Source organism: Ischnura elegans, chromosome 8 (assembly GCF_921293095.1).
Source record: "Ischnura elegans chromosome 8, ioIscEleg1.1, whole genome shotgun sequence".
NCBI lineage: Eukaryota > Metazoa > Arthropoda > Insecta > Odonata > Coenagrionidae > Ischnura > Ischnura elegans.
The window spans coordinates 22,494,512-22,638,690 of NC_060253.1; the positions used below are offsets into that span (position 1 = coordinate 22,494,512).

The window sequence follows — 144,179 nt, forward strand, 5'->3', positions numbered from 1 at the left end:
CCACCTGGCGTCCCTGGTACACTACATTTGTAACGTTGGTAGGCGCGTGGGGTCTAAAAAGACCCGAATGCTTAAAAATATTATTTTGCGTGAAATTGATCCATTAAAAAATAGAGGTTTTTTATTTATCATCTGTATGTAGGTGTCCTAGGAAGGTACTGAAAAGGTCAACTTCGAAAGCAATTTTTGTTATAAAATATTGCGAGATGTGGGTCAATTGTAAATATTATTTATTTTTTCCAAACTTTGCCAACGTTTCGGACATTATATTTGTCCATCCTCAGGGCTTTTGCTTTAGTTGTGATATCTATTTCCGGACTTTTATCTCCCATATTCCTCTTGCTTGGCGTAGTCCTTCCTGTTGAAAATGGTTTTCAATCTCTTCTGATTTAACTCTCCTCTGGCATGAAATCTCCTTTTTTATCCTGGGTGAAGTGAATTGATGAACAACTGGACAGCTTCTCTTCCTTGTATAATTCAAACTTTTAAGAATATGGGAGATAAAAGTCCGGAAATAGATATCAAAACTAAAGCAAAAGCCCTGAGGATGGACAAATATAATGTCCAAAACGTTGGCAAAGTTTGGAAAAAATAAATAATATTTACAATTGACCCACATCTCGTGATCTAAAAAAAATATATATATATATAATAAGGGGTCGTGAAGCATAAAGTTTGAATTATACAAGGAAGAGAAGCTGTCCAGTTGTTCATCAATTCACTTCACCCAGGATAAAAAAGGAGATTTCATGCCAGAGGAGAGTTAAATCAGAAGAGATTGAAAACCATTTTCAACAGGAAGGACTACGCCAAGCAAGAGGAATATGGGAGATAAAAGTCCGGAAATAGATATCACAACTAAAGCAAAAGCCCTGAGGATGGACAAATATAATGTCCGAAACGTTGGCAAAGTTTGGAAAAAATAAATAATATTTACAATTGACCCACATCTCGTGATCTAAAAAAAATATATATATATAATAAGGGGTCGTGAAGCATAAAGTTTGAATTATACAAGGAAGAGAAGCTGTCCAGTTGTTCATCAATTCACTTCACCCAGGATAAAAAAGGAGATTTCATGCCAGAGGAGAGTTAAATCAGAAGAGATTGAAAACCATTTTCAACAGGAAGGACTACGCCAAGCAAGAGGAATATGGGAGATAAAAGTCCGGAAATAGATATCACAACTAAAGCAAAAGCCCTGAGGATGGACAAATATAATGTCCGAAACGTTGGCAAAGTTTGGAAAAAATAAATAATATTTACAATTGACCCACATCTCGTGATCTAAAAAAAATATATATATATAATAAGGGGTCGTGAAGCATAAAGTTTGAATTATACAAGGAAGAGAAGCTGTCCAGTTGTTCATCAATTCACTTCACCCAGGATAAAAAAGGAGATTTCATGCCAGAGGAGAGTTAAATCAGAAGAGATTGAAAACCATTTTCAACAGGAAGGACTACGCCAAGCAAGAGGAATATGGGAGATAAAAGTCCGGAAATAGATATCACAACTAAAGCAAAAGCCCTGAGGATGGACAAATATAATGTCCGAAACGTTGGCAAAGTTTGGAAAAAATAAATAATATTTATAATTGACCCACATCTCGTGATCTAAAAAAAATATATATATATAATAAGGGGTCGTGAAGCATAAAGTTTGAATAAAATATTGCGTTTGCTACACCCGTGGGGTCTTTAAAGACCCCACGCGCCTACTTAAGGGTTAATTGATGTGGCCGGGTCGGTGAAAACTTGGAAGGCTGGCACATGAAGCAACCTGCATTCTTTGTCTTCGCGGCGAGCCGACGAGGACGGACATGGACGCGACTGAGCAACCGACCCTAGGGTCAAACTCCGGGAGCAACTGCCCACTCGAAATTAAGATTAGCGTATGGAATGCATTGAGGTAATTCACGTCCCCACAGACGTCATCGGAGCGTTCTCTTTCGGTCTCCGTGGCAAGGTTTTTCCTATCTTTGAATTCATATTTGGACTCACCGTTTACCTATTACCAATGCGTGGATCTGTAACCGAATGGGTCTATACTATGCGCTGTAACTTCATGGTGTTCTTGCGAGGGATTAAGTCCGAAGTAATCAATTTTTTCCATTTTTTGAACACAATATATGCAAGAGAATGCAATTTATTTTATCAACAAAATAATGGTGGTGACTAAGAAAAATTCAATACTGAATTTTTTTAGGGAGTAAAGTTTTCTAAATGTAGACTCCGAGGTAATCCACACATGCGTAAATCCTCACATCACATGATGTAAATTTAGGAGCAGTAATGCAGGGAAATAACAGAAAACCAAAAAGTTTACTCCAGGGAAAGCTATTATATCTAAATTAATTACCACTTTCATAGTGATACACTCATCTTATACACAGCGAGGAAAAGAACCGACCGAAAGGTAATCTAAAAAATATGACATTAACTTTGTCGCAATTAATTTTCATAGCATTATAAACAAGCGTGCTAAAATCGGGTGTATGTTTCAGGACGCAGACATGGTCATAGGAACAGAGAGTTGACTTATGAAGGATATAAGCGACAGCGAAGTTTTCCCTCCAGTATTTAAAGATCTACAATTGCGATCGACACGATGGGATAGGTGGTGGAGTTTTTCCAGCAGTTTAATCACACAGCGGCTTCCATGTATTAACTTATATTGAAATAGAAAGTTTATGGTGCACAATTAATCAACGAAATAATATTATTTTCCAATTAGAAAATCAAATATTCGGGTTTAATTTTTTAATCTCCCATCTATAAATTTTGATTCTTACACTCTAAAACCTAAATCAAGGATTATAGAAATCACCGACATCTCAGTGAACGTACTAGCATATCAAGTAGTGCTCAAGTAGTTGACAAACTCGCAAGAGGAAATAAAATTCCTCCATTATTCAGGAAGCCGTACTAAGTTGATAAAACAAGTTGATGTCATAGACGGTATATGTGATCACAGAGCAACTTTTGGAGCCTTAAAAATTGGAATAGAGCCATCTATGAAACCAAAACGGAATATTTCATTTCGGGTGATTTTTGGGATAAACATAAAGGCAACAGATGGAGTGAAGTATGTAGGAGCAACGATGGCTTCGAAACTATTGCTGGGAACACACAAAAAATATTTGTTGAGAGCCCTGAAGAAGTTAGCATTCGTCAAGCGTATTGTGTATTTCTCACTCGTCCGACCATATCTTAAATATGCCACGAGGATATGGGATGCGGTGTAGAAAGACAATTGTTGAACTTAATAAAACACAAAGTAAAGCTGTGAGATTAGTCAAAAACTGCCACGGGTGTGCAGGAAGCTTTACATGAATGTTTAGCGCATTACGTTAGGATCCGCTATAGAGACCGACGACTACGAGCCAAACTTATATTGCTTGAGCAATTGAGAATGGATATCTTTAACAATGACACGGAGAACATGATATGCAAATACAGGAGAGGTGCAACACGCCACTAGATTTCTGGGTCCGACAGGAACGACAAATAAAGAGAGATATTTTGCCGAACGGATAGGTGTGGGAATTCGTTTTACAAGGACTCCAAACCAGTATGTATACATGTATATATTTTTTATTTATTTATTGAGGCCATCTTTCTTGTTTTTAAGCATCTCTTTTAAAGGCTTAAGGGGAGGTCCCCCCCAATGGCTACCAAACTGACAGCAGAGTTGCAACATGCCAATTCCAAGACCGATTGGTGAAGACATTAAAACAAACATAACAAATTTATCATTACTTGCCTTTACCATGAGCAAATTCCAAAAAGATAATTTCAATCAACAATTTGGAATAACAATAACGAGAGAGTAAATTTTATTTTATTTAAGGATTTTTGTAAAGTTTATTAAAGAATATTAATTAATTAACTTTAGGAAATTAATTTAAACTTTCCATATTGGTTTTTCACCCTGATAAAAATAAACTTCCTCATTGAGAGTAAAAGAAAGGTAAATGAAGGGTAGTAGCCATCATGGTGGGTAGTTACCCTTGTTCAACCCACGCTCTACACTCCGTGGAGGGTAAGGGAACGGAAGGACAAAACTTCCTGAGAACTACTTTGGTTTCCATCCATCTACCCTGCATTAAGGGAAGGGAGGCATATACTTCTTTTACCCTTCATGGGAACTAATTCGCTTACCATTCGTCTATCCGTCATCCAACATCTATTGAGTGTAAGGGAAGGGTATACCCTTCCTTGGGACTCCTTCCCCTGCCATGCGACTGCCCTTTCTCTACATTCAATAAACGGTAAGGCATGTGTAGGACTATCCTTCGTCCATCCTTCCTTGGAACCTCTTCTCTGTTAAAGAACATAAGCATCCTTTGATAGCAAAGCTAGACGGGCTGCACTACAAATCTTTAAAAGTCCCCTAAGCAAAAGTGGTTGCTTTAATTGTGTGAAAAGGACCTAATGTTTCTGTGTGGCTGACAAGGAGACGACGCGAGAGTGATGTTCGGGATTTGAATGCGGATGTTATTTTCTGAAACTATATAGGCAAGGCTAGCTTGGTAGCCGTAGACGAAGGGTATTTTAGAACCCATCATCACTGGTCAACAATCCTAGTATTGTTGACCAGTGATGATGGGTTTCAATTCCACCTTCATCAAATTATCACTTTTACAATGAGTCAGTATTCTGTAAGGCAGAACATTCACTTGAGCTATCACCGGTATCTAGTTTAAATTTGACGTTTTCACCATTAACATTAATAATCTCAGACCAGACATTCGAATCATCTGTATACTTAAACTTCTCACAACACTTTCAATTACAAAATCATTAAGATTGTGTTCAACGCTTACGTCTTGGGCAGATAAGCCAACTGATTTTACTTTAGTATTATTATACAATTTTTTAACTTTACATGCAATTGCAAAATGATTTTGCTTTCCACAATTATTGCAAATTTTACCAAATGCTCGACATTCTCCGTTTTTATGCTTATAATTGCACTTTTTACACAAATAGACATTATTTACTACTATCTTAGGTAAGTACTTATCAGTATGCCTCACTGAATCCTTCAATGCTTAAGCCCTCGTCCCTTTCCTGCTGACTGCATCCACAGGTTTGGTTCCTTGCAGGGTCTCATCCTAATGTTTCCCCATCTCAGCTGCCTTGCAGATCTCGATGCTCTTATCCAGAGATAATTCCGGTATCCGCAGAAGTCTCTCCTGAACAGCCAAATCATGTTTTCTGAGAACAATTCGGTCTCTCAGAACACTATCAGTCTGAATGCCGTAATCACAGGTTTTGACTAACTTTTTCAAGTCAGTGACAAAGAAGTCAAAGGGCTCACCTTCCGGCTGTTTGCGCGTGTTAAACAGAAATCGTTCAACTACCACGTTCTTTCTAGGATTCGCATATTTTTCAAATTCATGTAGTACTTTATCGTAATCTGACTTATCTTCTTCTTCCAGATTAAACATATTAAAGAGCTCAACTCCATCCTCACCCATTACATTCAGTAAAATGTCAGTCTTAACTTACTTCGGTTTCGTTTTCAGTCCAGAAGCTAACTTATGCATCTCCAAGTTCTGCTTAAACTTCCGGATATTATCACTGACATTGCCCATTAAGACTAACGGATTAGGAAGCCTCACTTGCTGCATCCTCGAAACTTTCTTATTCCCTTAACTTTGAACACGTCGTCTAACTATACGTACTATCGAGCACTACCGAGTACTACCGCCTGCGCCATGTCAAGTTCTTACGAACGTTTATTTAGCAGTGAGAATATGAATACAGGGAGCTGTAGACAGTACTTAAAACAATTGACACACACAAAGCACAATATCATGACATCTGCTCAGCTTTTTTCTGAGTCTCAAAGGTAAAAAAATCATCAAAGAAAACGGTTAAAAAGTAAAGTGATCAAGTTGGAGATGCAGGAAAAATGTTGTCTACGGCCGATTTTATGCACCCTGAAAATTCCAAGTTGGTGCATAAGTTTTAAGCAAGTAATCCGTCACAAAAAATACCGATTGAGCTCTAGGTATGCGTCCTCTTAAAAACTAACACTAAATATCAGCGCTTATGTTTGGCACCACGTGATAGTTTCTGTATGAGCACATTTTTTTCGCATAATAAATCGAAGCGGTTAACTAGGGCTGGCGACTGGTAAGCAACGGAGCTGTGGCAAGGCGACTTCACTGAAAATGAGTTCTAAGAGGCGTTAAGGAGTTGTAGAAGACCGTAGCTGCTTTTCAAAAGTTAGGCAAGGAAAACAAACCTGTCTTGAGACAATAGAAAAACCAAAGCTTAAAATAAAGGAGTTATTCGGAGATAAGATCCTAGCTTAGGTCGAGAAGTTCATTCCTTACCCTGGTTGGTTTGTGCAGGCCGAAGCAAGGACAAGAGGTGGGAGCTTAAAGGTTAGCAGGTGGAATGGTATGTATTGGTATATGGGCACTTTACACGAGCAGAGAGGTTCAGATCCAGTGGAGTCTACAGGCCCTGACTCGCCCCAAAAAAGAGGTAATGCGATGTTGGGCCTAACCGGTCATATCAACGCGTGGAAAATAGCTGGAGACTGATTGTGAGTGGTAAATAGGTCTAACGCCTCAACAGATGAAAGTAAATAGGAAATAAGTTACATTTAAACAAACCGAAGGTTTTTATTGAAGAAAATTGGCCACACCATTCCTTTGCAGTTAATTTTATGCCCTAGAGAAACATTTTCGCCCCTCAGCATTTACGGAAATGGCAATTAATATGCCATGAATTTGTCTTGGACTTCCGACATACTATTAGTGAGACGCGTCCATCGAAACGTCGGCAGAAATTGGGGAGCCTAACCCGGACGGAAACCCAGAGAGAAAAAGCCATCGCTGCAGCTCTACGGGAAAGCAGCAGCAGAAAAAATACTTCTCAGGCACTATAAATTTAATCATTTAGCCCAACTTGTTGAAATCGTTGTGGTCTCGAAAATATTCACGCAAATGGCAGAAAATAATCATTAAGATGGACAGAGAATTTTGAATGAATTTTGGAATTTTATGTGAATTGGCACAGAAAATAGAGTAATTCGACACTTGTATTAACACTTGAAGAGGCATCGCACTGGTGTTAGCCATATGTGAGAGTGTTACTTTGTTACCTTTACCGTTATTCAAATCAAGGCCACAGTCGTAACGTAGTGGGGATAGAACCACCCACGTAATTTCTGGGAAAATTGAAAATATTGCAATTGCTATTAGGTGGCTTACCAATGAAAATTTTCGATAGAAAAGAATAATTAACAATGTTTAAAAATAATTTATGGAAACCACAAAGTCACTCGTCAACGTATTTCAGGCTTCGTACGTAATATCACTGACAAGTATTGCACAACACCAAGTCGATATGGAAGTTAATGAACCCCCTAAAAATCATGTACGACGACTGAAAAATATACACAGAAAATTTCCAGATAGGAGGGGTTCATTATGAGGGATTTCGCATATGATCATTCTCTCTAGAATTTCGATGGGAACAGGAATTGACACCACCCTGACTTTCCCACCGCTACCACGCCAATGACCTCAAGCTATTACCATTATTTCATTGAAAAAACATTAAGAAAAATACATGCTCGAAAAGGCGGATGAGTTGATCTTTACCATTAAGTTCTTAATGTACTATGTGGAACTACCGAAACCGTAAATATATGGAAAGTATTAAGCAACACAAAAGCAGCAATCCGATTGAATCTTAACGTACAACTCAACCACCCACTTAAAAGTGCAGCAAATTATCTCATTTAAATAATAATAATTTTGATGCTTTCAACACTGTCATGGAGATCAGTTAGCGACCAATTTTTGCGTCCTTTAATTGCACTGCTATTTTGATGAAAAAATCACATATCAAATACCGAGATTTTACGAATGCCTATTACTTTTTTCGATTCTTCCCACCCTACTGATACAACCAGTATAAAATTACGAAAATTTTCATAAAATAGCCCCATGACTGTTTCAAAGTAAGTTAATCCTATGAATTGTTCTACCGCTAGTAAAACATTTTTGTACTCACGTAAATGGCCATCCGAAGAGTTTTTATGTTACTTTCGTAGTCTCCTTTGCACTGTCTTCTTAAACCAACTCCGTAACTGCTGAGGAAGAAGGTGATCTTGACGAAGAGGGTTGGTTTGTTTATCAGCTGTCTAATCAAGAAATAAGTTGCTTGAAATGACACCAAGGTTCGTGACGGTTAGACTCGAGGGGTGTAAGACTTGATAGGAGGCAGGGTAGGGCAGTTCCTGAGGCCGTCGAATTAAGGCAGGCGCGACGTCAAATAGCCATGACTACTACCCAATTTTACGTCGCGGAGCAGACTGTTACGAGAGGCCATGGAATAATGCAATACTTGCGTGAAATGATGATTATCTTGCGGATGACGTCTTTGAATGACCTTTGAAGCAGATTTTCCCCCTCCCACAATGGGATGATTTTTCTAGAAGGTCTATGCGCGAAAAAGGTTGGAAAAATTGCATCGCGACCCTCGCGTAAGGATACTGTTTTCCGCTAAAGTTATTCCGCGAAGACTTAAAATTAAAATTCGTTCTTCCGCGGAACAAATCAATTTTCTAATCACACTTAAACGTTTTATTAAATTAATTAGCAACATCAAATATTAAAATGAATAGATTTAAATATTTTATAAGTTATTTATTTTATGCTGTCGCTTGCTTTGTAAGTACTGTTTTTTAAATAATTTATCAGAACTATTTATAGTGGCGGCTAGTTGTCACGTGACACTCGAAGAGGCCCACGATGTGTCTCCTGAAAATATTTCATCAGTCTGGCGGCAACTTGCATTGAGTTAAGAGGTGAGTACGCGAGTGTTCCCAAAAAGTTAAGAGCTTGCATATTCTACATTCCTCTCCGGTGTTCATGGTGTGTGATTTCGACTCTAGGCATGTGAAATAATTGTTATAGCGAGTGACTATGGAACCCAAAAATTAATTTTGTGGAAAATCGTGTTAAACGAACTGCTGATAACCAGTGACCCCATATATTTTTCAAGCTTATTAAGTAATTCTCATATTTTATTCGATGTTTGAGGCTACGTAATGTAATCGTTATCGATGTGATGATCGTGAATATATTTTTCGGAGGGAAGTTTCCATCGTTCGTTTACATGAACCGTTCTCGTTTGCTCAAGTTTTGGGACTTGCAAAATACTTGCAACGTATGATATATTCATTTTTGTGTGTGGTGAATTTCTCTCGCCTCTCAAATTTTTAAATTCACTATTTCGCGGCAAGCGTGAACCAAGGTCGTAAGACGTGCTCCAGAAATTTTTTGACCGAGGTTTCAAAGTAAGCTTTTGAATCGGCGATTCTCGGGACTTTACATTGCTCTATACCGTCATAATCAGTTGGTACTGACGTTCTCTTTTCAAATTTTCACCGGTGTATTATATTGGTTTCGTCAAAAATTGTTAATCAAAGTATTCGTATATACCATAACTATGTAGTGATGTGAATCACAATCTGTAACAACATATCTTTTGTCAATCATCATAGGTATATTTCACCTTGCACCCACCTATTCCACGGATTGGTATAGGAAATGAGTACATTGATACATAATATAGAACGCTTCTTTGAAACTAAGGTTGGGCCATGATTCTGAGGGAGTTGGAAATTAGAATTAGAAATTAGACAAGAAGTTAGAAATTCTTTCCCTGTATGATTAGTTCCACCTGAACGGTTAAATTTACCGGAGCTGTGATGACGTCATCAACTCGTGAAATGTGGGCGTTACCTTCGCGTGTTTTTCATTTTAAACTGAGAATGGCTGAGTTATGAAGATTATTTTTCCTCGTAACTTAATAATCTTCGGACTTTCCTCACAACTGATACAATGTCCCTACCTCCATCTACCGAATACGTATTATGAATTGCGGTTTCGGGTCTGAAAAATTTACCATAGTGTGGCATTTTGCCTCCTAAACACTGCAGCGAAATACATGGTAGCGTGGGTGACTACTAGTAGCGTTCACTTGGTTCACTATTAGGCACGAAATTTTGAAAAATTCTGTCGGTAGGGATCGAATTCCAATAAATTTCTTTAATTCCGTTTATTTCTATTTGAAAATTTATCAATATGGCTCACTCAGATATTCCCACATATTTTAATCCTCTTTCTAGTGATAATATTTATAGTGTGACTAGAGGTTTACAAAGGATAGTAATCGTTTTAATCGAGAACTAAGTCGAGGCGAAATTTAATTTGTTATTTTTCTTTCTTTACAGCAATGCAGATCCGTTGTCGCTGTCGATTGCGTGAAGTGAAATCAGATTTTGCGGGTAATCCTTACAAGGTCACATGGGAGAGGTGTGCTGATTAAGATATGGTAAGTCAGTCAAATTTTCGTTCATTTTAATTTTTTATATATACTTGGCCATTCTTTCGCTTCCTATAGCCTTTGCTTAAATTATTTTGCCTTTACTTCACAATGTCTTAATGCACTCGCAAAGTGCAACTATTTAATTACGCAGTGACCATTCATTTTTTGATTTACGAGCATTGTAAACTTTTTCTCGACGTAGATTTCTGTCTGCTTTGTTCCTCCGTGAGGGAGACTCCCAGGAAAAAATATCCAATATATACTAAAAAATTTATGCAATGAGGTGGCGTTAGGTAGGGTCATGTATCATGAGAACATTAAAGAAACCTTTTCAGAATTATGTTTCAATCATCAGCGAATGAAACGCATGTTTCAGCTTCAGTTTATAGTCATGTTAATCCATTGCGAGGATTTAGTTTTGTTCAGCTTCATTCAGATAAATAGGTTTACCTATAACCATGAATAATCATCATTGAAGCTTAATTTGAATGACTTGCGTACTGTGATTTACCCAGCTTTCTTGTCCCTTTTGCCTCCTATGCACCATTCTTACATCGATCTATTTCTCGGCTCGAGTGATACGTCTTTATTTGAGCTCATACTTGACACAATAGACCAGTTCAGGACTTTCTTTTATCGTCGATTTTGACAGTAGCACTGACACATTTTTCCGTTTTCAACCCATCGTCCACTTATCGAACAGTTCTCGGTGAAAAATCGAAGGTGTCGAGACTTTGGCAGAAAATTTGATACCGTCACAAATTAATGCGGAGCGAGTCAACGCCCCTAGATACTCCCAAGCATCTCTCGCGTAACAAGCGAAGTTCATTGCCGCTTATTTTAATTATTTGTTCCGACTATAACACTTTTATTAATAGAATGAAAACAGTAGAAATATAGTGCGGAAAGATGCGGATCAGCAGTGGCGGATCCAGGATATGGAAAATGGGGGAGGGTAAGTGGGGGTTAGCCGACCAGCAGTAGTGGGGATCCGAAAAAAATTACTATTCTATCTAGTTAATTTAGTCACCCAAGGGGGAGGCTATAGCCCCTTTAGCCCCCCCTCATAGATTCGCCACTAAGCGTAAAAATAAAAAACTAACCTCTAACAAAATAAATACAACAATTATTATTCTAGGAAGGTTAGGCTATTATTATAAGAAACCAACTAGACGGTTCTCTAGTTAGAAATGATTTCCCTCTCTGATCGATTCTGATTTATTAGAGATGTGATGGCATCACCAACTAATGATATTTGGGCGGTACCTTCTCGTATCTTTTCATTTTAAACAGAGAATGGCTGAATGAGGAAGATCTATTTCCTCGTAACTAATCTTCCCACATCATCAACCAAATTCTCATATTGAATTGCGGTTTCTTGTCTGAGTAATCGACCCCATTGTGAAATTTCGCCTTCTAAGGGCTGCAGCGAAATACTTAGCGGCGTGGGTCTCTAGTGTATGGTGCACTGTTGGGCAGTCCAGGCTCTCCTTTCACTTCGTGTTAAATTTTTCAATTTCTCAGTCGGTAGTCATTAAGTCGGAAGTCAAATAAATGTCTTAAGAGCAGTTTATTTTTACTTGCCCAATGCATGATTTTAGCTTACTTCGACTGACTTGCGCACTACGACCAGGCCTGATCTCGTATTTCTCATCGTGGCTAAAACTTACTTCCTTGTTATCATATGCATGAGTAGGGTTCCTTTCCTCCAAATTAGGCGTGAAAATTCTTAAGATCTCTTACCTCTGATGCATAAGAGAATATGAGGCAATCTATAAGGATATCTGTAAGAAGCAGAAATTCTTGGTACTGAAATTCATTGATCTAGACACGTCAAAAAATACCAAGTACACTTCTTCCACATGTATGCGAGGATCCACAATAGTGTCCACTCATTATTATTATGTTTCAATCAATTACAGGTCAACATTGACTGATGATAATGACCCATCATTTTCATTTGTTACAAAATATGATTTTGTTTAATTTTTTATTTCTTTTCTCTCGAATGTCTGAAATTATAACTATGCCGAACTAACCGCAACTCAAATTTCGTTCTTTCAATAAATGCTCGCATAACTTTAGTTTTGAAAGACATATCAAATGAATATCGTTTCAAAATCTTGAAGGGGAAGTTCCATGACTTAAGGGATGTTTATAGAATGTGAGCTGAGGGTTGGTGGTGTGATGACAGGGGAGACCTTAGAGGTCTGGATTTGATCCTGTGAAACCAATCAGGGGTTTTCCTGTGAAAACATATGTGGTGGTAGATCAGTTACTTTGCGATTTTTTCCATTGAACTCCCACGTAGGGTCTAGACTACGAGCAAACTTTTATGCACAATATATTAGGCGCAGCTTCCCTCTTTTACTTCTTCTCACTACCTACTCTTCTACATCTGTATACTACGCAGCAAGCCGTGTCAATAAGCGTGTGGCAGGGGGTGTTAGCCAGCCGTTAACGAATAAAAAGGAAAGGCTGTAACGAAGTTCTACCCAGAATTTATTAAATTCTTTTATCATGCGGGAGGTAAACAAATTCAATTATTCATCCATTCGAAAAAATATCTCTTATTATCGTTTCTGAGGGACCTGGAAATATAGTGTTGTTCTAATATGATTTTCTGCTAGTCTTTCTCTTCTTGTCGTGTCAGTTTTCCAAAGCGGAAAAATGTCAAGCGAATTATGCCTACTATCTGTGGCATGTCGCAACAAGACATTTACTTTTGCAGCCCATTGTACAATAGCGAGTCGATTATTCAGTGATCTTTTTCTCCTACGGTTTTGTTCATACCTGTCGCCATATCAATGCAAGCGTAAAAAACCCAAATTTAATAAAACGTTTCATTGTTTTAAGTTTCCCGTTGATTTTAACCATTGGCTTTGACTTGCAATGGTGAAACGCCTACCTTTTATTTTTATCATCAGTCTTCCATAATAGTTACGTGTATTTCTCCTTAAACAATTTAAAAAGTTAAATGTCATACATACATAAACAATTTTGGAGCTATTGATGACCTCAGACTCTATTGTCTGTTGGAGGGATCACCTTCAGAAATACAATCGCAATTCTGTGCATATTGCTGCGAAACAAGGAATGCCTTCCCAGATGAACTTTTTATACATTAGAAACACACAATAAATATAAACTAAAAAATGGAATTATCAATAAAAAGGAAAATGGTTTGAAAATACTTCTATTAGATTTCCCCTATAACATTTTTTTAGTATACAGCCAGGATCACTTGCTTAAGGATGGTATATATGTTGTTATTCTCGTTGTCGTCTACATGTTGTTACTCTGATTGTTTTTCGCAAACTAGTGCAAATGTTTGGTCCCAAGAAAATAAAGCTGCCTTAATAATAACATTTGGTTTGGGCAATACATATGAAGTATTTGTTCGTAGATAGTATTATTGGGGCTAATACAAGACTTTTCGACTACCTCCACCACCACGAACGTAGAAAACCTTAGCACCTAATAGATTTATCAGTGTCTCAGGGGTAGTATGTACCTGCAGTTTAACAATTACAGGAAAAGAGAATGAAAGGCCATCTGCTCCGGCTGCAGGAGCAAGTGTGATTGCTCTTAGAGCTGTATGTGTACGTTTGAGCGAACTTTTAAATGCTCTAGCCCATCTCAACATACCATAATTTACCCTAGAATATACGAAAGCATAATAAATATTGTAAATTACAGTTAAAGAACTCTTATTACGAATAAAGTAGTGTTTCTTTCTACAATTTTTCAAACTATTTGCAATATTATTTGTATAATACTTCCATTTTAGATGCTCATCTATTGCTGAGCCATGGTATTTGTATTCCTCAACTCGAACCAGTGTGAAACTGTCAGCATGTCGTTTTAGTACTCTTGGAAGAACGGTACTCAACATTAGTCAATGGGGAAGCTGTTGTATAAATTTAAACATAATTTGTGTTTTCTCGCTTAATTTAAGTTTGTTCGATGCAAAATATTGATTGATATCGTTTATATCACGTTTTCTGTATTGCTGTACATCATTCCAGTTCACACTTTTGTAAGACAGGACTAGGTTATCCGAAAAGGCGGTTAGTTTACCACTGATATTTAGATTACACAGATGATTGATTTATAATAAAAATTATATTGGACATAGCGCTGATCCTTGAGCCACTCCAGAACAAATATTTTCGGAACTTCTATGGCTATTGTAGTTCCTTAAAACCTTTAAGCGCGCAGTCAGGAAACTTTCGAAATGACTTTATAGAAATGCTATGAATTTCTGCCAGATGTGGTTTATCCAAAAAATCTTGTATTTTATTGTATCAAAGGCTTTTTTATAACTATGCATACAGCAGCGGTTTATTTATTACATTTAATGGACTTGAAAATCGGGGTAATAAAGTTTTTCAAGCGTCCTGTGTAATTTTACCTATCCTAATACGAGGTTTGTTCTTAGAATTTCCGAAATATTGCTCTCTTAGTTTCCAAAATTAATGTTAGTCAGAAATTAGCACTTGTGACTCGTCAGTAGTTGAAGTTTGGGCTACATAGTTTCTTTGTTGTTACCAATTATAGAGGACAACTTTTGCTTACAAAAGAAATATAGAGCTGAAAGGAGACTAAAATCAAACATATATAATAATTGATCAAATACAATTTGTTTTCATACCTTTTTCTAAAGACTTACTAAACGACCCTCGTCATATAATGACTGTCACAAAACTACTTCCTTTTCCGGAAAATTTACCAGTATTCTTTTTACAAGTTTTTCAAGTACGTTATAATAAATTTAGAGCAAAGAAATCAGACGGTAATGGTTAATACCACGTAGTTCGACTTTTTTATGAACGGGAACAATAATTTTTTGCTCTAAGGGTGCAGGGAACCTTACATTTGGCAAGCTTTGATTGAAGAAATGGCAGAGTACATCTGCAATGTCTTGTATGATAATTTTATCATTCCAGCATTAAATTTATTTGGACGGGCAGCTTTTTTTAAGATTGGTAATTGGCAATTTTCAATATTTCAGGCGTGGTGACTGGTTCCAAAAAGGAGTTTAGGCTAGGATGATTTTTACTATTTGATGAATTATCAATCATTGAATTATTTTTTACAAATGGATACAATTTAGGAGACTCAAATGTGTTTATTAACTCCTTCTTGAGGTCAATATCAATAATTTATGGGGTCATTTAAGGTCCGATTTCCTTGTATTATTTCATGCATCCGAAGTTTGTTTCGCTCCCGTTAATTCCTAGAAGACTCTACATTGTTTTTTTTAATTTCGATTTACTTTGTTCAATTGTTCCACGTAATAGGAGTTAGCCGCATTACGGACACATATACACAGTTTATTTCTTATCTTTACGTACTCTTTTCTCAAGCCGTTATTGTGCGGGTGATGATGTAGTTTTTGAAAAAGATTCTTTTACGTGCATTTTTGCTAATCGAGGAGCCAGTGATCCAGGGCTTTAATTTTACGGCACGTTCATTCCTGACCATACTTAAGACTCATTCACGCATGTAAACAGTATCTTTGAAAATGTAGTAAAAGTTTAGGAAATTTCATGTTCTTCATACAATACTTCCCAAGAATACAGTCGAACATTTTCATTTAATGATTTAAGGCAGCAATACTATAGCAAAGTGACATTAGATGCTGTACTTTCGTTTTCTTCGCGAGCAGAAAGATTGGAGATTGGGTTGGACTAGAGCAGCGGTTCCCAAACTGGGGGTCGCGACCGCCAGGGGGGTCGCGGGCCGTTCGGAAAGGGGTCGCGAGATGTATACGAATAATAAAGTGAACTATGTACTTAAACTTAGACAACCATTTTTAGGGGGTCGCGGCTAAAACGTAAGGGCTAAAATGGGTCGCAGAAAGAAAAAGTTTGGGAACCACTGGACTAGAGAGTGATGCGTTATACCTAAATGGATAACCTTGGCTTGGAGGTCTACATTAAATGTATTGAAGAACCGAGTGATTACATGATCTGAACAGGTAGCCCATTGTCTAGTAATTCTGGTTCCTCATAGATGAAAGTAGTCAAGACACATGAACACGTGAGATTTGTAAACTGCTTGGAATCGCAGCTGGGCATTAGTAACTGAACATTCATATCACCGACCATTACTAATTTTTGAGATATGCCCCTTGATTAGGGTTCAAAATCTAAAACAAATTGATCAATAGAAATTTTTGTCCCTGTAGACGACATAGAGATCAAATATACAAAACTTGCATGAAATATTGATCAACAAGCAATCAGTAGGGCTTATGTGACAAGGCCTCAGTACGGTTGTTATATCATGTCTTATAAACGCTAACACACCTCTTGCTCTTTCAGAAGTATTACAACTTCCATAAGAATAGTACCTACCCACTCATTGTATATACATTATTTTGATCAGATTGTATTTATATTTCATTCAAAGCTATAATATCGGGTAATTGTGAAATGCTATTTAAACTTGAAACTAGTAAATTAAGATTGCGTCTAGCACTTCGGATATTTTGATGGACGATCAATAGGGAATTCATTCCATTAAAGGCATTTACAGCAATATTTATATCCACAAAATTGGCTTATAGTTTAGGTATACCTTCTTTACCATTGAAGTATGAATCACAAAAGCAATGATCAAAGATGTTTTACATCATCCGTGATGCTAACTACAATTGCTGGCTCCTTTTCTACTTTTCTCAAATAAATATTACCTCCACGAATCCAAAGATACTTACAGTGCTTATCATTCTGCGCCACCCCACCTTTCTACCAGCACAAAGGGTCTCATTAATGTAAACAAGTATTATCGATTTCAATAAAATGCAGACACCCACCAGTCCCATTTTATTGATGGGGCCGTGTCGGTGACCACTTACAGGGTTGGCACTCAATGGCAAGCTGCTTCCTTTGCCTTTACGTCGCCGACGAGGTCAGACGCGGATGCAACCTGGCTAGCGAAATGGGAGTCGACCTCCCGGAGCAAAGACACTAGCGGATGCAATACACTGAGAAAACTCACGAACACGTTGGGCCGTCGGAAAGTTTTCTTTCGGGCTCAGAGGCAAGTACAAACTATGATGTGACTCACTTGAGGGGGTGTATATCGGCCACACTGGGAGCACCTTCTTTACTCGTGTGTCCGAACGCAAAAGGTGCTTGGAGAACCGTGACCCAACTTTTCAAAGTGCCCAATGGCACAAAAGCATACATCAAATTGTCGATATTAAAATTATTCGGTTCCAAGAAAAAGGGCTTATGTAAGAAAAGTGGGAAATAGTGAAAAAGAAAAGGAAGAAATTTGACTAACTCTACGGAAATGAGTTTTTTAGTCACTCGTCCATCTTATAAGTACTCCACTGACTGCTACCTGACCCCACTTCCTTCCCCAAAACCTTTTTTACCTCGTGACATGACGCAAGTCCGGAATTTAGGTTGTCTGTATGATGAACTCTTATTGACTTACCGTCTGTGCCTCCTCCTACAACCCCTCCACCTACTTCCTCCTGATCCTTCCCCCCTCACTACTTTTCAGTAACGGATATAGAAAACACACAAGGGGAAGCGCAAAACATATTTTGAGTTACCTATACTTAAATCACAATGAAGAATAATCAAGTCACATGCAAATTTTGAGATAGTTTTATTTAAAATGATTATACGCATATACAAGACGATGCTATCTTATGATATAAAAAAGTTACAATTTAGGTTCTGAAACATTAGGCGATATGGGCGGTCCCGCAAGGTGGGGGGCTATATATGTATTCGCCACAGCTACTTTTGAAGATATATATTTCTGTCCGAAATAGTAATTTTTTGTACCCGATTATGACTGTATAGGAATCGAAACACGTGCTGTGAGGAGTGGAATGAAATTAGTGGGCAGTACGATATCTTTGCATCAATTCGATATTTTGTTCCGCGATATCTCCCTGAAAAAGGTTGAATTTATGGCATGGTATATCCTCTTTTCATTCATACGTGACTCACCGTTTCTGACTTACTAAGTTGCGGCTCCATAGCTTAGTAGGTTCATTACAGGTGCGGTTGTTGCGGTGAAATGTGGGAGGGTTTAAATTCGAATTAATTATTCTCTTTCTCATTTTATAAAATAATAGAGTATACAAGAGTCAATACTGCATTTATAAAAATAATGGCTCTATCTACCTTAACACATTTCTTTCTAAACATTAAATCACTGAGGTGAAATAAGTAGGGGAAGTGGCAGTGGTTGTATCTTAATTTCCTTGCGGCTAATTACTGTCAAATATCCGTTCAGTAAAATCCCAACTTATAGTATCGGCAATACTCAATAACTAACCAGATACATTCGCAGTTGAAATCATTTTATAGCCCTAGGGTATGGACATTATTTTGACTCACTAAAATGGGACACGCGGATGTCTACATATCGTTGAAAACGATTGTACATAACTAGGAGGTACGGATTACAAGGTCAAAAGTCGAATAGAAAAAATAATTTTTACTTGGCACTTAGCTAACAGGTTATCATTTACGTGCTAATTTTAGAAGTCGGAGTTGAATTCCTCCTGTTTCCCAACTAGATTTCGTCTTAACCGGGTAGTAGCAAGACAATTTAGCTTTTATTTATTTCTACATCTAATGCAGCACAAACTTTATTCACTACTACTTCCATATTTTCATCACATTGGCTGGGGATACCATGAATTTCCGTGTTAATACCTAACATGCGTTTCTCAAGGCCATCAGAACGGTTTAGTGCGATAGAAAGTTGCGTCTTCAGCACCACATTTTCACTTTGCTCTTTAGATATTTGATCTAAAAATATCTCTAATATTTTACCCTGCGATTAAATTAACTTTAACCTGTCTTCCAATTTATCGCATGGCTTATGAATAGTGTTCCATAGTATTTTTTGATCCGTTATCTTTAGTTATTTTATAACCTCTACGAACAAATAAAATATTTCCTGATGGGATATACCTTCCGATTTACTTCTGTCCATCCTGGATGTCTTGCGTAAATTTTGGCAGTCCACACATTTCCAGGATTGTCCTCTCGATTCAATCCCTTCGATGTCAGCGACTCCTGTAGAGAAAATCCATGGAAGGTTTTACGGCAGGTGTTGCTATTGATGGAAGTTGTATTCCGAGTGGATGTGTTACACTTTGCACACGAACTAATGCCAGAAAGATGTTGTAGGCCTGGCGGATATAACTCCTATAAGCTCGATTCGGCACACTTTTCTTTGCACAAATAAGGTACCCACTTAATGAAGGCAACTATTTTCACACATTTAGCCGGAAACTAAATGGCTCGCAACCGGCGATGCATAGCGTTGAGTCAAGCACACGGAGTGAGGACACATCCATACCCGACGGGAGCGGAACACGAACTGAATGTAGCCAATCTTAGCACCGGACCTCGTTGCACTCACTGCTCTTTAGTTTACATCTACGTACTACCCCGCAAGCCGCTTAAAAAGGCGTGCGGCAGGGGGTGTTAGAACACCAGCCGTTAACATATAAAAGAAAATGCGCTAACGAAATAACGACTAGCATTTTTTTAAGTCCTTTATGGTTCGTTGTAAAAACGAATTCACGCATCTATCCGTTCGGCAAAATATATCTCTCTCTCAGATGAGTTTTACTCGATTACCAACCAAAAACTCCGATGAAGTACACTTTGGTAATTATTCCCTATTGGGTTATTCACTGCATAGATGAGGCATCAAATGAGATGAGACACGTTTTGCTCTGCCGTTCCAAGCACTCCAATGCACAAAATTCTAGCGGTGAAACACAACAAAGTACTCTATTAACATTAAATAGATTAGCTTAAAGCCAGAGGTAGCACGCCGAATTATTTTTGAAGGCGGACGTGGAGATTCGCATACGACATACTCACCTCTCGCACGCAACGGGCTGATAATGATTTTTCGGATGACGAGTCATTCACATAGCGAATTGTCAAGTAGAAGAATTGTGGTTGTGCCTTCAACCGTAAGGGCCCACAAATATTTAAAGAATATTGAATGCAATCTTTAGAAATGCAGATATTTTTCAGAAATCCACCTTTTTTAACATGACAGACTATAAAAAATGATTTTTTTAGCGATAAAGATATTTTAATTTTCTCTATTTCATAGGAAATAATTCTTTATGTAAAAACAATATTCCGTTATCCGAAATGTCACATTCGGGGACTTTCCTTGCCCTTCTTTCCTTCCACCTGTCCTTCTTAGATTGCTTTCATCAGATTATCATGGCTCATATTATTGCCAACTCAATTTTCCCGTCTTATCTTAAGGATTTTAGAATATTTCTCTTTTCTCCCACTTTTCTTGGCACTTCCTCATTATACTTACTCAGTCGATCCATTTCATATTCATCATTCATCTATAGCACCTATCAGCGGCGCAGCGAGGGGGGCTTTTGGGGGATAAACCCCCCCCCCCACAAGAGCTCAGAGAAATTTTTAAGTTTAATCCATTTTACTTAATTGGATTGATCTCACTAATAGAATAGTGTAAGGATTAATAAAACATCCCTCAGAAATCCGTAAAACTCACCATTTGGAACCATTTATCTTAAAATTCCGTAATTTATTAATTACGCAGCTACCGCTTATCCTGGTAGGTAGGCCATACCCCCACACACCCCGGTATTAGTTGCACCTAAACCCCCCCCCCCCAGCCTTAATTCCTGGCTGCGCCCTTGGCACCTATTTGCTTCATCAACTTTATCTTTATCATTCTCCGGTAGCACCACATTTTGAATGCTTTCACTCGTAACTTCTCTGCTGCTGTCAACGTCCAAGTCTCACAACACGCCATAACGACAGAAATTTGAAATATTTCACGACTATTATCAATCAGCGATTGATAAATAGAATAGGTATTTACATCAACATCGTCATGTGTGTAAATAAGCTACACCGTTTTGAATTCAATTTCGAAAAATAGATATAACGACTAGCGTCACATACTCATATAAATTTTTAATAAAATGAACGCTACAGTGAGAGTAATTTAAGATTTTTATTGATAATAGGAATTTCTATCAACGCCGTCATATACGTAGCCTAGCCACAACATTTCCAATACAGTCGCGTATAATCGTATGATGGCCCTATACATTGCACATAAAATGTTAGTTGTGGTTTACATTAGGATTCATTTGGTTATCGCGCGGTTACTTCTCGAAAACTTTTCCATTCTTCTCTCATACGTAAGTACTGTAAGTAATATCGTTTTCCAAATTATGCAGACACCCGGTAGTCCTACTCAACTGATGGGGCAGGGTCGGTGAAAACTTGAGGGGTTGGCACATAGAGCGACCTGCATCCCTCTCTCGTACGCAACCGAGAGCCGACGAGGACGGAGGTGGACGCGACCTAGCCACTGAATCTGGAGTCAAACTCCATAAGCATAAGCCCAATCAGACTTAAGATTAGCGGATGGAATGTACTGAGGTAACCCACGTCCATGCTCACGTTGGGCCGTTGCAGTGTTTTCTTTCGGGCTCCGTGGCAAGGTTTTGCCTATCTTTAGATTCACATTTGGACTCACCGTTTGTCTCTTACTACTACGTGGCTCCGTCGCCGAGTACGTCTATACCGTGCGCGGTTGTTAAGGAAAAGTTCTGGGAGTATAACTGAGCTCATCAGTGGCTCCGAAGTCTTGTACTGCAAAAGGTTTTCGGTCTGGTTATTTTTCTGTTAACTTGAGTCGCGTTGATAACTCGGAGCTGACAGCTGTTGTTGAGTTCTAGTTTATAACCGAATATTTATACGGATATCAGTACTCCTTTTTAAAACCTTATTTAGGCTTTATATGACAGTTGTTACAGTTTTTATAAGGTGTTCAAGTAGGCGTGGAATGCTGATACGCTGTTGTGAATAAATTGTTGATGACTTACGAAGAGACTTTGCCTAACTGATGTCAAGAAAGAAGATGAAACCTTTAATTTGAAAGTAGACATTAAGGAACGAATGCTGTTGAAGGGTTTTGTCCATATACGCCCGGGTTTGAGAGAAAAAAGCATTTAAAAATTTAAAAATATGGTCTCGTTGAATATAATTTAAAAAATTTCCCTCATTGTTTAAGGCAGATTTGGCCGAGTGGTAGCGTGCCGAGTTTGTTTCGAAAGGCCATGGTTCGATATTCGGAGAGAGTAAATTTTTTCCAGTCTGCCACCTCCATTTTTTTTGTAATCTGTTCCATTTTCTTCAGGTTTGTTCATTTAGGACGTTTTACATTATTTTACTTGACTGCTTTTTGAGAATAAGCCCTTAACTGACATTTATGTCGCTAGCTAGCCCTTGCTTCGAATTACTCTTTCCTAACGAAGGGCTCGACGATTAGAACGAAGTTTTTTTAAACACGTAGTAACCTGGATAGGAGGTTGAAGTACCGTCTATATTTTTAGCTGTAATTTTAAGTCTCCATAAAGCCATTTTTGGGCACCCTGCCGACCATTATTCCCTATTCCTCTTGCCCTAACCGACTGATGGGCGAGGTATGCTTTCCTCCCAATAAACATACTCTCCTCTCATTGTCAGAGTCCTTATTTCCGCGTATTTAGGTGCCGAGAGCTTTCAAAAAAGCTGTATAAGCTGGGGAACGAATTGTCGATACATGTGAATTTTTAATTAGCTGGAATATACTACTCAGCCAAGTTCAATTTCAAAGCCAAGAGGGCAATTGGTTCATGGCCCTCACCTGTTGAGGTCGATGCCCATATGATCGTATTGTTTTTAGTTTGGCTTGTCGGCTCGTCCCTTCCCTTTTCTTTTTCCATGGCCTCCATAGACTCCCATTTTCCTCCACTTCCTTTGCTTTTTCCCGCAGCACGATATTATTCGGTTTTATCTTGCTCTCATTAGACCTTATGCCCGCAAGAAATCTCTGTCGCATAAAGAACCATGAATTGGAGGAAATACCTCCATAATATAAGGCACAAATATATAAAATTGAATAATCTGAAATTGGCACTGCCTTCTCCAATTTTTCGGTATTTATTTATCACTTCGCCCCTTCACAGGAATTTGATGATGATTGTGATAAAAACAAGAAAAGCAAACAATTGACTAGTACCATGGTCATTCTATAATACTGCTACCTGAGCATTCGCACTTGCGTTTATTTAAATCTTCAGGGAAACATATTTCCCTTACGTTTTTTGAACAAAGAAATTCTCTACTAACTTCAAGGCATACCATGCATACCTCAGCATATCATTGAACGCTGGTTAGGACAACTGAATATGCATGATTGAATGGATTTTTATTCCATCCTCACGTGAGGAAATCTCTCTTTTTCCCTTGAAGGATGAAGGTGCAGTTCTGGTTTCGTGCAATAAACTGCTCTCCTTGCCTGTAAAAATATACATCGCACGGTTGGCTTACGGATGTGCACTTCGGTGGTATAGTTTTTACGCTGCAAATCGGTTCTCCTTCCTCGTCGATAAATAGCTCATCACAAATGGTACTATTTGTTTGTCCCCCACGAATCAATAAGCATTAAAAATGTATTGTTGTTAACCTATGGCTGGAAAAATTTGTTTTAAAAACATGAAGTACAACCCAGTCGTAAGTTTTCCAGATTTATAATACACAACAGAAACATTTATAAATTCACTCTCCAGTTTCTTCACTCACTCGCGGACCAAAATCACCTCCAAGTTCTGACATGCACAACAAAAACTTTAAGAGACAGCTTTCCTGAGGCCGTAGTTGCATACTGCGCTGTATATGAGTGTATTTCTTTGATCACGCTCCCAAGAGCCACCAGAACAATTTTATCTCCTTTCTTGAATAGCGTTCTCTTTATATCCACCTCTACGGACACCCGGTCTGATCTGTATTAATTACGAAATCTATTACATTTGGAGATTGGTCTTTTTGTTTGCTTCAGAAATGTCATTGCTGATTGCAATATTTCTTCAGCACACGCTTGCTCGCCCACTGATACGTATTCTGTTATTTTACGTTGCGCGATTCGGTGTCTCTTCTTGAAATATGCAACCCATGAAGCACTGGCAGGGAATTCAAATCCTGGCGATATGTGCTGAAATCACGCTGAAATATCATATTCTTGTAAATTCGGAGTCATCATTGGCTCATTCCTGTTCCTGGCTTCGACAAAGCGATCGTATACCCTATATATAAGCGATCTGTCGATCATTTCAAGCTTGTCGAGTTTCGTTTCCCCTGATGTTATATCTTTCTCCCGTATGGAACCCAGGAAACTCTCCGGATACATCACGTTTAAAATCTTTTGCTTTGGAAATGAGTTCCCTTCACTTCGATGCCAGCCCACAGTTTTATCACTCCTGCTTTGATGAATCTTGGCACGGAAAGAATAAATCGAAGCAGGGGTTAGCTAGCGACATAAATGTCAGTTTAGGGCTTATTCTAAAAAAGCAGTCAAGTAAAATAATGTAAAACGTCCTAAATGAACAAACCTGAAGAAGATGGATCAGATTACAAAAAAATGGAGGAGGTGGCAGCCTGGAAAAATTTACTCTTTTCGAGCCTCGAACCCTGGTCTTTCTAAACAGAAATTCGGCACGCCACCACTCGGCCAAATCTGCCTTGAACAAAAAGTGAAATTTTTAAAAATAAAATTCAACGTGACCATATTTTTAAAATTTAAAATTTTTTCTCTCAAACCTGGGCGTATATGCACAAAACCCTTCAACAATATTCCTACCTTAATGTATACTTTCAAATAAAAAAAGTTTCTTCCTTGACATCAGTTAGGCAAAGTCTCCTTGTTAGTTTAATGTAAGTAATACTATCGTAATATGGACTGGCTCTAGGAACCCTTTAACAATAAATGAAAACCTGGAAGGTCAGGCAGGGGTATACGTCATAAGAAAACATTAGAAACGAAAATAAAATGTTTGTGTAAAATATTATAATTGTCGTAACTTGATGACTCAGGAGGATTCACTAAGATTGAGCAGTCACCTGCCAAAAATTTGCCCTGAATCCCTTCACGGAGGGATTTCGATTTAATCCATCCTTTTACCTTGTTACTGAGAAAATGTTTTATACATACACGGCTTCCGGAAACACAGCTCGCGCTCTTTCCTCACGATGTCCTTCAATATGTCGAATCGAAAGGACATGATTACACTTTATTCTTAGATTAATTCTTAGATATTAATCTGATCAAATGCACGACGGTGAATTTTTTTCTCGCGTCGCCCTGCTATCTTCATGTATTTTCTGGGGATGTTTTTAACATTATTGCGACAGATGAAGTAAGGTATCTGGGAGTTGCCACAACATTGACCCTATCTTGGGGAACGCATATAATGGCCTGTTTACACGATACATTAACACGTACGAGCTAATGTCTGTTTCCATGAAGGATTTTTGTGGATCGGAACGGAACACGTATGAATGCATGAACCAAATTAGATCAGATTCTATTTTCTGTGCATCCATTCGCACAAGTTGCGTGGTTACACGGTGCATTTTGGCGTTTATGATCGCGTTCATACATTTAGACCCGTACGTGTTAATGTACCGTGTAAACAGGCCTTAAGAAATATTTTTGTCGGAGCCCCGAAGAAGCTGGTACTCGCCAAGCGTTTAGTGGGTGGATTTTCGGATTAGAAAGTAAAATAGAGGTGCTATTTCGCACTCGCCAGGCCACACCATGAATACGCAGCGAGCGTATGAGATCCGGCGCAGAAAGACTTTATTCGTGAAATTAATAAAATACAAAGGAAAGCGGCACGATTCGTAATAAAGCAGCTTTGGGCGTACAGAAAGTGTTACACAGATGTTAAACGAATTAGGTAGGAACCGCTGTAGATTCGGAGGTTGTGCGTTAGACTTGGAAAGCTTGAGCAATTGACAATGCATATCTTTCGAAGCGAAAACGGAGAACATCATATCAGAGCCCCACCACATTTGCAGGTCTGAGAGAAACGATAAATTGAGAGAGATATTTTACCGAACGGATAGTTATGGGAATTAGTTTTTCCCCCGTACACAATAAAGGCCTTTACTAAATGCTGGGCGTAATTTTGTTAGAGCATATCCTTTTTATTTGTCAACGGCAGGTGACCTAACACACCCTGCCACACGCCTATTGAGGCGGCTTGCTGGTCGGTATGCAGATGTAGATTTAGGTGATCAAAAATTTGTTTAAATAATTTAAATTATGTTGTGGATTAGTTCTGTAAAAGGTTTTTATTTCCTGATTTGTATCAACATTCATGCAAAATATGCCACTTTCGTCAGTCAAATTTATATTTACTCTGTATCATACAAGCCAATTTTTACGAATATTATATCTTTGGGGGTATCCATTAACCCTTTCGACACAGTGGTGTTGTTTCCTTATCATGACTGTTGGATTGAGCCCCAAGGGTCCCTTCCGTCCCCTCTGTACGGACCATTTTTGCAGGACATTGGTTAAGAAGGGTCTCACGGATAATCACACTCTCTCAGCGCCAATCTTTTTCGACTTTTCCTAGCGGGGACTCCGCATTATCTCGGACTCAAAGTGTAGTTGGTATTCCTCCTTGCCGGGTTGATAGCCCTAACAGCGGAATTGGTTCCGGGTCAACTCATGATTAGTTTCTGTGAATTAGCTACATGAATAATTGTTGTTTCTCTGTATGTTGCAGACTTTGAATTCAATTTCTCATTTTTTTCTGTGCATTGTAACTTTTGAACGGAGCTATACCGTCCTAATTAAAGGATTTAATACATCAACAATTTCTATGTTGATGTTTGTATTGAAAACGAGATATAAGTTAACAGTTACGGTAAAATTTCATTTAAAAATGTAAACGCTCCTTAAAAGACAAAGAATTTAATTATTAGTTTATATTTTTTGAGAAAGGAACAAATGCTTATTTCAAAAACTGACTGAATGGGTAATAGAAGACGAGCTATCCGGGTACCTGCTCCCGGATTTCGAGGGTACGGCCTATGTCCTCGCTTTGTTGGGTCCCGATAAGACTTTGCGTAGCTGCGACCGGCATAAAAGGGAAACGAAACGGATATTTTCGGCATTTATTAGCCTGAGTAGGAAAATATTAGACGAAAATTTGCGGCTTTCGTCTTCCGTGTCAAAAACCATCCGGGCGAATATTTACTTTGCTAGTAGCGAAAGGGTTAATTAGATGTGGCGTTTAGGAGGGGCGAGGGGGTCAAGCCGATTCTCACTCAATCTCACGTGGTGGACCAGGGGGTCCTTGCAAGTATCACGTAATTTTTTTCATAAAAAATGATGAAACATTGTTTTTTAATAAACCTAACTAATGAAGGTTAGATTGCCGTATTTACGCTGAAAATACACATTCAGTTCTGTCGCGATAATAACGCATGGTTATGGGTCGTGGTTTTAAGTTATTGATTTTTCATTTCACCACTAAGATAACCCATAATATATAGAAATAAGGTTCACTTGACTGGATCCTTTGTTTCCAGTATCAATTTCAACGATTTATGTGAAGAGAGAAGGAAAGTTTTACTTAAATATTGATTTTGATTATTGATGTTTCCGTATTAATTTATCCAAAATAAACTAGATAAAGTTAAATCGTGATCTCGGTGGAACAAAGCAACTTCGAATTCCAATTTGTACAAATCCAATATAGTTAAAGAATCTTGCTCAACTTGTAATATACTAACATCGTGTGGTCAATAATTTAAATTTTTTAAGTTATATATTTAAATTTTGTTGTCTGCCTATTTTTTGAAACAAAATAGTTGATAAGATGTAATATTTCCCAAAATGTTTGTTTGCTATGTATTTCTTTGGTACTTCTAATTCTACAAATTCTCTAGTGTTTCTATTAGTATTATTAAAGTTATATATTTCTAAGTCAGTTTACATATTTATACAAATCTTTCCCTGCTAAAATCAAGTGGATGTAAAGAATTCCACATTATAGTACAATAATTTAATCTGTTTACGAGAGATTTTAATATACCTACGCTATTCAATATCACTTTAGCAAGCTCCCTAAAAAATACCCTGTTGTTTAAAAGTCATTGAACAAATATGTGAATTTCTAGAGAATTTTTTAGGCGTCCTTTTTAAATAAACAACCTTTATTTTAGCATCCATTTCCACGATTTTTAAAGACAGACGGGTATAAAAGTTTGAGTCATTCCACCTCAATTCCAAAAAACCTTGTCACGTAGGGTCTAAGATTTTGACGAATCCATCGCTGATACTTTATAGTTGAAGCTGTAGGTCATACTACTGTGATATAGACTATCAGTCTATGAGTACACGTCCGCAGACTGGTATTAAAAGTAATCGGGAAGCCGCACGGGAGAAATGTAAACGTTTAAATATTTTCAAAAAATATCATTCAGGAGCTGATTAAAATTTAATGTTTGTAATTCTAAGGTAATTAATGAGCCTACATTCTAAAGAATAAATGCTTGGGCCAATTCTGAGATGGATTACTTGAGAAAAGTTGATTAACAATGTTTTAACATTTAAATATAACAATAATAAGGGAGTGCACTTTATAAATATTTTACTCAGAGTGACTTCCGAAAGGACTTAGCTGTAAAATAAGCAATAAATAATGGCTCTACGACAATTTTATAGCCAAATTGTGGGATTTATATGATTTAAGGCAATGTGTTTGGAAAATTCGATAACGCATTAAAATTACATTAAAAAACCATCTCAGGGGTATTTAGTTTAAGGTTGATGTAGACCCGTACAGATATCAAAATCTGAGTCTCTTAGGGTCAAACGCTTGTTGAATTAAGGTGGAGTAACCCATATTTATTAATCTAACCCCCGAATTTAATTTATTTTTTTGCTCTCTCCTTAGGTGCAAGCCATCCCCGGACGCAAGGGGAAGAATGAAGGGTGGAGCAGGAAGAATGAAGAAGAAAAGAAGACGATGGCCTCGCGGGACATCCAATGCTAATTACTTTTATGTTATTCGGAAAGATTTGACTCGAATTTTAATCTACATTTTTGCTTTTTCAATTTCAGAATGAATATTGAAGAATTAGAACACCTTTCGTCGACTTGAGTTGAAGGCTGGCAAGAGTGCAGTTTCCTCGGATGCTGTGCATTGCCGTATATTTTCATCAGGTTTACATCAGGTTATCTTGAACGTGAAATGGTAAATTAGGGCCGACCTGAACCACACAACTGGAGTTATGAGAGACTCCTGGTGGAAAGTGAATTCACCCTCGATTATCAAAGCACGAGCTCTAGGTAACAACGGTACACGAAAAGTAACGGCTCAAAGGAGCAGGTTTAAAATGGTTTCGAAACAGCGCTGAAACAAAGGTACCAGAAAGTGCACTTTAAAGGTATTTACTACGAATGAGACCGGTCCTAGGAGACAAAGAATGCATTCTTAGGCAGGAAATCCACATGGGTATTTTTGTGTGTGTATTTTTTAAGGTATTTGGGTGGGTTTTGTACTAATACCATTTATTGCAGGAGTGAAGAATGAAGAAAGAAGAGGTAGCTGAGGCCCCGAAGATTGAAGACATCGCAGGGGGCCTCGAAGAATGAAGAGGGAAGATAATGTGTGTGTGTATCGGGAATGAGTGGACATTGATAATCCCTCGCCTGAACTAAGTGTTTTTTGTACTTAATTGTATCATGTCTGTAACTCTTTCCCTTCCAGCCATGAAGATTGAAGACATCAAATTAAGCTCGAAGAACGGCAGGAAACCGATTGCGTGTGTTTTTTATCTATCGTGTGAGTTCGTGTGATATTTTTCTACGTGTGATTAATTATTTATATTTGCGTGTGATGCGAGTATTTTTCCATTGCGTCGCGTTAGGGCTTGCATGTTAGTGTTATTTATTTATTTGTTTGTGCATGCACTAATCTTACCTCTTCACAGATTCAAGCCATCGCTGGACTTCAAGGAAGGAAGAGTGAAGACTGCACGAAGAAGAGGAGATTGAAGATGCAAGTATTCACAGAAGAAAGAAGAGAAGCATCGTAAGAAGACGTGTGCGATATTTGCGGCTTAGTTTTGGGCCCTTGTGGCCAAAGAATAAAAATATGCGTAAGGCTAGGTGTTTTTTCCGTGCGTTAGTTTTAGTTTTTTGTGCCGTGGTTTTGCATTACGGATTCCATTGCATCATGCAGGAATGTGGCTGTGGCTAGGTAGGAAATTTATGATTTCCTATTGATGCCATTGTCACGTTCTCGTGTGCTGCTTTGGAGTGATGCAATCCTCGGAAGGGTTATTTATTTGTGTATGCACTAACCCGCTCTCTCCCTAGGTCCGCAAGCCATCGCTGGATGTGAAGAGAAGAATGAAGATTCATCGAAAGAAGAGAAGACAGAAGAGGATTGCATCGCGGGACCAGAAGAAGTCGACATATTAGCTTTGGGCCCTTCTGGCCAACGAACATAAATTTACGTAAGGCTAGGCGTCTTTCCGTGCGTTAGTTTTAGTTTTTTGTGCCGTGGTTTTGCATTACGGATTCCATTGCGTCATGCAGGAATGTGGTTGTGGCTAGGTAGGAAATTTATGATTTCCTACTGATGCCATTGTCACGTTCTTGTGTGCTGCTTTGGAGTGATGCAATCCTCGGAAGGGCTATTAATTTGTGTATGCACTAACCCGCTCTTTCCCTAGGTCCGCAAGCCATCGCTGGACATGATGATAAGGAGAAAGAAGACACTTGGAGGAAGATGGGATGGTGTACCTTACCGAGCCGGCTTCTTGCGGCTCTACATGAGTTGCAGCGGATAAGGAGCGGTATGATCTCATAATATTAATTCAAATTTGGTTCATTTTTCCCCTATAAATTTTTAAATTAAAGAGTTGCTCGAGAATGTTCAATTTTGCATTCATTAACGGAACTCAATTGTGCTCACGCTTATACTGAAATTCTAATCCATCAAAATTAACAAATAAACTTAATATCCTCAATTTAGTCATTGACTACAGTTTGAAAATTGCACTTGGTACTTAGTAACTGGAAGTGATATTTCATTGACCTATATCAACCTTGAATTGAATTTAAAAGTTGTGACAAAATATTGCAATGGGCAAAATATTTTTTTTGTGCCAATATTTTTTTTGGATGAATCATAATGACACATCAACGTTTTTTCTTTACAAATGTTTTCGAGTCAAAATATCACCTCCCTTAAAAGTCTCCGCAAAATATTTTCACATTATAAAGCAGTCCGAATAACTTTCATTCGTAATTAGTTTCTAATTATCTGTTTATTAATTACAAATTTTATTTTCCTTCATGATTTTCATTCTGAATCAGAATTATTCAACTATTTTTTGTCCTGTGAAAGGTTACCCATTTCAAAATCAATCCTTAAGTTTTCCTATCTAAACAAAGATATAGTTCCATTTAATTGGAATTATTTTATTATAATAAGTATTATTAATTATTGTTTTAATTTTCTCTGCAACACGGGAAATTTTATATTTCACTCGAAGTTTTTTAAATCTAATTAAAGGGTGAGCCTATTCACTCAGTAACGTCCATGCGCCATAAGAAAATTTATTGATTTATTCGGCCATGAAGCCGATTTTCTAGGACATCGCATTGTCTCTTTATGAGTGTTCGTTTTTTTAAATTGCAGACTTCGTTGGATCGTATTGTGTGAGTTGACTACTAGAGGCCACGATGAAAGCACGTGCAAAGAGATCGAAAGAATACAGCTCGTTGCCACAGGCAGACGGTAAGATTTCATTCATTCCTCTTCCAAGTATTGAAATCAGTACAGAACCATTATTTAGTGATCACATAGGTACACTATAATTTTTACATCCAGAAACCTCAATGATATAAGTAATGATTGAGTGAGAAAATAAATACATATTTTCACTTTTTCAACGCAAAATTATTTAATTAAACCGCACCCAAAATTAAGATCTCGCGCTTTTTTGCAACACTCACAAAACTTAAATCCTGCGCTGAATCTCAAGGCATTGATTGGTTGACGACGGCGATAGCGTTTGCTTTCATATATTTCGATTTGAAACTTCATTTCCATTAAATGTAATAATTCGAATGAAGGATAGTAATGGGGATTTTCGTGAATCTATCATAAGTAGTTACTTTGCTGTTTAATTTTCTCAATGTAATGTGCAGGTCGAGGTTTCCACATTGGCCTTGCTTTTGGTAGCTCAGCAACCGTCATGCGCGCTCAAGTAATTACTTCCTCGGAGACCCTACCTGAGGGAAACATGAGATTCCGGTTTTTCCTTGCTATTAAATATTTATTAAGTTAATTGTTCGGAAAAATATGCATATCTTTTTCAATTTTTTCGGCTATTTTGTTTCTGAAGTGATACTTTGACCTCTGGCTCTTTGCATGATCTTCAGAATTAACTTACACTATTACTTTCGTATCAGAAGACTTAATTTTTAAATTACATCCTTCTGGATAGGTGTGGTGTACTTAATATAGATGCCATATTTGTAACTTCTGTTTTCGTCTTTTTAAATAATTTCATTGTAATGATTTTTATAATTTCATTATTGCTTTCCGATTCATATAATTGTACATGTATTAAATGCAACAAGGTATATATTTGCTATCAATTTTTAGTAATACCCATGAAGTCCAAATAAGTCGTAAAAAAAGTTATATAAATAACACACTAAACTTACTGTAATGATTTACGGGAAATGTTTCTTAAATATTTCCCAATCATATCTTTAAAATGTTTAAAGAATAATGAAAATACATTAAAACATCGCCGATTAGATAAGCGTAAAATAATTTGCAATTACCCACTCTTGCATTTTTTAATTTTAAAATTTCTAGACACTTAAAAAAGTTATCATTTCGAAGAAGACGTTCAGAAAATATTATTTCTGAGCTCAGAGTTAACTTTTTAGATCTCCCCTTCGTTGGATTATGAGAATTTTATGTTATATTACCACAGGTCAAGCTTGTGGACAACGACAGCGATGGATTTTGGAGGCAACTGCGGAGGTCCATGAAATGGACACCTGAAGGTTTCTGCGCTGACAACAGGAGACCTGAGGATTTTATCGTGAAGAAAGGAAGAATGAAGATAGGAAGAAAGAAGTCACCAAGCCTGAAGATAGTTGTTTTTTTTGTTGCAATTATTGTACAGGGTGTTTGTATATTTTTTATTAATGCATGTATTTTTTCTAGCTATAGTTAGGATTTGCAGCAGGAGAGTAGGGATTTTATATTGCGTCCTACCGTTGAGTAGAAATAACTCAGATTAGGCAGGTTTTCGTATATCGTGGCCACGATTCCGTATTTAGGCGTTTACTTAATTTAGGTGTATAATGCAGTATTTAGGTAGGCAGGGCTGTATGAATGGATGAATGTGATTTGATGAATGAGTGAATGGAATGTGATTTGATGAATGAGTGAATGGAATGTGATTTGATGAATGAGTGAATGGAATGTGATTTTATGAATGAGTGAATGGAATTTGATTTTATGAATGAGTGAATGGAATGCGGTTTATGAATGAATGAATGATATTAGTAGTAGTAGTGCTTGATTGTTGTGGATTGCTAATTATATTTTGTGTAGTTTTTTTATTCTTATTAATTTTGGTAGTAGTGTAGTGCATGCCCCCCTCAAATCCAAACTGTTCCCTCATCGTGGGGAGGGGGTGTAACAGGGATAAGTCATTAATTTGCAACAAATGCTAATAAAATTGCACCCTTATTGGGAATGTGATGGAATTTTTTTCCTCCAAAGTTTCTTTCCCGCATGAGTTGCAAATTGCAAAGATTATTTGATAATATGACTTATCCCTGGCTAAAACAGTTGGTGCATTTGTGATTTGTATTTAAATATTTGAAACCATTGAATATAATATATGATATATTGCTGTGTTCTTTATTCCAGTGCTTAGTACTATTTGCATTACTGTTTTTGTGATGTTTTTCGGTAATATTGTACAGAGCCTTTTTATTTTTGTAACTAATTCATGTGTTTTTTCCAGCTATAGTTTAGACCTGGGGCAGGAGAGTAGGGATTTAATATTGCATCTTACAGTTGATAAGAAATGACTCAGAATCGGAAGGTCTTCGTATATTGCGACCATGAAATTAGAATTAAGTAACACCCTGGCCAGAATAAATTGTACCCATTGCTAAGGTCGAGGTGTATTATTATTGTTGATATTTTGTCTCGATTTTTTAATGATATTAATTTACTAGCATTTGAAATTATTAATTTCAAATGCTATTAAATTGTGTGCATGTAATTTCTCCCTACTACTTTGTACAAGTAAAGGCAATAAAACTATTTTCTATATACATTAGATCATGTTACAAAGGAGATGTTGTAAAAATAAAATATTTTAATTTCTTTGTGATTGATGACATAAAATAAAACATTTTACATGTAATTTTTGTGAAAATTAAAGTGCTGGTACAAATCCAGTAAAATGGAATGTCGTTTAGGTATTGACAAAATTTTAAATCCGTCAGTTGACAATTAACCGAAATAAAGTGAACATATTCAGAAAGTATCCATCAAGGTGCAATTACATCGGGCATATATATCAATATTTTAATTCATTTAATTGTATGCAAATGGGCAATTTGTTAACATTGTCATGTGTACATAATCTCTCATGTGTACCTAAGCAAAAAGAATGTTCTCCCTTGAAAATTTTATAACGACAGCAGTGTTTAATTAATTTAATATGCATTAAAGTGGATTTTAAAAATTGTTACTGCCCTACCATGTAACTTATAAACAAAATTATTGTAGAGAGGTTCGAAACACCGACTTCGCATTCCTACCGTAGTAAGTCTTCTCCTTAACCTCTATTCCATCTCTCTCGTTGACTCTGAGGAGGGTTCATTACGAGCTTTGTCAAGAAAGGGAATGAACCAGTCTTCTGGTGTCACTAAATCAAACTGAATTTTGACACTCAGTGGCATTATTTGCAGTGATAATGCGGCGGGTATCTCATGTGTATGTTTTCTTTGCTATCGCTGATCTTCTGCGTTAATTGTAAGACAATATACTTCCACGGATCGGCCAACTTACGAGAGGAAGTAAAGTGACGTTCTGGGCGTAGATTTATTATCTAGCATGAACTGCACAATTTATGTGGTATTAAACACTGCACATATCTCGCATATATTTCATTTCAATGACGTTATTATAAAAATATTGCGGGAAGTGGGAATGTTGTTCAAATTTCCCTCCCACCGATGCAATAGAAAATACTCGATTTCAAAACTGCGGCGAAAGTTGTTTTACATTTTCTATGTTGCTTCTAAGCAACATAGAAAATGTAAAACTTTTCAACTGTATTTATGGATTATGTAACTTACGTATAATATTGTGGCATAAATTTACATGACAACATATTTGCCTGTGGCGATAGTTATGGTTGAGTCAAAATTTTCAAGTTTTCAAATAGAGAAATTTTGAAATTCGATTTCTCCCTCAAGCAGCTCTGAGTTAGAAAGGGTTAAGTAGCAGTGGCGGATACAGAGGGGGGACGCGCGTCCCCCCTTCGGCGCCGCCCGAATTACCAAATATTGCAGAACCACCATTATAACTTTTCTTGCATATGAGTATAATCACTTTAATTAAAATTTTATTAAAGTCTGATGTGATTTGATTATTTTTAATGCGATAAAAGTAAAGGTAACTCGAGATATCATTTGCGCCCCCCTGAGTTTTTTCTGTACCCGCTACTGTTAAGTATTAAGTACTAGCAGTAGTAGTAGTAATAATCACACATACTTATCAGGTACGAAATATTGTAGACCACACCCTATAGAATCCGAATATGTTATTCAAATCGTCCTCGTAAAAAGTCGAAAAAATTACTTTTGGCCAGCTTTTTTCGATTTGGTACCACTGTGCGGCGTCTCCATCCTCTTTTTCCTTCCTATACCACTCCCCTCCCCGGGTGATCGGGTGTATCATTTTAAATACTGGGTCCCGTCCCCAGTGCGTTGTAACCTACTAAGGACCCCCTTGGGCTCTCATTCGATGGTATCCGACGACCGAAGGGGGGAGAAGGTCATCGTCTCTACTACGGAAACCAAAGAATCCCGAAGCAACAATCCACAAAATTCCTCGGCGTCCACATGGACAAACGGCTAACCTGGCACGAACATATCAAATCTTCAATAAATAAGGCGAAAGGAATCCACGCAGCATTACGACCTCTATTAAAATCTACCTCGCCGCTGAGCCTCAAAACCAAACTGCTCATATACAACAGCTGCATCAAGCCTTTCCTGTTTTAAATCATCCCCGGCCTGGCTCCACGCTGCTCTGACGCATCTATAACGCATTCAATCTGCCGAAAACGTCATCGTAAGAAAAATTGTTGGGGCATCTTGGTTCGTGTCAAACATAAATATCAGGACAGATCTGAAAATAACTCCTCTCCTCTCCATCTTAAAATCATACCTTCCCCGGTGTGAAAAATCCTTCGCAGCGACGCAGAGTGAACTGCTGAAAACTCTTTGGGATTATAACCCTTCAGCATACGCTAAGCACTAAGTCCCCAAAACTGCCCTTATCCCTTCCAATATTCCCTCCTCCACTTAATCAAGGCGTAGAATCTATGCCATGATCACACCGAGAATGTTTAATGCCTGTAACAACAATTAGTCAAGAAACTCTCTGTGGACAGCCAAAAGAGTTGGGAACTTGAGATCCAATTAAAGCCGCGAAATTTCAGCGTAGCGTATTCGATGGTATCAGCTACTCAGGGTTAAAATTTTGAAACACCATTTTTTTCCACTCTGTAAAAGATATGTCCCGAAAATAAAATGTAACGAATATTATGAAAACACAGCGAATTGATTCAATGTATTCTGTCAAACTGTAAATACCTGAGCAGTCTAAACATTTCGAGCACGCACTTAAATGCGATCTCATACCCCACGCCAACATAGAGCCAGGGCCGGATTTACCCAAAGTTACGCTATAGCCACCTCTCCATTGAGCGCCCCCCCCCCCAAATCCCCGATTTTTATGATAAGGCATAGCCACTCGCATGAGGTAAGGAAAAAAAAGGAATAAACAGATATATGGCTGACAGCGTAAGGTTATGCTTGAATTTTTAGGCAGGGAAAACATAGACAATGGGGTAATTTCCATCATCAAAGAAAACGAAAGGCATTGATTGTGATTCGTTACCCACCAATAGTGTATTCATAATATAAAAATTATTTGGTTTTAGAATTCCCAGTTTAGACGAATGGCAATGGTCAATTTTAATTGCATTTGAAAAAGGCCAGATTGGCGCCTATGCGATGCCACTCCACGTGACGTCACAGGGACCTAGTTTCTATACGAGTAGATAGGAGTTTTATATCGTCTGAGGTTACCAATGCATGCATGAGGCACAGACTTCAGGGAAACATATCTGAATAATCACCTATTAAAACTGCCTAAAGTCGGAAAGTTTCCTTCTTTTGATAAGGTATTAATAATCCTTATTTAAGCCAAGCGCTACCTGCTATCAGGGTACTCTGCTTCCTGCTAGCAGCCAGAATCGTAGCGGCGCACAATATCCATGGCCCAAGGTCACCTCACACGGCGGAGCGGGAGCCAGAATGACGACAGAGTGGGTTTTCCCAGCATTCATACTTAGCCGTCGCGTTCTCGCGCGCTCGCAAATTCACTTTTCATTTAATCGCGAAAATGATATCGTCATTTAAAAATCTAGAAGCGTGAAATGCGTACTCCAGGGGAATTAATCTTTCGATTTATGCAATTAAAAAATAATAGGAAACCGCCCTATTCAATTAAAAAACCAGTTTGAAGTAAAACTACATGAAACAGTTTACCTTAGCACATTTAAAGCCCTAGCAGAAAGGGAACCCACGTAATAAGCATGCTGACAGTGGTGCGCTTCGAGGTGCCTCCAGTGCATATCATTGCTGGTTGCCAAACAGAGGGCGCCCCTTGGACAGCGACGCCCCTAGGCACGTGCCTACTTTGCCTTACGGTAAATCCGGCCCTGCATAGAACAGGGATGATTTATGAATTAACGCAGGTATTCCACGTTACTGATATCTCCTTGGAGATTTCTCTCGATCGATGATTATATCTCCGATGTGTGTCTTAACCTATCTCCTTTGATAAGGTTTCAGGAAAGAATATAGATAGTTTCTTAAGGCTTAATCTAGTGGGATTCAAATATATGAGTAAATAAAAACTCACCGACAGTTTCCACAAACACTAAATAACAGTTTTGTAGAAATGAGCCAGTAAGTTTAAAAAAAATTACTTCCCGAAAGAAACCACCGATTTCCACAATAATAGAGAGCAAAAATAACTTTTGTCCTTGTGTCTGTGTTGGTTAGCACTTATACTCGTTGATAACACGGGAAGCAGTTACTCCAGCGATAAAAAAATCAAGATAAGAAGGAAGGAGGTTGAACATTTGTCGTACCAACCGAGACACAAGGACCTAAGGACAAGCATTTAGTTGTGCTCCACTATTTTCTGAGGAGAGACAGTTATTCTAGGTAAGCACTCACTTAGTTTAAAATCTCGGATATGTCCCGTAGAAACTTTGAATACTGTTTTCTTGAGTTTCTCACCGGTTCATCTTTATCGTCGACATAATGGTAGGTTTAAAAATCCTGGCATTGATATAAATTAACGTTTTCCGAGTCTAGTAGCGTGGTTCTGCTGCCCTGACGTTTCGTGAACCCTGCGAATGGCTTCTTCTGTGTAAAATGTATTACACGCAGGTGCGTGTCGATATTTAAACCGTGTAGACTCATTACGTAATGGGAATTTTAATTTTGACGCCGTCTTTCTCTTTAACGCTGACGTTCAATAGTGTATCAGAGAATCAAGGTCGGAACTAGGACTTTAGTCTTTGGGAGTCAGTTTACCGCCCCACCCTCCCTGATTACTCTCGCTCCCTTCCTCACCCTCCTCCAACCCCTAAAATATAATTCGTACCTAACCTAGAATTAGTAGCTGAAATTACACACCGTACGCTTACTACTTATTAGGAGTTTCATAAATTTTATATATTGTATTAACTATTGTCTAGTAATATATTAATTAATAATAATTTTTAAATAATTTAATCAGGAAAATAAATAGCTTTCTAATAAAGCGTTCAGATTCGCTGTTTGCTCAAAGCCGGCTACGAGGTTTCTAAAGGGCGTGTCGCCTTTAGAGTTGATGTTTATAATCTTCAAGTAGGAAGGTTGGGTGTAGTCTGGTGGGGGGGGGGGGCACCTGACGCTTAAAAAATAGAGAAGATTGTTGATACGGGCTCGAAAGTCGTCGTTGTTATGCATTTAACTTGTTAATATTTTCATATTGAAAATATGATAACTTTCATAGTTATAGAAAGATAATATTTCGTGCATTAATTGTTTTATGGTGCTATTACTCTCAAATACGAGAAGACTTTTTGCCTGTCAGACCCTTTTGCGCCCAAAAAAATACTGGATCCGCACTAGGCCATTAAGGATGTAAAGCTGAAGAAATTTGTTGATTTGAAAAGGATAGCAGATACAAGAGGTTAGTGGAGAGCTGTTTCAAAACGATCTTTGGATTGTTGACTTATGACGACGTGTGCCGCATGATCTGCCACCGCCAGCAACGTAGGTTGCCCGAAAGGTATTCCTTCATCCATCCCGGTAAACCTTTACACCTTTTCCCGCATGTTTTGCACGCAATTTACTAAACACCTTCTGCTTGAAGCTTCGTCCTGTCTTAATTGTTTCTCAGCATGGCTCGTAAGATCAATTGGAAATAGATAGCAGAACCGATAGATTTAAGATGTCGTTTTTTCCGCGTAAAATATGGGACCAAAACACTTTCGATAGTATAGCTTTTATATAGTTTGACTCGTAATAGGTGAAATAGGCTCTGCATGTGTAGCTAATAACTTTTATTTATGTAAATAGGTACTAATTATCTGCATGGATTTTTTGGCATGCTTTAACTCGTGCATAAATCACTTACTGAGATAACTTTTCGTTTTCTATGACTAACTATTAGATTTATTTGCATGGTAGAATGTTCGTGTACTCTCCTAGTGTTTGGTCTGATTGCGTGCCGTTGTCCTGAATGCTTTGGCTTATGTCCGGCTAATCTACATCTACATAATACCCTGCGAGTCACCTCAAGGGTGTTTGGCAGGGGGTGATCAATCAGGTGGTGATCTAATGAGCGCGTGCCTGATGAAGCCTAGGATGGGTGCCGCTTGCCTGGAATCACCCCATGCCACACACCCTGCTGGTGGCTTTCACGGTACCTCGCAGATGTAGATGTCAGTAAGGCTTAATGATAATCTTGATTTTGCATTTTTTGTGTAAGTTCTTTCCGTTCGCACCTTATATTCACGAGAGACAGTCTTTCTGCGTGGTCGCAAACTTTAATCCTAAACATGTACAGATATGTCCCTTTATACATTTTGCTATTGCAGATTTTAGTCTAAAAATCACTGACAGCTGCTTACATAAGCAGCTGATGGCCCCAGTCATGATTCATACATAATATATTTCGGAACTATCGGCACTGTTCTGGTATTCGGTACCTTGAGAATAGCGTTTGCCCATTGAAACCTGCACCCTGATTATGTAACAGTGAGAAGGGTGAGCGCAATGTCGTTGCCAGGGGCAACGCGATTCCCACGACGGAGGGTGATAGCAGCGATTATGAAACCGTGATCGCATTCTTTATCACACTGCGAATGTCATCGGCCTATCACGTTCGAAACCGATGGTGACAAGCATATGCTGAAATAAAAACGGGTACTAAATGGAAATATTTGCAAAAAATTATTGTTTATTTAGTTTAAAAATGGCCTATAATCTAGTAAAAACTTTCTTCTATCCTTTATTATTTCTACTGGAGTGCTGCGTTGACTTCATTAGTTGTCCACGTTGCTCAATTGTTATGTGCGCATGGTGGTGAACTCGATTGAGCAGCTTTATTTTCACGCGGCAAATTGGAAAGTACTGCTAATTGAAATACATCCGTGATTTAAACGTCGATCACTTTGTATCGGAGTTTTATTATCAACATTTGCCAAGAACATTCACCAAAATATCAACACCGTTAAACTCCTTTTCGAGTTTTTTATAATCATAAATCAACTATTTAACTACTTAACATTCACATCGCAAGCCCTATTACTCTTCCTTCGAATTTTACACTTCCATTATCACTTCAACATTAATTAGTTTCAATCCAAAGTTACGACTTTTCTACCATTCTCTACGATATAGCAAAAATAATGACTGCAGCATCTCCCGGCGAGCATTAGCATAATAGATTACGTGATCACACATCTAAAGGTAATACTACTCTTTCCCCATGACTTTACCATAATACTTTATCATAATATTAACTATAGGCGAAGCGAAGTAATTAGCCTTGAACTGCTTCCATTTTATGTTTTCGTTGTTTGTTATTGTTATTTCAAAGACTCCGCAGACGCATTCTTGGACAGAGGTGTGTCGAAGGATTCCATTGGCTCTTCAGATTTCCCAATGATACCAACCTCGCGCGCTCGTACCTATATGATACGCGCGAAGACGGTGGCTTACATGATCGCTCGATACAGCGGAACGTGATAGGAGAACGTGACGGTCATCTATCGCCGTCGTCGCTGTCACATTTACCTAATCGAGGTGCTGGGTCGGGGGATGTTTCATAACTGTGGAAAATTACCAAAGAAGTATTTTTATTTCATCATCATTGTTGAAAAATTCCAAAAGATAAAACGTGAGTCAATTGTTTTTTTGTTTTTTTGCGCGTCGACGGCTTGAGACTCGCGTATAATTAGGAGTTGTTTTTGGTCCACGTTTGACGCATGTTTGAATATATCTATCTACTATCGCCCGATTATCTGATAACCTTTCATTTCTCTCTATGCTCATGGGTAGAGCATAAGATAATCTTATTCAATGAAGTGAACTTTTGCGGGCGAGATATCGTAGAAGAGGACGGCTAACTCTGGACGCAACTCTGATGTGGGTTTTACCCCACGATTTTCCGTAGATGATGGGATGGTACCAATGGTACCACGGGTGTACCTTAGGGCGGATCGCAAAAATCGATTTTTTTCAAATCCATCTGGCCCAATGAAAAAAAGTTGTGGGACCGATCAAAAATAAGGCCTGAAAAATTTGAGACCTGTACGTGAACCCCTGACCCTCGCTCAAATGCAATTTAGGGGGGGAGGGTCAAAATTCGAAAAATATAATATTTTATGGTCATTTCTTATAGATTTTTGCCGAGTTACTGCCCTTTTAGGGCAAAAATTTCGTGCATTTTGACGTATCTGCCACCGTTTAGCCACAAAATGCCTAATTTGAGTCCGCGTCCGCGAAGAAAATATTCCAACGCCCACGCAGCGTCGCGGATACCAGAGCCGCAGGCCGATCCCTTCCCCTCCACGCTCGCTTCTCCCCCTCCCACGCCTCTAATGCAGCAAAATTCATCCCGCGCATGCTGCTAGGAGGTAGTTTATCTTTGATAATATAAATCAGAAGATGGTAGAAGGTAAAAAACGATGCGTAGTGAGACGACTTGTCCCTTATTTGGAGCATCGTCGGCGTTAAACAAATCGATGTTACCAACTTTTAGAGAATTGATGAAATATTTTTAGATCTGCGCACGCAGGAAAGGAGACTACGGTCTATGAAGACGCCTCTCGAGTGGCTATGAAGGTTTGGGAACTTAGGTTATGCACTTATATTCCGGTATTGTCCGACAGCTGTGACTTAATGGATTAATAAGGGTTAAGGCCGCCGGCGTACCCTCCCCGCTACCCTCTCGAACGCCCCGGATGCACCAAAATTCACACCAAGTGCGTCTTTCTTCGTTAGTCTTACTAATATTTGATGTATCAGCATCGTCCAGTGAGGAACAATCATGAAGGAAATACTCAATTACCTGCTTTCCAGTCTGTATTTCTTATGTTAGTGTAATTCCTCGTCTTTTGCTGCTGTCAACAAAGTTTTGGTAAATTCTTTCGCGAATCTCTCGTACGTATGTATAATTAAAGGAATATTGAAATTCAAATTTGAGCTTTCATCAATAGATTTTTAAACACCACAGCGCTAAGCTCAGATATAGCCCAAGGAACCGGAGTCTCTCTCCTATATATCATCAGCGTGTAGTCCTTTACGTCGATATTAAAATCCAGCATTTAAAAAAATCTCGGATTGATCACCAAACGCATCCTTTCAGGAAACGCAAATTGGGTCCCTAGATTACCCTCCCAACGTTTATGTCGCAAATCCAACTCAACATAGTGCAATCAGCAAATAGACCACTGTAAGGGATGAAATACGATTTGATGCTTTCCCGGCGAATGATATGGGTAAACTCTTTTCGGGGTTCAACAAAATTTATCCCTTAGGATGAGCCCCCAGTCGGAGCTTGAAATGTTGGCCATTATGGAAAAATTAACCCGGTGGGAATCCCGAGAAGAGTCTACCCACACTGGAAGGGATGTTGGAATTATGCTTTTAGCAAAGGGATGATGCCTCCTTTTTGGGCGGTATTCGCTTGGTACCATCACAATCAAATCCTTTTTAATTCTGTGTATCTAATTTTCACTCGGAAAGGAATCGATAACCGCAGATTTTATAACTTTTTCTAATCCTCAGATGGGGGAGGCAAACCTCCAAAAGTGGGACCCTGTTTCTTCAGCTAACACCACACATTCCCCTCTAAACTTGTATTGATAAGTCCTCTTGCCTTTTTTCATCAGACAAGAGTATAGTCTTTCATTCCAATAAAATAAGGCCCTTTGATGACACCTCTCTTTTCTTATTCACTGTAATTAGCATCTTTTTCTGTCTACGTAAGTAATTCTGGTACACTAGCTTTGATGTATCTTACGAAGTTATGACTTTTGCGTAAGCTAAAGTTGCGGGAATGATCATTGCTGTTGTTTGGTTCTTGCATATACCTCTATCACAGTTGGCAGACGCATTTTCCCCGAAGAAGTTCCAATTTGAGGTTATAGTCCTTAATGTTTATTTCATGAGGAAAGTAGAGATACAAATCGCCTTATTTCTCGCCAGTTTAATTTTCTTCGGATGAATTGATGAAGAAAATTTTTGATACTATTTTCCCGTACAAGAATTGACGATGATGACTCAACGCTGTCCTACAATTCCCTTTTTTCCTCAGTTGTCGAGTTAATTTAGGGTTCAATCCAGCAGCCATCATCTTTCTTTTCGTCAGATTGTCTCTCAAAATACTTCTTCATTGGGGGAACCTTATGCTCCTCCATGCACTTACACGCAAAAATATCGCATATATAGCAGGTAATTGAGTAATTCCTTCGTGATTGTTCCTCACTGGACGATGCTGATACATCAAATATTAGTAAGACTAACGAAGAAAGACGCACTTGGTGTGAATTTTGGTGCATCCGGGGCGTTCGAGAGGGTAGCGGGGAGGGTACGCCGGCGGCCTTAACCCTTATTAATCCATTAAGTCACAGCTGTCGGACAATACCGGAATATAAGTGCATAACCTAAGTTCCCAAACCTTCATAGCCACTCGAGAGGCGTCTTCATAGACCGTAGTCTCCTTTCCTGCGTGCGCAGATCTAAAAATATTTCATCAATTCTCTAAAAGTTGGTAACATCGATTTGTTTAACGCCGACGATGCTCCAAATAAGGGACAAGTCGTCTCACTACGCATCGTTTTTTACCTTCTACCATCTTCTGATTTATATTATCAAAGATAAACTACCTCCTAGCAGCATGCGCGGGATGAATTTTGCTGCATTAGAGGCGTGGGAGGGGGAGAAGCGAGCGTGGAGGGGAAGGGATCGGCCTGCGGCTCTGGTATCCGCGACGCTGCGTGGGCGTTGGAATATTTTCTTCGCGGACGCGGACTCAAATTAGGCATTTTGTGGCTAAACGGTGGCAGATACGTCAAAATGCACGAAATTTTTGCCCTAAAAGGGCAGTAACTCGGCAAAATCTATAAGAAATGACCATAAAATATTATATTTTTCGAATTTTGACCCTCCCCCCCTAAATTGCATTTGAGCGAGGGTCAGGGGTTCACGTACAGGTCTCAAATTTTTCAGGCCTTATTTTTGATCGGTCCCACAACTTTTTTTCATTGGGCCAGATGGATTTGAAAAAAATCGATTTTTGCGATCCGCCCTAGTGTACCTAGATCAAAACTAGGAGGGGGGGGGGGGGGAAGCCATGGTTTTTCAAGTTGTAGGTAAGATGTAAGAATGGTAAAGGTCAATGAAATCAACATTTTAAGGAAACTGTAACAGATATTTATTATTTAGTTTTAAAAATTATTTGCTTGAAAATATATCATTTTCTTTGCAGACATGTGCGATATTTGCATCTATGGGCGGCGGCTCTCCCTTCTACCCCTCGCTGGGTACGCCCATGAATGGTACTGTTTTCCAGAATGAAACATTCCTTCCAACCCTGCCACTAGGGTCATGAGTCTCTTTGTGGAACTGACTATAGAGAATCGCCGTTTGAAATTAGCGGTTGTTGCTTTTTGGGGCGTACGTTTCTGCAGCGTTTCCACTCACTCTTCGTCTCACTCGAACGAACTATTTCGCACGCCGCCGACCTCGTCTCAAACATACCGTTCTCCGCTCGACATTGGTGACCATTCGACATCACACGGCTCGCTTCCCGAGTTGGTGCTATTGCCAGCTTTCTATCTCCAATTTTTAAGGTAAAAATGGGAAGACAGCATGGACAGCTCGTCGGAGTTTCTCTCATCGTGAATTAATCCTAAAAGTAACATGTCAGCGGGGAGGATACTGATTGTATCGCTGAGCGAAAGCAGAACACAAAGTTGTACGGGATGATTTTTCCTCAATACCACGCACAGTGTAAATAAATGTATGTGTACGTTGTAAACATACTTAATTGCATGTAGATGGAAGTACAATAATCCGTATTAAAATGTTTCAATAGGCTACAACTGACAATGATTGATTAGTTTATGAACCATGCAAAGTCAAATAAAATGCTATAATAATTGTTCAGGTCTCCCACTATTTATGATGTGTCACTTGATAGTTTGAAACTGCAAGTATCAACTTTATGCGGTGATGTTTTTCTTGAATTAAGTTGCTCAATTATAAATTCCTTTGCCGTGGGATAGTCATGAGAGAGTATATTAGAATTTTGCTGTTGATTGAATGAAGTTACGATTGCCATTCATTTAGATCTTCAAGATATCAAAATATGGTCACCAAATATACAGCTAGCGTAGTCAGTTTTTTTAGGAAACCCAACAGTATTTAGAAGAAGTGTAAGAACTTTAGAGCAATCAAAGAGATAAGTGAAAGATAAATTATTGTAGATGGAGTTCGAATTTGTACCATAGTAGCTCAAGAAGGGTAGTCTAGCAATCTCACCAGCCCAAAACTCAATATTTCGACAATAAAACAAATACAATCTGAAAATAATTGAATGAGTTGGAATATAAAAATCAACTACCGAGACCTACATCAGTGTTCTGCATCACTAAGCAATTTGTTAATATGTATTAAGGTAGTTTAAATACGTCCTTGATCTGGCAAGGTTACATTCCTCAACTGTCATCTGGAATAACGCACCTACAACGGCGAATGCTCCATCAATATATACTATGATGTTGCAGAGCCCAAAAACGTGAGAAGACAGCCTACAAATTTTTTTTAGCATACCACGATTTTTTAATTTATTCCAGGCCAATGCAACTGACCATAAGAGAGAGCAACAAATATCGAGATACCTGAATTGCGATGGAAAGATTGGTCACCACTGTTGCCAAATTGCGCTGGGAACTGTCGGCCGTGGAGGCGTCGGTGAGTGAGCTGAAGGAAAGAATCAAATCCGTAGAAATGGAAATGGAGAAGCTGAGATTGGGGGAGAAGGACGCCGTGTCCAAGAGCAGTGGAGGGCGGTCGCTTGACTGCGTAGACGCCATCTTGGGGAAAACCACCATCTTGAACAGCGACGAAGCCAAAGTTCAAAAAGTGCGCCAATTGTACGATACTCTCCGTTCCCAGGGAGAGTTTGTGACGTCGGTGATGACGTATCTGGGGAAGAAAGCGAGCGGGTTGGCGGTCCGGTTCGACTGTGACTCGGATCACCTTGGTAACGTGCAGGGAACGTTTACGAGTCTCACGGGCGCCATTTTAGACGGACGGCGCCTGCAGAACCACGCCGACTGCTCGAAGGGTGAGGATGGCATGGTAAGCACTAGACCCTAACGCTGTGGCAACCACAAAATTATTATATTACCTGAATATAAAAAAGAATGTTGGCACATCAATCTTCAAATATTGTGTAAGGAAACATATGACCGGTATATCCGAGAATCCAGACAACTGAGACGCCAACAATCGGCCACCTTTGGAAGTAAAGCTCTGAGGACAACAAACAACCTTGGGAAACCACGTTGAGAAATCATTGACATTGTCGGATATTTTCTGGTTTCTCTTGTTATTTTGTTGGAATTAAGCTTTCATAGCGTCGTAAGTAATATTGTTTATGCATTAATATTTATGTGTAATACCTTTAAGTAGACATTTTCATCAGGGGCGCAGCTAAGAATTAAGGCAAGGGGGGGGGTTTTAGGCGCAACTAATACTTACAGATGTGGGGGTGTTGCATACCCACCAGGGAGAGCGGGATTTGCGGGGACTCTCCTCCAGAAAATTTTAAAGAATAATGGTTCAAAATGGCGAGTTTTACGGCTTACTGACGGATATTTGATTAACCCTAACACTATTCTACAAGTAATACTGATCCAAATAAGTAAAATAGATTAAACTTAAAAATTTCTCTGAGCTCTGGGGGGGGGGGGGTTTCCCCCAAACCCCCCCCTCGCTGCGCCACTGCATTTCATCATTCACTGTGACGGTGGTTTATAGGTTAAAGGTGTTTAAGGCGACCAACGTACTTATTACACTTTTTCTTTTCTACCCTGCTAAGAATATTGTTTTTTTTTATCGAAATCATGAATGGTCATTGGGGACCCTTTGAGTAATTTCCTTAAGCTATAAGTGGATATTTCAATGATAATTTATTGCTTCCTGAATGTTTATTGCTATTTGTGGTTGCCCTTAGGTATCGAATATATCTCCTCAAAACCATGAATAATACATTTTATAGCTTATTTTTCGCCGTGGTTCGATGATTCCTTCCACTACACCAATGTTGTCACCGCAACACTATCCTCGATGCGTCGGCCATATAGAAAAAATAAGTCAGCACCTTCAGCGCCGCCATCGGCGATTTGAGTCTCGAATAGCAAAAAAATTGGCAATGAATTTTCTTTCGAGAGCACATGGCGTAATTTCTTCCTTGAAGCTCTCGCGGGTAATTGTAGCGGGTGTGCTACGCGTACTTATTCGGTTTGTTACCCGACGTTTCGTGGCCGTTCCCGGTCACTTTTAATCAGGAGACAAGGGCCAGGGGATTGGCCAGGTCGAGTGGTCTGCGATCGCTGATAGCCTCGATCTTAGGAGGCCCCCACAACGCTTTAAACCGTAGTCAAAGTGGTCTTTATCGTTGACAATCGTCTCGCAATCGGTGAATGCGTGTCTTTTTATTTACTAGCTCAGCTAGGTATTACTGCCGTTGTTCCTCGTGAAAAATGGAAATCAATGACTCGTAGCGCCGCGAGTGGCGATTATCAAAATCTAATTTCAATGCGCGCGGAGCGATAACAATAAATTGTTATGGTGAAGCGTCAACAATAATTGTTGTATGTGCGGAAGTGTGAATCCTCTAATGTAATATTAGTGCCAGTGAATATGACTTAGTTAGTAAGTGAACTTAAACTTTGAAGTTACCTGCTATCACCTTTTTACTGTATCTTTCTATCTCCTCAGAGATGCGTGGTCAGCATGGCTGCATTGGAGACGCCCGCCTACAGTCGGGACAAGATCCTGGGTCGCCTGGCTAGGACTCTGGCTCGGGCCGCTCTGCATTTCGCGTTCGGCAACGGCGGACTGCCATACTCTTCCTCCGACTCGGCCACAAGAGAGGAATTCCGTAACATCGTCGAAAGTATCTGCAAGCGAAGGACGAAGAAGGAGGGCTCTTGCGAGTTGGCCAGCTGGGCGTTGGAGAGCAGTTCCCAAGACGTGCGAGAGATGGGTCTGATTTGCTCAGTCCCTGAAATTGTGGTTGAAAGCGGAGAAGAGAACGGGAGACAAATACTTTCCGAACAGTTTCCAGAACTGCTGCGCTTTTACGAAAGGCACATTTTGGCGAAACTTTTGGAATAAATTATGCATGCTGGTTCGTCCTGTACTTTAATCATTGGAATACTGATTCCCCTTAACTGAGTGAAGGCAAGGAATTGCGCACTTGGCCATCTTGAGAACGACCACTAAAATGGCGCTTCACTTCAATTAATGGAAATTTGAACATTTTCTCCTTTGCTCGCATTATTCGGATGGGATTGCGGCTTGGGAGATATATGACTTGGAGCTCTTACTAAAGCTATTCGCCTCAAAAAACTTCTCCATCGAATTCTATGCATTTTCATGCATATAAAATGTATGAGATTCTGTAATGTTTGGAGGCCACCATGGTTCTTTACAGATTATGAATGCAGATGATGAATATAGTTTCCTCGTGATTTTTCTAACAATTATGTTCCCTGGACGAGCGTAAAATCGATCTTGATATTAAAAAAATTTTTTTCCTTCGATCATCAGGAAAGATGCAATTACTGTAGATTCCGGTTAATTGGGACATATCGGGACTTGTGCACTTTGCCCCAATTAAGCGGCTGCCCCAATTAGGCGAACTATCCTGTAGATGGGCATAAACAAACGTTGACATGATAGAAAGAAGACTAAAGTATGTTTCAAATGCAACATAAGTTTATTAAACTTAATTTGATTAATAAATCAGCGAGTTAAGTTAATTTATTATGATTTTTAGGAATTATAAAAAATTAGTTAAAAATATTTTTCACAGCCTTGGGAGACGCTGAATGAATGTCTTTTACTAAGTCCTATAAAAGAAAAGTCCTATCCTCTTGCGGATAGTGTAACAACAAGAGCTTTCACAATAGAGCAAGAATAGGAACATTTTTGAAAAATAAGACTAAATCAAAGGAGGAAAATATAAAGAAATAGTATTCTGAAAACAAAAAAAAATTATTTTGTCGTTCGTATAGAGTCTATGTCGCCGACTCATGGCCCAATAAAGCGGCATGCTGTCTCAATTAAGCGGAGAATACTCTGGGATATTCCTCTATTGGGTTCTGCTCTTCAAGATCTGCCCCAATTAAGCGGCTGCCCCAAGTAACCGGTGGGCCAATTAAACGGAATCTACTATTAAGTACTACAAGGTCTGGCTTCAAATGTTCATAGTGAGCCGTATTTCATTACGTATGATATAAAATTTTCTGGCGAATACACTGAATACACTTCTCTCGATTTTGCGCGCGGGTAAGAAATGTTAATGCATCCAAACACTTGACTACTTAGAGCTGTCGTAATCTTCCTAACCCGCAGGCAAACCCGAGAGGAATTAATTCACAGCATTCCATTGCTTTCCTCCGTGACATACCCGGTTGTTCTCAGAAGTTAAAGAACTAGATACGAGGGATGGCAGGTGAAACGAAACGAAAGTCAAAACCAGTAAAATTTCAAAAGTTTCGTTCACGGGAGTGAAATTCAGAAACAAAACGAAATGGATTCAATCCCTGGGAGCTAAACTCAGGGTCGAAACGGAATCGGAGTCACAACTACTTCGGGTCGAAACTAAACTAAAACTCTGAGACGAAATGAAATCGGAGTCCAAACTACTTCGAGTCGAAACTAAACTAAAACTCAGGGACGAAACGAAATCGGAGTCACAACTACTTCGGGTCGAAACTAAACTAAAACTTTGAGACGAAACGAAATCGAAGTCCAAACTACTTCGAGTCGAAACTAAACTAAAACACTGGGACGAAACGGAATCAGAGTCAAAACTACTTCGGGTCGACACTAAACTAGAACTCTGGGGCGAAACGAAATCGGAGTCCAAACTACTTCGAGTCGAAACTAAACTAAAACTCTGGGACGAAACGAAATCGGAGTCAAAACTACTTCGCGTCGAAACTAATCTAAAACTATGGGACGAAACGAAACGCAGATAATGTTTCGCACCGGAGGGACCACGTGCTTCACGTACGAACAGTTTAGTTTCGACCCAGACACGGGCTACGAAGTACGGTCAAATTTAGTAGTGATTCGGCCTTCCACCATTAGATGCATGACGCACTCATATTTTTACCACAAACAGGTGAACGGTGAGCACAAACTGGCCATTCGATTTTTAAGCTCGATGTTTTAACCTCTCTACACGTATGTCAAACGTAATGGGTCGAGACTATTCTCTCTGATCCCCCTCAACTCAACTTCTGGGATCGAAACTTAACTATGAGCAGCGGAGTTTCGTTTAATTTAGTTTCGTTCCCAGGAGTAAAGCTTCGTCCCGGGTGGAAAGTAAACTCCTTGATGATTTAAATTTCGTGCGGGAACGAAACTAAACCCAGGCCTCGTATTTTCGTTTGATTTCTCCTGCTAGATACCTCGAATGGTACATAAAATATAAGAATACCAAGAATGCTTGAACGTCCCATAGGGTTGAAATTTTTTTAAGGTTTTCGAAATATATTATAAGGAGTGAAACCATTTTATGAATTATACACTGCATTTTTTTAAGATTTCTAATAAACCGATGAGGATGAATTAATAAAAAAAATTTCTGGCAGCACACGTTCATGAAATGGTAAAATACCGGTTTTTCATTTAAAAAATTACAAATCTCTTCCACTGCTATAATCTTACTTACGCTGTTAGATTAACATTTTGATTTCATAAGACATCTAGAATTTTTAGACGTTGTAAAATGCAATAAACCGCTACCGAACTTTTTGTTATTTCTTTCAATGACAGTGGAACTCTAAAATATGCGGCTATTCTAAGCCGGGAGTGAAGTAAGAGAAATGCGTCATGTGATCAAAACTTATTCGTTATCTGTAAATAAATGAGGAAAATAATGAAGGATGTAGTTTATCAACAAAATATGTCAGAGGAAGTTGATGAATCATCGGCTCGTATGCGGATATGAATTCACCAACGGAAGCTGCAGAATTTATTTTAGTTCAAGAAATCGGTTAGGAGGCGAAAGAGCTTCTTGGTGAGGGAAGAGCTCCATACGTATCCATTCAATTTTCTGGATACCAAGGTGAAATGTTTATCATGGCCAAATGTGTCCTAACCTGCGTGTATGCGGTGGCCATCCTATTGTGTATCAACGGATCTGTACATTATGAGTGCAAATGTTAAATTTAGCGTTTGTTTTGTTATTTTTTCTAATCATTAGGCTTCCAGCACGAACTGATAATTGATCACAAGAATAAAAAATTATTTTACCCTTGCTAAGCAGGAAAGATGCAACTTTTAAGTACTACTAGTACTTGATACTCGAAAAATTGATTATTAGACGCATACGATGCACAGAGCTATTTTGAAACCTTGAGAATCACTGTTGATCGACCTGTCTTTTCACAATCACGTATCAGGTGTTAAAACTTTCAATTTTGCTGTAGATCGTGGCTTTTATCGAAAGGACGTTAATTTAAAATGTCATGTATCTTAAATACAAAAGCTATCGTCATACAACAAGCTCGTCTGCCGAAATTCTTCTCGGATTGTTAACCCTAGTAGAATTTCTGCAAATTATCCATCGGGGAAAGCTGAAGTATTTCTTCAGTCAATCATCTCTGTTGTAAAGCGAGCTGCCCTGACCGACTGACACATTTACACATCAATGCGTAGACCAAAATTAAAAAAAAAGGTGCAACCAAGATATTTTCAGGATGTAGAAATTGCTCTTGTATATTATAAGATTAATAACTATGGATTTTTCAAGAGAAAATTTTGGGGTATATTTCACCCATTAACCTATTTGCGCCCACCGTGCCCATGTGGATGCACTCTACCGGGCTGGGTAAATGTTGCTTGGTGGCGATTTGTCACCCCATGCCAAACACCCTAGAGGTGGTTCGCAGGATATTATGACGCAAAACTGCATCAGCATTGTTCTTGGAACCATCGCTTTACAATAGGGTGGTTTTATATTATTTTTTTACTGCCTAAATCGAAAGATTATTACTCCTGGAGTACGTATTTCACGCTTTTGGATTTTTAAATGACGATATCTATTTTTCGCGATTAAATGAAAAGTGAAAATTTTCAAGCGCGCGAAAACGCGACGGCTAAGTATGAATGATGGAAAAACTCCGTGTGACGTCGTTCTGGCTCCCGCTGCCGCAAGTGAGGTGACCTTGGGGCGAGGCTTTGAGCGCTGATACGACGCAGGATGCTAGCAGGCAGCAGTGTACCCTGCTAGAAGGTAGCGCTTGGCTTAAATAAGGATTATTAATACCTTATCAAAGGAAGAAAACTTTCCGATCTTAGCCAGTTTTATTAGGTGATTATTAAGACCTGTTTACCTGAGCTCTGTGCCTCATGCATGCATTGGTAATCTCAGACGATGTAACACTCCTATCTACTCGTATAGAAACTAGGTCCCTGTGACGTCACGTGAAGTGGCATCGCATGGCCGCCAATCTGACCTTTTTCAAATGAGGTTAAAATTGACCAGTAGCATTCGTATAAACTGGGATTTTTAAAACCAAATAATTTGTGTATTATGAATACACTAATGGTGGGTAACGAATCGCAATCAATGCCTTTCGTTTGCTTTGATGAAGGAAACTACCCTATTTGCAGTTTTCTACTCCAGCGAATATTATATGTTTATACTATATTACTTTGGATCAGCTTTCATTTATTCAAGTTCTTCTGACCTTGGTTGTCTCTCCCTGGTCCAAGATTGGTACTTGGTCTACGTCTACGTAATACCCTGCGATCCCTCTCTAGCGTGTTTGGCGGAGGGTGACAAATCACCACCAAACAAAATTCAAGAGTGAGTGAGAAAGAAGCATGCAAGATGATCCCCGCATACACACTGCAAGGTCATAAAAATATTATGCATAGTAAAAAATACGTACGTTAAAAAAAATCGTTCTTCCACATAAATATTAAATACCACAATTGAATCGACGACAAATTGAATGATGGCCTTCCGGCAGACAGTTTCGTAACTCATTTTTCACTCATTATTAGATTATAACATACGCAGCACTGGAACAAAGTGCTATAATGTCCTAAGTTTGTGATGCCTATCCATGTGGGTCCAAATTATGTCGTAGATAACGGAATGAATGGAAGCTTAGTTAGAACTAAATCTAACCACGGCACTCTACATCTACGTAATACCTTGTAATGGGAGCCACCTCTAGGGATGCCTAGCAGGGGGTGATCAATCACCAGCACGCAGAATGCAATTAGACTCCCATATCCACACCACACTGTACAGAAAACGTCACACATACTTACAAATAATACTACCATATGGTGTTAGAAATAATTATAAAATTAAGAAACATGCTTTAAGTTTTACATAGGTTAGTAGACTACACTACAAGTCATCTAATCTATTTATGAGTTTTATCGCTGCCGTTATAATCTCTTATTGATCGTGGAAAAAAAGGGAGACTCCTACGGACACTCCCGTCATTACCTTAGTCACCAACAACCCTCCGAGACTCCCGACCAACGGTCTTCCACACCCCGCCCCTCTCCAACTCTCACCAACCACCCACAACGCCACCCCTTCCACCTACCTTCTTCCTCCCTCACGAAAACCACATGATACAGAAGGATATTTTATTGCTTGTAACCTTTGTACCTGAGGATGACGCCGCTGCGTCGAAACTAGTCGTACCATGAAAAAAAAATTGGTGGATTAATACAAAGTTTGTTCGTTTTTATTATTGAATAAGCCTCTTTTAGGCTAACTTCAAATTTCATAAACTGCGGAAATGAAAACACAAACAACCAAAATACTCAATACATAGGGAAAAAAAACATTATAACTGAATTGACCGTAAGATGAGATACAACATGTGATGTACAACACATATGATGCCATTACCGTGCAACCGTGCATTGTCTTGTTGAAGGAGGAACTCTTTCTCTTTCAAAAAAGGACTTTTCTCTGGATTTCTACCAACGACCAGTCCAATAACAATTCACATGAATTCTCTGTTATCGCTTTTCTCTTTTCTAAGCAACTTATTTAGATTATTCCGCATGCATGCCAAAATGTCGTTGCCATGACATGACCGGCCCATTCCACCATTTTCGCCTGCTTTGGAGCCAGTTCACCTTCACAATTCCGTTTTTTCGACTGTTTTTGCCTCCGTAGTGTAGTAATGAATCCAAATTTTTATTAAAAAAATCCTCAGGATTGCGGTGGAAGAGTGCCAAAACAACCTTGCAGTGCCACACGATTTTATATATTCTCCACGGCGAGTAAACGTGGCAGCAATATTACCGAGATTTAATTCACACCGAATTATTCGTGAAAACTTGAAGCGAATGTGCATTGCGATATGCCTGTGGCCTCAACTCTATCGCGAACTGATGATTTTTGCATCACTACGTACCATATCGTGGATTTTGTCAATCATTTCAGGGGTGGGCACTTTCATAGGGCGTCCGGAACCATGTTCATTTTTATGGATGTGCGGCCATGTTTTAATTAATTCACTCACCCAATTGTAAATAGTTCCTAACACAAGAGCACAGGTGATATGAGCTTCATAGAACTTATCCCTGATTTTTTTCGGAGTTAACCCTTTTGAAAACAAGTATTTGATCACCGCTCGGAACTCACTTTTACCTACTTGTAAAAATAAATGAAAGTTGTCCACTAAAATCGGTAACAACAATGAAATTATGGTATGGATACAATTGAAACTCGAACAGCTGACTAGTCCAGAGTGCTGCCTACTGGGAAGAATAAAGTTTTAGTATTAAGAGTGCTATTCTAAGGACTTATCGAACGACCCTCGTATTTTATGGGGTTGTTGATACATGTTGTCCTTAGAGTAAAAAAATATGCATAACAATGCGATTTTTCACTTTTTGTTATTTCTTTCAATGACAGTGGAACTCTAAAATATGCGGCTATTCTAAAATGGGAGTGAAGTAAGAGAATTGCGTCATGTGATTAAAACTTGCTCTTTATCTGTAATTAAAGGAGGAAAATAATGAAGGATGCAGCTTATCAGCAAAATATGTCAGAGGAAGTTGATGAATTAATGGTTCGTATATGGACATGAATTCACCAACGGAAGCTGTAGTATTTATTTTAGTTCAAGAAATCGGTTAGGAGGCGAAAGAGCTTCTTGGTGAGGGAAGAGCTCCATACGTATCCATTCAATATTCTGTGAACCTAGGCGAAATGTTTATCATGGCCAAGTGTGTCCTCACATGTGTGTATGCGGTGGCCATCCTACTGATTTTCAGCGCACATGGTAAGTAGTATACTGTTTAACCTATTAGCTGCGTTAATTTTGATCCCACTGTATAGTACTGAAGTCAAATTAAAAAAATATGGATATAATTAGGGAAAGTAGAATAGCATGCGTAGAGCGCAGTATAATACTTCCTTATGTAAAATCTCCCATATTATAGAAAATTGATTAAGCTGTGTGATTTAATGTTGATCTAAGCTTTAGGTTACTGGGCCAATATCTGGGGATCACTGGCAGGTATGTTTTATACACATGAAAATTTTTTCACCGCACTTACCTTGTTCTTACATGAGATACGCGATGTCCACTGCGGATGCATTATCAAGGGATTAAATCAATTTCATTCATTGTATCTTTTCTAATCTTCAATTCAAACATATTTGGTGAAGAAACACACTCTTTGTACACTATCCAAATAAATATTAAACCATGGAAACAAGTGAAGTGAAGACAATACCTTTTATCATTCGTAGCCTAAATATGCTAAGCCATACTATTGGTTGCGCATGCTATTTACGTCTATAGTAGTCCTACAATATACGAGCTTAGGTCCGATGGGATTCTGAAAGCAGAGTGAATCCGACGTGACACGGCAAATGAAGCGAGACGGTGAAGATAGACTCCTGGGAGCAGAAAAAGAGACTTTTTATATATTAATTTAGCCCCTTACAAGGCAATTCAACACTATCGTGTTCTCTGAGACGCATATATAGACTTAATTATCCGACACTCCTCATTTCATCACCATCATTGTATTATTTTGGATTCAGCGGTGGTCAACCATCATTGATGTCTTTCATACTTTCTGATGGGAGTTCAACGATATCAACAGCTCTTCAAACGACAGTGTAACCGAAAATTTACTAAAACACATCTCATAACGATATCGCTTAGTTTCACCGCTGGTATCACTAAATTACGCCTGTGAGTACCATCATATAATATTCCCTCTACCGCTTAGCCATTCATCGTTGTCACTAAGAAATATACCGTTCAAGCTAATAAATACATTTTTAATATATTGAGGCACATAACAAAGTAAATAGATCGCAGTCAGCAAGAGGAGAAACAAGTACTGCAATCAGTTTTGTTCAATTATTATCTCTAAATAGGAACAGCATTACTCCTTCATCGGAAACTAAAATTACGAAATATTTTTTAATTTCCTTTACGACAGTCGACGGATACGTATGGGGCAATCATTTGTGATTGATTAAGTTGCATTTACGAGAATATTATAATACTTGGCAGAGTTGTTGGCTTTTATTTGATTATTTTTTGCAGGTTCCGAAGAGATTAATGAGGTCGAACTGAAATCAGTCGCCGTGCGTGGCGGCATATATGATTCACCTTATATTTTGAGTGGAAAGAACTTATCTTTTCTACCATTCTTCATATCTGGACGAGAAAGAATCTCATTCTGTATTGAAGTGGCTGGAGATCATTTAAATTATTCAAATACGCTTCAAAATATAGGATTCAGGCGTAAGTATATTAGATGTAACTCTAATACGAATATACCGCTAATTTTCTTGCATATTGTTGACGACGCTATTATAAATTGGTCAGTGTTAACCTCATAGCAAATCGGAGTCCCCTAGGTACCCCTACATTGAGGGGAGTTGAAGATTTACCTATATAGCAGTAGAGGCAGCGTTTGCATCGAATAAGGTAGATTACATTCCTGGTTTTGCATGAGACCGAAAGGGAAGGGGCGGAAGACAGGAGACAAGATGACTGGGGATAGAAGTTGGGATGAAAATAGGGCTGATTTTACATCTGGGACGACCACAGGGTGCAGGAGTACCGTTGGTAGTTGTAAGTCACCTATGTGAGGGTTTTCCAACCGGAATAACTCACATAGGTTTGTTGTTTGCATGAGGGTGATTCTAAGGGGTTTGACAAAAAGAATGGATGTTGAAATATTATTTTTAACCCTCATAAGGATTTAAGAATTTACTTGCGTCGATTGATGTACGGCGCCGCAGCGGCGCTATGCTTTATTTTGATAATATATTTCAAAAGTGGGCTTTTTTTGCATGTTTCATGATTGATAGTGCTAGTGAAACCTAATTTATTTATTTCGGACCGTAGTTTGCTGGATTTGATGCAATATTGTAGAAGTTATAGCAAAAAAACTTGAACGCTGCATTATTTTCCATTTGTTACCTTAATGCTCTTTATTTCTGATCCTCGTGTAAGTTATTTTCAAAATAAGTTTTAATTTTGTGAGTAATCCTTGTTTTTAATACTTTTTCTGATATTCAGTAATGGATAAACTCCGCATTTTTATTTGTGCATGTTATTATTTTTATATATCTTAAAAATAAATAGGAGGACCGAATGCAAGAATTATGTGTCCATGTGATATAATTTTAATTCACAGCGTCAAACCATATGCTATATATATTTGTAGTGTTCATAGATGGTTATGTTCCTAAGCATTAATAATCGAAAAGGTGTAGGTTAAGTGGAAAGAGAAGATTTTTACTGCCATGATTTACAAGCTTCTGGCGATCATGACAAATGTTACGAATATTCTAAGAGCTGTATCCTTCATTTCCTAAAAATGAAGTCTGATGGGTTTTGAAATATGAAGAATATGGGATACTCAGCGTTGTGTCAAAGAATTCAGCGCCGCTTTGGATGTGCGGCTAGAGTAGTCGGTGTTGGTTTCGTATAGCGGAGCCCATTCCTTCACTGAGGACGTTTCCTTAGAAATGGACGGGTGAATTTGAGGGAAAGGAGTGCAGCGGATGAAGTTTTGCTCCTGGGTGCTGAAAATTTCAAAATGATCCATCGGAATAAACAATTTTTACACCACTTTTAAAACCGCGAGCGCCGCTGAGACGCAGCGAATCCATATGACGGTGAAGATTGGGAAAAGGGTTTCCGAGAACAGATTTCAGGGATTGCATTGTAAGGAAGGTAAGTGGTGCAAAGCAAAAGATCGTGAGGTTTGTTACTACTTCAATAATTTAGGGGGGAATCTGTGCTTGATGAGTTTTATATTCAGGAGGGACTTTGGGTAGCCTCTATGGAGGTGGGAACGGTAAAGGCTGTGGAGACAGTTTTTCAGGGCATCAGGGATATTATAAAGGCAGTTACCTCAAGTGGAAAGGGAGTAGGTTAGCGAGCGTTTGGTGAAGGAAGGATGATAACTACGTAAAATGATGATAGTCTTGATAATTTGTGGGTTTCAGATGAACAGAGGTGAGAAATTTTTTTAACACTATAACATGGAGAGGTCAAAACCTGCCGCCAGATGATGTAAAACAATTGGTTTTTCTGCATGAGAATTTAAAAGGATCAAATGTTACATAATTTATTTACTTATATAATTTTTATTACAATTCTGCAAATGCCATAACTAATGACTATTCCTTGCAGTTTGAATACATATAATAATTAAATTGACGGCTTTATCAACAGAGATTAATTCATTTCAATTGTAATTATGGGACTGTTGAAGACACATTAATTTTCTTTCATCTCGTAACAGTGACACAATTGCCGTTAAAGTTCCTCATTATCTTTTCATTTTTACATCTAGCTAAGCATTCATACCAAAAAACACACAATGGGGTTGGAAAAATGAGACTATGTTAGAGCATGCATTGTTTGTATTGCCTGATACAGGAATAACCATACTTGACTCGATGCTCGCTAGTAGTTTTCACATCGACTCGAGATCAAAAAGTACTACTCGCACATCTCTAGCTTCCATAAAAATATAGAATTTTCGGTTTAAATTCGAGTGCTCACATATATTTATGCAATTCAAGTAATCAGAGCGCGAAAAAGGTAACATGAAGAATGGTTAGTAGCTCATGGCGATGGAATGTAACCGATACTGCAAGAGAGAGAATATTCTCCGTTCATTTTAACTTAACGGTTGAGCTGGTGTGGCTAAAGTTGGCTAGACAATTGAAGCACTAAAAATAAATTGTAATTATCAATAATGTATTTTAGTTTTCTCGGATCAAAACATTTCTGTAAAATACTGCTCGAAATATAGGAATGCTGCTATGAAAACATGGTGAAATGATTCACATGCTGAACGTTGCTATTTAGTTTCAGACACCATTTTCTTGGATAATGTCAGCAAAGAGGCAGTTCCGTGGGACTGCAGCAGAGAAAAAAATCTTACATATTTTGAAGAGAATGGTAAGTTAGTAGTATAGTTAAACAGACTTGAATTAGCGGCTTTGAAAAATATTCCATGGGAAAGTTTTGACAAACTGGAAATGTTATGCTTTGTATTATGATATATCTTATATATTTAAGGTAAAATATTTGAATATGATGAATTCTTTTTACATTCATGTTTTGCATTAATTCTATCTTTGCTTTCAAAATTAGGCCACTAAGTTAAGAGAGGAATAAGTGCAAGAAAAGCTGTCTTAACCTCCACCATCATTTTTATCAATGGCTACTCATTTTCAAAATAAGAAATTTACATTCCGCCTTTTTTTAAATGTCGTACCTTACATAGTCCAACCATTACATTCATTTTGGTCATTTAATTGCGTTATGGCCCCAGTTTTTCCTCGGCCATACGAATGTTTCTCATTTCTCGAGTTGAATACACATACGTTCAAAATATCGTCTACAGATGAGTATAATCTTATCAAATCGACGAAAGTCTTCTTTAAGAGCTCAGAAATGGGAAAAAATAGTACCGAAGCTGCAATGTAGTACCATTCAACCAGAATTGCTAGTTCCATACCTTTGGCTGTTCACTCAGCCTTGTCATTGCCGCATGAAATTAAAATTTTAAAACTTACACAAGTAACTGAAAACTTGCAAGGAAAGTTTCTCAGGTATCACCACCAAATCTCGTCCAAATTTTTTGGGCAATAGGAAATAGATACGTAATAGGTGTAGTTTTTGTTTCAGCCGCCAACGATCTATGCTTTTCCAGATATTTGAGACGGGAAGTTTACCTATACGTTGCATAAATTTAGGCCTTGTCCTGATTCTTTCCGTCGCATGTATTTCGGAAAGTATTGGCCTTAGGTAGCTAACACAGAAACATTGTGTATCCATTTTATAACAAATAGCCAACTTCGAGCGAGATCTTGTGGTGAAAGTTTATGGACTTTCCTTGTTCGTTGGAAAAATTGATTGCTCATATTCTTACCACAAAACTTGGTACAGTCGCGACAAAACGTCGCATAATGAGGAGCGATTCCCGGACATCCGCCATTTTGGGTCTAATCGCACAACAATGGTCTTGGAGCATGAACAGTGATTTTATGTATGGTTGCGGTATGGACAAATGAGTTGTGGGCGGAAATGGGTGGCGGAAGTGATGCGATGATACTGGGTGTGGCGTGGTGTAAATCGAAATGGAGTTACGCAGGATATTGATGAGTAACCTAAATTCAAGATTGGCTATTCGTTTGCGTTTCAGTTAAAGTCGGATGTCTCAGTAAACTACAGCGTCGTCTGCAAATAATCGTAGCGTACTGCTTACTACTTTGCCAGTGTTGTACAAAAGAAGGAACAGGAGTGGCCCAATAACAATACCCTGAGGGACACCAGAAGTGACTCTAACCTTTTTGGAGACTGCACCGTCTAATACTACTCTTTGGACGCGGTCGCTCAAAAGTCCTCTTATACAGGAAATGACATCTTCGTCTAGACCATAATATTTCAGTTGTATTGTTAACTATCCGTGGGGTAATTTATCAAATGCTTTTTTGAAATCAAGAAAAATAGCGTCTACTGGAATGTTGTCTTCTCCGGAGACTAAAATATCGAGGGCGAAAAGCGCTACTGGGTTTCGCATGATATAATTTTCCTGATTCCATGCTGAATTCTCATTAACAAGTTATGCGCGTCTAGGTATTTTTTTATTACTGAGCATCGTGTCCAAGTTCTTTGCATGAAATGGACGTTAAAGATATTGGTCTGTAATTAGATGGCTGTTCCTTGTCTCCACTTTTGAATATTGGCGTTACATTAGCGATTTTCCTGTCATTAGGTACTTCGTGTTGCTTGATGGATTTACTGAATATTAACTGCAAGAAGGGGGCAATTTATGAGGCCTAGCTCTCTATATACGCGAAACGGGATTTCGTCTGGACCAGGAGATTTATTTGGACTGACCGATTTCAACACATTTTCTATTCCGTGCGCACGTATATTAATAGGCGGCATCTTTCGTATGCAGAGATGTTTAACTGACGTCTCGGATGAGTTCCCAGAAGTCTACGTGTACACGTTTTTGAAGTAGGAGTTAAATAAATTGCCTTTATCGGAACTGTTTGTTAACACATCACCATTATCGTTTATCAGCGAACATACGGTTAATCATTTACCTTGAACTTACCAAACATAACACCAGAATGATTTTGGGTCATCCCGTAAATGCTCCACTAGTGTTTTTCTTTTAAAATTCGTGAATGCATTCCTGAACGCTTCCTTCGTGGCGGCTTTAGACGACCTTTATTTTTTTTATCAACTCGCGTTCATTATCAACGCTCTCTTTTAAAGGATCCCAAAACTGACGCTCCTCAACGGAACAACGGATAAATCAAAGCACGGAATCTACAGCTACTAAAAAGGTGCATATTCATGAAAAGGAAAAACGTGGAAGCTCTTTGCTGTGTCAGTTCAAACTTTGTTATGAAACGTCTTTCATGCGCATACGAAACACTGGCAGCGTATTTCAAATCGGGTCTAGTGAGGGAGAAGTAACATATTCCACTCCCTTTTGCCGTCGCACATTCGTAGTATTCTTTTAACAAAACCCAATGTAACTACGATTAACTTGACCTGTTTATTCCCGAAATGTGTATTCCAAGATAGATCATTAGTGATTATTACTCCTAGATATTTTATTGATTCTCTTATCTCTGACTAGGTACCCGGAATGAAAATTTTTAGTTGTGGGATGTTTTGTCTTCTTTAAAGTTATTCAAACATATTTTTTCATATTTAAATTAAGCTGCCAAGCCTCGCAACATGCTTGGATTGCAGTTATGCCATTCGTTATTTCATCTCTATCTTTACTGCAACGCATTTCACTGAAAACTACAGCGTCGTCTGCAAAAAGCTGTAGCTATTTACTGTGTGCTATTTCACCAATGTCGTTTATATAAAGAAGAAATAGGAATGGGCCAATCACACTACCCTGAGGAACGCCAGAAGTGACTCTTACCTCGTTGGAAACTGCACCGTCTAATACTACTCCTGGCACGCGGTCGCTTTAAAGTTATTTTAACAAGGTAAGGACATCATTGTCTGGGCCGTAAGATTTCAGTTTTAATATTAACTTTTCGTGGGGCACCTTATCAAATCCTTATTTTAATCAATAAAAATCGCGTCTGCTGGTACTCTACGGAGATTAAAATATCGTGGGAAAAAAGCGTAAACTGGGTTTTGCATGATCTACTTTTCCTGAATCCATGTTTAGTTCTCACAAACAAGTTTTGCGCGTCTAGATGTTTTATTACTGAGCTGATAATAATGTGTCCAATTACTCCGAATGGATGGACGTTAAGTATAACAGTATGTAATTAGATGGATGTCTCTTGCCTCCACTTTTGAATATGGGCGTTGCATTGGAAATTTTCTAGTCATTAGGTACGTGTTGTTCAATGGTTTTTCTGAATATTAGCTGCAAGTACGGGATAAGTTTTGAGGCTAGTTCTTTATAGACGCGTGGACGATATCGTCTGGACCTGGTGATCTATTGGAACTGAGCGATTTCAAAAAATGTTCCATTCCGTGAGCACTAATGTGAAGAGCCGACGCTGAGCCGACGCCGACGTTTTGTATGCAGAGGTTGTCAACAGTCTCGGATGAGTCTTAAGAAGACTCGGTGAACACTCTCTAAAAGTAGGTTTTTAATAAATTGGCTTTTTCGCATCTGTTTAACACATCTCCGTCATCGTTTATTAGCTAACATTCAGTAGATCATGTACCTTCAACATCCCTGACATAAGACCAAAATGCTATTTGGTTATCCCGCATTATCCCGCACCCAATTTTTCTTGATTTCAAGAAACGAAGAGTTATGAATAAAGCTGAAATCTTACGGCCTGTATGAAAAATTAATTGCCTGGATACAGAACTCTTGAGTATGTAAGTTTTTACACTTTCCCGGCGAACAACATGTATAAACTCTTCACGGGATACCGCGCGGGTATGACTATGTAAGAGCGCCTAGGTTTCGGGTACCGACTCGCTAATCATTGTCACGGCTATTGACAGAAAATTTGAATATTCTGTCGCCGTGAGAATGGGTAGCGAGTCGGTACCCGAAACGTCGACTCTCTTACATAATTTTACCCGCGCAGTATCCCGAGAAGATTTTATACAGAACTTTTCACTTTTCGCGTGCAACGAGTAGTAGTAGACGGAGCAGTCTTCGACGAGGTGAGAGTAACTTCTGATTTCCGTCAAGGTAGTATCATAGACCCCACCTTCTTCCTTCTCTATATCAACGATATTGGTGAAATAGTAGACAGTAAACTTTGATTATTTGCAGTCGATGACGCAGTTTACAAGAAATCCGCTGCATTAAAGATTGGGATGATTTAAGAAACGACCTTACTGCAGGCCAAGCATGTTGCGATGCGTGGAAATTAGAGTTATAAAAGCGGAGTAATGAATTTCTGGAAAAAAAACCCTCCCCGGAACAGAAATATTTCATTCAGTACCAAATTTGATATTACAAACACCGCAAAGATTTAAGAGTTAGACACAATAATAATCTATCGTGGAAAAAACATATTCGGGAAATAGCAGGTAAGCTAATCGTAAAATGTGTTTTTTTAACAGAATATTAGGAAGGTGCGACGACAAAGTTAGAGAAAGTAGCTATATTTCTCTCGTGAGACCCCATTTAGAATACGCTGCCAGTGTTTGGAACCCTTACGGAAAAGTCTTAATAACGGAATTAGAACGCGTACAGAGAAGAGCTGCCAGGTAAGTGAAAGGTCGTGACGATAGTCTTGTTAGTGTAACTGACCTCTTAGATAAACTCGGATGGCAATCCCTGAGAGGCCGTAGATTGAAAAATAGACTAAACCTTTTAGATAAATTGAAGAGCAGAGTCTTTTCTAACGAAGTAAGCCAAATCTTACGGACGCCAATGTACCACGGGAGATCAGATCATATAAATAAAATATGAGCGATAAACTGTAGAACAGACGGATTAAGAATGTCATTCTTCCACGATATATAAGACATTATAACGGTATTACGATATTATTATAAATGACTTGTAAGGTAGCCTAAAAACCTATGTGACACTTAATGCATGTTTCTTAATTTTATTATTATTTCAAATAGCATATGGTAGTATAATTTGTTATTATGTGTGACTTTTTTTGTACTGTGTGGTGTGCATGTGGTTTAATTGCATGCTGGTGATGTTTCACCGCCTGCCAAACACCCTAGAGGTGTCCCGCAGAGTATTATGTAGGTGTAGATCCTTTTGCATGCCGCACTCTGGGGAATTTTCACCACTAGCCAACAACCCTAAAGGTGGATAACATGGAGGTATGCTGTTATAGAAGAATAAATGAAGTACGAGTAGTGCAGGTCAGGAATAAGTAACCTTTGGTAGTTTTGATTTTTCAGGAGTATGCGCAAATAATTTGTTATTATGTGTAACATTTTATGACCGTGTGGTGTACATGTTGCGGTTCTCTTTCTTGCTTTATGTTGGTGATTGGTCACCCCCTGCCAGTCACACCAGAGGTGGCTCGCAGGGTATTACGTAGTTGTAAATAGCATGATTTCATGTATCCATTGCTCCATCGGGGAGTGCGCTAGTGGGGATCCTTTTACATTCTGCATGATGGTGATTGGTCACCCCTTTCTAAACACCCAAGAGGCTGCTCGCATGGGGTCATGCAGGTGTAGAAGAATAAATGAAGTAGTGCAGGTCGGTGAAAACTCACACACTGCCAGACACCTTTGATAAACCTCGTCACCAGAATTCCTGAAACACGTGGACAAGCTAAAATTAGAGTGGGGGGAGAAAAAGGAAAGTGAAAAGCTTTTCGCGTTCCCACTTCCCCTCAGGAAATTTCGGCATTAATATATATAATTCGGCATAAATTTCGGCAGCGGAGGCAATCGGAATGAATTTGATCACTTATCGTAAAATCGTTGTCTCATAGTAGAACCTCAATCAAAAGACGCGTTCAATCGCTCAACGGCAGTGAGTATGATAGGTGTATTTGTTTACCTCTAAGTATTAGAATTAGTAAAGTAAAAACGTACTACTACAGGTCATATCGGCAAGGGTAACCCCATACTGTGCCGACAGTCTCCCGAAGACCCGGCTTATCTCTGGGAGCCCGAAAAAAGGGTAGCTCTCTTGCGTTGCTTCGGTCCTGTATACCTGGCTATTTCTTGGCCCCACTAAACTACCACAAACCGGCTGGTATCCTAACACCCCTTCCCAATCGCCTTTTAGGCGGCTTGAGGGTTTTTCTGTATATGTATCGAATAACAGCATGCACTTTCCACGTCGCGGGGTTTTCTCTTGCAGCAAACATTCAGACAAGTTGCCAAAGGACAACTAGCGCTCAGATGAACTTCACTCTGCCACTACGGCACGCCGACTGACCTGCCGTGCTTGCCGAAGCCACAATGGCGGCACTATCCCCTCCACTTTTCACATAGAGAAGAAACGGAGGTTACTTTCCAAACACCCCTCGCAGCTCACTCCCGACGACAAACGGCAATATTTTACACGGTTATGCACAAAATGGCGGATCCTGATATGATGTATAGAAAGTTAATGCGTCGGTATATCTTGGGTAAGGACCACGATCTTGAGCCACAAGTATTGCATAAACGATTCTCCACTCCCGCAATTCCATTAATTCCCGCCGGCCGCCTCAAATAACGGCGCTCCAGTTGCCATGATGCTAATAAATATACGTAGTAGACCACAAGAGATACGCTACGCGTCGGATTAAATCTTTTATATATCGTTATATGTTCGTATATAGTTAACATGAGCTTAATTTGTTTAAGTAATTTTATTTTTAAATTAATTACAGTTAACATTATATTTGTATTCGCATGCGAAATTTAATATTCGATGAAGAAATAAATAGAACATAGACTTAAATGGACCTTTTATAATTTACTTTTATTTTGATAATTGCTTTTGCGTCAATCCTTTTCAGCTGCCATTCTTTCGGCAAATTATAAAGTGAACCTCTTCATTTGGGATACATACAAAGAGAAAATTTTTCATTTCAAAATGAATGCGAGGGAGGTGCCTGCAAACGATACATCATCGATGAACACTGAGCTGACTGTAAGGCTCGCGCAACCAGTCAACATCGAGGATGTTCGAGTCCAGGTTAAGTGGAGCTTGTGTGAGTGGCCTTACCTATCAGTTCATCTGCCATATCTTTCCTTAGATGAGATGGTGCGTACGGGTTATTTCAGTGCCCTTACAATGGAAAGCATACAGATCAAAAATGCAGTCCACAATATTCTTGTTCTGCATTGTTATTTTATATTCCCTATTATTTTTCCATCTATATATTGAGTCTTTATACTAACTCCGAGGAAGGTGGTAGTACCACCGATAATTTCGTTGAGTGAGTTTTTTTTTTGTCTTTCCTTGTGCTCTCTACTGTGTGTACCCAATCTGGGTTATACTTGTGTAAAATGCCTCATCAGGGGTCATCTGCCCCCCCCCCCCCCCTAGAAGTAAAAGTAAATTTAGTTGAAAACGAAATTTTTGAACAAATATTTCATTTGACTATTATGATGTGTTATGATTTTCTAGAATTTATTTTCCTAACCTTCTCTGATTTACAACTTGAAAGATCACGGCTTGCCCCCCTCTAGTTTTGGTCGTGGGTACCCCCGTTTCTCTGGGTATTATCCTTCCTGAGCAACGGCGGATGGTTTGCTTGATATGAAAGAGAATGTCCATTTTTCTGTCCGCTATGCATTTCCATGCGACAGCAGGGCTTACAACCAAAGTGACTATGGAAGTGTATCTCATGCTCCATGCCATGCACGTGCGCATACGAAAGATAATCCACCCAGAAAAATGTGTTCCGGTTAAAAGTTATAAAATTAGGACAATACACTTACAATTCCACTTTTGCTACGTGTTCTGGCATTCAGTGTCTTTGATGCACCAGCTTACGGAAAACATTGCACATTTAAATAGAAATAAACAGAAAAATGTACGTAAACAAAATTAAAAAGTACTTGCCAGTACAAATAATGAAAATAAAAACACTTTTACCTACTTATCTTTAGAGTAAGGGGGGTTAAGGAATCTTTCAACTACATTTTTATATTGGTATAAGTAAACAAGTACGACATCCCAAAAAAATAGTAATTACTACAATTAATAGTAGTTTCGCAAAAGAATAGTACTTTCTATCAAACAAAACAGTGGAGAGTTGGTAGTTATTACCATGCAATAAGTAATATGCAATCACGCTTGTAAAATTAATAATCACTTCGATGAACGTTACCATACCCTGGAGTGCATCGAATTTTTGCATTTACTTTTACCCAACTCTTCCATTCGATTGACGAATTAGGAAATTTTCGATTTTTAGATTCCTCAAGAACGCTAGATGAATCGCGTGCATTAATATTTGCATTAATGATTAAATTTGTTGGCAAAAATTCTCCTAAACATATGTGTTTCATAGTTATAAACAAATCTATTTGTCCTTGCGGATAAAGAAAGTGCTGCCTCTTTAGTTTATTATTACCTTCACCACCTCTTGCCCCGCATGTCATGCTAAGTTGATAGTCTTATAGGATCCACATTCTACTTTTCCTTTCCTTCCACTACCGGATTTTACTGTACCGGATTAAACTGTCCTCAATAAATCCTCTGGCCAAGATAACACCTCATAGATATTATGGGGTAGATTGTAAAACATTTTCCTAACAGACTTCCCTATCTTATTTTGATGCTCACACAGGATATTGCCCACCGCTTTCCTTAACTTCACATCCTGAATGACTCACTAAATTTCCGTGTCCAAGACGTTTAGACCGATATTATCCTTGTCAAATGCACAGTTTACATCCATCAGCAAACTTTTAAAATCGTTCGCATAGAGTACCGTTAGTACATGATAAAATATTGCTAAAGCACAGAGGTCAATTAATAGAAATTTTCACCATACATTAGTCGGAAAAAATTTGATCGTACGCATGTAAGCATCGGTGTATGCATATTTACCATTTAATTCTCTATTTTGCTGCCCTAAAGCCTTTTATCTGACTAGTGAAATAAGTTAAACCATAAAATATAATTTGAACATTTTGATAGAAGTGTGATTCAAGTTTGAAAAAAAGACTCATTCCATAACACATAAAAGTTGAAATTGTCGCCTGAAATTCATTAATTTTTTCCGATCTCAACAAAGACAACTAATCATAATAAATTATTTTTCTATCCACAGATTTCAATGAAATCACTATTGGCCGATCACCCGATGACTGCAGATTCAAACCGAATAGCTATAAATGGGAGTTGAATAAAAACTTATGGGCTCCCACCATTAATTTCGATTGTAAGAAAGCTATTTCATTGAAAGATCATAAATCTTATATGAATTTCACGCTGCGGACACCAATCTGGAATTTTCCACTGGATAATATTCAGCTGAAACTGGACAAAGGTAAGCCGTACTTGTGGGTATAGGAAATTGGTTTCAAAGGTATCTGGCTTGGTCTTGGCACGGAAATGATTGAGTGGACACTTTTGGAAACATTTGTCCTACTTATTTGAGTCTCCACAACGATCGTCCGCTTGATATCAACATCAAAAGTCACTTTTGGATTCCAATGCACGCACAGTGAATTTATCGAGAAAATACATTTTTCCAAGTTATTTTCCATATTCACCGGTGAAACGAATACCCCATACATCTTCATTATATGCCTTGTAGTTGCAGTTATTTGAACGATGACTTCCACAGCATAGTTATTTTTCTCCTTTCGTTTCCCGGAAGGATATTCAGAACACCGCAGAGCACGTTTAGAAGCTGACAGACATGAGAACAAATTTATTAATGGAAATTTATAATCACTAAAGGATTTTAAGATAAATTGATCATAAATCAAGCAAAAGCAGAATATAAATGAATTTTACGGGAACATTTACGCATTCACTTGAACCCAAAGCTGACCTATTAGCTGGCCAATGCTCAACTAATTATAGAGAAACAGAGGAAAACCTTGAATTTAATGTAGCCATCATGAAATTCGGTACGGTTTTTGTTGTGCAAAACTATCAATTTACCCCAAAGAACCCTCATCCCCTCCTTCCTGGCCAATGGCAGGAAGGAAGGAAGTGGGCAGAAAAAATTATTTTTGCAATTAAATCAAATAGCAAGGTATATGATAAGATAATAGCCCTGAATTTTTAGATAGACTTTAAGACTCTAATGATAAAAAAATTACGCAAGAGCTCAAGATATTTCCTCCTCGGCGAATAATTGACAGTGTCATTATTATGATGGTTATCATTATCTTTATGATTAATATAATTATTATTAATTAAACACTTATTTAGTTATAACTTGACCATCTCGATAAATTGACCGGAAAAATTAATGAGATTTATTGTTTATCATTTTCTGAAAAATTAATAAAATAATTACTACATATGGTTACACATGATTTGATGAAAATACGCCTATGCTCTGAGCGCAGGAAAAGGGCATTTGCCGATAGTTAAAAATAAATATTCCGGCAACTAAATGATGTATAGTTCCAGAAATAAATTCATGTAGTTAACAACATTATCCATATTAGTTAATAGCACCGTGATGACCTTTAGATGACTCCTCCGTAATAAGTAGTTCGGAAATTGTCAATTGAGACCGTTATCCTAGGTCATCGAGAGAACTCGAACTAAAGTTAAATTGATTTTCATGGCATTCGGAAACGCCCCTAGTAACGCGGACATGTTCTGGTTATGATTCGGTAATATTTTACTATCTCAGACAGACTTGATCGTATTTCTCATTGAACATTGCTTTGCACAAAAACAATTGCCACAATGTATCTTCATGTCTGTACCTTTCTTTTCTTAATTTCCTAATTTCTATTCTTATGTTCCAGGTTCTACTATTTTCCTGCAAACAGCGACGAGGGGAAGAGAACGATTCCCAGGAGTAATAAAAAATATTAACAATCGTTTTTACGTAAATATCAGTTCACCAGTGAAAGACATTAAAATTACATTCAACGATACACTTGGTAAGGTTCACTAGTATCAAGTGATTATTGCATATTCTAGCCTTTTTATGAGGGGCTTAGTATTCATTCATGGTTATTGGTATTTCATAGCTACGTAATTTATAAAACCGATGGACGATCGCCGTAAAGACGAAATAGAACTTTATTTCGCATTGGAGTATTGAAAATCAATGTTCTATATGGTGTGGAATACACTAGATAAGTGTTCTTGATCCCCATCCTTCATAGTGTTTTGCCAGCTGCAATCATATGATTTTTTGCAATTGTTTAGTGGCAAAAACTATATGAAACTACTTTTTGAAAAATTTTACATACACAAGTTAATTTTTAAAATATGTATTTGCATGCTGGTACTAACTTTTTAATCACCATCATCCATGAATTTCACGGGTTTAATGCAGCTGAAACACTCTACCTCTATTTCCCATCGATGTTCGCTCTCGCTGCGGCATTTCACTCGCTTCAGCCTGACTACGTTCACAACATTCATGCATGAATTGCGCCTAACGTTTTCATTGATAGCGTGCCCAAGCATCATTGAGTGGTATATTCCACTAATCAATTAGAATGGCATATTTTGAATTAATTGTTTCCATTTTGGGCATCTGAAACACAGTAGCGTTATTCAATAGCATGAAACATTGTCCTAAAATAATAAAAATATAGTAAATTATTTTAATTTTTCCTGGTGAATACTTCTGACGAATATTTCTCGGGTTTGCAGCCAATTTAATGCTTTTATAAAAGCCGACGTTTCGGGAGACGACTTGTCTCCAATCCTCGAGGCTGTGTTACTTTATGGAAGTCCAATTTCACACTGAACTGGATCGACCGTTTACCGAGGACAACAATGCGGCTCAGGTGTCGTCCGATTGGCTGTGGGTCTTTTGAAATTCTTCACGTTTAACCCTTATGTTTTTCATACATCTGATTACAGGTCTCCATGTATTGCTACGATGAAAGCCGGTGTCCCGATTGACATTTTTGGGATTGAGGCGGATCTCTATTGCTACCTTAATTATGCGGCCTTAGTAACGTTGTGCGTGTCAAAGGATTTCTGTATCTTCCCATTTAATAGCATGGTCTTCATTAATGCTTTGTTCCGCCACGGCCGACTTTTCTGGTCCTCGGTAAACGGTCGATCCAGTTCAGTGTGAAATTGGACTTCCATAAAGTGACACAGCCTTGAGGATGGGAGACAAGTCGTCTCCGGAAACGTCCCGTCGGATTGTATAAAAAAGCATTAACCTGGCTGCATACATGAGAAATATTCGACATAAAAAATAAAGTTCGAGGTTTTTTCAGCGTATAGGACCACGGTTATGTAAAACACTTGCCTCGTATTTTGCCATCTCTTTCGCAGACATGAAGCTGGGCGAGGAGAGGCTCTCCATTCATAAGGTGCTTGAGCCGAAGGAAAATGAGGCACTTCGAGTCATCTACAGTCTCCCGTCGCCTCTAACAAAACGGTCGGAGATAAATATGAGCATCAGTCGATCGCACTGGCTTATCGAAAAGATATCCGTGATCAAAGCATCGGGAGGTAAGGAAGCACTCATAGTGGCCATTTGCTATAGGAGGCCCCACTACTCTCTTCTTCCGCGACTTCATTGATAGTATCCTTGCCAATATACTTATTAGCCATCAAGATGTACGCTACGCGGCAAAATTAATCGTTCAATTCTAAAAATTAATGTAATGCCAGCTACACACGTACCGTAAACGCGGGCTTCTTAAGCCCTATGGGCTATCTTGAGCCCAAAAGTGCAAAATGAAGTTTAGTTCTCCGCGTGCTCTCAATATTAACATAGTGACGTAATTTAGTTCTTAGCTGGTAGGCATAGGCAGCAATTAGACAATAAATCGAGTCTAGAAGGTTAGGGAAGTCACCACCGAGAGCAGTACTGGTTATATAACTTACACGTGCCTATGTGTTCTCTCAAAGCCAAATCATCATCAACACCGGAATCTGAAACGAAAGATTAATAGAAAGAGGCAATTTAGTTCTGGTAAAATATGAAACGAGAAAGAATGTTCAAGAATCAACCTTGCTATAGGGGCAGAACGTGTGAGAGTCATCTGGATGGAGCCCTCGATCTAAGTTTGGAAGTTGCCCAAAAAAGGGTCTAGTCGTACAAATTTGAAGATGTGGTCATGAAAATTGAACGCCCAGAATGAATAGAAAGAAGTTTTTTTTTTGTTACTGGATTGTAAACATTGCTAAACGGAAATCTACTTTTTTTGCGCAATGTCTTTACAGTGTTGCTGAAATTAATGTTCCAAGTGCATTTTTGAAATTAATATTTTTAAATCATGAATTTTAATAATTATTTATCTTTAAATGTACGTTTTTAATCTTACGGGATGAATATAAATTAATTATTTTAAATTAAATTTTACTCTATACTTCAAGTATATAAAATGAGTAGGTATGCCAAGGAAAACAATATGTTTGCCCCTTTTTAAAAATAATATTGTAAGTTCCAAAATTTGGGCTCAAGTAGCCCGTGTTTACGGTACATTTATCAATAAAAAACGGTTAAATACGACGTCTGGCGATTCTCTTTCGTGCCAATACGTATATTGACATGCATCGTATGAACATAGAGCGCCACTATTTACGGGAATCATTGGAGTCAAGGGAGCGCAGAATCCTGCATACAACATTTATGGAAGCACTATACGGTGATACCTATTTTTGCCACTATTCCTTAGGATCCTAATCTTCGATGAAACGCGTAAAAGAAAAGATTCCAAAGTGGTGACGCAGTAATCGAAAATATGTGTCGGCTTTAATTTGTAGCATTACGACCAACATACTGGGAAAAATTAAGGGTGGGCAATGTTTTCATCATGTTGGGTAAAATCTTTCACTTCATCGAGGCGATTGCCTTAATTGGAAACAATCTATCATAATGACATCTGTACTGGACTAAACATGGTGAAAACTAAAAAAAAACAGCTTTGTAGGATTTAGTAAATAACATATGGACAAAATTTAGTAGTGAAGTTTTGTATAAAAGAAAAGTTTGACATGATTTAATAGTTGTCACACATGTCTGATGGGATAACTTTAGTGGTAATTAAATTTCGATCAACATTGGATATCGAATATCATCTAAAGGCCTGGTTACACGTTAAATGAATACGTGCGATGTGATGTGTGAATCAATAAAAGATATTTATCGACCGAAACGGTGCGTGCACCAATGCATAAACGAAATTAGAACAGGTTTTATTTTCTGATTATACATTCGCACAAGTTGGGTGGTTTCACGGAGCATTTTCGTGTTCAATCACGCGTTCATACGTTAAGAAATTCAATCGCATCTGTTAATATATCGTGTAACCAGGCGTTAATAGAGTTTCGTTTTGATAATCACACCGTTCTGATGCATATCCATTAATACAAATGTTAAAATATTTCAAAGGGTTAAAAAATAACCTCTGCAAAGCACGTATTCGATAGCGTATCATAAAAAAAGTCGTCTGTGACAGCACAACCAATAACACGAAAGTATGTTCAACATGGGTACCACCCAATTTGTTAAGGAGTACCTGAAATGACCCAAAGGAGATCAATTAAGAATAAATGTAATGGTTGAGAAGCAGAGGTAATAGCCGTCGAGCCTATGTGTACTACGCGGGAAAAGGTGAGGGTGAGGCTCGCACATGTGATAAATGAGATGCAAATAGCTTCAATCTGAAATTCAGAGATATAATCACTAACATACTACTCTCCCTACAACGAAATGAAAGAAATATTTATGTTCCATTCACAGAACTACATGCAACATGCAAAAATACTACCAACCCATGCAATGATGTATTAACTGTGTGTAACAACGGTACTTGCCTATGCCCGAAGCACTACAAGGAAAAAAAATGGAGGTGCCTGGCTCGTGAGTACTTGTTTTATATTTTCATCGTTACTTCAATTGGTTCCTGAATACATTAGGTATTTAGGAATATGTGTATAAGGAATTACATATTTCAAAATAACGGTTGCCGCAAAAGTTTACTACTCGTACACCTAATATCGAATATTCATGCGTAATCTACGGTACTCTTCATTCTTCCGGGATTGGTTTATTTTTTATCTGGCGTGAGCATGAACACGGAGATAGGGAAGGAGGGTTTGGATTGAAGGAAAGAGTATGATAAAAAATCCCATAATACGGATACAAGTAGATGAGACGTTTAAATGAATGATACTCCAAGTGGACATATCCTTTATCACTAGTATATTTCATTTAATATCGTATGCTTTCAGAAACGGAAAGCTATTTGAATCCGCACGAACACTAAACATCGCGTTTAACCTGTCGGACACAATATTTACCGGGAAAATCAACATAATTTTGGGAGTTAAGGGGGCTTCTCATCTCCCCGTGGCACCCCGTCATGTTACTAGTCTAAACTTGATTATAATTCGGGATTTACCAGCAATAGCAAAGATTAAACTCTAAATCGAATTCTCTTACCACCAAATAGTTTGATAGAGAACACCTGACAATGAAGGTCACTTAATACTTTTTTCTTTTCCTTCATCCACAGCACACGCAATGCCATGTTCTCCTGATGATGGATGCATTACTGCCAATGCTATGTGCATGAATAGGACTGAATCAGACGGAATAACTAGATGGACGTGCCAGTGTAAACAAAACGAAACATACATTGAGGCGGATGACAAATGCTCTGGTGGGTAATGGATTATATATACATCGACATACAACCATACAAGGCACCCAAAAATGCGTGTGGCCGGGGGTGTTAGTACACCAGCTTTGCAATTCAGAGATATAATCACTTACATTCTACTTTCCCTGTAACGATTTGTAAGAAATATACGTTCTATCCACAGAACTATATCGGACATGCAACAATATTACCAACCCATGCAAAGATCTATTAGTTGTGTGTGACAACGGTACTTGCCTTTGCCCGAAGTACTACAAGGAAAAAAAATGGAAGTGCCTGGCCCGTGAGTATTTGCTTTATATTTTTATCGTTTCTTCAATTGGTTCCTGAACACCTGATGTATTTAGGATTATGTGTGTAAGAAATTTGATGTTTCAACATTACGAGCGCCGGAAGAGCTTACTCGTACACCTAATATAGATGTATTCATGCGTAATCTAAGAGTGTACTTCATTGTTACGGGTAGTAGGTTTTATTTCATGGTGTAAGAATGAACAGGGACATAGGGTGGTAGGGTTTCGACTGAACTGAAGAGTACCAAGGAATGGTTATGATGCCATCAAGTATAAAAAATCCCACAACTTGGAAGCACGTAGATGAGACCTGGAAAAGAATGACACTCCATGTGGACATATCCTACATCCCTACTATATTCCTTTTCACTTCATTATTCTCCAATGCATCTCGACTAACTCTGTTTTTCATTTGTGGATATTTAATTCCGAAAATTATTTCTATGGTCCAATATTCCAAGATACTTGAAACTAGACATAAGTCTGGATGAGTGTTTAAAATGACGTGCACATGTTGAAAATGTTGCAAATAGTATGAGGAAAACATACGAAATAATAATAAAAATAATAATACAATTTATTATTATTTTTATTATATTATAATGATTTGGAACGGAAGTGGAAATCCAAATTTGATTTACGGGGCGCACCATTTTGCCGGAATACAGATACATGTTTCAGTGAATGTGTGCCATTTCCGGGTACTTCTGGAGGCCAATTTATAGAAGCACAACATTGTACACTCCAAGGTAATTGTGAACTCTTGAGTTATAATATATAAACCGGCCGTGTCCAATGCATTCACACAATTCTCGGACATAGAGCAACATACATGCGGGGGAAGTACAAATTTCGCGATTCGAGTATTACTATTTTATGCAAAAATCAGTGCCAGTACACTAAGGAGTGGTGGCAGTTGGATCTCAAAAAGGGGTGCAGTTGCCTAATTTTAATGAAAAAGGGAGATCATTGATTGTACTGTGAACCTTATTTTATCATAAAGCGTCTGAGGTGGTAACCTATTTAGAATAACTTTCTCTCAAGAGCATGGCAAGAAATGTATTTCGTGAATAGGTCAAATTTAATCAAATCAACAATTCCCATTTGGTACAATAAACGAATGATAGAATAACGTGAAATTGTTGAACTATACATTCTGAAACGGAAAGCTCTTTATGAATACACACGATAACTAAAAATTTCGTTTAGCCTGTTGGACAGCTTAATTTCCGGGAAACTCTACATAATTTAGGGGGTATCTAGGGATTATCATTATTTTGAGCGAAAATCAGTGCCACTAGACTACGGAGTATTGCCAGTTGGATCTCAAAAAGGGGTGCGTTCCCTACGTGTCCCCCTTACCAACCTTCCAAAGGATTACGGGAGGATTGACGCAATGGTGAAAATAGAGAAAAAGCCTACCGGGTGTGGAGTGGAGAGCGTGATATTTTTTGCACCCGTAAAGTTCAGGGTAATGATTTGCCCACTTATTAAGAGAAGATGAAAATATTTTTGTACTCTCGGCATATTGAAGAAGAGAGTAAAATGCCAATATTTCTGTGCTGGGAATCGCGGAGACAATGGTTTATGCCATTGAAAGTATTTGGCATAGATCCTCTATCCCAGCTGTTGGGTATAGGCAAATTGTTAGACGAAATGAAATGAATGGATAGATACATCAAATTACACCTCTTCTCTATAATTCAGGGCAATGTAATCTTGCTCACCGAGAGAATACTCTGCTTGTAATGTTAGCCGATGAACGCAGACAAATTCTTGCAATGGCCATCACAAGGACATTGTAATCGAGAGAAAATCAGCGGGAGGAATCGAGGAAATTCGAAATTCCAGAGCTAAACTTCGATGCTCAAAATTATATCGAATTGGTTGACTAATAAGCAGTTGAGGTAAATCAACCATCACTAGTAGCTGGAATGACAAACAAAGACTTGGAAGACCTTGTTACGGAAAGAGCTGTATTCGAAGTACCTTCTTTTCCCTGCCTCAGACAAACAGTTGAAAGGATGGTACAAATAATAGCGTTGGCATCAAAATGCGTGTGCAGTACAGAACGCAGGCATGGGTGAGCATTAATGTGCATAATAGACAGAAATTCAGCCGAAATAAAAAAAATTACAATATACTTTTGTCAGAGTAAGTGATGTGCTTTCAAAATCGTGTCCTTTGATAGGTTGTTTGGGGGACATGGGTGGAACTCGATGGTAGCCACTTCGTCGTGGTGAGTTCTGGATAGTTTCTTCACGAAACTAGCAGAGACCTACTAAGTGAAATGCTTAGTGAAGTGTTCAGATTCTGTTCTTTCTCACCCTCGGCTGAATTTCTTGTCGAAAATAGCTCCCCAGGTACTCTATTCGTCATTATGTTTGATGTTAATTGAAAAGAATTTTCCTTATTATTATTTTTTGTGTTATTAATTACTACTATTTGATGACTTTTTTACTAAAAAATTAAATTGAATCGAAATAAATATTATTTTTCTGCGATATAGCTCCCAAAAAGTGAATACCTATTAAAAACGTAGGCAAAATTGAGGTATGTTGTGCGGGTGGTCTATACTAAAATTTTCTTGTTAATTCATAGGCATTTTTTGAACCGAAGATTTTGTCCAATTCACTTTAAATTTCATTTTCATAAACAAGAAACATGTATCCATTCTTTAATAATATCCATTATCCCATATTTTCATAAAATTCATCTTCATAGACGTTTGATTCTGAAATCTGATATTTCGCAAATTTTTTACTTTAGAGCTGGTCAATATCATTAGATTTGAAAACAATTTGTGTGTGAGATCCTTATAAATTTTGCAACTGTACCATAAGGGGAAAATTTGATCAGGAAAAAACTTTTTTCGGCCCACCCTAGTTCTCATGTCCCCGTGGCATCCTCTCTTGTTACGAACCTAAACTTGAAATTCAGGATGTACCAGCAATAGTAATGATTAGACTCAGCAAAGGTGGGTGGGGTTGATTATTGGCTGAAATAAAATTTAGAAATGCGTGTCCTGAAGGAAATCATTCTCATCTTCTTCATCGTCTTTGGAATGGTTAAGGAAAATCGTCCTGTAAGATGATGAAGAAACTTCGCCAACGGATAAATTACCTTCAGATACTTTCATTTCCGTTATAAAATGGGCTTAATGACATAATTTTCAAGTCCAATAGGTCATTCATGCATTACTGCAACTGGGCAGTGACCTACTTGTCAGTCTATAAAGCCGGGTGTCAGAGGATGGGAGATATCAGCAATCGATTTCCCTTGCCACTAGGTACTTTAAAAGAGAATGCATGACAATGGTGGTCTTCATAAATTTTTTTCTTCTCTTTCATCCACAGAACACGCAATGCCATGCTCTCCTGATGATGGATGCATTACGGCCAATGCTACGTGCATGAATAGGACTGAATCAGACGGAATAACTAGATGGACGTGTCAGTGCAAACAAGGCGAAGACTACATTGAGGCGGATGACAAATGCTCAGGTGGGTGATGAATTATATCTACAACAGCATACAGCCATGCAATCCATCCGAAAAGAGGTGTGGCAGGGGGTGTTAGTACACCAGCCGTCTTCATATAAATAGCAAATACTAAAAAAATTACGACCAGCACAACGAATCCCCAAGTCTATCCGTTTGCAGAACATCTCTTAATTTATCACTTCTATCGAACCTGGAAATATAGTTGGGCTCTAATATTTTGTTCTCTTTGTAAATCTTAAGGATACCTTTTATCTATTGTTATACAAAGCTGAGCCTAGCACGCAGCCTCCGAGCCTCCAACGGCTCCAAGTATAATTCACTTCAACATCTGGATAACGCTGTCTTTGTGCCCTTAGCTATTTTTGACGAATCTCGTAGCCCTCCTTTGTAATTTATTCAGTTCACGGATTAAATCTGTCTTTGCGATATCCCATAATTTCGCTGTATATTCAATGCGTGGTCGGACGAATGCGAATTAGCACCTTTGTTTTACTTCCTCATCCAAAAATCTCTCTCCAATACTATAAACATACTTAATAAAATAATATAAATATTACAAAACATTTTCTCTTAAATATGTGTTCAATGAACTCAAAACAATGACATAATGGGAACGCGTGGTGGTGAAGCTAGACGGTTGGCCTAATATTATTACTAGCCCTACTTTCACTATTATTATTCGCTGTAGTTCGGGGCATCCAAGCATGGTTAAATTCCGAATTTTTTCCATGGGAATATGCGCAAGATTCGTAAGCATCGAGAGAGAACTTTGAGGGGATTAATCATCCTATGGGGTTCATGTTCTATATCTACCAGGTCGCAATGTCATCGGATTTACATGGACTTAGACAATATGTTTCAAAGATTCCGGATATTTCATGCTTAGAAATTAAGCGCATTTATTAAGGGCTTCTAAAGACGGCATCACGCAATTTGTTTTTGCTTCGCAAAATAAGGAAATAACAAATATCGATTGCTTGAACCTTATTCGGTGATTTATTTATTGAGGCATTCCAATATTGAAAATTATTCCTATTCTCCTTACACGGTGATCATAAATATCAATATATTTATATGAAAATGCATTGGATTACCTCTTGGAATGAAATACATACAGTTCATCTTTCATGCTCTGTGGAGAAAAATTGTGCCAACGAAATTTATATATTGCCGTCTCGGGAAGTTATTATTATTATCATTATCAAACAATTGGTTACAAGTCAACCATAATGTCGGGTGGTAACATAAAGTTAAAGCATTTTAAGACATGAGTTTGTACAGAGCAGCCAGTAGCAGGTAAGCTCGCAGTGACTCGGAGTGCTTGGATCGAAGTTTCTGTAGTTAAGAAATGGTGCTCTTCCGACCCAAACTTCAATGGAAATTTTTGTTCCTACTGGAATCAGCTATAAGGGCAAGTTATCTTAGGTGACACAATTTTTGGCCACCCCGTGTAAATAAAATGTCTTGGGTGACTGATTAACACTCAGATTAACGCGCGGCCCAAGCAAGTTATTCAGCGTGCATATATTCCTTTCGTGGTGCAGAGCCTTCCTAAGGAACAATTCTTGTGATGTTCCATTTTAAGATTCTATTTTTTATTTACGCCCTCATAAAATGGCACTGAATACGGCGAAGATTGTCATCCTGTTACTTCAAAACAAAACATCCACTCGAATACTTAAACGGTAATTTACATAATTGGGTGGAAAACGACATTTAGAATACTATTCTTTGGTTCAATTGTTATACACGCTGTGAATTTTTCTCATAATTTTATTTAAAGATGCAAATGGATTCTGAAAACAGAATTCAATTGCGGAAAGCTATCAGCTAACATACGTTTAAAACATATTTTGATGCAATGTAATACATTTAACTTAATATATATGCCATGAATATAATAATATCATTTTGAATGCATAAATTGAAAGTTAGTTTATCACAAACACGGACATAATTTGCACTCAAATCCATATGTCTTTCCAGGTTCCATCTCTTACTTGAGAATTTGGGCAGCCCTCTTGTCAATATCTTTGAGGTTGATCCTGTGAATCCATCACTTGCACATCGATCCTGTGAATCCATCACATCGATCGACAGCTGTCGGACCAACTGAAACGATCAGAGTTTTTCATGCGATGGGAAGCTGCAAATACACTCCTCAATTTCTCCATATGGCTCTAAAACCAGTAAACTTCGCTTAACTATATCTCCTTCATGTTTATTCCTCCCAAAAGAATCCGCACTCAGTCAGCAGTCACCGTAACGACATCAGCCTTCAATCTATGAAAGAATGACTGAAATAGAAATGCCAACCACCAAGAGACTACTGGAGGGAGGTTTGAAACAAACGTGGACAGCGTTCATTCTTCGTACAGGAACATTCATTTCTTCACTCGCCGACAAATATTGTATTTCTCTCAACACCTGTTCCGTATTTAATAAGCCATTGATTTCCAAAAAAAATATTAATTTACCTATAGATATCCGAAGATATTGATAAGAATATGCAAAATGTGCCAAATATGTTAATTCTTTTTTATTGTGTCCATGTAATTTTTATCCAGTTAACAGTGTAAATAAAGTATGTTCTTGACTTTCTACTTCCTTGTCATTTAAAAACATCAACACCTTAATACTGACTCCTCAGTAAATTATACAAATTGGTTAAAATTACCAGCCAAAAAATATATTGACAATAATTCATTATAAGCTAAAATGTAGCTAATGATCATCTCTACTATCGTATATCTGAGGTGTAAAATATTTTTCGATACCTTCTACTCTATATGGCAATCCAACCGGATGGTAAGTTTCAAATGCAAAACGTGTAGAAAAAACTTATTAAATGTGCTGGTCATTAATTTGAAATAATTAATTTCAATTCCTAAATAATATGTTATGTTAAATCATTTAAAAATACCGTACCAAATATATACTTCTGAGAAAATATAATTACCAGTTCATACATTTTATATGATTTAAATTTGCATTCTTAGTCATTTTTAGTATCTATTATTATTTTTTTGTTGGCCATGAATATTGCTCAAAAATGTAGACTTCATAGAATATATTTTGCTTTCTCGATGAAAAGTATATGCCTATTGTTGAGTCGGAGCTTTAATGTGAAGAAAGGTAAAGGCCTTCAAAGAGTAAAACGAGTGTCTCAAGACAAGTTGGGAATCAAAGACATCTCATCAACTGGGAGACTGAATACCATGAGATGTGGCATTCAGGAATACCAATGCCGAGGGTATTCCGCGCATGTTACTGAAGTATTGTACTCATTTGAATGGTTAGACTTAACCCGATTGTAAGCAGAAGTGGATAATAAGGAATGGGACTATATTCAATAAGGATTATCTGATGCATCAGCATTTAGATGACCAGCTCGATTAACGCAAGGGCAAGCAAGCCTAAGAGATGTATTCAACGGTGTTCGGCGAGATGTTGTGGAACATAATGATACAATGGTAAATGAAGAGCAAACTTAGTGCATGTCCACAGTAATCTGTGGACATGCACTAAGTTTGCTCAACAGTAATCAGCATTACTGTGGACATGCACTAAGTTTGCTCTTCATTTACCAAGCCTAAGAGAATACATGTCCCACATATTGAGGTCAAAGATTGAATTGAATTGAAGAAAGGTGAATTTTCGTTGTGCTGAACTTGGCCCAATATAACTTGCAGTTAGATAGGAAACTAATTTTACTGCACACCAATAGTGATGACACAAATTATTCCGGGATGTTAACCGGGATGTAAACGGGATAACCCTGTAGTGCGTGCTACAATCTACTCTCTTCATTAAAGTGAAGTGAATGATAGTATTTTTAATAATTATAACAAACATCGATATGATTCGGCATCCAAAATACTCATCAAATTAGCCACCTTACTTAATTACAGCCCCAAAAGTTAGACCAAAACAGAAAATTGCTCATCTATTTCTTAAATTCACATTGCAGTTTTTCAAGGAAAGGTAATATTGTGTACAATTATTAATATGATGAGTACTCAGCTCAAAAAGAGGAAAATTTCCATTTATTTACGAACTGAATCGATTTTAATATAAATTTTTGATTAGGTTAATCTTACCCTCTCCAACAAAATCTCTAATATAGCTATGGGTACTTATTATATTTTACGGGTGAAAACTACCCCCAAATGCCAAAAAATAAAAAGCTGTATTTTATATCTTTAGATGGGTAAAATTGAGTTTGAATTGGTTGAATAATGATTGATTTGTGCTTTGGAACATAATTTCAGAATATTTCAAAACTTAAAAATGAACTCTTATAAGGTATTAATGTAAAACAGGTTATTTACATTAAATGAAAGGGTTATTGGTCACAGTGTTTAATTGAATGTTGTTTCTTAAAATTTGCAACTTTTCAACCATAAAGAACCACCCCATGTAATATTTAAATCCTTATAAACTACACTAATATATGTAATTTAATATATTACATTATAAGTAAAATTACTCAAAAAAGATTATTCATGCAAAAATAAACTTAATATTTACATACATAGCCAAAATTAAAACTTATACAATCGCAGAAAAATACATTTTTCAATCATCTTCATATATAATCATAGTCGTCGTCGAAGTCATACTCGGCTTCGTCTTATACCATACAATCCCCACCAGAACACTCAAAACAAATCAAATATCAATATAAACACACTTTTCCTAAGCCACATGAAACGGTTCAACCTTTTTTGTGATTATAAACAATAATTTTGAGAAGTCCTTCAGATTGAGGCTGTTTGTTCATTTTATTGGTATGCACAAAAACTTAATATTTATTTATGTATACATTGATATAACAAAATGTAAGGGACACTGCATGGCTACTGGGTGGAAACCACCCCCCGGTAAAAAGCGCCAGTCGGTATTCACTCGGCATTCACTACCTACTGTAAAAATTTCAAGTAATAGTAACATTTTGAAAAGAATGCAAGCCAAAGTGTGCCATTTCCTGCACTCTTGACCAAAATAACAATATCGATGGCGAAGTTATAATAACACGTATCAAAAAATAGCAACTTTTCTGGATAGCAAATAAACGATTTTTTTATTGTACATATTTTAATTGAAATTAAAAACCAAAAATACATAAAACTGAAAATGAAGCATACATTTGCAATCATGAAGTTGTTTTGGTTGAATTTTATTTTTTTTATTAACAGTATTAGCATAATTGACTCAGAAAGGCCAAATTTTGAGGTACGTGATGTTAGAACTTAGCATATGCAACCAAGAATATTTCAGGTTGTACGAATTGTTTATCAAATGTTGTCGTAATAACTAGGGATTTTTGTGGCAAACAGTTTCCGGGTTAGTTTCCCCTCAATATTCACTAACACGTTGACTCACATTACGATCAGCAATAGATGCCGAGAAGATGTTTTAATTTTTAAGTAATTTTTAAGTTTCTAACTTTCCAGCAAAACTTTTCACCCCAAGCCCTTTAAACTTCGGTGTTTTTTTTTCTATGGCAAGAGTGTACATATCCACATTGCTTTATGTCATCATTTCAAAAAACAATGAAAAAGTTGTCGCACACGGGAATGGATCCAAGGACTTCCGATTTGCAGTAACAATGTAATAACCGGGCTACGACTTATTCCTGTACAAGCCCTATTTCTAAGGGAATATACTTACCTGTAATTGTTTAACTATTTTTTATATTATTTTTTATTTAAACTATTGGTTATGTAACCCATATGGGGTGTAATTCGTGAGTAGTAACACTCCCTTTGTTAAGTACCACAAATTATGTTAAAATTGTATAAAATTTAAATATTTCATTTTGTTCTTCCAATTTTTCTGGTATATGACCGCAACCATTCTTTCGCTATTGTGGTGATGAATGAATTTTTTTCGCTAGATGTTGGTTTATGTAATTTAAGGGGTTGTTGATGCACGTTGTTCTTGGATTTAAAAAAAATATATGTTACAGTGCAACTTTACAGTTTTTGAAATTTCTTTCAATGATAGTGGAATCTTAAAATATACGGCTATTCAAAGATGGGAGTGAAGTAAGGAAATTGCCTCGAGCGATCGAAACTTACTCGTTATCTGTAAAGTGAAAGAGGAAAATAGCGAAGGATGCAGTTTATCAACAAAATATGCCTGAGGAAGTTGATGACTTATCGGCTCGTATGCGGACGTGAATTCTCCAACGGAAGCGGCAGTATTTATTTTAGTTCAAGAAATCGGTTAGGAGGCGAAAGACCTTCTTGTTGAGGGAAGAGCTCCATACGTATCCATTCAATGTTCTGTGAACCTAGGCGGAAAGTTTATCATGGCCAAGTGTGTCCTCACATGCGTGTATGCGACGGCTATCCTATTGAGTATCAGCGCACATGGTAAGTACTGTTTAACCTATATACTGCGTTCATTTTGGTCCCAATATATAATACTGAAACTAGATTTCAGGAACATGGATGTATATAGGGAATGTAGAATGGCAGAGGTAGAATGTAGTATAGTACCCACTTCTTTGTGTAAAATCTCAATAACTCAGAAAAATTATGTACAATGTAAATTATAGAAAATTGATTAAGCTGGTCGATTTAATGTAGAGATGAGATTTAGACTACTGCACAAATATCTGAGGCACACCGACAGGTAAAGTAAAGTATTCAATGGATTATTTTTAAAAAATAATGTTTCCCTGCAAATTGAGTGGCGCAAAATATGGTCTTGGAAGACTTGTCCTCGATCCATTTCACTAGAATTGACTTATTATCGTGCTGTGTGCCCCAACAATACCATAAACACATACATATTTGTTCACGGCAATTAGCTTGTTCCTACCCGAGATACGCGATGTCCCCTGCGGATGTCTTATCAAGGGAATAATTCAATTTTCATTATTGTATCTTGTCTATACTTCTAAATCAAACACTTTGGCGAAGAAGCACACTCTTTGTACTCTACACAAATAAGTATAAAATCATGGAAACAAGTGAAATGAAAACAACATCTTTTATTAGTCATAGCCTAAATGCAGTGCAAAACATGCTAAGCCATGTTATTAGTTGCGCATGATATTTGCGTCTATATTAGTCCAATAAAATACGAGCTTAGGTCCGATGGGATTCTGAGAGCAGAGTCCATCCGACGCGACACGGCAAATGAAGCGGGACGGAGAAGATACACTTCTGGGAGCAGATATTAGACTTTCCGTATGAATTTAAACCCAAACAAGTCAATTCGACTATGTCGTATTATCTGAGACGCATATATCGACTTAATTAGCCGACGATCCTTGTCTCATCACCATAATCGCATTATTTTCGGTACAGCGGAGGTCAACCACCACCCATGGTTTTCATGCTTTTTGATGGATGCTCAACAATACTAACGACTCTTCAAAAGAAAGTAGAATAAAAAATTTACTTTAAATATACTTATCTCATTACGATATCGCTTAGTTTCACCGCTGGCATCACTAAAATACCCCTATGTGTATTATGATATAATTTTTCCCTCCTCTACTAAGTCATTCATCTTTATAACTAAAAAAAATGTCCCTAAAGCTACCAAATACTTTTTCATTGTATTTAGATGCATAGGATAGTAAATTTATCGCAGTCAGCAAGAGGAAAAACAAGCACTACAATGGTTTAATTATTATCTCTAAATTGAATCTTCTTTACTCCTTCAACGGAAAGTACAATTACGAAATATATTTTAATTTCCTTACGACAGTCGACGGATAGGTATGGGCCAATCATTTGTTATTGAAAAAGTTGCATATACGAGAATATCACTTGGCACAGTGGTTGCCATTTATTTGATTATTTGTTTGATTATTGTTTTACAGGTTCCGAAGAGATAAATGAGGTCGAAGTGAACTCAGTCGCCGTGCGTGGCAGCATATATGATTCACCTTATATTTTGAGTGCAAATAACCTTTCTTTTCTTCCATTCTTCATATCTGGACGAAAAAGCATCTCATTTTGTATTGAGGTGGCCGAAGATTATTCAGCTTATTCACAGAGGCTCCAAAGTATAGGATTCAGTTGTAAGTATATGAAAAATAAGTTCAGTACGAATATACCGCTAATTTTCTTACATCTTGTTGAAGATACAATTATAAATTGGTAATAAAACCACATAGCAAATCGGAGTCCCATAGATTACCCCGACATTGAGGGGAGTTGAAGATTTACCTATATTGAAGTAGAGGCAGTGTTTACATCGAATAAGGTAAATAACAATCCTGGATGTACATGAGACCGACAGGGAAGGGGTGGTAGACAGAAGACAAGATGACTGGGGATAGAAGTCGGGATGAAAATTGGGCTGGTTTTACATCTGGGACGACCGCAGGGTACATGAGTACCGTTGGTAGTTGTGGGTCACCTATGTGAGGGTTTGTCACCCGGAATAAATCTGATAGGTTTGTTGTTCTTATGTGGTTGATGCTACGGAGTTTGACAAAGAGAGTGGCTGTTGACATATTATTTTTAAGATTGGGAAATGGTCTTTGAGAATAGATTTCTGGGATTGTATTTTAAGGAAAGGGAGTGGGGTAGGGATCGTTTGGCGAGGGAATTATAATAACTGCTAAAATGATGGTATTCTTGCTTATTTGTAGGTTTTAAATGAACAAAGGTGAGAAATTGTTTTAATACTGTAACATGGAGACGTCAAAAACCTGCCGCCTGAACATGTAAAACAATTGATTTTTCTGCATGAAAATTAAAAAGCATCAAATATTACTTGACTCATTCACGTACACAATATTTATTACAATTCTGTAAATGCCTTTACTCATGGCTATTCCTAGCAGTTTGAGTACACATACTAATTAAATCGACGACTTAATCAGAAGAGATTAACTCATTTCAATTGTAATTATGGGGTATTTTAGGTCACATTAATTTTCATTCATTTCGTAATTGTGACACAATTGCCGTCAAATTTCCTCTTTATCTTTTCCTTTTACACCTAGCTAAACATTCATGCCAGAAAATTTACATGGCGTTTTCAAAAATGAGAGTATGTTGGAGCATGCATTGTTGTATAGTCTGATCCAGGAATCACCACACTCGACCCGAGTCGACGGTCGCTAGTTGTTTTCAACTCGACTCGAGATCAAAAAGTAATACTCGCACATCTCTAGCTTCCATAAATATAGAATTTTCGGATTGCATACGAGTGCTCGCATCATCATCATCACTGGTCAACAATCCTAGGATTGGTATGACGCAGCTCTCCACTCAATTCTCCTATCAGCCAATCTTTTCACACCTACGTATTTTTTCTCCTTCACATCTCTCTTTACTTGTTCCATATATTTTGTTCGAGGTCTTCCTTTTCCGTTCTTGCCTTCCACTTGTCCTTCGACGATCGTCTTCATCAGGTCATCATGTCTCAAGATGTGGCCAATAAGGTTGTTCCGTCTTCTTATTAAGGTTTTCATGAGGCTTCTCTTATCTCCTACTCTACTTAGGACTTCCTCGTTACTAACTAGGTCGATCCATTTGATCTTCAACATTCTTCTGTAGCACCACATTTCGAAGGCCTCTATCCTTGCTTTCTCCGCGGAAGTCATTGACCATGCCTCACTTCCGTATATTTATATAACTCAAGTAATCAGAGCGCGACAAAAGTAATATTAAGAATGATTAGTAGCTCACGGCTATAGAATGCGGCTGATACTGCAAGAGAGTGACTATTCCCTGTTCATTTTATCTTTGCATTTGAGCTGGTGTGGCTAAAGTTGGCTGGATAATTGAAGCACTAAAATCAATTCTAATCATGTATAGTATATTTTAGTTCTCTCGGTTACAAATGTGTTTATAAAATATATATTACTAGAAATATGGGAATGCTGCCATGAAAAAATGGTGAAACGACTCACATGCTAAACGTTTCAATTTAGTTTCAGCCACTATTGACTTGGATTATCTCAGCAATGAGCTAATTCCGTGGGACTGCAACACAGAAAAAGATCTCACATATTTAGAAGAGAATGGTAAGTAGTCTCCTTATTTAGGATAATATAATTGAATGAAATAGTCGCCTTGACCTTTGCTCCATGAGAAAGGTTGGACAAACTGGAATTTTACGCTTTTTTATGTTATACACTATAAATGTAAGAAAAATAATTTTAAAATTTTGAATTCTTTTACATTCATGTTTTTCATTAATTCTACCTTTGCTTTCAAAATTAGGCCACTAAGTCAAGAGATGATTAAGTGCAAAATAAGCTTTCTTAACGACCACATTAAAATTTTAAATGGTTACCAATTAATCAATCTGATCTGTTTTCATTGGAATCCAACATATTTCCAAAATAAGAAATTTACATTCCGCCTTTTTTTAGCGGCCTTTGCTTTCAAAGTCCAACAACTACATCCTTTTTGGACAATTTTTTACGATATGCTTTCAGTTTTTCAGCACCCACACGAAAACTTCTCTTTTCTCAAGTTGAATACTTATACGCATACGTTCTAAATATCGTCTATTGAATAGTATATTCTCATAAAATCAATATTAGTCTTCTTTGAGAGCTTAAATATGTGTAAAAATGGTCCCAAAGCTGCACTATATTACCATGCAACCAGCATTGCTGGTTTCATACCTTTGGCCATTCACTCAGCCATTGTCATTAAAGCATGAAATTAAATTTTTAGAACTTACACACATAACCAAACTCTTGAAAGGAAATTTTCTCAAGTATCACCACCAGATCTCGTTCAAATGTTTTTGAGTTATAGGAAATAGATACCCAAGAGATGTAATTTTTGTTTCAGCCGCCAACGCTCAATACTTTTCCAGATATTTGCGACGGGAGGTGCAAGGATAAACAGTTTTAACGGTGTGTTGCATACATTTAGGCGTTGTCCTGATTCTTCTCGTCGCATGTATTTCGGAAAGTATTCCGAAAAGTAAGAAAGTAAGGGGCGTAGGTGGCTAAAACAGAAGCATTATGTATACATTTTAAAACAAATAACAAACTTTGACCGAGATCTTGTGGTGACAGTTTATGGACTTTCCTTGTTCGTTGGAAAAATTGTTAGCTCATATTCTTACCATTACACTTAGTGCAGTCTCAACAAAACGACACATACTGAGGAGTAATTACAGGACATCCGCCATTTTGGGTTTAATCACACAAAAATGATCTGGGAACATGAACAGTGATTTTATGTATGGGTGTGGTATGGACGAATTAGTTGACGGCGGAAATGGGTGGCGGAAGTGATTCGATGATCCTGGGTGTGGTGTGGAATAAATCGAAATAGAGTTACGCAGGATAATGATGAGTAAATTAAATTCAAGATATTCTAATCGTTTATTTTTCAGTTATAGTGCTCGGGATACACAAAGGCTGTCCGGAAAGTAACCTCCGGTTTTTTTCAATAAATAAAACGCTCAAATAGATTCACAAAATTTTCAAATACATCTTAATACTATGACTTTCATTTATTTTTCGAAATAATAACCTTGTATATTTAGGTACTTATCCTACCTATAAACTATGATATTCCTATTGCAAACAAATCTCCCGCCTGTACCTTTAGGCATATGTTTTTGGCCCAAACCCAATTGGCCCAGAACCAATTGTGCCAGTTGGGGATGGCGGCAATTAAAGTTTGGGGATCAACCCATCACTCAAAGATGTGGCGAGAAACACCGGGACTACGTCAGGCAAAAACTCTTATAGGAGAGATCTCTCCTAGACTCGAGAGAAGAATTCTTCTTATGAACAGAAGTCAAGTGCGGACGGTAGTAGGCCTGCTTACGGGACACTATCACGTAATGAGACATATGCACCTGCTGGGGGTAACATACTCAGATAGGTGTAGATGGTGTGAGATGGGAGAGGAAACAACCACCCATCTAATATGCGAGTGCCCCGCAATCATGAGGACTCGATACAGACATCTGGGCTCACCTTTTATAGAGCCCAAGGAAGTAAGAGATATTCCCATTGGGGACCTTTTGTCCTTCGTCAAGGACATTGGCCTCTTTGGGTGATCCATTAACGGTGGTTAGCACAATGGACCTACAGGTCTAAGTGCCCTGGGAGCTGATCCCCCACCGCATAAACTAATCTATCTATCTAACGGCATCTTTGGGCTCTTCATCATCCTCTAATCGTTGGAAGCCAAGTCATTTCTTTATATGACGATACTGACGATACTGAATTTAATTTAGACATCCCTTACACTGAGAAATCGATGAAAGAAATCTCTATACAACGTGATGGGATAACTGAAACACCACAATCGATTAAAAAATAGTAAATCTCAGGGTCTGGAGGGAATACCCGCGTGTGTCCTCAAGAATTTAGCTCCTCGAACCGCACCTAACTTGGAAATAATGTTCTAGAAGTCACTATCTAAGGGAAAGTTACCACTAGACTGGAACATTGCAAGCGTTACACCGATATTCAAAAAGGGAAACAGACATGACCCAGACACTATCGTCCAATCACTTTATCTCAATAATATTTAATAAAACGGAGGTTACCTTCCGAACAGCTCTCCCAGTAGCTTCCAACGACAAACGGCAACATTTTACAGGGTTAAGCACAAAATGGCGGATTCCTGAACTGATAGTTAGAAATTTATAGCGGTGGTACATTTTGACTCATAAATATTGTATGAAAGATCCTCCACACCCTTTAATCGTTTATTTATGGTGATATGTTCGTGCATAGTTAACACGAGCTTAATTTGTTTTAATAGTTGTATTTTTAATATATTGCAATAAATATTACAATGTATTTGTAAGCAAAACTTAATATTCAATGAAGAAATAAATAGCATTAAGAATTAAGTTGACCTCCTATATCTTCTTTTTATTTTGATAATTGTTTGTACGACAATCCTTTTCAGCTGACGTTCTTACGGAAAATTTTGAAGTGAAACTCTTCATTTGGGATACGAACTACAAGGAAATTTATCATTATAAAACGAACGCGAAGGAGGCACCTGCAAATAATGCATCATCGATGAACACTACGCTGACTTTAAGGCTCGCGCAACCACTTGCGATCGAGGGATTTCGAGTCCTTCTGAAGTGGAACTTGTGTGAGTGTCCTTACCTTTCAGTTCATGAGCGATATCTTTCCTTAGATGAGATGGTGCGTTTGCATTATTTCAGTGTCCTGACAATGGAAAGCATAGAGATGAAGTCAAAAAAAATCTTGTTCTGCATTGTTATTTTATATTTTCTATTATTTTTCGCTCTATATATCGAGTCTTTATACTAACTCCGAGGAAGGTGGTAGTACCACCGGCAATTTCTTGAGTGAGTGTTTTTAGTATTGCCTTGTGTTTTCTACTGTGTGTACCCAACCTGGGTTATATTTGTGAAAAATACCTCATCGAGGAACATCTTGAAGTATATATATTGTGACGGTAGACACGCATAACGATCACTTTTGTGGAGCGGGCTATAGGCTATCCCGTGCGTGGAATATGGAAATTGTTTTTTTCATTGTTTGCTAACTCCATCATCATACATTCCTTGTTCATTTACATAAAAATCCTGCCATTCGATGAAATGAAATCCATCTTCCAAGTTTCCCACTTCTCTGGGTACTGTCCTAGTAGAATTGAGCTTTAACACTAGAAGGACGGCAGGGGTCATTTGACCCATTTTCAGAATTCAAATTTATTTTTCTCTTATTAAAATATTTTTTTAAATTTTGAAACTTTTTGACTTTGTTCATTTTGGTCTATATTTTGATAAATTAGTGAAAATTCAACAATAATGTCTTGTTTTAAATTTTTATGACGTGTTATACCTAGAAGGACGGCTAGGGGTCATTTGACCCTCAACTGGTTTTCGCGCTATTTTCTTGCCCGTGGGCCTTGTAGTGCCATGTATATCACATTATCAGCAAGAGGCTAGTGTGGTAGATGATTTGCTTCATTTTGAATCTGGAAGTACCCGGTTCAATGCCAGTTTCGTCCCAAGGGCTCCTATCTGTATTCGAAAACCTAGACATAGCGACTTGTTGTGCACAATCTTTTGATATTTTTTGGGCAGAAAAGGGAAATAAAGCCTTTTCAGTCCTTGATTTGCGTACATTCATGTAATTATGATATTTTAATTTTGTTTTATTTATTGTTCAATGATTATTGTATTACCCACACCGGAAAATCGTTGCGTATACCAAGAATAATTTTCCGTCGTCCAAGATTCAGGGCTCTTAGAGACATTATTTTCAATATCGACTCATCAGGTTTACGAATAACTTTCATTTTTCTGGCCTGACGGCACTGTCACGTGACCTAGCCCCTTTGCCGTGTGTCCAGCATTAGTGCCACCTGACCCCGTCGGGGTTTGGGGCGGGTGGACTGCACGCTGCACACTGGGGAAAAATCCTGTCTCTTTTTGAGAGAGCGGAGGAATTGGGTGGACTGTAAAATTCTACTGTAAATCCTACCCTTGGAATCCGCACGTAGTTCGGAGAAGAAGCATTTCTGCAAATTCCTGGAAGATACGAATCAGGATACGGTTGGCGGTTGAGTCCCTGCCTTTCAAACGGCAATTAGCGTTACTTCTGAAAATTTTGTCCTTTTGTATGAATTACTAATGCTCTCCAGCTCTCTATACATCCAATGCAACTAGAGAAGATAATGCGCTTTCGTTTGCAGATTTTTTTGCATGCATATCAGTAGCGAGTTGAGGAAGAAAGTAAGAAGTCAAGAAATATATCAAGAGAAGAGAATCGTCGCGATTCAAATAGCTGTAGGGAATATTGAAGATCAGTCGGGAAGTGAATCGTAAACATCAGTTCAAGGACATTCTGACCAATCCATCAACATCCTCGTGTGATGGAAGAGACGAATAGTGAATCCGATGGCGACTTTGACGTGATAGCAAATGCACAGCTCTATCCAACAAAATGCAGCTGTCCTTTTATGAGGTAAATTCCAAATAAACCAGACAAATTTGGAATCGAGTACTGGGTTTTGACAGATGTGAAATGAAAATACAGCCTAAATGAATTTCCATATTGTGGCAAAGATGATGATTGACCATCAAATCAAGCGTTAGGGAAATAAATAGTTACTAAAGTGACCGTAACATACAAGAATTCAGGAATAAATGTAACTTGTAACAACTATTTTCCATCCATCCAGCTGGCAGAAAGTCATAAAAAAATGGAAAACTTCTCTTGCATGGACGATCTGAAAAAAAACAGGCGTGACGCGCAAACATCCATGACCCCTAAAATAGCCATATAATCCATTCAATGCGAGTGTTCAATAATACCTTAGGCCATACTCTTACGTAGAATCAGGCAAACTAGAACAATAATGTACTTTCACTCAGCAGCATGATCTCAGTCGACATTATTTCCGAAACTAATAAAAGAATACCAGAGACCATCCTATTTCATAATAAAAACAAAGCGGAGTAGATATGATGGATAGCATGTATCAATTTATTTACACGTCTCCAAATCCAGCAGCCATATCTCCACGGACACAAAAAAGAAAAAAGGTGCCAAATACCATCAAACTGAATCATTGCACCAATTTCCTTTCCATTTTCCAAATTCCTTTTCATGTGCAAATGGCTGGTGTCCTAACACCCTCTGCCAAACGCTTTTAAGCGGCTTGCCGGTTAGTATGTAGATTTTGATGTAGATGAATAAACCGTCCAATGAACGCATTCAGGGCAAAAAATATTTTGTGGAAAAAGCGCTGAAAAAATACTGTCTGTCTGAGATTTACAACAAAATAATAAGTTTTAAAAATGTTAATGCAAATTTTGTAAACCCAGTACCCCTATTGTTTAAACATGTAGCACAACTTTTGTAATGAGTATATATATTTTCAATATTTGATTTGCAATCGACTACTACATACGGTTTAATTCATGATTCTTTAAAATACTTGTTATTAACTTTTGACGATGGAAGTAATATTTAATAATGTTAAATAGTGTTTTTATGAACTGATTCAACAATTAATACGATTAAACTGAATATTGGTTGAAAATTAGGCGTTTTATTTCAAAATACATTTTAGGGGTCAAATGACCCCTAGCCGTCCTTCTAGGTAGCGCAAAACTCCCGTCCTCCTAGTGTTAAGGTGCGTCGAGGGCTAGGTCATTTTGCACCACTTTTTAATCAATTTTTTCAAATCATGTCATAAAGGGATCGTCATTGCACAATTTATTTACATTAAGTATACAGTAACTTTTAAATTTTATAAAACAGGCCTATTTCCTTGAGAAACAAAATTATGCTTTTTAAATTACTAGAATGGTCTCCTAGGAGGGATTGAAGGCACCCCGTGTATTGAACCGTATCTGCGCGACACGGTATTTATCACACTCTGTCAGGATATATCGTATACTTAAAAAGCGCCTACACTCATCACACTGAGGGGCTTGCTTCTTTTCAGTTAAGAGAAAGGCATGAGTCAAAGGACAGTGCCCTGCCCTTAGCCGTGTTATTACTACTTCCTCCCTTCGATTGTTCCTGGCGGAGTAGGGCCAAGCTGGCGTACTATCCTTCCCGAAAAACGCTTGATGGCCTGCTAGCAATGAATAAATCCATTAACGAAATAGTTAAAGCTAGAGGTGTGGCAACCCTCAAAGGAATAAGTAAGGCATCTTGAAACAAAACATAATGGAAGTCCGAGGTGCCCAAGCAAATGAACTGGCCCCCCTCCCTAAATATAAATAAAGAAATAACTAGATTATAACACCTAGAAACTCAGAAGGAGTCACCCACAAACTGTTTTGCCAGACATTTTAGTGGGATGAACCACTATCCCCAATGAGAGAGACTGAACTCGTCTGACTAGACTAAACTGAAGAGACCTCTATTTGCATTTAAAACGAGTTTAGTTAAAATACCACCTTCTAATGACATTCACCGAAGTTTTAGTTTCATATGTGACCTTGAATAATGGTGTAAAATTTACCAAAACAGTTTGATGAGTTTAGTTCAATAAATACTTTCAAATTGGCCACAGCAGTTCGATTAAAACTACTAAAAGGATAATAAAACCAACGTAGCGTGCGCATATGAAAGATTATCCAACCGGAAAAATATTGCTCTGAAAGAAAACCATAAAATTAGGAGTATATACCTATAATTGCACCTGTCCCACATATCCTGTCTGACAACTGAGAACTCACTTGTTCAAAAGATAAAGATGTCACTGAGGGTAAAAACAGCAGCCTGAGCGCGAGGGTGACGGATGAAGTAAAAAAAATTGGTATTCACACTCAAAAAAACACCTGTGACTGTCAAGTTCACAATAACCAATATATTCATAATCAAATAAAATACAAGTATCTCTCACACCAAGGCCTCTTGCTCACAAAACTTGTTTCGCAAATAAAAAAATTGTGCACTTTTGTGCGCACAAAAAATTGTGCAAAAAAACACGTCTAAACCAAGACCAGACAGGTAAAAATGTAGAAACAACAATCATCAATCCCTCTCGCTGCGTGTCACTTATATTCTCTCTCCGTCAGCGCCTCCATTGTCCGCCCTGGCCAACGGTGATCAGCAGCAGGCGATAAAAAAACAAATGGTGCGCGTAACGCCACAATATATTTAACCATAAAAATTAATGTTAATATTTTGATATACGTAAGATACAAGTTTGAAAAAAAGACTCATTCCATAACAGATAAAAGGTGAAATCGATCCCTGAGATTCATTTATTTTTTTCCAACTCTCCATAGAGTCAATTAGTTTTAATAAACCATTTTCTATCCACAGTTTTCACTAAAATAGTTATTCGAGGACCACACAATGTCTGCATATTCCAACCGAATAGCTATGTATGGAAGTGGAATGATCAGCTATGGGCTCCAACAATTGATCTTGAATGTCAACATATTTCAATTAATGATGGCAATCTGCATCTAGATTTTACGCCACGGACGCCAATCCGACATTTTCCTCTCGATAGAATTGAACTGAAGCTGGACAATGGTAAGCCATACTTGTAGGTAGAGAAAATTGGTTTCAAAGGTATCTGGCTTGGTCTGGGCACGGGCATGATGGAGTGGACTATCTTGGGAACATCTGCCCTCCTTATTGTACTCTCCACAACAATCGTCCGCTAGGTGGCAACATCAACAGTCGCCCTTCGAAACCAATGCATGCATAGTAAATTTATCGATAACATGCATGTTTCCCATTTATTTTCTAAATTCAACGGCGAAACGAATACCACATACTTTATTATATGACTTATAATTGCAGTTATTTCAACAACTAATTCCAAACCTAAGTTATTTTAAACCTTTCGTTTCCCAGATGGATATTTCAAACACCCCTGAGCATTTTTGAAGCTTATAGACACAAGAAAAAAATTATTAACGGCAATTATGGTCACTAAATGCTAGTAAGAGAAATTGTTCATTAATCATGTAACCATAGAACGTAAATGAATTTTACGGTAACATTTACGCATTTTTTTAAACCCAATGCTAACCTATTAGCTGGACAGCACTCAACTCTTCGTAATGATTCAGAGGAAAACGTTGAATTTAATGAAGCCAGCATGAAATTCGGTAGTTTTTTGGTGGGAAAAACTATGCGATTCAAACCCTCATTCCCTCCTTATTTAGGAAGGAAATGAATAGAGGAAAATAAAAATAGAGGACTTCATCTCAGACGACGTAAAAAGTTATTTTACATTACCCGACATAATGTATGTTTTTTTTATTCTCCTTTATTCAAATAAAGAACATATGCAATAGGCAAGAAATCATTACAGTGAAAGAACTTGCCCGTCACTAGCTAGTCACTAGATTTCAAGGCAGACTACGCAGCAGTTTTCGATATTTCATAGAAGACTCATAGTTTGCATTCAATATGCGTTAAATTACAAAACACTAAGAACTATTAAAATGATGTACTGTGAAAAATTGCCATTTTTTACTTTTTATATCATAAAAATGGCCTTCCATATCATTTAGATTAAGTGGTACATACTGTATTATGTTCCATCGTTTATATAAACGGTGGTCATATTTCACCACTGGTTGTGGTACGGATTTCAAGTTATATGACATTCCCGATTCCATTTTTGGTAACTAATTTCCTTTCTTTTTCTTATTTTTCAGATAGTGTAATTGTCATTTCAATGGAGAAAATACATATCACATACAAGGAAAAACCGCAAAATTTATACTATTCATGCAAGGATTTTTTAGACGCAGGGGGACTCTTCAAAACTGCAACAAAAAACATTAATCTGTTGTTAATCTTGTCGAGGGGATCACGAATAAAAGGCATCAGAGTGAAATTTCAGAAAAATCCTGGTAAGGCTGAGTGTGTGTCTTAAAAATGGTGTTAAATGAAATATGAATAGGAACAATGGCTACTAAAATTAATGCTATTGATTAAATTTTATACTTAGTTTTCGTTATAAGCAGTGGTATAAGATTATGTGTTCTGCGAGGATAATAATATACCGGTTATCAACAAAGGCTATTTACCTTTTGAAGGAAGTGAAATAATCAGCGATTTTAGTACCACAGATGTTTTATGGCTATTTTAGGCAGAATAATCATAAAATAAAAATGGTATCTCATGTCACCGTTCAAAGATTCCTTAAGTGAACTAATCATAAGTTTCGCGAATAATGTCGGATCAGAATATAAAATGTCATTTTTTCGAGCAAGTTTACGACTCCGGCCGTCGCCAGGTGGATGCGATATAACCGCATAAAGCTTTTGATTACATTGATAACCTTTACAACAGAGATTGTGAACTATGACTGTATTTTTTTCTGATGAATATTTTTTCTAAAGGTGATAAAAATAACTTAGTTGCGGGGCAACACTGGCGTAATACTGAAACTCTAATATATGGGGCCCCCAGTATATTATTACGACCTTTTAAAACTTCTGTCTCAAATTGTGATCAGTAAATGCTGTACGATTATAACTACTCGATAATTGACACATGTGAAAAACCCCATTCAATTGTTTTTAGAACGTATGAGAATTAGCAAAAATCAATTTTTAAACTAAATGCATGCTCTCGAAATTCGCTTATAATTGAACAGCGGATTGATTCAGTTTCTGTGATAAACCATTTTCTATCCACAGGTTCCTTTGAAATCAAAATTTATTATGGAATGCAGGCTGTAAGCCACAGAGAGGATTACAATTCTTGGGCTTACTTGGCCTTTGACCTTTGGTTTGATGGAGCAATTGAAATTGTTGATGAACATCTGCGCCTTGATTTAAAGACGTATACTGCAACGCAGAAATTCCTCTTGGATAGCATTGAACTGCATCTGGAAAACCGTAAGCCATTTTTGTTGACACATAAAATGTGATTGGTTTTTATGGTTTTTGGTTTGACTTTTTCATAAACGGAAGTGATTTATAGTGACCGACAAGAGTCATACCCGTGATCATATAATCTATGTGATTTTTTTCCAATTACAATGTCAGAAAATATTACTTTTAAGTTAACAAATTACGATCAAAAACGACCAACTATCATTTATATTTTTCGTTAATTTGATTAGTATTGGTTTTTATTTATACTAAATCAACATTCAAAAATATTTCCTTAATTTGCTGTCATTTTTCATTAAATTTTCGAGGTAATAAAAACGGAAAGCTTGAAAAACCAGTGATGATACATTGAGTTACTCCCAATTAGCTCATCTCCAAAAATTTTTGCCAAGTTTTCAACTTAAACGATTAGTAATCAGACCTTCAATATTTCATTATCTCTTAGATAGCCTAATTTTCAGCAACTATCGGTTACATTCGCTGCTTAGCGTAGTATTTCAAGCGGGCTAATGCATGACATTGACATGTATCCTAGTGATTGGAGCGCCACTATTTACGGCGATCGGCGGGAATGGATGGGGTCACGAGGAGTGGAAAATACTGTACAAGTATAACATTGATGGTTATTTTTTATATTGGGCTTTATAAATACATGTAGCGGTCATGAAAGGGTAATAAAAATGAGGTTAAAATTTACAATATTTTCCATATAAGCCATTAGCGCCGCAATGACCTTTAGAGGTCTCCTCCGTAAAAGGTAGTTCGGATATAGTCAAATGAGACCGTTATCCTAGGTTATCAAGAGAACTCGAAATCAAGTTAATGTGATTTTTAGAGCATTCGAAAACACCCATAGTCACGCGGAGAAACTCTGGTAATATATAGTGAAAGTTTTACTTTCTCTGACAGAGGCGGCCGGACGCTGCCGCATTTCAAATCTAACATTGCTTTGCATAAGGACAATTTTTACAGCGTATGTTAATGTCTGTACCTTTCCTTTCTTAATTTCTTTCCTTACCCTTTGATTTCAGATTTTCAAACTAAAGAAGTTAAAAAAGAGGAAACATACATATCACTGGAAGAAGAGGATTCATTATATATTTCCTTCAAGGATTTTGTACAGAAAGGACAAATATTTGCAACAGCCAAAAGCGCGATAGGTCTTCGTGTAAATTATCAGGGATATTCACCAGTAAAAGGCATTAAAATGACGTTTGTGAATACATTTGGTAAGGTTCATCATTATCAGCAAAATTTTGTACAATTCGCATTTCTGATTGAAATTATGGCTAATAATTTTTATTTTACCTGTCTGTAACCCAACTGGTTACACTCAAGATTACCCTTCAGGCACATTAAAAGTCGTTTCAATTGTCTATTTCCTAAGTTTTTTGTAGCACAAGACAATTTGATGTATAGCTCTCGCTAAAGATCGTGTCGCTACGCAGTGGACTTGGGCCACGGAATCTCAAAATGCTATTGATCGGGAGAGGAAGGTTGTTTTGTGTGGAGCGTCAACGGTACACTTAGCAATCACTACCCTTACAGCACAAACGGTCGCAAACTAGCATATAGGCCGTGTATTACACGTGTTTTATCTCGTGTGAAAACCGTAATTACCCGAGTAAAAATGGAATAAATCTGGTGTATAAATGGTCTTATGTCCGCTAAAAACCGGAGAATAGACGTATATGCACACGGAACCCAAAAACGGGACCGTTGTAGTTATTCCTTTCTCCACCAGAGTTAGGGCTTCTTGAAATAGTATGGGTGATAACCGGAAAATGGCAGTGACCAAACGGTGGCACTTCACTTATACCAAACAGGAATTAAGACATAGGCAACATAGTCGTTCAAAAAAATTCATTTATAGTCTCAGAAAAAGGTACTCTGTATAAAATAATTCATCAGGAAATACGTACAGGACAAAACACGGGTGGTGATGATGTGACAAAAAAGTGGTGATGATGTGAAAAATAATGTGAATGACATAATGGATAGGATGATATCGAATATGAGAAGATGTATGAATCTGAAAAGTACAGCTGAATAATTTAAAAAACCATAAAACCTTGGGAAAACCGCAAGTTGTTTCACTGAGCGCAAGCGCACGAGGATAAAAACCGAATAGGTGATGTCGTTGATCATTCCAGTCCGAGTCGCACAAGTTATATCGTTAGGTGATTGTTTTCCCAGCGTTCAATTAGCGTGGTCCGAGGCTATGATGGAAATAATTCGAAAATACTGAGAACTTTAAATTGATAGACAGCATATCATTCTAGTAGCAAGTGATGATTAACTGGTTCATATCTCGGCATGGGAATATAAATAGTCCTAATAAAATATACAGGTGTATATTTTATTAGAACTATTACACCTCACGAATATATGCTGCAAGATGATTCGTAAAATTATTTTAACCAGATTTCGTTGGGAAATTTTTGCTGTCATTAAGGTGGACGACTTAATTGAATCATCTATCTTGAAACTTTCACCATGTTCAGATTACTGCTGACCACAGAATATGCATTACCACATTTAGCTTCATATTTTTTTAATATAAGAGTCAAGGGAGGTGGACCAAACTTACACAGCAAGTACACGTGTACAAGTACATAGGCGAATTCTCGGCTTATTCCTTACACCAAATTTAAACTCATTATACACGAGTAAATTCCTCTGTGTGCTGTATATGTACCAACACTCCCGCTAAGAGTAAGGGGTAACTCACCACCACTTATAGCTCCGCCTTATGGCACGGTACATGCACGCAGCATGAAATTTTTCCCTAGTTTTAAGGGTAGGTGTTGGCAATGGATGATTTCCTCATTTGCCTACCAGCCTTGCGTGTGTGTTCTTCGTGACTCTGTCTTATGCGTTTCGGTGTGCCCTTGGGTACCTTTTTTATTTCGTTCACAACAGCCATTATGAATTTCTCCTTTTTTTTTAAATAGGTTACACTGCCATTGACTCTCTCTCTCATTATTATAAATGATGACATCAGATCATAAATTGACTTCATAGGATTATATTTCAATGAGAATAATAAATATTGAAATCAATCACAATTCCTTTGCTGTCATGTGAGCGATCATCCTCGCTATCATCCTAGCAAGCAGGAAAAAAGTCCGATGTACTAACTACCGCGTCATTGAATCGTCCCCATCTTACAATCACGAATTTTTGATACGCATTAGCTGGAATTTTCTTTCAGAGGTGGTGGCGTTTTCATTTCAATTGCAAATTGATTCGATGGCCTAACTATTAGTATTAATGCAGTATCGTCAGATTACTTGCGCAAGCCAATAAATAAAATGCTTATTATATTTGAGCAAAATGAAAAGGAATGTGCGACTGCGCTCATTATAAGCGAGGAAGCTGGTGGAATGAAGTATTGCATGAATAATTAACTAGCTTTATATTTTCATAGAGTATAACTAACGAGCCAGTTGCTAGAAGTGGTACTTCACGAGTACGATAGGAGCGCCATATGATGCTCAATACTACTCCCTCGAAATATTATCGGACAAATCCGATTTTACATGATGGGAAAACTATTAATTCAATCGTTCAATGAACTAACTTTTAATTTTCCACGACCCTATATTTCGAAAATGACCACCTCTTTCGTTTAACCGCCTCTAACATTCTGTGTCAGAGAGGTTCTTGGCGTCGGCATTAGTACTGTTAGGTAACTCAAGCCAAGTTCAGTGATACACTACTTACAGTTCTTACTCCGGCGTATTGAACAACGGCTTTCCCGTAAACGAGCATATTAAATCAATCGTCGAATACATTACAATTTAAGGTAGCCGAAATATTCCGGAGGAACAGAGTTTCCGCATGTATATCTAACACTCGAGGTCGAGAAACATGACGGACTGCCTGAACGCCTTCTGGCTTTCCAACGCCTTCTGATTCCAACGCCTTCTGGCTTTACCTACGAACAGTATGTGGAATAGCTAATACAGGTTTCACAAGTAAAACATTTGTCCAAGCATCTCTATGAGACATATTGTCTGACAGGGCTATGCCATGAGTTGCCGTTGAGGAAAATGACTGTACAATCGAGTTGGGTAACGCGTATTTTTCTCTGAAGTATAAAGCATTTAAAAAATGAATTTTATGATACTTGGACAAAAATTAAAGAATGAGACTCACCTCTGCCTCTCGTTGTGATTTACTTCGCAGACATGAGTCTGGGGCGGGAAAGGCTGTCCATGAAAGAAGCACATGCGCCAAAGGAAGGTGAAAGCTCCCGAGTCATCTACAGCCTCCCACTACCTCACAAGGAGTGCTCGGAGATCAACGTTAGCATCAGTCAATCACACTGGTCCATTCAACATATAACTGCAATCGAGCGGTTGAAAGGTAAGGCAGCACTATAGCGTGGTTACCATTTTTGTTACCTTTCCCAGGGAGAGAGTCGTAATTTGAGGTTGAACACAAAACTGAGAGGGATCAAAGTCACTCTGCAGTATTTTTCATGAGTGCTGAACTAAGTGGAAATTAAATATCAAGTCAAATAAAGAAAAATATGAAAAAATGTAATCGTAAAAGTCAGCCTATGATACGAATCAAATACTCTTGGATTTAGTCACTTCAACCTCGGTCTCACGTGCTGAGGCTGGAAGTCGCCTTCATTTGCACATAGGTACATACTCTGCAAAACCCGAAGTAAGTTAAATAATCTCGTTCATAGGCGCAAGTGCATGTTAAGTATTCGTGTCAAATGTACGAAATATTCATAAATACCAAATGAAATTTTTTTACGCCGGATTTCACCCTCATTAGATGCGATGCTTTTTTAGTAACTCTATTCATCCAATCCACCCATTTTATATAAAATATATTTAACTAATATGGATGGATGAGTGCAAACGATATTCAGTATTCATAGTTCAAGGTGTGACCGCAATAAAAACTCCGGATCCACCAGGATTTATGTGTTGTTTAATTTATGAAACTTATTTTATGCTTAAAGCTTGAGATACCATAATGAAATCTTAAGTTAACGTTGAGTAGACAATTCAAAAATTCAACAAATTTTCAAGCATATAAATGTTACGTCATAGAAAATATTGTGATAAATTAATTTAAAACTTGAAATACAGGTAAATGTTGATAAAAGGCTTCCTCATGAGGCGTGGACATTTAAAAAAGCTCACGCATATATAATCACATTAGTAATATGCCACAAAAGAGGCGGATTTAGCGGAAGTGACATGTCATCTTAATTACTAGGGATGCGACGTGTATATAAGGTTCCTAATTACCTGGGGGAGGGGGCATTTTAATAATTGGCAAAAAAATTGCAATCCCAAATACAAAAGTCAAATGAAAAGGAAATTTTGGAATCACGTATGAGCTGACACCGGCAATATAATGTCTTCATTAATGATAACGCGTCTGCTCACATGTTACACCGATATTAAAATGCAAAGCATTACTTAAATTGCAGCATTCCTCCCTCTGCAGAGAGTTAGCGGCATGTATGCACTCGTACCACTTGTCGCAAACTGCTTTCTTTAAAAAAGAATCGATGGTATATTTTTCGAATCATACTGTGACCTCATGAACTATATTCGTTGGGTTAAAAATTTTAACACTCTTCTTAAAACTTCTATCGTGAAGTAGAAACTATATTCCATATGTCACAATGCCAGAAGTGATATGCTACCAAAAAAATTATATACTGTTTGGACTGTGTCTATTGCCGCGAGTGACACTGATAACTTCCATTTTCTCGCTTCGTGTAGTTCGGATTTTAATGTAATTATGAGTGAAATCTTGTTGTGCTACACAAATATTTAATAATTTCCAAAATAAGTGTTCTAACATTGGAGTTGTAAGTACTTCACCATTTAAAATGCTGACACTTTTCGACATCTTTATAGAGAATGCTTTTTGACATCATATCATTCTGCAAAGGATTTTTGGTGACACTTGAACTCCTTAATCGTTGATTGCAAACACAAAATCACCGTAAGATATCGAAGCGTCTATGTCACCACAAGGCTCAAAACCTGGCCGCAGGATGGACCCGTAACCTAAAACCTCCGTTAAACGTTGGAAAACGGCTTGGGTCATTAGTATTGGAGATTAAGATTTCTTAACATTTTTCCAGGAAAATTGATGAAAACTTCCAGTTCTTAAAAGTTTATCAAAGAGGGTTTTTGATAACCGTACAAAATGGTTGGCGTGCTCTTTATTTGGTGGTATCAGGAACATTTGTCATTTTGATGTGTGGCGGGATTGATTTAAATATTCATTTAAAACGGATAAACCAATCCAAACCCCATAACCCGTAACAATGAAGTGTACTCATAGATTACGCATGAATACATCTATATTAGGTGTAAGAGTAAGCTCTTCTGGCGCTCGTATTGTTAAAACATCAAATTTCTTACACACATAATCCTAAATACATCAGGTGTTCAGGAACCAATTGAAGAAACGATGAAAATATGAAACAAGTACTCACGGGCCAGGCACTTCCATTTTTTCTCCTTGTAATACTTCGGGCATAGGCAAGTACCGTTGTCGCACACAGATAATAGATCTTTGCATGGGTTGGTAATATTGTTGCATGTCCGATGTAGTTCTGGGGATAGAACGTATATTTCTTACAAATCGTAGCAGGGAAAGTAGAATGTAAGTGATTATATCTCCGAATTGCAAAGCTGGTGCACTAATACCCCCGGCCACACGCTCTTTTGGGTGGCATGTATGGTTGTATCTCGATGTATATATAACCCATTACCCACCAGAGCATTTGTCGTCCGCCTCAATGTATGTTTCGTTTTGTTTACACTGGCACGTCCATCTAGTTATTCCATCTGATTCAGTCCTATTCATGCACATAGCATTGGCCGTAATGCATCCATCATCTGGAGAGCATGGCATTGCGTGTGCTGTGGATGAAAGAGAAGAAAAAATATATGATGACCACCATTGTCATGTTTTCTCTTTAAAAATACTTAGTGGAAAGGGAAATCGATTGCTGATATCTCCCCTCCTCTGACAACCGGCTTTATAGACAGACAAGTAGGTCACTACCCAGTTGCAATAATGCATGATTGACCGATTGGACTTGAAAACTATGTCCTTAAGCCCATTTTATAACGGGAATGAAAGTATCTGAAGGTAGTTTTTCCGTTGGCGAAGTTTCTTCAACATCGTGCAGGACGATTTTCCTTAACCATTCCAAAGACAATGAGAATGATTTCCTACAGGACACGCATTTCTAAATTTCATTTCAGCCAATAATCAACCCTACCCACCTTTGCTGAGTTTAATCATTACTATTGCTGGTACATCCTGAATTATAATCAAGTTTAGGCTCGTAACAAGAGAGGATGCCACGGGGACATGAGAACCAGGGTGCGCCGAAAAAAGTTTTTTTTCTGATCAAATTTTCCCCGTATGATAAAGTTGCAAAATTATGTAAGGATCTCACACACAATTTTTTTTCAAATCTAATGATATTGACCAGCTCTAAAGTAAAAAATTTTGCGAAATAATAGAATTCAGAATCAAACGGCTATGAAGATGAATTTTATGAAAATATGGGATAATGGATATTATTAAAGAGTCGATACATGCTTTTAGTTTATGAAAATGAAATTTAAAGTGTATTGGACAAAATCTTCGGTTCAAACAATGTCTATGAATTAACAAGAAAATTTTAGTATAGACCACCCGCACAACATACCGCAGTTTTGCCTACGTTTTTATTAGGTATTCCCTTTTTGGGGGCTAAATCGCAGATAAAATAAGATTTATTTCGATTCAATTTAATTTTTTAGTAAAAAAGTCCTCAAATAGTAGTAATTAATCACACAAAAATTAATAATAAGGTAAGTTCTTTTAAATTAACATCAATCCTAATGACGAAAAGAGTACCTGGGGAGCTATTTTCGACAAGAAATTCAGCCGAGGGTGAGAAAGAACAGAATCTGAACACTTCACTAAGCATTTCACTAAGTAGGTCTCTGCTAGTTTCGTGAAGAAACTATCCAGAACTCACCACGAGGAAGTGGCTACCATAGAGTTCCACCCATGTCCCCCAAACAACCTATCAAACGACATGATTTTGAAAGCCCATCACTTACTCTGACAAAATTATATTGCAATTTTTTTATTTCGGCTGAATTTCTGTCTATTATGCACCATAATACTCATCCATGCCTGCGTTCTGTACTGCAAACTCATTTTGATGCCAACGCTATCATTTGTACCATCCTTTCAACTGTTTGTCTGAGGCAGGGTAAAGAAGATACTTCTCATACAGCTCTTACCGTAACAAGGTCTTCCAAGTCTTTGTTTGTCATTCCAGCTACTCGTGATGGTTGATTTACCTCAATTGCTTTCCAATCAACCAATTCGATATAATTTTGAGCATCGAAGTTTACCTTTGGAATTTCGAATTTCCTTGATTCCTCCTGCTGAGTTTCTCTTGATTTCAATGTATTTGTGATCGCCATTGCACGAATTTGTCTGCGTTCATTGGCTAACATTGCAAGCAGAATATTCTCTGCGTGAGCAAAATTACATTTCCCTGAATCATAGAGTAGCGGCGTTATTTGATGTCTCTATCTATATGTTTCATAAGAAGAATCATGTTCATAATATGCTTCGGGCCTTCTGTTCAATATTGTCTCAATTTTATTGAAAACCGCATTGGAGCGTAAACTTCGATAACAAATTTTGCCAGGGTCATCAGTTCTTTTGACGGTGCTGAACGAAGGTTCATTGCAATGAAGCAGGCAAACAAACCAACGCAAAGGTCTTCTTATGGCCATTTCCATTCTCCTGATTACTCCGTCATGGCTTCCGGTGTTAACCTCAGTTCCATCGCACACAATTGCTTGGAGTCCATCGATAATGATCATTTCCTCCCCTAGAAAATTCGTTATGGTATCTTATAGGCCAATAGCTTTGCTGACACATAGGGTGACATGCCATAAGTAGCGTAATCCGGGCTCTTGAACGAGAGTTACATGCTCCTCACCTATTGTTTTTCACTTTGATTGACTATAAACGAAAGCAGAGTCTTTCCTCTCGTCGAAGTAAAGCGCTTGCAGTTTAACAGTTCCCACATTCCTCCGAAGAGACGTGCGCAATTCTCTTTTCCTTCTAACTTTGTTCTGGTCAACATAAAGTACATTGACTCCTTGAGTAATCGACCCGATATCTATTAGGTGCGCAGATGCAAGTGCTGCAGAGGAATGGTTTGATATGCAGAATTATTCACAGGATGATGCAAATCTTGGCTATTTCAAATTACTTACACTAACCTTTTTCCATGAAATCCTCTCCTTCACTTGCATTACATAACTCTCCGTTCAATGTCATTTCATCACCTGAGTCTTCCGAACAGAAGTGTTATGACAAAAAATAGGGTGGAATATTCGGGTGTTCCTTTTTTCCTTCCAACCTGCAAATCCTCGTCTTCCTATTTTTAGTCTCCTGCACATCGATGGCTCCTACAATAATTTCCCTACCACTTCTCTGTCCTTAGGGAATTCCCATTCTAAACTAGGCATTTTCGAAAGAATATCACAAACAGAATCAGTCTCACTAAAGCAATTTACATGCCGCAACATCAAAAAGCTGACGTGCGTGACGTATAAAGTCTTGCTTCAGATCAATGAAAGCATTCTTGTTGACTGATCGAATAATATTGCGATTATTTCCATGATATTGAATTTTGTTTGAAATTTGTCAAACAATTTGCCTATATCAACAACTGGGATAGAGGATTTATGCCAAATGCCTTCAATGGCATAAGTCACTTTCTCCGCGATTCCCGGCAGAGAAATAATGGTATTTTAACTTTCTTCTTCAATGTACCGAGAGTACAAAAACATTTTCATCATCTCTTCATAAGTGGGCAAATCATTACCCATGAAATTTTCGGGTGCATCAAATATCACGCACTCCACTCCACGGTACACTTTCCCTCTATTCTAACTATTGCGTCAATCCTCCCGTAATCCTTTGGAAGATTGGCTGGGGGGGACACGGGTGGAACTCGATGGTAGCCTCTTCCTCGTGGTTAGTTCTGGGTAGTTTCTTTACGAAACTAGCAGAGAGCTTCTTAGTGAAATGCTTGATGTTCAGGTTATGTTTTTTCTCAGCCTTGGCTGAATTTCTTGTTGATAATAGCTCCACAGGTACGTTATTCGTCATTATGATTGATGTTAATTTCAAATAATTTACCTCATTATTACTATTTGTGGGGTTATATACTACCATATGATGACTTATTTGATAAGAAATGAAATTCAATCGAAATAAATATTATTTTACCTGCAATTTAGCCCCCAAAATGGAATTTTAGAAATGTAGGCAAAAATAAGTTGTGTTGTGCGGGTGGTCTACACTCCAATTTTATTGTTAATTCATAGACATTTTTTTAACCATAGATTTTGTCAAAAAACTTCAAATTTCATTTTTATAATCTATAAACATGTATCCACTCTTTGATATTATCCATTATCCCATATTTTCATAACATTCGTCTTCATAGCCGTTTGATTCAGAAATCACCCTGATTTTTCGCAAAATTTTAAACTTTAGAGCTCGGGCGGCAGTGGTTAATATTAACCGATTTGAAAAAAATTTTGTGTGGAGATCCTTATATCATTTCGCAACTTTCCCGCATAGGGCAAATTTGATCAGGAAAAAAACCTTTTTTCGACCCACCCTAATGTGCAATCTTTATTGACAAATGAATTTTGTAGCTCATGCTAGATTATAAATCCAATTCCAGAACTTCCTTTACTTTCTCTCGTAAATTGGCCGATCCGTCCGTTTAGCTGGTGTAATAATTCGTACAATTTAGGCGATAGCCTTTGGTAAGAGATAACGAACGTAAAATATATAATATAAGAAATGCCGCAATATCACCGCAAATAATGTCACAATCCGTAAAAATTGTTTGATTTAGTGACACTAAAAGACTAGTTCGTCCCCGTGCATGCCTCTAGAAAATTGGAAAAGAAATTAAAATAAGTGTTTAATCATTTTTTGAGAGAGAAGTCACTCTTTGGCAATTAATAGCATAGAAATTGAGAATTTAATTTGTTTATTTCCAGCGAGCAGTAAATTAAATATCTTTGGCTCCATTGAGAGAAACTAACGGTATATAAAGTTAATACTGATCTAATTACAATAATTGAATCACTGTTTTTACAATTGTTTACAATAATAGAATACCATTAGAATCAGTGAGTCTCCACTGCTGTCGTTAAAATAATTGTACGGCGAAAATTAATTTTTCAGCGGAAATCGTTGTTTATTTGCCTCGAAATCTCCTTTTATGAAGAATATGGTATACATTTTAGGCAGGTACTCTTCCGCATCACGTCCTCTTACGAAATACCCGAATTAACGCCTTCAGTAACGAATGTGACAGTATTCCGCGCTGCCTGCCTTATAATCAGTGTGAATTTTGACCATGCAGGAGAAAGATAAACATTGCCAACGTAAAGAATCCTCAGACAGCAAATGAAAAATCCGATAGTTCTTGCATTATTCAATATTACAAATTTTTAGATATGGCGAACTGTCTGACCTTTATACACGATTTAAAATAAAGTGAATTTATATAAATTTTCATGGGAATTTGCAAAATATATATCGCGGTCACCATTTGATAAAGTGGCGCCACACTATCCGTTACAATACTCACGAACATTAGAATTGAGGATCCACAAGTCGGCCTACAAATTCGTTTCACCCATCGCGCATTTAATTGGTTTTACAGATGTCGCCACTCGTGTCGCTGACGGACAAATTGATCCAAGTTTCACGGCGAAATAAGTTATAATTAGGGATGTCAACCAAAGTTTACATACATGACGTTGTGATTCTCGAAAGTCAATTAAATCCTCAATGCTATTCCTCGCATTTTCAAACACTATACTGAAAAATATTGAAAAAAGTGGATCGCATTGCACTTACCACCACGTCGCGGACATTTTTGAAGGCTGATTAAAATACGACTGAAGTGTCAACAGAAATCAACCTTCTTTGCGATGGAATTGGGCCTCCTCTTGGTAATAATTTTGAATTCAACTATGCATACACCAGGTATTAAACCATATTACCTGAGTTTGAATTCTAATCAAGTGAGATGATGTTTTATGTTAGCGTATCCTGTTTTTTGGCTTTAGAATAATAAATGATCTTGCATTTTATGTAACCATGTGTCTCATTTTTGAAACTTGCTTGTACACTAGATCTTTCTGGGAATAAATTTCCGCCAAATACCTCAGTGACCCAAGGGGAGAACGTAGAAGGGATTCACGGCTTTCAACCGACGATATCAACTGAAGAATCGACACAAGAGGCTGTCACGTCCAAGTCTTTCCGGGGTAAGAAATATTTTCAAAAGAAAATACATAGAGGATGCATTTGGTGTAATAATATTCCCTCCATGTACTCCTACTAACACGAATATAATGAAGTCCGTTGACCCCACAAAGCAGTTATGTGACTACTTCTAACATTAAAAATGTCCCCATTAGATTATATATGATATGTGAATGCGAGATGCTAAAAACCTGTTAGTTGCTCTTTTAAAGATTGTTGATTATGCGTTTACAAAAATGTGATATGAACATGTTGAAAATTAAATATTATTATTAACTCTATTAACTCCATCCTAAATATTGTTCCTTACTTCCCATCTGCAGAAAAAGCATATCCATAATTCTTGAAATAAAGGTTAAGGTTTACAAAGATGTTTCAATCTAGTTACTTTGTAGGCATTTGTTCTCGTTTCCTAATTTTTACTTGTTTGCATGAACGAATTGTGCGTTCATCTTGAAGGTTTTGGGTCTAGATATTGGTAGACGCATTTACACAAAAATATATATTAAAAAAAAATATTATCTCTAAAAAAACGAGGTAAAATGTTCATATTTTATTTAAGGCAAATACTATAGATTATCTGGTCCAGGTGCTCAATCCTGAAATCGCTGTAACATGCCACTTTTTTCTCCCGTAGCTGAAAAGGACATCGGGATCGCCTGTGGAGTGATAATTCTACTCATAGCAGTAATAGCCGTGGTTATCAAGAAATGCAGATGCAAGAATCATAGCATGGGATCCTCAGACACTCAGACAGCAGAAAATCGAAGAGTGGACACCGTTGACGCAGGCACGAAGGAAGCATGCGTTGAGAAAGCACTTGAACGAGATGTGAGCCATGAAATAGTTGAACTGGAGGAAAAAGGATTCGACAAATCTACCAATAACGAAGCCATTTTGGAAAAACTGGCGAGTGCGAATGCTATGGCTCAGTCAGAATTTACCTTGGATGCAACTACCAGTCGTGAAACCATTCCGTTAGATCACGAAAACAGTTTCGAAGAAGATAACATAATTTACGGAGAATTCTAGATTGAATTTTATTTTACACGACTTGCCAATGAAAATAGAACTTTATCATCATTGAATAGTCGTGCAAAACTAAAATGAATATGCTGTTATTCAAGTTTCATGAAGACGCTGTTAGTCAATTGAAAAGCAAAGGAAGATTTATCATATGCTATGAAAGAAACTAATCACTCTTTTTACCGAGGAAGGCTACCACAAATGTGTTATTATACGATGCCTAAAAACTGAGAAAAATGCGAAGTTCCACAAAAATATTTCAATGAGGAAACTATTTTACTCGAAGATTTTGTTCTGATTTTTCTTTCCCGGCAACGATAGTTATTGACAATCGTCTTTGGTAAAAACTGAGATTTGCATCTTTCGTTTAATATGATAAATTTTGCTTTGCTTTTCGACTAAGTAACAGCGGCTTCATTAGAAATTAATACAGCAGATTAATTTTAGTTTTGAATTCGATGTTGCAGCTGACTAATAGGCTCCATCTAGTGTAGAGGGTAGCTTTCATCCAAATAGTGTGACTTTTTCAATGGATTTAATATTTTTCCCATAGGATTCATAAGAGACATGCTAGAGAAGTAAGCAGCCTATGCCTTTCTGATTATTATAATTTATTTTTAAATAAAAGAGCTTGTCATGAAGATGCACAATATTGTTCATGGATTTATTTTTTTCCTTTTTCTTTTATTATAGTATTCCATCGATTAAGGTAAGTTTCCATGGAGTACTAAAGAAGTGAACTTGGAGCCTCCCTTTACTTCCAGCACTGCCTTCCTCAATTCACTGTACGGCCTACTCCCTTTCAATCTATCTAAAAATCCTATTTTCTTCCCTACCCTCCCTCATTTACCTAACATTCTACCCTCTAACACTGTTTTCAACATCCACTTCCCGCTAAGTGCTCCCTCCATCCATATCTTCTGTCTCCTCCGTATTTCATCTAAAAGCTGTCTCTCCTCACCCACCATGTCCAGCACTTCGTCGTGCCTACTCCTCTCTGTCCATTTCACCTTCTCCATTCTTCTCCATTCCCCCATCAAGAATGCCTGTAATCTTCTCTCGTCTTCTTTCCTTTGTGTCCACATTTCTGCACTGCAGAGAACTACACTCCAGATCAAACTCTTCGCTAGACTTTTCCTTAAACTCTTGCATTACGATCTTCTCAGAAGCTTCTTCCTGTTCATAAACGCCTCCCACGCTAAAGCAATTCGCTTACCGATGTCCTTGCTACTGTGTCCGTTTTCCTCTAATGTGCTACCCAAATAATTGAATTGCTCCATCTGCTCAAGTTTTTCCCCACCTAGTTTTATCTTGAGTCTCACATTCCTCGCTCGCGATGCTTTATAAAACCACATTACCTTGGTCTTCTTGTGATTAATTCTCATCCCATACTCTTCGCACCGCACGCCTAACGCACCCACTAGACCCTGTAATCCCTTCACTGACTGGCTTATCAGCGCCTGATCATCCGTGAACCTTAGCGATTTCAACATCATTCCTCCCACTTTCACTCCAGCTTCCAACTCATCCCGCGCAATAAATAACAATTAGGTTATTTAGCACGTGGACTTGGTAGTTAATACATGTATGCCAAGCGTGAATAATTTGGCTTAAGGTTGGAAGGCGATATTTGGTGGAACTTGTTCACAGGAAACATAATGAAGATACACTTTTGTATGTTCCAAAAGAGTTTTTAATACCGACCCAGGTTTCGGCAGTACACACTGTAATTATCAAGGTGAATATACAAAAATTTTGCGAGCTTATATATACCTTAGGGAGAGGGGGTTAAGATAGGGAGGAGGTGGTGATGGTGGGAGGGGAAAAGCTAACGAGGAATAGTTTCCTCAAGGTCAGTGGGTTTACTTGCCGAGTCCAGCAGGACTGATAATAAAGGGGAGGAGTGTGACAAGGAGTGTGAGGGGTACAAAAGATCGTTAACCACCCTTACATTTTTGTTTCGACATGCTCTTAAAATTTCCAACTGCTCAAGAAAATCCATCTTTTTACCTTTACACACATTGTGGAGAACCTTGACATTGAAATCACTGCTATGGTTGCAGTCTAACAGATGTTTGGCAAAATTAGAGGTTGAATCGCCTCTTACCCAACACTTCATATGCTCATTTGCCCTAGTTTTTATGGCACGCCCGGTCTGACCAATATACACAGAATTAAAATCAGGCATATTGCAATACAATTTATACACACCGCTTTGGTCTTTGTCAATAAATTTTGGTTTTGAATTAAATAAAAAATTTCCAACAGTTGTCTTATTATAAAATGATAATCTTAATTTATCTTTTGGGAACATACCAGTCACCCGATAGAAATAGGGGGCCAAGGAATGGTATTTTCCCCCAAGATGTTACAGGTCTATCACTGTTATGAGATGTTGAGGGTAAGTTTGTGACGGTCTTCATTGCGTGCTTTTTAAGTTTCCCATTAAGGATTTTGTCTCTTGTAATAGATTTATACCCGTTTTGAACAGCAATTAACTTTATAGTGGATAGTTCTTTTTTACAATTTTCATTTGACATGGGAATGGCGACCAAGCGGTGTATTAAGGAGTGAAATGCCGACATGAGGAATAAAATCATGTCAGAGTATCATGTGCCCATGCATTTACCAGAAAGCATTTGCTGTAACCGATTTGAAACAATATTACGACATTTACTCTTGAATGGCAGTTCAAAAAGTGAAGAAGGTGACCATCTGTTCAAAATCACACAATTTTTGACGCTGTTTGAAACTGCCTGCCAATTTTTTGGCGGCCTGGAAGAAAATTAATCGATTATTGAAAGCATGATACCCTATTATCGGAAGCATTATGCAAAACAATGTATTAGGGAAAGCCAATTAATTTGGCTTGAAAATTTGGGACTTATGTACCAGTGCTAAAATTTCAAGTGTACTCCGGTATAGATACCCACAAACCTCGGCAAGTTGGTCTAAGTGCAGTGGTCTAATGTTTTTCTACCTCTTTTAAATGCTGCAAATGAGCCAAAAGATATTGGATAGGAGTGTTTTTTATTATTAATTCACTTCGGTGAAACTCATTGGGCACCTTGCTTCTATAAATATCGATGCAAGAGGTACAAGACAGGGGAATAGAGTAGAAAATTTTCCTCTCAAGATAAAGTTAATGATGAAGAAGGTAGAAAGAAGTGCCTATTGCTTTATAAGTTATGATAATGCTCTACTTATCAGGTGAAAAGATTAAAAAACTGAAAGAACGACATGATAAGGTCACATGTGTTATTTTTGCTGCCATCAATGAATATTTTGCAGTCATTTGCAGAAGTTTTTTAAACTGTTATTTCATGTCACTAAAGGGGAAGTTAAATATTTTCATTCTCCAAGGAAATGAATGAAATGATTAGGCCTTAAAAGTTGTTGATAATGTAAATCCTTATAAAAACACGCATGATGCCGTCCGCTTCCCCTCCCACCATCACCACCTCCTCCCTGTCTTAACCCCCTCTCCCTAAGGTTTATATAAGCTCGCAAAATTTTTGTATATTCACCTTGATAATGACAGTGTGTACTGGCGAAACCTGGGTCGGTATTAAAAACTCTTGTGGAACATACAAAAGTGTATCTTCATTATGCTTCCCGTGAAAAATTTCTTAACTTGAAAAATAAAAAACAGCTATTAGTACTATCCCGTATTAATTTTTTGAACGCCAGAAATCTGATTACAAAAACAAAATAAATAGGTGAAAATACTCTTTCACAGTCGGTATTCCTTTGCTAACTGTTGGATATTGCTTACTATGCATCATGCATATATTCAGAAAACAATTAGTCATTGATAAATTGAAATTTAAAGTGGTTCGGTAATGAGAAAATGATACAGAGGGCTCATGGGACTCAACTAAAAGTAGCACTATAGGGTTTGGGAGCTATTTTATTTATAGAGATATTTATCACGTAAGCTACGATTATTTAATTTGAAAAAGTGATATAATTTTATTTTTAGCTATTATTCCATTTTTCAATACGTGATCAGGATAATTTAACCTTAGAAAAAAAAATGCAACACCTCAATGCGCACGTTTTACGGGGTGTAATACCGAATAATCCGATTTGGGAGACGGTGTATTATTATTCCACCCCTACTGGGTGCGATTCGCCAATCAGAATACTGAATTGCGCCGACGCTACAGAGATTTTGAGAATCACGCCTTCCGGTGTAATTGAAACATGGATTATGCCCGTTCAGAAAAGCGGGTTATGTAAGCGTCTGTAAGGCAACAGACGAAATGGGAGATATGATAACCTCGAACTTCTCGTGGGGAATAAATGTAAAGAATATTTGCGGCATAGCCCTGAAGAAATTAGGATTCGTCAAGCGTATTGTGGGAAGATTTTCGGATGAGAAAGTAAAAGAAAGGTGCTATTTCGCACTCGTCCGACCGCACCTTGAATATGCAGCGAGTGTATGGTATCCGGTGCAGGAAAACTAAATCCGTGAACTCAATAAAATGCAAAGGAAGGCTGCACGGTTCGTCAAAAACTGCTACGAGCTTACACACAGCGTTACCCAGATGACAAACGAATTAGGCTGGGGGCCGCTGGAGACTCGGAGGCTACGCGATAGGCTCAGATTTCTTGAACAACTGAGAATGAATATCAATAAAAGCGATATGGAAAACATCATATAAGAGCCCCACAATATTTTCAGGCCCAACAGAAGCGATAAACAAAGAGAGATGTTAAGCGATAAATAAAAATAGACACGGGAATTAATTTTTCCGCTGGTGTCCTAATACCCCCTGCCACGTGCTTTTTGGGCGGCTCTCAAAGCATCCTGTAGATGTTTTATTTCAAAAGTCGCGTATATAAAGAAGAAATAAATCATTGTTTCTTATATTAATTTTGACGCTTATTCCTTGTATAATTTGATAACCTTCTTTGGGCCAAAATAATCCTCGTCGGAAGATGACCTTTCCTGTGCCAGTAGGATGCTGCACAAAAAATGCTGAGTTTGGCGAAGGCGAAGAAAAGAAAAAAGTTTATGGATGCTGAGGACTCGTGGGAACAGGTTTTCTTAGCTGCGTCCGTGTGCCGTCTTTTTCCTCCTTCGTACCGAAGGCCAAGGAGGAATAAATACCTTCAAAAGACTTTCATTCGGTAACATTGCGGTCTTGTGGTCGTTGGTGAGGAACGTATCTGCCTGTCGTGGACACTCCGACGCGTTGAGGATTATCGAACCCCTGCCGATAGATATTTCCTTTAGATTCTGGCGTTTGTTGTCTTGTAAGCTGCGTGTCACCTCCTTGCTGCTTCGCGCCCGCACTAGATTCTTGTCCAACATCTACTTGAGGTAAGTACCCAGGAATCTGTATACTATAAAGCCCAGTTACGACGACTCACACACTCAAAAAAATGTCTGCGGTGAACTAGACGAGATACGACAAAAAGTCTGCTGACGACCTCCTCTAAAATAGTCAAAAACCCCAGGAAAAATGATCGACGCGACAGTAGTTGGTTGGACCCCCTGATCCATGCACGATAAACTTTTTGAAAAATATGTAAAGTTACTGCAAAAATACAATTTAAATACATATTTTTTTGTACCTAAACAAAAAATAAATAAGAAATTTATAATTATACAGAAAAAACAATTGTTTTGGCCGGGATTCGCCTTGAATCGAAACAAATGATATTTCCTCTGTGGGTTCCTCGCACAGTTTGCGCATTGTGCATCAAGCTGACCTAGCAAACGTTGTTTTGCCTTATAAATTATTTCTAGTAAATATTTTGGTGATCGAATAAAAAATAACTAACTTGTTGAAGTGTGTGGGGATGTGGTATATGTCTGAAAGAGGAAGATGCTGTGAACGGCGTTGACTTACACAAAACAGTAAAGATTCATTTTTTTATCCATTGTACTTTTACTATCTTTTATATATATATATAAGAGGATGTCTGCTTGTCAACCAAAGTTAGTTCGTAGGTGCATCTCATGCCCCCAAATCACGTAGTGCTTATACTTTTGGTTTTGTCCTATGCGTCCTCTGCATCCTTATTTCACTACCGTTAGTTACGTCACGTCATGCAACTTTTGTGATTGCTAATCCTGCTGGGTAGACAAAGCCCTACGAATCTAAGGCTTGCATTAGTTCGTGGTGAGCTCTTGCCTAACCCATCTAAACCTACCTTACGAGTTGAATCACCGTCTTGAGATGAGTGATAGCGGCAATAACTTTTGTTTGTTATACAATTTTTTTGTCAGAAAAATATATTAGAACCCTCTATTCTATATTTATTAAATTCTATTAATTTTGAACCCTGGTTATCTTTAATGTACGCGGGGACATTACACAGTTTTCCTCGTCCGTTTCTTTTATATAATTTTTTTAACTCAAGTTTTTCCAATCTCGTTCTTTCCTTAACTCTGTATTTATTTGTATAATTATAACAATAGTGGCACATTTAATACATGGGCGATATCCTAAAAACGGTTCCATGGAGAACGCTTGTTGAGTTAACATATGGCATTGGATTTTGCGAAGAACCAATTGAATCCATCCATTATTCAATATTTAACGTCAGGATCTGTGAAGCGAACCATTAAAAACTCCGTAGCATGAACTTTAATCAACCAGAAGTCATTTAATATTAAGGCCATCGGGTTGTCGGCACGCGGAAAACTGTGATTGCAGTCCATATTCCACTGGATTATTCAATGTAAACTTATACGAAACATCTATGACAACGCACTATCAATAAAAGGTAAAAGATCAAGCTTTGGGAGACAGGCCATCCCCAAACCCATAAATTTTATGTCGAATAACCTCGGCCAATCAAAAACTAGGGCACTATCCTCATTACGAAACCAATAGTAATCGCATTTAAAACGGCACTTTTTCACTGAAACGTTCAAACATTTTACAAGGGAATATTTATTCGATGCATCACTGAAAGAAAGATAAAATTACAACAATTGAGTGAAAGACAATCCCCAAACCAATAAACGATATTCGGAGTAACCACGAGTCAACCACTTCTGGGGCACCAACCCAAAATCGACCACATGGAGGAGAAATGAAATATATTGAATTTAATTTACGATGACTATTACGAGCTGAGATCTCTGATCACACAAAGATCGTATAAAAGAAATGTCAAAGCACGCGGAAAAAATACAAAACATTATTGTCTTCCTTTTTCGCTTTTAAAACTAGGCTTGGGCTACCCTACCCACCGCAACGAACGCATATCCAGGAAAAGTAAAATTTTTACAGACTTCTTTATATGAAATGAAATATGAAATAAAAGGAAATTTTCCACATACTAAGATGAAATAGAGACATAACGAGAAGATTGCTTTAAATAGGATTAAATCTCTGTACGACAGTAAAGTAAAATAATTGACCAGCAATGAACTTGAAGGAAAAATTTTAATGTGCCATTTTAAGAAACTAAAAGAGAATTTAAGATGGAATCTCCTCTTATAATACAAGATAAAACATAAAATTTTGCGGAACACACCAGGTCCAAAACATTTTAAAATCTATGGATGAGTCACTGTTAGTATTTCATTATACGCCGTTACTCGATATTTTGTGCCTTCACCGTACACAATTTTTATTTGGCTGTGCCTTATGGATGAAGTTCAATTAGTAATATTTTGAAATAAAATATAATAACCCAATTTGATAATCTAATAGATAAAATATTATTCAATTTCCCTTTGCGATCGTTCACCGACTTTCATTCACAGAAGTCTAATACACTTATAAACCACGTGACTTGGTCACGTTGTCATATAATTGACTAAACAATGAATAGAATTCTGTGCACTTAACGAGTTGTTTCAAGCCATTTACATGTATGAATTCCGTTCTGCCATATTATATGCTGCAAAATTTTTCTCGTCAGCGAGAATGGTGCATTAAGCCTAAAAAGCAATTGTTACCGCTGAATAACATCCTCGAATTTTTTTGTCGGTCTACTAGAAATGGCTTCAGGGTAGGTTTGTGGAGTTGAATACTAAGCTCTGTAACCCGCCTTCCAACTGCGGCGTAGCTGCATCAAAATTGCGCCTCCCTGCATAAGGCAATTGATCAGCCGAAACAAATGATTATCGTCGATCAAAAGGCGAATTCTGATGGCCTCGAAATTGTAGGTGGCTCAAGGTCTGCCACGCTTTCGCCTGCCTATCAGCGACTCGTCATTTTCCTTGAAACGCCTTACCCAGTAATAAACTGCGGTCCGGGAATAATGAAGCAGCGCAGATATTTAGGCAACTGTTTTGCGACCCACCACCTACACCTACTATTTCTCCGCGATTGGCTGGACTAAACCGCCTGCTGCTTTGCCCTTCCAGAGCTCAGAAGTTCAAGACTGGTTCTGAATTATCGTTGAAGTTGTTTGTGAGCCACATGCTTTCCTTTCCATGCTTCGCTATTCCATTTTTTATGTTTCCCAGGTCCTTTTCCCATAAATTCCACTTCAGAACGATAGCAGTCTTCAATTTCCACATACTGGTAATTCGTGATTTGACTGATTGACGAATTATTGAAGGATTACTAACAAGTGATTCAGACGAAAGTGTAAGTTCGGCAAGTGGTGGTGAAAGTTATATCAACGCACGCTCTAAAATTTAAGTAATACGGCTGAAACGCTGCTATATCAAGGACGCTGTGTTTGAATGGACAATTTTTATAGTTCTCCTGCTCTTGCAAGGCTACTGAAAAGCAAATGCAGGACTGACTGTGTCGAGACGCTGAGGTTAAACCGAAAGGATGTCCCAAAATACGTGAAGGAGAAGAAACTGCAGATGGACGAAATGTATGAACTTCATTATGGAACGGTTTTTTGTGGTCAAATGGAGGGCAAAAATTGTTTTTATGATCTCCGCATTTTACAATGACGAAATGGGAATAGTATACAGAGGCAAAAAAGAGACTTGGAAGTCTGTTTGTGTGTTAGATTATAATAAATTCATGGGTGGGTTGGATCTCAAAGAGCTGTTATTGAAATCGGTCCTAATGGAAAGAAAACGCCATAAGTATTGGTTTTCGAAGTTATTCAGGAGACTATTGAATGCCGCAGTCCTAAATTAATGCATTATTCACTTGGAAAACATGAATAAAAAGTTAACAATTTTGTCATTTCGCGTGCAGCTGGTCGAGGTAATATATTTTAAATTTGCACCTCTATACGGACAGTTTGTACAAGGCCACAAGGTATCACTCCGTAGAAAATTTAGAACCAAGACTCACTTAAAGACATTTCTTATGGAGAATTCCTGCAGCTGGGAAGAAATGAAAGCACCAAAGGAGGTGTGCAGTTTGTGCCAAGAATAGTTAAAGAAGAAACAGTGTGTACTGTTGTGAACAATGTGCTGTGGGCTTATGCTTGCATTGCTTCGAAACATGTCACAGAAAGCAGAATAACTAAGGTAAATCATTATACTATTTCTATATTGATGTTTGAAACATCCGAACGTAAGTACCTATGACATGTTATGACATGACATATGACATGTTTCGGTAATAGTAGAACGAAGTCAAAGAAATGGGTGAAGTCATGAATTTCCATGTTGGCGGAACGGGTTATCCTATCGAAAATATCTAAATGGTAATGAAATTTTTACCATTTATATCATGTAATTATTTTAAATGAATGCATGGTATGCGAAAGATCTCGCTGGTTAATGGAAACAAAATTTAAAATTTTTAAAACTGAAAATTTATTCATTGTGTTCAGAGGACGAGATACATAAAGCAATAAATATTTATTTAAATAGTTTGAAACATTATCATAGAGTAACAAATTATTCTACGAAAGTTTACAAAAATTTTAGACGATACTGATCGCATATCATGTTATTGAAAGATAGCATGCCAAAAAGGCGAAGTCATTTAAATCCCATCCGGCCGCTGGGATGGGATTTAATTAAATAATTTCCGCGTTTGAGAGGTTACACGCTATGTATCCTGCAATAATTACCTTGGAGCATTTACCCAGCGAAAATGGGACTATTTTCTGAAATATTAATTTTCAGTACTTACTTCTACGACAAAAATATCTTGGATTATACTTGGATATGAGTAAAGTAACACCCATCGGCACTTGCAATATTGCTTATACTTTGCACGCTAGGAGAAAACGATGAGGCTATTTCTAATTTCGCATCTAGCATATCACCTCGGGAGAAAAACGAATTATTATTTAAATAATAATAACCTCTTCCAGCATCATATTTTTCGAGGTTACTGAGGGTATTTAGCATAATGTCGCTAAATGTTGTTGAGGATATTACAATAAAAAAGGAATAATTCAATTGCTTTCTTTTGACTTTTATTTAGTTCATATGCCTTTATCTTGCTAATTAAAAATCCATTTAATCCAAAAGTCCATTACTGGATCGTCTGACCGGCATTTATTCATCATCCACTCATTCTAGCTCCATTCATCATATTTTATCCAGAAACTCATGTTAGCAACATGTAAAATTATTTCAGAAGCATGCAGCTTATTCTAAATAAATATTTAAATTTATTAAATTTATTTAATTTTTAAAATTTCTTTTCATTTAATTCTATAAGAGGCCAGAAACCTCTCGAAAAAATCTATTCCCAGACTAGAAAAAAATTCCTGAGAGGAAAAATCATTCGCCTTTACCGGGAATCGAACCCGAATCCCGTGATTTGCGGCCTACTTCTTTAGCTTAAATGGCTAAAGTCAAGTAAAATACCTGTGTTATTTATACTTTCTTAAATCTGAAAATTATGTTAACTACGTTATTAAAGCAAAAAATATCTCGTATGCCAATCACATTATCTTTACGATTATTTTATCAAACCTTCTGTGGATTTCTCTGCCGTAGATTTGCGTCTACATTCCCTTTTTAGATATTTCGAATGGCTTTCCTATTCCGAGTGCACCGATTCAACGATTTAATAAACAAAGGAAACTGCTTTTTATTGTGCTAAATTTATTTAGGGGGGAAACGAGATTAGGCGAGAGTCTCGTCCGAGAGTCGAGACCGAGAGGAGACTGGGGTTCATGAGACGAGACTCGAGGCGATACCCGAGTGCGGAAAACGAGACTGAGACGAGACTGTTTCAAGTCTCGTCTCGTCTCGCGGCAACGTTACCGCGAACCATAAAGGACTTCAATAAATGCTTGCCGTAATTTCGTTTCATAGTTGCTTTTTATGTGTAAATGGCTGGCATCCTAACACCCCTTGCCACACGCCTTTTAGGCGGCTTACAGGGTAGTATTCTGATGTAGATATAGACAGCTTTTGGGGATTTAAAATGCATTTTATGCACGGATTCATCTGACTTTGAATGAATTTTCGACGGAAAAGGTTTTTTTTTATTATTTTAGCTCTTAACAATAATATTACCACGAGCATCACACCCGGCGAATTTATAAACCAGAGTCTATTTTATGCTAATAATTATTGTGGTCGGGGTGTGAACAGCATATTCATATCTTAAAAACTTTTCCATTAGCTACCATATCATATGTCATAAAAAACGAAGAAAAATGGTTATTTTAATGTTTTTTAAAGTTTTATTTTCAATTTTCACCCCCTAAATCTTTTCAATCCCAGTGAAGTTTGTCTCTCTCTTGACCCTAATAGCCTTAAAACGTCAGTTTATTTCAATCAGAAGCAGATAACATTAGTAAGAGTCCCTTGAAAAGCGATAAGTTTAGACAAGGGGTTGTTTTCTCCAATTTAGGGGTTGTGTAAAAATGGAGGGTGATAGAAAAAAACGGAGGTCATTTTCGGATTCAGTGACCCAAAATTAGCCAGAAACACCCTAAATTGTAGAGGGGCATTTTTTGAACTATTTCTTTGCAGAACAGTGTAATGGCTGCATTTAAGGGTTGAAAATTTTAATGCCAGACTAACGAAACTTCCATCGCTTATCATTATTATTTAGTGTAAATCAAATTAATCATTATAATGAAGCAGTTGATTCACGTAGTCCACCGTGGCATAATGTAGATGCATTATCTAATGTACACAAGGGATAGGAGTCCCCTTTATGTGAGCGTGTCATTCACGAAGTTGAGATGAGTGAAAGCGGCAATTATTTTGTGTTTGTTATGTTATTATGTCAGTCAGATTAATATAGAAGAGCCCTCTATTCTACGAATAATTAATTTCATCAATTTTGACACCGTTGCTATCGTTAATGTTGCGAGGGGAGAATGAAATTTTTAGCACTTTGCGTGCCATGGACGTAATATTACGTCCTGCTAATATTTGCGAGGATTGCCATGGACGTAATATTACGTCTTTCTATTTAATTGACTTCATATGCGTGAAGCTGAAATATTTCACCCTTGGTACTTGTCCAGATTACTGCTTAGTGGTTCTGCTATTTCAAAAGTCAACTGCTCGATGGAAAAAGAGTTCTTTTAATGTCTTGAGGACGATAAGTCTTCTGTAGCTACCGGCACCCTTTTCTCAGCCTACTTGTGTGAAAATTCTTTGGAGGAAAGATCCGTTCGTTGAGGGTGCAGTGACCCTTTTTGTCACCCAGGATTTTGAATGATTTGCTTGGAACAATGCTTTTGTATGATTTTCATGGTTTAAATAGCTCAAATTGAGCGTAATAAAAATATTAAGCATTTTATGGCGGGATATCATTTGTTGCAACTTTTTTATTTTTCAAAAACCGTAGGTTTTCATTATTAAAATATAAATTCGAAAGTTAGCAATAAATGTTATTCAAATCATTCATAAAGAAGAGAAAAGTCCATTTTTATTGAAATACTCATCGATATAAATACATTTTTGATGCTAGTATTTAAAAACAAAATTTGCGAATTTAGTAATAATGGCTGGATTTTTTAGTAGGGATTTAAAATAAGCGGCCGGCACTCAAAGTGTTAATCTCTCTGTTTTGCCGTCTAATTGGCTGGGACTCCGCCGTGTGAGCTCCGTTAATTGGCTGGGACTCCGCCGTGTGAGCTCCGTTTATTGGCTGGGACTCCGCCGTGTGAGCTCCGTTTATTGGCTGGGACTCCGCCGTGTGAGCTCCGTTTATTGGTTGGGACTCCGCCGTGTGAGCTCCGTTAATTGGCTGGGACTCCGCCGTGTGAGCTCCGTTTATTGGCTGGGACTCCGCCGTGTGAGCTCCGTTTATTGGCTGGGACTCCGCCGTGTGAGCTCCGTTTATTGGCTGGGACTCCGCCGTGTGAGCTCCGTTTATTGGCTGGGACTCCGCCGTGTGAGCTCCGTTTATTGGCTGGGACTCCGCCGTGTGAGCTCCGTTTATTGGCTGGGACTCCGCCGTGTGAGCTCCGTTTATTGGCTGGGACTCCGCCGTGTGAGCTCCGTTTATTGGCTGGGACTCCGCCGTGTGAGCTCCGTTTATTGGCTGGGACTCCTTAGGCGCGGGGAAGCCACATCACCCCCCACCAGCCAATTTTCACACGCAACGCTAGGAACTTCCTTAACCCATTGTTCCCCAGACTGTATGTAGGATTTTAACTTCGGTTTTTTCGCATTTTCCGATTTATTTTGGCCTAATTAAGATGAATTTTTGGCAAAAATATTATATTAATCATATTATATGATTTTCAAAATGCTGCATATACGCAACGCTGGGAAAACTACGGTAAATAAATACAAAAAAGTAATTTAAAAAACTTAGGTTACGTCTTTTATTTTTTATATTGATATGTACACACGACATCTTCGCCGGGAGTTAACAGTATTACTTTGGTGGAAATTCCCCATTCTGCCTTGACGGACATGCTGGGTATGTCATTTTTCCAAGGGTGTCTCGTATGTGCGCATCGATTCTTATGTCAAACGCCATCAGTTATAAATATATAATTATAAGAATGAAAATGTTGGTGAAAATGACAAAATTAGAACTAGAGATACTTAAAAAAGTCAGTTAACCGAGGAAAAAATTATTCTGAAGTGGAAACTTGTTCTGAGAATTAGGATTCAATAATGTTGCGTTAACGCAGCGCTAGGGATTAAGGGGTTAAGTGGTGAAATCACCAAACTATGAGACAGTTGCTAGAAGACAAAATGGAAGGAATTCTTCCTAATTCGTCTCCTTCTGAATCACTTACTATCTTTTTCTCCATCTCTCTCCAACCAAGAATAAGCTTCCGTCGTTCGAAGGTTTCCTAACGAGGCATGGCACTTCATAGAACAGGCACTATCGAGCAGGTGAAAGACCTCTCCACTTCCATGTAATTTCCATTTGAAATATCGAGCCGAGGTTATAATAGGGGGTAACATTTTATTGTTATTATTTTTATTATTTATAATTTTTAATCGCAACTTATCATTTATTAATTCATGTTTATTTTATGGCTTAGTTAGCCATATACTACGAACGCCAACATGCTGCGGTAGATTAGATCGTAAGAATTCAATTTGAGAGATAGACTGTAGAACAGACAGATTCCAAATGTCATTTTTTCCACGATCATCAACAGATTATAACGGATGCGTTACAATTCGCAAATTAATTACATGACCTGTAGCATAGAGTAAGTATATATAGAGAGCTCACCACACGTACAAAAATCGTATACGTTTTTGGTGTAGTTCTAGAGCGATTAACCAGATGTCACTAGAAGAATTTTGGCGTTCCACAAGTCTAAAAATATATTCTGAAGCAGAAAGGGTTGCTACATTAAAAGGAGACATTAATTATTCGATTTTGTTTATAACAATTGTTATAAAAAATATTTTCTCGAATTTCGGCTAGTTACTTGACTTTTCCGAGTTTATATTCCTAATCCATTTTCCGGCAGACTGTTCTTAGTATAAAGTTGAAACTTGCAGGAAATGTTCATAGCACATTTTTTTCCATACTAGTAAACTTTAATTTGTTCATAACTCAGTTTCAACGTTGTTATGTGTGTTTATATATCTTTCGGACGAAAAATTTGGAATTTTGCAGGGTAAAAATCAATCGCCTGCTAACTTTCGTATCTTACTATATAGGTCCATATATGCTGCGTATGAAATTTGGACAAAACTATAAATTTATTTTTGGTGAAAAATACCCATTACTAATTGAGAAGTCCTATTTTGGCCACAGTTTTTGTGTTTAACAGTGATCTCACAAAGAAGTTATTGTGTTGTGATAACTAAAAAAATGTGATTCAGTAATTTATTAGTTCCTGACAACCACATAAATAAGGATTATTGAGCAGGTATACTATGTTTTATTTATTTCCGTTTCTAGTTTCTGTTTTTTTAAATTGGTCTGAGACGAGGCACGCACTATTTTTCATATTTTCCCTTCTATTTTATATTTAAACTTTGTAGAAAGAGGACTGTTGTGTAGCTTTTTACAAACCTGTGTAATTATTGTTGACTGTCAAAAATTTCATGGACATTTACGCGGCGAGAACTGCACGGAAAAATGCTGGAGAAAAAAGAGAAAACCATAGTTGCTCGAAAAAGAATTTGAATGCATATCTAGGGGGTTGTTTCAGATTACACGGAGATGAAAGGCAAAACTTGAGCTTATTAATTTTTTGAACATGAAATTTTTTTATTCCGACGAGAGAAGATGGCGAGCTAGTTCACGATCAATCTCTTTTTTTTAGAGAAATGGCAACTGGTTGGACAAAATAGTTGATTTCCCTGATGTATTTCGCAACCTTCCAAGCACCTCGGGTTCGTATTTTCCTAGTATTTTAATGGTGACATGGGGTCCCCTGGGATATTGTTCTAGTAGTCTCATTTTTTAACAGGTACATCCGATATACGAAGGGGTAGGCCAAGTAAACAATTCACTGACGTTACTACGCGCTCCAAAATTAGGAAAACGAAGCTGCTTGAAGTCAAGTAATTTGCAGGAGTAGAAGAAGAGTTAATCTTTCAATTCTCAACAATTTTGAGATCTCTGTCTTGCGGATTTTTGATTGATCCGGTAAAATTTAAGAAGTTCTGCTTAGATACAGCGTAAAATTTTGTGAGACATTATGGATGGTTTTACATGCCACCCACGGAGCACAAAGTGCATACATGGTGCAGATTTAATCGAGTCGGCTCTTCTTCCTATTGAAGAACTATCGGATGAGGCTCAGGAATCTCGCAATAAAGATATTAGAAAATACCGCGAGCATTACGCGAGAAAAATATCTCGAATCCATACGAATGAGGATATTTTCCGGTGACTGATCCTGACATCGAACCCTTTTATTAGCACATTAGGAACTGACTGAACAAATGTCGGGGCCTTATAGATCTTTCGCAGGAGGTTCGTGATCTCTTGGTCTTGCTAGAGTCTCAAAATTCTGCGAGCGAATGTTAAGAAAGGGATGGGTGGGATTGGGAAGAATCTGATGATGAATAATTATAATACATAATCCGTAAAGTTATAAATCATTAACCATACTTATATGAGAATAGAAGAGTCACTTAAATACTATTTTGACATTTATTTAAAAATTACTTTTAGTCCATACAGAAGAACCTCACGAAATCTGGAAATCGCACCTCTTTAACGTAAGTCAATGAACCCAACAACCCTCTTTTTAGCCTTTTTTGTTTATTGACTAATTTCAAAGATCATTAACTCATACTTCATAACTAATTATCATTTATTTTCATGTTTTATCATGATTTGCGTTCGTCTATGCAGTCAGCGTTACAATTAGCCATATAATAAGTTAAAGTTCCACGTATCGCCTAAAATAATATTTATTCGCAAAAATAACAGCAGAAATGAAAGTAGCATGCCAAAAAACGTGTAGAGAGCAATTTTCAAAGACATCCAACGAAAATCTGATTTTGGTCAAACTTTTTCGCGATCCGGGCCTTTGTGCGCCGCCTCTCCTTCTCCTATGCTCTCTCAGGCCGATGTAAACATCGTCTTCCCTTCCTTCGATGCTTGGGGGACTGACAGAATTTGGAAGACGGAGAGCGGGAAGGAAAGGGGATAGGCGAGGTGACCTTGAAGAAAAAGACCCTTTCGCCTCTGGCTAGCTACTCTCGTGCCATCTTCCTGCTTTTTGAGAATTAAAACTGTCGATACGATTTCCTCCTATGCCGTGAGCCCTCTAGAATATACTTACTCTATGCCTGTAGTGTACCCTACTAACTAAGTGTATTCCTTAACGCGTATTTCTAAATTATCTTACTATTTCTAATAGAATTATTTGTATGTTCTAGATTTATTGGCAGAAAACCTTAATAGTAGTTGGCTAGGTTTGCCTTTTCAGGAATGTGGTAAAATAATTTAACACTATGCGTAACACGTTCAATGGCGTCAGGCTCAACTTTGTGGAAGTTGAAGTTAACAAATGAAAAAACGACTTCGTTTTCTTCCACTAATTTATTTTGACGGTACGACATGTTTCGACCTTGAGCGGTCATTTACGAGTGCGTAACGTACTATGCGTAACGTTTTTTGTTCCATGTGGTGTGCATGTGGGAGTCAAATTGCATTCTGGTGATTGATCACCCTCTGCCAAAGACCCTAGAGGTGGCTTTCAGGGTACTATGAAGATGTAGTGTAGCCTATTAACCTTTGTAGTACAGTCACTTCCAAAAGTTTAAGGACAAAGTTTGTGGCGCCACTTCTGCTTCTCAACAGATTGTAGTTTCCCTTACTCGTTTTGTTTTCCTTGGTCACTCACCAGAACTACGTCGATTTCGGGTTAAGATACTTTGACTCATTGTCAGAGGGAGATGTTACTTGCGAATTGATCATTCTGTTTCGATTTAGGTCGGATTTAATGATTACTACATGTGCATTTACTGCGTACTTGCCCCGGTTTTCGCTGTTGGTTTCTATTGTGCGTATGACAATCTGCTATGCGGGGTGCACAAAGCCTTTACAAATGAGCGGGGTTGGAAAGAAATAGGTATGAAGCTGGATTAACCCTGCTGCATAGGAAGGAAAGATCATTAATTTAAAATTTAGTTAAAAAAACAGAGAACAGACATTTTGAAAAAACTCCTTCCTACTTAGAGGAATAAAGAAGTGAATCGACCTACTGGAGGTTATTTTTAAGGTCTTTCCTGCAAATGCGAAAATTTTTGGGGAGAAGTGCTCATCACTCATTGGTTAATTTCATAGTGGTTTATGAGAGACAGTGTGAAATTAGGTTAATTTGGTCAAATGAATGTATTTAATGGATTGTTTGAAATTGGTTTATTGGGACGATGTAAAATTCTTAGTTGCATGAGATTACAATTAATGTATTAATTTGTACCATGGGCGTCTTTTCTGTTTCTAACCTTTGTTTTAGATAGATACATTTGTTATTCATGTGTATACATCTAATTCTTCCACCGGGCAATAGTCTACTTGCAGCAATAAAATGACAACATTAACACTGCCAGCGGTGGATCAATGGAGTAACAGTGTGACTGGGATAGTGGTGATTGTAAAATCAAGTCACCGGCGTGGTAGAATTTGGTCAAATTTTTTTCAAGTCGTCGATTCGTTTAGTATTCCTTATTCGTGTTATTCATTATTTTTACAGGTGCAAAATCCCAGGTATAAGTTTGCAAAGTACAGCGGCATATCACTCTGACGCCGATGGTAGGGTGTCTGGCAGGGGGTGATCAATCACCAGCATGCAATAGGATTCCCACATACACACCACACGGCCCAAAAAAAAGTTACGCATACTAGAAAATTATACTACCACATTCATTCATAGACATAACTTGCCAGCTACTCACTAAGGTTTTTTGCCATTGAAGCTGGAACACACAAAACATTGTCGGAAATGAAAAGAAAAATCATAAATATGCATTAAGGAATGTAAAATTCTTTTTTAAACTTTAAGGACAAGGTTTGTGGCGCAACTTGTGCTTCCCGAGAAATTTTACTTTCCATTACTCTTTTTTCTTTTCCTTCGTCACTCACCAGAAATACGTCGTTTGCGCGTTAAGATATATGACTCAGAGCGAGATGCTACTTGCAAATTGATCATTAGGTTACAATTTATGTCCGATTTAATGCTTATTACGTGTGCATTTACTGCATGCTTGATCGTATTCTTTCAAGTTATTCATTCATTTAATATTCCTTTGTATATTTGAAATTCGCTGCAGCAGTTTAATATATTTTTTAACGGTCACAAGTCACACAAAAGTTAGGAATGGGGTAGGACTAGACGTATTGTTTCTATGAATGACTATCACATTTTGAAGGCTATAGATTTGCAAAAGAGCCGTAACCCGGCGGTGAAGGGCTCATAAAAACACTTCGTCGGTTTAATACTAGCGACAAAGGGTCATGAATATCAGTTGGCTATTAAAAATGTATCAATTGGTTGCGATTGCTGCTGCTATTTCACATTTTGTATAATGAGCAGCCTGCTGATCACTAGGGTGGGCCGAAAAAAGTGTTTTTCCTGATCAAATTTGCCCTATGCAGGAAAGTTGCAAAATGATATCAGGATCTCGCACACAACATTTTTTTTCTTATCGGATGATATCAACCTCTGCCGCCTAAAGTTTAAAATTTTGCGAAAAATCAGGCTGTTTTCATAATCAAACGGCTATGAAGACTTTATGCAAATATTATACAAATATGGGATAATAGGTAATAGTAATAATAATATTTTATTCACCTGTTTTGTCATACAAAATGTAGACACAGGCTCCTTCATAATAAAACCATTCCATTACAGTGCAACGATTTAAAAAATCACATTCCAAAACATAATTAAAACATTCAATATTGAACATAAGATACAAAAGTAGACATTTTTACGCAAGTTTTAGGAGTGATAATATTTACAAGTTTTGAATATGTTACAATTTTCCACATTTCATGAATTCCAATCTATTTGGTTTTTGAGAAAAAAAGTTAACTACAGTATAAAAAACTTCACTATGTAGGAGGTTTTTACTTTCCTTTTAAACTGCACAAGCGGTATAGCATTCCTATTAATCGACGGCAAACTGTTGTACAATTTTATTTCTTTATGATATGGACCATCACTGCAGAGTTTTATATTTCTTGCTAATACACGAAGTTTGTCACCAGATCTAGTTTTGTAGTTATGGCACTCGTTGTTTTAACAAAAAGTTTATTTATCTTTTTATTAATAACAGAATGTTATAGATGTATAAAGAAGGTATTGCTAGGACTTTTTGGTTTTTAAAGTGAATTGTGCATGATTATCTATTTGGCAACTGTATCATGGTTCGTAAAACGTTTTTCTTAATCGTAAAGATCTCTGAACTGTGACTACTGTTACCCCAGAATATAATTCCGTACGTAAGGTGGGACTGGAAATTGGCAAAATACAAACATTTAAGAGTACTTAGACAGGTTATGGCCCTTAGGCATCTAATTTGGAATACAACACATGATAACTTTGATTTTAGCCATTCAATATGTGGACTCCATTTCATGGATTTGTCAGCAACTACACCAAGGAAACTTACACTATTTACAAAAGAAAGATCCTGAGTTGATTAATTTTGCATTTGGTTGGAAATGACAATTAAAATTAATATAAACAGACTTCTTTAGGATAGCAGAGAGCATATTTTCTTGAAGCCAGTCTTGAAGACTATGAGTTGCTCTAGTTATTTTTTCTTGTAGAGAATGATGATTTTGGGCCTATATTAATATACTGGTGTCATCACAATACAGAAAAGTTTTTACATTAGGAAGATTATCTGGCAAGTTATTTATGTACAAATTAAATAGTAAAGGCCCAAGGATCGAGCCTTGAGGGACGCCATGCTTCGCAATTTTCGTGCTTGAAGAAAAGGTTTTAACTCAGTTGGTATTGGCATCATTGTGAAAAATTTGAGTTATTCGTTTCCTGTCAGGTACATATAATTTTATCCAAACGATCATGTTTTAGTGTATCGAAAGCTTTTCTAGGGTCAATGTAGATAATATTAAAGAGAGGATACATTTTTATAATTTACAAAAATGAAGTTTGAAGTTTATTTGACAAAATATATGGTTCAAACAATGCCTATGAATAAACAATTAAATTAGTGTATAGACCACCCGCACAAAACAATTCATTTTTGCCTAGGTAGAGCATCTTTTCGAAAATTCCATTTTGGGGGCAGATAAAATAATATTTATTTCGATTGAGTTTCATTTTTTAGTAAATAAGTCATCACATGGTAGTAAATAACCCCACAAAAGTAAGGTAAATTATTTTAAATTAACATCAATCATAATGACGAATAACGTGCCTGTGGAGATATTTTCAACAAGAAATTCAGCCAAGGCAGAGAAATAGCAGAACCTAAACACAAATCATTTCAATAATAATTAGCTCTCTGCTAGTTTCGTGAAGAAGCTACCCAGAACTCACCACCAGGAAGTGGCTACCATCGAGTTCCACCCGTGTCCCCCCAACCACCCTTTCAAAGGACACGACTGTTCAAGCACAACAATTACTCTGACAAAATTATATTGCGTTTTATTTTCGAATTTTGGCTGAGTTGCTATGTCTCTTATGCACGATAATCCCCATCCACGTCTGCGTTCTATACTGCACGTGGATTTTGATGCCACCGTGACCATTTGTACCATCCTGTCAACTTCTTGTGTGTGGCAGCGAAAAGCAGGTACTTCTAACACAGCTCTTTCCATAACAACGTCTTCCAAGTCTTTGTTTGTCATCCCAGCTACTAATGGTGGTCGAGTTTCCTCAATTGCTTCCCAATCAACCAAGTTGATATAATGTTGTGCATCGAAGTTTAGCTTTGGAGTTTCGAATTTCCTCAATTCCTCCCGTTGAGTTTCCCTCGATATCAATTTATTTGTGATGGCCATTGCACGAATTTGTCTGAAAGAACTCATCCACTCGCTTAACGTGTCTTGTTCAGCATTCTCCTTCAGCACCAGGTCTCCAAGGCCTCTGTTTTTGTCTTACCACTTTTTCCGATGGTCCCATCTTTTGAACCATAACGGGCCCATATATATTTTCACTCACTCTCGCCTGGTCTCCATCTTTACGATCTTCGAGCATAGTTGCCGTGAACGCCACCTTAGCTTGGGCTTTTTGACGCTAGACGTCAGTCATGCTTCTACTATCCCTTGTAGTGGTACTATATTGTGTTTGTTGAGAATCAAGATTTGTCGCAAATGCATGTATGGCAGCACTATCGTAACATATTTGATGCAATATCTGAATTAGAGAGCAATGGACGTAATGAGACGGTTAACCATGATAGATTGCTCAGTAATTATGTACTACCTTTAATGATTCCACAGTGCTCTTCGGCTCCTGTTAACTCACACGAATACTTTTCTCTCCATCCAGGAGTTCTTTCATCATGCTGAAATCAGGTGTCACTCCCCTGGCGTCGCCGAAAGACCTGGAGGAAGTGGTGTCAATGCCTCCAGACTCAAGTACAGAAGAGCAGGAGTCGCAGATGCAGCACTACTGCAGCTCCTCAAGCATTTATGAATCAGCGCCAGAGATAGACAGCCAGGATGAATGGTACGCATGAGAGCACTGCTCACAGCTAACCCTACTTCGTTTCGTTTTGCTGAAAGTTCGCACTTGGGACACGAGGGAATCGCTGACTTGACACTACACCGAAGAGCACAGAGAAGGAACAAATTATCGGCACGAGAGTTGAGTCAAGACAAGAGAATGAGACAAAAAATAAAAACAATGACAGTATCTCTGCAAGTTTGTGATACTTCAGAGTTTACTTTTATCATGCTCTGTATTTTTAATTTAAATCCTCAGATTAAGAATAATGCAAGGTGAAATCGACAGTACATTTAAATCAATCACGTATTTTGATTAATAGCTACTTCTCTGCGTGTTCCGAACCTTTTATTTCATCGTACAAAATATTTCATAATAGGGGAATATCATCCTTACCGGCAGGGCTTTAAACTTTCAGCCACTTTTGATAGAGCCTGATTGGTTTCTATAACACTTTTTATGAAAGAAAATTCGCCTCCTTTAGATCACGAAAGAAGAGTTCTAGATTATAAAACAAGATAGTTTGAACTTTGTAAATACTAAGTGGAATACTCTACTTATTATTGTTCATTGCTAAAATGAGCTTATTTTTTCTATTATTTATTTCCTTTTCATTGGAGTTTGTCTCTATTGGAACTATCGTAAAATACCGAAATTCATGTCTTGGGCGAAAGTGGTCAATATTATTTAATTTAGAAATGATTTGAATCTGAGACCCTGATGGAATGAAAAAGTTTCTCACTCAGGGTAAATTAGATCCCAATTATGTAATTTATCGGGCTACCATGCTATAGATATTTCTAAATGTCTATTATTTGAGTATTTGGATTATTTTTAAGTTGCCAACTGGAAAAAATCAAGGAGAAATCATCTTATGTGGATAATGATTTTATATTTGAAGCGATCAGCACCCTTTGGAGGCAGTGGATGGCGCTGGAAGTCCATTTACAAGAGAGCCGGGGGCACAGCCTGAAGGCCAGCAAGGCCTTTACCCTTCAGCAACCAGTGGGTGAGTCTGGATGTTTATAATTCCACTTTTTAAAATAAAAATTGCTTCTGGAAGAATATGAAAGTTGAAATATGCATTCTTAATTATAATACAAGGCAGACTCTCATTTCGTAAAATATCTCTTTTGGTACGGAGGCTACCACGGTGATGTAATGGATGTTTTCCGGGATAAGGTCGCGTTGATTCATTTTGTCCAATAAAACGAATCAACGCGGCCGTAACCCGGAAAAAATGTACCCAACTATCTTTGTTATTTTTATTATTCAGTGTACCAAGTTTTATCAGAATATTTTCTACATTTAACTTGGAAAACCTAGTACTTTGAAAAGTCTTCATCTCAGTACATAACCAAACCCATACCACAAATAATTAACTATTCTTATTCCTACCGGCTTACCTTCCTGATAAATTGGGTCCCGAATGATATTGATCCCATTTCTTTATCAATTATAACTTTTACTGACCCCAATTCCTCCCATTAAATGAAAAACAGCCAAACTTAATATTTAATAATAATTAATAACTTGCGAAATACTGAGGCTGTGGCTATCGTATAAGTTTGTTGTTTTGTGACTGCTTGACTTGCAACGTAATTATCGTCTATCTATCATTTTTATTTCTAGGGTGCTCTTTAAGTTGGTATTCATTCTGTATATGAACTATATTATTTCCAATCGCGTAAATAAAAAAAATAAGAATTAATGCTATGAGAAGGGGCTAAGGGACTACATCGTTTAAATCACTCGCTCATGTGAAGGCCTTCTATCCATAATATTAATATTAGCCTTCTTTGATGTGTTAGCTGCTGCTCTCTGACTATGGGTGTAAAGATCTCACACAAAAAGCACGTGAACAACGGATATTTCATTCCGCGGAGGCGTCTAAGTAATTAATGACTAATTTGACTTTCCGTTGCAGGACGAACTGTTTTACCTCGATGCGGGACATGCTATGTGGCTGGATATATATAGAACGAAGCCTGAGCCTTCGGTGAGCATAACGATGCCATAATTTCTTTACTTTCACTTGCATGCACATATTTATTGATTGCAAAAACTTACCCGTTGAACTTCAACAAGTATATAATGTAACATACCGACCATATGTCTAGTATTTTTTTTTGTGCGATGACCCGAGCAGGGGATGATGGGCGTGTGTGTGAGTGAGCGTGCCTGTATGAATGCGTGTGTGGGTAGTATTATGTCATGTCTTGGGCATTATGAATCTGTGATTCATTAGTGTTTGCTGTGCGATATGGTGGTCAACGCGGACCACTTGGTGACCCACTCGACCTAAGAGGTAAAGCGAAACCCTCTCTCACCACTAAAACCCCACCCTTAGTGCGCCATTCCCCTCCAACTGGGTATCTATCCACCGAGAGAGAACTGTGTAAACTTATAATATTTCCAAACTCTGTTATGTATAATCCATATTTTTAGTATGTAAGTTTCTGCTAACACAAAAACCACGCTACACTGACAACATAAACACCTGCGCAAAATATATTGTAATGTCCACTGGCTGGTTGGGGTAATTAAATTTACCGGAACAGCTGTGTGTGAACTAAGCCTGAGGGGGGATCCTTGCTATGAATGCTAAGAGGAAGGCTTGCGAGAAATGCTAGCCGAGTCGACGACGGAGAGAAAAAGGAAAAGTGTGGTGACGTGCATAATTGTCGTCATTCTGGGAGTCACCAGAGTACTGCTGGCGGAGGACGAGAACGTTCTACGGTACACCTGAAGCTGAGAGTGATTGCAGACCAGCGACGGACGAGACCAACGCCCAGAGATCGGGAGGAGACAGCCCTTGATCCCGCGAACACTTAGGTCCGAGCCGTTGCCTCATTGATTGTTTCTACTGCTCCTGCTCCGTCAGAAACCGTAAGAACGTCGCAGGTAGCGACCCGTCCCCCGTGCTTGTTCGCCAAGACCCCTAATCACTTCCAAAATTGTGGAGCCAGAATTTTGGTTCTCTCTCTCTGCCTCGGTGCGCCGTATCCTTCAATATTCTATTGACTCAGTGTCAGAAATATTACTCAGTGTGCTAACGCAAGTGACATAAAGACTTGATTTGGGCATATTCTAAACCTAGTCCACCATATTCTCTATAATATACACGTATTATTCTTTTTTTTTGGGGGGGGGGGGGAGGATAAATGAGTTATTGAAGAATCCTTCCTATCATCCTACCCACTTCAACCCTCACTTTGGCTTCGCTATATAGATGATATTTTCCTTCTCTGGCCTCATGGAGAAGACTCACTGAGCTCTTTCATTTCAGCACTCAATGAATTCTCCGAACTATCCTTTACCTCTAACCACTTCCCCTCCCGAATAACATTTCTCGATGTTACCATTTCCCTAGAAAATAAAAGTTTCATAAATTCAGTCCACATTAAACCTACTAACAAACAACAATATCTTCACTTCAACAGCTGTCACCCCTCACATACTAAACAATCCCTTCCTTACTCTCTCTCAGTAAGAGGCCACAGAATTTGCAATAATCCCGAATCCTTGGACATTTTTCTTAATAATCTTCACCACTCCCTTCTTCGTAGAGGATATCCTGAGAACCTTCTGCGTAAGAAAATCCTACACAATACTTACAAACGCAAAATTCATACCAAGAAACAACCCACACATCTCTCCCTTTCCACCACATACTTCCCGGGCGTGTAGGCTTTGAACAGATTCATCAAAAGCCTTTTTCCGATTCTTTCTAACAATGTCACTACTGGAAAAATCTTCTCTAGCTGTCCTTCCTTATCCTTCCATCGACCGCCAAATCTATCTTCCATTCTCAAAACGACTAAACCACTCTCAAGGTTCACCACCCGTACTAGCTCTTTACCTATCCCTTGCCAACGACCCCGGTGCAAAACGTGTGCTATCCTCATTACCCAGTCACTTCCTAACAAATTTCTCACTTTTCCGCTTCCTTCCACTCCATCCCCCACCTGTACAACTAGCAATGTAATTTATATCCTTTTATGCAATTCCTGCCCCGCCTTCTACATTGGTTTAACCACCACCTCACTCAACCTACGGATTAACAACCATCGAGCTTCTTGCAAACCCTGTTCCCTGCTTCTGCTTCGCTTCCTGTCCCTACCCACGCCTTTTCCCACAATTTAGAATTTGATGATTGCTTTCACATAGGAATACTTGCCTCTCTCCCACCCTCCGCCTCACCGCTAGAATTGAAAACTCTTGAGCAATCTTCCATTTGGCTATACCAAGCTTTCAACCCGCCTGGTCTTAACAGGGCCCACTGATCTCTATAGCCTTCTCCTCTTTCCCATCCCCCATTCCCCACCCTCTCCCTTCCCCTATCTTATCCTAATCCCCTCAGCCTTTGGGCATCCTCTGTCCTCCTCCTCAGTATCTCCTTCCCGACGAAGACCCTAAGGGGTCGAAAATTTGAAACTAACGTGTGAGTTCTCTTTTATTTGTGTCTATGTTTTTGTGGCCTATCATGGCATTTATTAATATATATATATATATATATTATTTGGAGATACACATACCTATATATATATACATATAAATTCAGAGGTAAGGAAATAAAGGGATAGGAACATATAATGGAAAAAGGACGAGGACAACGGTGCTGTGGTAGATGGAAAAAAAGCCAGAAATCAGAGGGTAAAAATGCTGCCTGACTGGGACTCGAACCCAGAACCTCCTGGTTGCCGGCTAGTTGCTCTACCAGCTGCGCTACCAGAACACTTAAATTTAACATGATTTCGGCGGGGCTTTATATAGGGAAAGTTGGACAAAACGGGGTACTTAACAAATGAATTGCCATATCTCATAAACTAAGCAATGATTCTCTGGTAATTATTTATTGAAAAAAAGCTTCATATTTCTGCTAGAAGTTGACGACAATGAAATAAAATTTTAGGCAGTTAAAACAAAGATAGTTAATATTTTCATGCTATATGTCAAGTACCCCATTTTATCAGACCGGTCTGATAAAACGGGGTACTAAGTTTTACGTTAGATTTGTAGGCATAGTATGTCTAAATAATTTTTTTTCAAGCAATCAATATATACCCTAGTCACAAAATGCACATTTATTTAGTTTATCCTATACATCGTCAATACCAGTGCACTCTTCAGGAGCCCATTCATTGCGATTAAAGCATTTTATCCACCCTTCTTCCAATTTGGACTTCGAATTAAGGTCATTGCTGTGAATGCAAGAGGTGTTTCTATTTTCTTCCTCTTGCTATTATACCGATGGCTAATGTTCTTCAGCAGTTTACTTTGTCTTCTTCTTCCTGCCCTCTAAATTAGGCTTTGCAGACTTATCGGCAGAATCAGTTTCAGGCATGGATTCCGTCTGAAGTTTCCTTTTGCTAGCCCTGGTCCTTCCTTGATTCGAAAATGAAATAAGTTCTTTCTTATAAGGAGAACTTGTCAGAATAGCTGTCTTTCCTTTCCTTCTTCGGATGGTTCCTTCTCTTTTCTCTGCTCTTGGAACTGCTTTTACATCTTGAGGAGAGACCTGAAACGCTGACGTTGAAGGTGCAGTTTGTTCTGACTGTGTAGTTCGTGATGGAGATGGATCAGAAGACACTCTCGATGGTGACTCTGAAACAGATTTCAGGGAATAGACCGCGTTACTCTCAAGTGGTGTCTCTGTTGTTTCAACTAGCTTGTCGGTGGTTTCCGTTGGTGTGTCTGTTGTTTCAGCAGGCTGAAACATCCAATTGGAAAACACATCCGGATCCAAGGGAAATATTCCAGTCTTACGGAAACCATTTACTGCAGTTTCAATGGAAGCGGCTTTCATGAATGCTGTTCCATACAGCCCTGCAACTTGACTGATTGTGATCACGCGCCCAGGATGAGACTGAAGCCACTTCCTTGCCTCTTGAGAGTAATAATTACTTAATGGTGCCATGAATGCGACATCTAAGGGTTGCATTCGATGTGTACAATGAGGTGGAAAGCATAATAGATGGACGTAATTTTCTCTAGCCATGTCAATTAACCTAATGCTTTTGGTGTGTGTTGCATGTCCATCCAAAAGCAGAAGCACTGGCTTTTCTTTTGTTGGTTTGGAAAATTCAATGAAACGTGCAAACCATTTCAGGAATATATCCTTCTGCATCCATCCACTCGGGTGATATTCTGCCGTTGACCCTGGTGGAGCATTATCAAGCGGTTCCGGTTTAGCTCTCTGACGGGGGAACACAAACATTGTGGGCATATAAATCCCTGAAGCACTCATACAGGTCTCTGCAGTCACTAAGACACCTCTCTCTGCAGAAACCAAACCTCCAACCTGTCGTTTACCCCTCAATGCAAGAACCTTTGATTGCTTATTGGGTACAGTCCTTATTCCTGTCTCATCAACGGTAAATACTCTATCTGCACTGAAATTATGCTTCTGATAAAGTTCTGAGAGCAGATCGAAAAATTGTTTCACTACCGGTCGATTGAAGCCTACAGCTCTGGCAAGAGACGTCGGCTCTGCAGATCGGAAGCTTACACTTGGATTCCTCCTTAAAAATGAATAAAACCAACATTTACCTGCAAGCTTCTTTTTTGTATTGAAATTATGTGGCAATTTTTTTATCTCTGCTAGCTCAAAGACTATACTACGCAGCTCCTCAATGGTTAATCCAAACAGTCGGCTCTCCATTAAGTGAATGAACTGCACTAATTCTTCTTCCTGCTTCTGGTTAAAAACAGGCTTATAGCGACCGAGACCTAAAGTAAAAATATTAATAATACTGATAATAATAGGTCTAATGATAACAATGATGATAATATTGATAATGTGACTAATTTATTTTAGGTTTATTACCTTTCTTTGTAGCATCCTCCACAGAGAGCCCAGTTCGGGCTTTTTTAACCCTGGCCTCGAGAGTAGTCTGCGGGATGGCGAACGATTTTGAAGCTTTCAAATAACCCATTTCGCCGGCCAGAACTGCAGCTACGGCATTTTTCATGCTCTCTTGTGACCATGACTGTCTTTCTGTCTTCCTTTTATAAGGAGCCATATTCGCATTTATGGCACAACCAAGCCTTGTTCAAGCTTATTATTAATAATATAATGTATTACTAATTAAAACAATAATGATAGCAATGATGATAACTATTATAATTTAGTGTAGTATTAAACTAGTTGTGATTCAAGTCAATTGTTCAGACTGAAACTCAAAGTCGGTTGCATAAAACGGGGTACTACCCCGTTTTGTCCAACTTAGTAGTACCCTGTTTTATCCAACCATGCCATTTTATGAAGCAGACGACTTCAACAGAAAAGGAGTGGAATATTCACATTGAAATATACATCGTTAAATGGAGAAAAAAATGCTTAATTTGCAACAAACTTACTTTGAAATGTTCAAATGAAGGTATTCCAGTTATAATCACTCACTTCAGAGACAAAAATTACATCGCACCACACGAAAAAGTATTTTTTAGTGCAGAAATTTCACACGTGCTCACAGCGGATAGCTCGTACTGTCAAAATGGTTGTGAGGAGCTAACGAAGAAGGTAGAGAGTTGAATGGTAGGTGTCAGCACATACCAAACAAAAAAACCACGATACCCCGTTTTATCAGACCACCCCGTTTTATCCAACTCTCCCTACAGAAAACTCCCTTTGCAATG

At 37.9% G+C, this 144,179-nt stretch overlaps 3 protein-coding genes and 1 long non-coding RNA gene across 4 annotated transcripts; 3 read left to right on the forward strand and 1 right to left on the reverse strand.

Annotated features, from left to right (window-relative positions):
• The first annotated feature begins 38,688 nt into the window (after positions 1–38,688).
• LOC124163607 lies at positions 38,689–49,557 on the forward strand. Its single transcript, XM_046540624.1, has 3 exons — positions 38,689–38,795; positions 46,991–47,498; positions 49,143–49,557. Exons 2-3 carry the CDS (start codon positions 47,046–47,048, stop codon positions 49,539–49,541), a joined length of 852 nt encoding a protein of 283 aa, XP_046396580.1. The 5' UTR covers positions 38,689–38,795; positions 46,991–47,045; the 3' UTR covers positions 49,542–49,557.
• A 6,993-nt stretch (positions 49,558–56,550) lies between these two features.
• On the forward strand, positions 56,551–83,037 carry LOC124164190. Its single transcript, XM_046541399.1, has 12 exons — positions 56,551–56,710; positions 57,995–58,195; positions 60,785–60,877; positions 67,873–68,067; positions 70,141–70,359; positions 71,807–71,944; positions 73,308–73,487; positions 75,727–75,846; positions 76,502–76,648; positions 76,812–76,931; positions 80,298–80,444; positions 82,431–83,037. The coding sequence occupies exons 1-12, from the start codon at positions 56,638–56,640 to the stop codon at positions 82,493–82,495; spliced, it is 1,698 nt and encodes a 565-aa protein (XP_046397355.1). The 5' UTR covers positions 56,551–56,637; the 3' UTR covers positions 82,496–83,037.
• Positions 83,038–86,689: 3,652 nt separating this feature from the next.
• LOC124163622 lies at positions 86,690–114,779 on the forward strand. Its single transcript, XM_046540650.1, has 11 exons — positions 86,690–86,824; positions 88,288–88,488; positions 90,355–90,447; positions 93,320–93,514; positions 98,185–98,400; positions 99,540–99,737; positions 100,530–100,730; positions 101,759–101,956; positions 104,919–105,098; positions 112,976–113,110; positions 113,746–114,779. The coding sequence occupies exons 1-11, from the start codon at positions 86,761–86,763 to the stop codon at positions 114,138–114,140; spliced, it is 2,076 nt and encodes a 691-aa protein (XP_046396606.1). The 5' UTR covers positions 86,690–86,760; the 3' UTR covers positions 114,141–114,779.
• LOC124163623 lies at positions 107,244–107,623 on the reverse strand. Its single transcript, XR_006865813.1, has 2 exons — positions 107,495–107,623; positions 107,244–107,331 (listed from the first exon to the last, which is right to left on the reverse strand). It is a non-coding gene; the product is annotated as an uncharacterized LOC124163623 (long non-coding RNA).
• Positions 114,780–144,179: the final 29,400 nt, after the last annotated feature.

Coding starts and splice junctions, on each gene's coding strand:
- LOC124163622 (XM_046540650.1), top strand. CDS start 86,761: ATGGCCAAGTGTGTCCTCACATGCGTGTATGCGACGGCTATCCTATTG. Junction 99,738..100,529: donor GAAATTTCAGAAAAATCCTG/GTAAGGCTGAGT, acceptor TTCTATCCACAG/GTTCCTTTGAAATCAAAATT. Junction 101,957..104,918: donor GACGTTTGTGAATACATTTG/GTAAGGTTCATC, acceptor TTTACTTCGCAG/ACATGAGTCTGGGGCGGGAA.
- LOC124163607 (XM_046540624.1), top strand. CDS start 47,046: ATGGAAAGATTGGTCACCACTGTTGCCAAATTGCGCTGGGAACTGTCG. Junction 47,499..49,142: donor CGAAGGGTGAGGATGGCATG/GTAAGCACTAGA, acceptor CTATCTCCTCAG/AGATGCGTGGTCAGCATGGC.
- LOC124164190 (XM_046541399.1), top strand. CDS start 56,638: ATGTTTATCATGGCCAAGTGTGTCCTCACATGTGTGTATGCGGTGGCC. Junction 56,711..57,994: donor ACTGATTTTCAGCGCACATG/GTAAGTAGTATA, acceptor TATTTTTTGCAG/GTTCCGAAGAGATTAATGAG. Junction 76,649..76,811: donor GGCGGATGACAAATGCTCTG/GTGGGTAATGGA, acceptor TTCTATCCACAG/AACTATATCGGACATGCAAC.